General features: G+C 38.3%; 1 protein-coding gene and 1 non-coding gene across 3 annotated transcripts; one reads left to right on the top strand and one right to left on the bottom strand.

Moving 5' to 3' along the window:
* Positions 1 to 25295: 25295 nt before the first annotated feature.
* WAPL (WAPL cohesin release factor) lies at positions 25296 to 117845 on the bottom strand. 2 transcript variants are annotated; one of them, XM_045841981.1, is made up of 19 exons: positions 117342 to 117845; positions 114157 to 114677; positions 91017 to 92060; positions 87943 to 88043; positions 50848 to 50943; positions 49316 to 49468; positions 48928 to 49064; positions 48116 to 48227; positions 45858 to 46085; positions 43455 to 43566; positions 42992 to 43089; positions 41709 to 41785; positions 38609 to 38784; positions 38175 to 38290; positions 37639 to 37800; positions 35186 to 35393; positions 32809 to 32897; positions 27974 to 28069; positions 25296 to 27642 (listed from the first exon to the last, which is right to left on the bottom strand). In XM_045841981.1, the coding sequence occupies exons 2-19, from the start codon at positions 114653 to 114655 to the stop codon at positions 27577 to 27579; spliced, it is 3570 nt and encodes a 1189-aa protein (XP_045697937.1). In that variant the 5' UTR covers positions 114656 to 114677; positions 117342 to 117845; the 3' UTR covers positions 25296 to 27576. The 2 variants fall into 2 exon arrangements, with proteins under 2 accessions (XP_045697937.1, XP_045697936.1); XM_045841980.1 differs by having other exon boundaries at positions 87943 to 88061; positions 117342 to 117844.
* On the top strand, positions 29890 to 29992 carry LOC123821235. The gene has a single exon (XR_006786086.1). It is a non-coding gene; the product is annotated as a U6 spliceosomal RNA (small nuclear RNA).
* Positions 117846 to 143033: the final 25188 nt, after the last annotated feature.

Here is a 143033-nt window from a genome sequence, read left to right as displayed (position 1 = left end):
AGTATTCTTGGATGTAGGTCCTTGCCTTTCATGACTTCAAATATTTCTTTCTAGCCCCTTCTTACCTACAAAGTTTCTTTTGAGAAATCAGCTGATAGTCTTATGGGAACTCCTTTGTAGGTAACTGTCTCCTTTCCTCCTGCTGCTTTTAAGATTCTCTCCTTATCTTTAACCTTGGGTAATGTAATTATGATGTGCCTTGGTGTGTTCCTCCTGGGTCCAACCTGTTTGGGACTCTCTGAGCTTCCTGGACTTCCTGAAAGTCTATTTCCTTTGCCAGATTGGGGGAGTTCTCCTTCATTCAGTTTTCAAATAAGTTTTCAATTTCTTTCTCTTCTCCTTCTGGCACCCCTATGATTCAGATGTTGGGACATTTAAAGTTGTCCCAGAGTTTCCTAAGCCTCTCCTCACTTTTTTAAATTCTTGTTTCTTCATTCTGCTCTGGTTGAATGTCTATTTCTTCCTTATAATCTAAATGGCTGATTTCAGTCCCAGTTTCCTTCCCTTCACTGTTGGTTCCCTGTATATTTTCCTTTATTTCACTTTGTATAGCCTTCATTTCTTCCTTCATTTTGCAGCCATATTCAACCATTTCTGTGAACATTCTGATTACCAGTGAATTGAACTCTGCATCTGATAGGTTGGCTATCTCTTCATCACTTGGTTATTTTTCTGGAGCTTTGATTATAAAGTTCCAATCATGAAAGAAAAGATTAATAAATGTAACTATATTAAAACTAAGAATTTCTGTTTGTTAAAAGATGCTTTAAAGAATGTAAAAACTCAGGCTACAGTCTAGAAGAACATATCTACAATATATATAAGCAACAAAGGAAGAGTATTCAGAACAAATAAATAATAATCAGTAAGAAAAAGATAAACAGCCTAAGTGCCCATCAGTAGATGAGTGGATTAAAAAAAGCTGTGGTACATTTACACAATGGAATACTATGCAACAATAAACAAGAAGGAATTCATACCCTTAGGTGAAATAAGCCTGGCAATGAAAAACAAATACCATATGATTTCATTTATAACTAGAATCTAAGAAACAAAATAAATTGAAAAGTAAAATAGAATCAGAGGCACATAAATAAGGAACAAACTGACAGCTGTAAGAGGGGAGAAGGGAGTGTGGGACTGGTTGAAAGAAGGTGAAGGGATTAGACAAAGAACATACATGCAGCACCCATGGACATGGACAACAGTGTGGGGATTGACTGTGGAAAGGGAAGTCTCAGAGGAGGGAGCAAAGGGGGAAAATTGGGACAACTATAACAGTTTAAACAATAAAAAGAATTTAAAGAATAAATAATCAATAAGAAAAAGTTAAACAACCCAATAGAAAAATGAACACAAGATCAGTGCTCCATAAATATGCTCTATCTCATTGGTAATGCAGAAAATAGAAGTCAAGGTGACAATGAGGACTTCTGGCCAAGATGGAGGCATAGGTAAACACACTGTGCCTCCTCGCACAACCAAAATAAGGACAACAACAATTTAGAAACAAAACAACAATCAGAACTGACAGAAAATTGGACTGTATGGAAGTCCTACAACCAAGGAGTTAAAATAGACACATTCATCCAGATCAGTAGGAGGGGCAGAGTCAGGCAGCCAGGTGGAGAGGAGTCACAGCAAAAAAAAAAAGCAGTGGCACCGGGTTCACAAGGCAGCAGCTGACAAACCCTGGGTGCAGGGTGGCAATGGGCAGACCCAGTGAGGCAGTGATTGTGAAGTGAGGCACAGTGTGCAAGGTGGCTGACTGACCCAGCAGTCCCACATTTCAGTGCAGATAAACCAGGTGAAACTGGGGAGGGAGACAGACCACACAACCCAGAGTCCCAGGATGGGGAAATAAAGCCTCAAAACACTTATTAAAAACACCTCTGGGGGTTGAGGTGCTAGAAGAGGCTTCCAAGCTCACAGGAGAATTCATTGGAGAGACCCACAGGGTCCTAGAAAGTACACAAGCCCACCCACATGGGAATCAGCACCAGAAAGGCCCAGTTTGCTTGGGGGAAGCAGCAGAAGGAACTGAAATCTGACACAGAGCAGAGCAAGTGCCATTGTTCACTCTTGGACCCCACCCCCACATACAGCACCACAACCCAGCAACTGGGTTGCCTCACCCTGGTGAACACCTAAGGCTCCACCCCTCACTATGTATCAGGAGCTACAAGAAAAAAAAAAAAAAGGCCCAAATGGAAGAACAGATTAAAGCTCCACAGCAAATACAACTAAGTGACAAAGAGATAGCCAACCTATCAGATGCACAGTTCAAAGCACTGTTAATTCTGTGATCAGGATGTTCACAGAATTGGTTGTATTTGGTCGCAAATTAGATGAAAAAATGAAGGCTACACTAAGTGAAATGAAGGAAAATGCACAGGGAACCAGTAGTGAAGGGAAGAAAACTGGGGCTCAAATCAATGGAGTGGACCAGAAGGAAGAAAGAAAGAACCAAACAGAAAAGAATGAAGAAACAAGAATTCAAAAAAATGAGGAGAGGCTTAGGAACTTCCAGGACATCTTGAAACATTCCAACATCCGAATTATAGGGGTGCCAGAAGGGGAAGAGGAAGAGCAAGAAATTGAAAACTTATTTGAATGAGTCATGAGGAGAACTTCCCCAATCTGGCAAAGGAAATAGACTTCCAGGAAGTCCAGGAAGCTCAGAGTCTCCCAAGCAAGTTGGACCCAAGGAGGAAAACACCAAGGCACATCATAATTACATTAGCCAAAACTAAAATGAAGGAGAGAATCCTAGAAGCAGCAAGAGAGAAAGAGACAGTAACCTACAAAGGAGTTCCCATCAGACTGTCAGCCGATTTCTCAAAAGACACCTTGCAGGCAAGAAGGGGTTGGAAAGAAGTATGACAAGTCATGAAAGGCAAGGACCTACATCCCAGATTGCTCTATCCAGAAAAGCTTTCATTTAGAATGGAAGGGCAGATAAAGTGCTTCTCAGATAAGGTCAAGTTAAAGAAGTTCATCATCACCAAGCCCTTATTATATGAAATGTTGAAAGGACTTATCTAAGAAAAAGAAGATAAAAAACATGTACAGTAAAAGGACAGCAAACTCACAATTATTAACAACCACACCTAAAACAAAAGCAAACAAATAAATAGAACAGGAACAGAACCTCAGAAATGGAGATCATATGGAGGGTTACCAACAGGAGAGTAGGAGGAGGAGAGAAGGGGAAAAGGTACAGAGAATAAGTAGCATAGATGGCAGGTAGAAAATAGACAGGGGGAGGGTAAGAATAGTATGGGAAATGTAGAAGCTAAAGAACTTATAAGTATGACACATGGACATGAACTAAAGGGGGCTAATGTGGGTGGGAGAGGGTGTGCAGTGTGAAGGGGAATGAAGGGGGGAAATGGAACAACTGTAATAGCATAATCAATAAAATATATTAAAAATTAAAAATAAAAACGTTTTTTTAAAAGAAAGTTTTATTAGGAGTACAAAATGGCTCATAAGATATACACAGTTGAGAACAAAGTGCTTTGCTGATGGAATGGAGATAAGCAGAGTGGGAAGGCTGATTGCCTCAAGAATTTGTTTATTGAACAAATGCTTTTTTAAAAATTTTTATTTATTTATTTTTAGGGAGAAAGGAAGGAAGGGAGAAAGAGAGGAAGAGAAACATCAATGTGAGAGAGAAACCTCAATCCGTTGCCTCTTGTGCGCATCCTGACTGGGGACCAAACCCACAATCCAGGCATGTGCCCCAACTGGGAATCAAACGGGTAATCCTTCACTTTGCCAGAGGACACCCAACCAACTGAGCCAGAATGGTTGGGGCTTCAACAAACACTTTTGAATATCTGCCATGTGCAGACTTGTGCAAAGCTCTCCTTAAAGGATCAGGCCATCTTATTTACCCCTCTACAACAAAATTGGCTTGATCTTTCCCTAGAGATTCTGTTCCCCTCTGTACCTGCCTCACTCTTTCACCTTTTCACCCTTTTCTCTATGGACCTCTTGTGTCTCATGGGTTTAACTTGACTTGGATTCAACTTAGGCTCTTCCTAATAAGCATCTGTCTCAGTCAGCTCTAGCAATGTAACAAAGTATACCTAAAGTTAGTAGCTTAAAACCACAGTCATTTTGTCCTCATGGTTCTCTGGGTCAAGAATTTGAGTGGAGCTCTGTGAAGACATGGCATCATCTTGTAACAGGGTGCAGCCAAGAGGGGGGCCCCAAATAGGGATTTGGAATGGGGTCCAGAACTCAAGGTATCCAGGAAATATTAGAAAGATATATAGGATGTCCTCATCCCTCCACACCCCCCCACTGACAAGTGTGAGTTGGGGGAAGGGACACATGGACCAGGAACATGAAGAGCTGTTTTGTACAGCAACAGCTTTGCAACTAACCTCTGGCATGGTCATTTAACATATCTATAACCTTTAACTGGTTTCATAGATATGCTAAATAGCTGTGGTCATGCGGTGAGCCAGGGGGATGGAAGGGACTTCCACCCAAGATGTAACTGGGAGGCAGGTCCCCCTGGTTACAGCACCTGTGTGAGAGCTTGGAGATGACTGGCTCCACACCACAGGGCCATGCCTGCCCAGACTCACTATGGCAGCCCAGAAAAGTTGGAAAATATGGAAGTGCTGGCAAGTGTAACTTATTGTAGGAGGAGTCAGAAATGAGGGTGTAGAGGAAGATTGGCACGGGGACTTAAAACCCAGACACAGCAGCCATTGAGAGGAGAGCCACACAGTTCTCACCAGGGTGAAGACCACCCCCACCCCTGGCAGCTTTGGTAGGAGAGGACCATGAGGCTGTGGACAGAGTGGGGACTCCCGCAACCATGCAGCTTTGGCAGAGAACCACCACTTGGCTTTGCCGGGGGAGAACCATGCGGCTTTGCCAGAGTGGGGACCCCTGCAGCTTTGATGGGGGGACCCCTGTGGCTTTAGCGAGAGTGAGGACCCCATGTCTTTGGGGTGCTCCCTTCGGCCACGTGGCTTAAGAAATAAGAGAGACCTTGCCTGGAAGGAAAGGGGTGCAAGAACTTTTGTTGGTGGGCCATAAGAAGGTGCCACATGACTGGATTAATTGGAGATCCTGCCTGGATGGCAACACAGCTGATGGTGTCAAAAGCCTGAATCATGGACGTCTACTTCTTTTCCTGAGATACGGTACCCCAGATTAGGGCAGAGGGAGAAGGAAGGACTGTGTGCATCTGTGGGTATCCTAAAGGACTTTGATATTTTAATGAGGACATTAGGTCACTACTTTAAGTCTGTGTAGCTTTAAATAAACATTTCCTTTCCTCTTCACAAATCTCTGACATTGAGAGACATCTTTCCTCTGGCAGCAGACAATGCGAACCTAGTGGGGGTCCTTTTGGTAATAGTATATTGTACCCCACCTCTTGGCCCTGTTTCTGTAACAATCTGGGGTGGCAAAGCTAGGCCTTCCCTCTTCTTAAGATGCCAGTTCATTAGGAATTACTTTATTTCCCTTTGAGCTCTTGTAAAACTGTCAAATAGTGGCTGCCACAGTCCCTAAAACAAACATAAACAAATGCTAAACCAGGGCCTTGGGCTTTGTACCTACATCAGTTATCCTCTGTGTTTAGAAGAAACCATGCTTAAGGAAATGCAGAGATATTGTTCGGCCTATGATTAGGAAACTAAGGCTGTTTTAAAAATATTTTCTTTCTTTTAAGAAAGGAAAGAGCCCTGGCGGGTGTGGCTCAGTGGCTTGAGTGCCAGCCTGCAAACCAAAGGGTTGCTGGTTCAATTCCCAGTCAGGGCACATGCCTGGGTTGCAGGCCAGGTCTCTAGTAGGGGGCACTTGGGAGGCAACCACATATTGATGTTTCTGTCCCTCTCTTTCTTCCTCCTTCCCCCTCTCTCTAAAACAAAATAAATAAAATCCTTTTTTAAAAAACTTAAAAGTTATAAAAAAAAAAAGAAAGGAAAGAAAATTTTATCTTAGGTAAACCCCAGACTGGACAATTAAGTCAGTCCCTTCTCTTAACAGTGTTCCCCGCTACACCCAGCTACTTCCTTGATTTCCCATCCAGGATAGATGTTTGTAAAGCCAAAGCATCAGTACAAATAAATGTAGGTGGGACAAAACAGAAATCAGTATCAAAGACTTAACGGATCAAACACATCAATCAGCCTTCTGACCCAGCAGATTATTTCAGGAAGCACCATGGAGCTCAGTCAGGAAATTCCTGTGCCCTTCTGAGCTTACAGAGGCAGGGAGTGTCACTGTTACAGGACAGGCTTGAAGAACTGGAGTACAACTGAGTTCACCCTTATCTGTTCACCATAGCCGTGGCTTTCTCTAGGCTACAGTTCCCACATCTGTTGGTGTGACAATTAATGAGAGAGTGCACTTAAAGCCCCTACACCATGCATAGTATCTGACAGGTGTTCATTAGGTATTGGCTTCTACTGGGACAACTGAATCAGCCCAGCCCTGCAGACAGCTAGCCGTGTCTACCCACTTTATCAGCAGTCATGGAACCAGGCCCCAGGAGGCTATCACCATCCGGCACTGCCTCCTGCAAAGTGGTTCCCCATTTTCCTGCCACACAAGGCTGTGCATACTGTAGCTCACCCCTGGAGAGTGCATCACCGTCAAGTCATTTCACCAGGTGAAAGTTTTGACTGAAATGCCATCGTCTTAATTTGACGTGTAGAGGAGATCTACATGCTACATCATAGCATGTACAAGTTAACTTTGGGGCAGGGCTCAAGGGAAACTTCTGTTGTTCCTTTTTTACCTTTGCACTGTCTTGGAAATTAGTTAGGAGTTAGCTTGTTCGCAATTTACAAACTCTTCAAGCATGGACCTGGAACCCCAGAGTTGAAACATCAGCTCTTCTGGAAGTATCTAAAAATTGAAAGCCATGTCAGGCAAATCCTAGGGGCTCAGCAAATGTTAGTAATTTATACTAAACATCCCTCAAAATGTCATCTTAGGTTAGGGAGGCAAGATGAGGTAGCAGTTGGGAAAATAACAGGTGTCCAAGAAAGATAGTTTGCTTAACTCCATTCTGGTTTCTCTTGTATGTGATTTTGCCATGTCACTTGCTCCTAAAACCCTAAAAATAAATGTATTTAAAATTAGTCCACTTAAACTATTTCTGGCTGGACATGGTAGACTATACAGTCATTCAAGCTTACCATTTCAAACACTGTTCAGTGATCCATGGGTAAAGGTTTATTCAGGGTCTGGCATATGTATATAGTGAATGTTCAGTACCAATGAGCTACTTTTATGAAAACTGTGTTTAACCAATACATACTTAAGTAATATTTGGTTTGTATTGTTTAATTTTCTTTGGTATGTTATATAGCCAGAGTACTGATAGCTACAATACTGAAACCCTGAAAGTTTATTTTTTATTATTTTAGTTTAATCACCAAAAATTGTTTGATGGTTCACATGACCAATCATGCAAGAATTCAAGCTGAAGCACTTCGGAAACTGTTCATGGTCTAAATGTTCGACTCAGGATGTGGTTTCCACCCTAAAGCCAGTCCCAGCTGGCACTCAGTTTCCTTTTATAATTTAAGTTTTATCTGTTTCAGAGTAAAATGTGTGTGTACTTTAAATGTCCAAAGTTTTACAATAAAAAAAGCTTAAAGTGAAACATAATGGTTCCCTGGGCTTACATTGCTGCTTCTTGATTTTTCTGTTGACTGGCTCCGCTGGAAACCTGGGACTCCCCTTGCCCAGGTGCTGCCTGCATGTATGCTTGTCCTCCCAACATAGCTGTATCACAAGTTTTCGTGAGATCGGTGTTCAGTGTGAAGATCGAGTAGAGCGGCTACATAAATACTACTGTCTGTGAGCCACATATAACTATACCATGATTACATTTCTTGTGCAACTTTTTGTTACCTCTAAGTCAACAATTTGCTTTGTTTTCTAAGTACCTATCTCTAATTTTCCCAAATCGCTAACTGGCATGTAAATCACTTTCCAAAACATTCAAGCTGATGAGGTCCCCCTTAACTTAATTTTTTCCTTAACTTATGTCCTTCCTGGTATCCTCCCATTTCTAATTACTCTCTTCCTTAGAACTTTAAGCCTTTCTTCCTTGCTTTAAGAAATTGGAATTTATTTTAGAAATTGACCAAGATAAAAATAAAAAGTTATTTTAAGGTAGTTTCATCAGGATCTTGAGTATTCAAACATGAACAAGCGTAGCTTCCTGCCCTTAATCAACTCAGTCTGGGCCAGGAAACCCATAGAACAGAAATACTCGAGACCAAGTAAAGATGCGGGGGAGACAACAAGAGGCCACCCCAGAGAGGCAGTGTGGGTGCTGGGCCCCTGCCTGCCTTTGGAATAAGGCAGACCTGGGTTTGGCCTGATTCTGCCCCTTGTGGGACCTTAGGTAACCAACTTAACCTCCCGAAGCCTTGATTTATTTCTGTGTTGAAGACAGACATCACTGCCTTCCAGATGTTGCAGAGATCATATCAGAAAAGAGACATGGAAAGCACCTAGCATCACACTGGACCCTTCAAATAGCGCTGCCCTTCCAACCTCAGCAGTTGCAGTCACAAAAATGCTCCAAATAAAATCTAAGGTCCACATACCTTAGATTTATCCCAATAAGAATTTCACATCACAATCATCCTCCCAGAAATCATGATAAAATTTTTTGCAATGTTGCAGTTTTGTAACTAGGGGAGTAAAAAGCTCAACGGTACATAGTTTCTGGAAGGTAGTAACTTCATTTCAGTTCATGCACATTTCAGAGTATGAACTCTGAAGTTTTTTATGTGTCAGAAATTCCTTGCCATGGTTGTGAGAAAAATTCCCCCAGTAAAAATTCTCCTGTTTCCTACTCTCAGAGAAATATATGATTTCAATTAGTCATTAGTCATCATTAGTATTAATTAAAAGCTAAAGAACCATTTTTAAAGGGCCACAGTCCTGGGCGCCTCCCTCCACTGGATGCTCCCTCATAGTCAATCGGGCTCCTGCCTATTGGGATCCACCCTGCCTGGTTTCAGGAGCTGCAACCCCCCATAGCTAAGGCTGAGTGAGAGACACTAAGGAAACAAGCCTGTCTCCCTGGTATGAGCACTGCCTGCTCCATGTCTGGCCCCCATTGCTTGGTCTATTAGCCAATGACAGGTAACATTCCTCAGAGGCGGATGGATATAAGAAAGGCACAATCATGTGGGAAGGCCCTCAGGGAGAGACTCAGGGAGCTGTGGAAAAAAGGGGATGATCGACCCCCGCCCCCTCAGCTTTGACAAGCCTGAGTCCTTATTCTGTCTGTAAGAAATCCAAATCTCCTGGCTACTTTTGTCTCCTCTGCCCGCCTCAGGCCTGTGGCAATGACAAGGGGCAGTGCAGTCCAGACTAGAGACAGCAGACCTCCCGGGGTAATTAGACCTGAAGTAAAGAATATGCAAGATCCTGTGAAGCTTACTTTGCTGGAGGATGCTCTTAATTATAATATGAAGGTATGGGCAGGAAATGAAACTAGCCCTTTAGGTCCTGTGGCTTTTTAGGTGATAAGACCCCAACTCAGCATGAGCCCTTTTAGCTCTTTGAAAGTTATCTACTTATTTGGTCTTCCCTGCCAGACTATAATCAACAAACTGTATCTGTATTCCTACCCAAAGAACCTAAATAAAAGCCTGCTTGGGCAGGAAGGTGTGGCACTCCCCCCTTGAGAGAGTGGCCATTCTGTTCCTATTCCTCCACAGGAGTCGGTAGTCCGTGTGTATTTCTTTCATTTCCTCGATCATTTGCAGCGCTTGCGGTTACTGCTGACCGGTGACTGTGTCACCTGCTGCTCAAGCACCTCCTTTTCCTCCCACAGCCATGACTGTTTATTAGCAAATAGTCACATTCTCATCACAGCTTTGTTCAGAGCTTTTTGAATTACACCCTGTTCCGATGTTTTAAAGCACTTTAAATACCTTAAACTATGTGGAAACCGACTTTTTTCAATAGTATTCACTGTTTTCCAGGGTACTTTTAGAGGATTAAGACATTCAGTAAAAAGTTCTGAGAGCCATTTCCAGTTGTGCATTAGTCTATCATATGGAGTGTGGGGAAATGTACATTACCTGTTAACCCCTCAAGAACTCTTAGTTATAGGTAACATGTCATTTATATTCACTGCCTGCCACTGTCAATGATAATAATCTGTTACCACAAAGGTCAAGTTTACACTGTGCTATTAGGACTGTTGTAACTAAGTTAAGTGTGATTTGCTGGGACCTTGTTGAATACAACCAGATCATCATTTAGGAATAGTTCAATATTTTAGCAACCTCTGCAGGCAGCTACTGAGTAGAAATGCCAATTGAAAGGTTTTTTTAGGCTCCGCTGAGGAATAAATGCTAATCAGCCACAAAGTTAGGCAGTATAGAGCTTTATTGGGGTTTGCGCACCCAGGCAAAGTTATCCGGTCTGCACTGTGGGGCCAGAGAAGTCGCATCTGAGCAGGGAATATGGTGGGGTTTTATCTTGGTTGGCTCTCTTCGTGGGAGCTGGGGATTGGTCCCCTCTGAACAAAGCGGCAACATATTATTGGTGATTCTCCTTGTGCCCTGGTTTGATGTCAGCCAACTCTTCTGGGTTATAGTTCAGCTGCCATTTTGTGGTACAGCTGCCATTTTGTCCTACCCTGCCCATCCTGACACCAATAATACCAACTTTCCATCTGTTCATTTGATTTTCTGTCCTTTTTAATTTTTTAATATATTTTATTGATTATGCTATTATAGTTGTCCCATTTACCCCCTTCACTCCCCTCCACCCTGCACACCCTCTCCCACCCACATTCCCTCCCTTTAGTTCATGTCCATGTGTCATAAGTTCTTTAGCTTCTACATTTCCCATACTATTCTTGCCCTCCCACTGTCTATTTTCTACCTACCATCTATGCTACTTATTCTCTATACCTTTTCCCCCTCTTTCCTCCTCCCACTCCCTTGTTGCTAACCCTCCATGTGATCTCCATTTCTGTGGTTCTGTTCCTGTTCTAGTTGTTTGCTTAGTTTCTTTGGTTTTGCTTTAGATGTGGTTGTTAATAATTGTGAGTTTGCTGTCCTTTTACTGTACATGTTTTTTATCTTCTTTTTCTTAGATAAGTCCTTTCAACATTTCATATAATAAGGGCTTGGTGATGATGAACTTCTTTAACTTGACCTTATCTGAGAAGCACTTTATCTGCCCTTCCATTCTAAATGAAAGCTTTTCTGGATAGAGCAATCTGGGATGTAGGTCCTTGCCTTTCATGACTTGGAATATTTCTTTCCAGCCCCTTCTTGCCTGCAAGGTGTCTTTTGAGAAATCAGCTGACAGTCTGATGGGAACTCCTTTGTAGGTTAATGTCTCCTTTTCTCTTACTGCTTCTAGGGTTCTCTCCTTCATTTTTACCTTGGCTAATGTAATTATGATGTGTCTTGGTGTGTTCCTCCTTGGGTCCACCTTCTTTGGACTCTCTGAGCTTCCTAGACTTCCTGGAAGTCTATTTCCTTTGTCACTATGCTTAAGTTCTCTATTATTTGTTCAAATAACTTTTCCACTTGTTGCTCTTCTTGTTCTCCTTCTGGCACCCCTATAATTCAGATGTTGGAATGTTTCAAGATGTCCTGGAGGTCCCTAAGCCTCTCCTCATTTTTTTGAATTCTTATTTCTTCCTTCTTTTCTGATTGTATGGTTTTTTCTTCCTTCTGGTCCACTCCATTGATGTGAGGCCCAGCTTTCATTCCATCACTGTTGGTTCCCTGTGCATTTTTCTTCATTTCACTTATTGTAGCCTTCATTTTTTCATCTAATTTGCAACCAAAATCAACCAATTCTGTGAGCATCCTGATCACCAGTGTTTTGAACTGTGCATCTAATGAGTTGGCCATCTCTCAGTCACTTAAAAGGATCAGTTCTGGAGCTTTCATGTCTTTTCCTGTTTGAGCCATCTTTTTTTTTTTTTTTTGGTCTGGTCACACCTGCTACATATTAAGGGGCAAAGCCTTAGGTGTTCACCAGAGCGGGGCAACCCAGTCACTGTGTTGTGATGTGGGGGCAGAGTCCGAGAGGGAACAATGGCACTTGCTCCACTCTCCGTAGGACTTCAGTCCTTTCCACCACTTCCCCCAAGCAAACTGGACCTTTCTGGCACTGATTCTCGTGTGGGTGTGCTTGTGTACCCCATGGGACTTTGCAGCAACCTCTCCTGTGATGCTGGGAGTCTCTCCCTGTGTAGCAACCCCCCACAGGTGTTTTCAATCAGTGTCCCAAGGCTCTATTTCCCAGCGCTGGGGTCCTGGGTTGTGCACAGGGCCCTGCTTCATAATTGCCGCCTCACTGGGTCTGCCAGTTGCCACCCCTTGGCTGGGGTTTGCCAGCTGCCACTTGTGTGCCCAGGGTCCGCCTGCCCAGGGGTCTTACGCACCTGGTCCCAATGCTCTTTGTGCCGTGCTACCCCTGTCAACCCCTCCTCTGGCTGCCCAACTCCACCCCTCCTACTGGTCTGGATGAATGTGTCTGCTTTAACTCCTTGGTTGTAGGACTTCTGTACAGTTAAATTTTCTATCAGTTCTGGTTGTTATTCTGTTTCTAAATTATTGTTGTCCCTATCTTGGTTGTGCAAGCAGTCACAGTGTGTCTACCTATGCCTCCATCTTGGCCAGAAGTCCCTTTGAAATTTTTTAATACATGTGAAAGGAATAAATGTATTTAAAAAGAAATTCAAATCAATACAGATTAAACAAGGTCACCTTGAAATCTCCCTTTAGCTTTCCCCAAACTTATTCACTGTTATCAGCCTAATAGGTAGACTTCTAGAATATTTCTACCTATGTACTCAGAAGTACATGTATATGATGTAAATATAATTTGATTACAAGTTGTACACAACTTAAATTCTTCCCTGACAATATGACTTTGCACAATATTAGTACTCACTCTTTGTGTACAGTGTAAGCATTTTCTCCAAGTCAATTCCTAGAGACAAAATTTCTGGGTCAAAAGATATACATCTTTAAAATTTCAATAGATATCATTAAATTGATGTCTAACAAGGCTGTAACAAATTACAGTCACACCCCCAGTATACCTGTGGCCCTACATCCTCATAAAATTACTATCAACTTTTTAAGCTTTTGTGATATATGAAAAATTACTGTAGGTCATTCGTTATAAAAATATTGATTGAGTGTCTAGTACATATCAGATGCTGTTACCTACTGAAATTTAGTAGTAATGGAAGAGACGAGGACCTGCCTTCACAAAGGTTTCATGCTAGTGAGGGAGAGAGAGATGATAAATAATGAAAATATAATACCTGGCAATAGGTAGTGAGAAGTAATTGGATTCTGAGCATATTTGAAAATGGAAATGAGAGGGTGATGAATGAATTCAATGTAAAGAGAGTGAGGAAGGTCAAAATCTTTCCCAGTTGGGAGTCTAGAAGCTTAACGAAAGGAAATGAGATATGAATGCCTGATGGGTTAAGTACAGGTTGTGGGTGGAGAGGGACATGGAGTTCACTGTAGACATATTAGATAGGAGAGGCCTATTAGATAAACAAGGGGAAAGGGTGACTATTGTATCAATTCAGGAGTCATCAATATGTAGATGATATTCTAACCCATGAGTTTGGATAAGGCCACTGTGGAGTGAGGGAGGGTAGAGAAAAGGGCCATGGATTGAGACCAGGCCACTCAGCAAGCTCATGTACATATACCCAGATTGTCTTTTGTCCTAATTTAAGCTCAACTTGGTTTTGAGGTGTTAACATTTTTAAATATTGCTAAAGTCAACTCACTAATACTTTATTTACCATTCTACATTTAAATCATGAAAGATTGGATTATAATATTTCTTTCTTGTAATGTCCTTGTCAGGTTTTGATATGAAGGATAAACTGGTCCCATAAAATGGTTTAGTTGGAAAGTGTTTTCTTTTTTTTCTATTGCCTTAAAGAGTGTGTAAGACTGTCATTTTTCCCTTTAATATGTTGGAAAAGTCACCAGTAAAGGTGAATGGGCCTACTATTTTCTTTATAAGGAGGTTTATTATTTTTAACAAATTTATTGAAGTATAATTGACATCAAATAAACTACATATATTTAAAGTGTACAATTTTGTAAGTTTTGACATGGGTATAACCAATGAAACCATCACCAAAATCAAGATAATAAGTGTGTATTTCACTCCCAAAAGTTTTCTCATGACGCTTGCATCTCCTACAAACCCACATAACAATTATGTGTACTGTATTTATTTTAGTGAAGAGTCTGTTGAAATCTTTTGCCCATTTGTGATTGAGTTTTTAGAATTTTTATATAACTCCCAGTCTGTGATTTGTGTATTTGTTCTTTGAGCAGTGTCCTTCTAAGAACAGGTCTTAATTGTGATAAAGTCCGGATTATCAATTTATTTATCATTAGAATTCTGGAGATTATTGCTTTATGTATTTCAAGATCATATTAGGTGAAAACAATTTTTATACTTTTCTATCTTCCTGGTGAATTGACCATTTTATCATTAGAAAATGAAAGTGTAATGTTTATGACTCACAAAAGTTGTTGCATTTGAGTTTCACTGTTACTTTTTCTGGAGTAGCAGATCCCTCGGGGCAAAAGTGACTGTAGGTGGTAGGTTCTTCCTTCTCACTTTCTCTCAATTAGGCCAAGTAATGTGCCATTGTGTGAGTGCTGCAAAGCTTTAAGAAAAAAATTCCAGCATTTTAATTATTTTCTGCAGGAGAGTTGATCTGAACTCCTTTGCTGGCTGTTTTTTGAATTTATATCTGCTGTATTGTTAACCTGTCTTTTACTTCTAACAAATTCTCCAAGTTTTTATTTGGATTTTCATGGTGGACCATTATCATCCACACATGGTTTCAGGCTTATTCGTTTCCAATTTTTATGTCTGTAATTGTTTGTATTGTTTTATCACAATACTAGGACCTCTAATATAATGTTAAATAGAACTACCAACACTGGAAAATCTTGTTTTGTTCCTGATTTTAAAACAAATGCTTCTAGGGATCTTACTACTAAGAATAATTTCTGTAGGTTTTTACTAGATATCTTTAGTTGTTTAGAGGAAGTTCCCTTCCATTTCTACTTTGCTAAAAGATATTTTTCCTTAGTACCTTTGACTTTGTTTTGTTAATATCAAATATTCAAAGTAAAATATTTATTTTAGGTAATATTTTACTTTAAATATTTATCTTTCAATACTATCTGAATTTAATTAAATGCTTTTTGTGCATCCATAGAGAAGACCCCATGGTTTTCTTCCTTTACTCCACTAATGTGTGGTGAGCTAACAGTGGTTACTGATTTCTCTGTTAATTTATCACTGCATGCCTGTGATAAATCCATTTTGGACACGTTGTATTATCTTTTCATAAATTGCTAGACTCAACTTGCTAACAAACTTTAAGTAAGGAATTTAGTGTCAATGTTTATGAGTGGAATAACCCTGCAATTTTCCTTTTCTCTGTTGCCCTTGTCTTACTTTGTTATCCAAGTTATACAGACTTTATTGAGTATGTAGGGGAAGTTCCCACTTTTTCAATGCTGTAGAAGAATTCATATAAAATTGGAATTGTTTATTTCTTGAAAATTTAGTGGAAATAGCTTTCAAAATCATAAACTTTGTGTTATATGTGTTATGGAATTTTTTTCAATACTAATTCAGCTTTCCATTTCATTTTGTGTCAGTTTTTGTTCACTTTATTGTTCCAATACTTAACTTTGTTTATTAAATTCATCCACATATATTTATTCAGAGTATTCAGTTAATTACTTTTTATCTCTGTCTCTGTACTTATGTATTTTTACATTTAATTTTTAAATTTGCACTTTATTTCTTCCTTCTTGGTCAGTATTCCCAAAGTTAGATTACCCTTTCCAAAGAATCCGTTTTTGGCCAAATTATTTTAACATTCTATTAGCTTCTTTTTCCTTACTTTCTCTTTCCTTAGTCTATAACTATTGTTCTCTCTTTAAAATGGAGAGTGTATAATTTAGATTTCTTCAGCCATTTTGGTTTTCAAATATAAACATTTAAGGTTAAACATTTCTCCTTACATACAGTTTGCTACATCCCAGGATTTCTGATACATTTTAATCATTTTATTCTAATTCTTTTTTTTAATCCTTACCCAAAGACATTTTTTTCATTGCTTTTAGAAAGAGAGGAAGAGTGAGAAAGAGAAACATCGATGTCAGAGAGAAGCATCGATTTGTTGCCTCCATTCTGTCCCAGAACCACAACAGGTATGTGCCCAGATGGGGAACTGCACCTGCAACCCTTTGGTTATGGGATGACACTCCAACTAACTGAAGCCGCACAGGCCAAGGCTAATTCTAATTCTTGAAAAATTTCCATTATAATTTCTTTAACCCATGAGTTATCAAGATGTGTGTTTTAAAATTTCTAAACATATAGAATTTTTCATCTAATTTTTGTTCTTATCTTTTAAATGAATTGTTGTGACTGTTTTCACCTTTGACTAGTTTTGCCTGTTCTATAATTTTGTACCAGTTGATTCATGTTATATGTAGGCTTTTTATTTGACTTCTCCCACTCAGCATTATATAAGATTCATCCACATTTGTTAATTGAAAGAGTTCATTCCTATTTATTGCTAAGTAGAATTCTGTTATGTAAATATATCACAATTTGTTTACCCATTGCCTGTTGATGGACAGCTGGGTTGTTTCCAATGTTTGGCTATTTTTTAAAGATTTTATTTATTTTTTAAAAGATTTCATTTATTTATTTTTAGAGAGGGAAGGGAGGGAGAAAGAGAGAGAGAGAGAAACATCAATGTGCGGTTGCTGGGGGCCATGGCCTGTAACCTAGGCATGTGCTCTGACAGGGAATCGAAACTGCGATGCTTTGGTTCGCAGCCCACGCTCAATCCACTGAGCTACACCAGCCAGGGCAGGACAGATGTATCTTTAATTTTATGAAGAGTTACTCAAACTTTTCCAAAGTGGTGTTATGATTTTATATTCCCATGCACAGAGGGAATTGATCATTGTGCCAATATTTAGTATTATTCTCTTAATGAATTCTGGATACAAGTCTTTAGTCAAGCATATGAGTTCTGAATAATTTGTCCCAGTCTTGGCCTGCCTTTCCATTTTGGTGTTTTTTTTTAAGGATTGTACTTATTTTTTTATTTTTAGAGAGGGAGAAGAGAGGGAGAGAGAGAAACATTGATGTGCAAGAGAAATATTGATGTGCTAGAGAAACATTGATCTGTTGTCTGTAGCACGCCCCCAACTGGGGACCTGGCCCGCAACCCAGGCATGTGCACTGACCAGGAATCTAACCTTTCGCTTTGTGGGACAATGCCCATCCACTGAGCCACACCAGTCAGGGCCCTTTTCATTTTCTTAATGGTGTCTATTAAGGAAGAGAAGTTGTTGATTTTGATTGTCTAATTAATCAGTTTTTTTCCTTAGTGGTTATTGGTTTTATATTTTGTCTAAAAAACTGCCAGTCTCCAAATCATGAAGATGTTCTTTCATTCTTCTAAAAGCTTTATAGTTGTAGCTTTTTCATTTAGATCAATGATCCTTCTGGAACAAATTTTTGTGTTTGGCATGAGATAGGGGTTAAGTTTTGTTTTTGTTTGCAATGTATATCCAATTGTTTCAGAACCATTTGTTAAAAATATGTTCCTTTCTATATTAAATTGCTTAGGTGACTATGTAAAAAATCAGTTGACCATATATATGTAGGTGTATTTCTAGGCTCTTTTTGTTGTACTAATCTATGTTGTACTTGTGCTTATATTACATGGTTTTGACTACTGTAGCTTTATGATGAAACTTGAAGTTCAGTAGTGTACGTCTTTGTTATTCTTTAAGTTTATGTTGACTACTTTAGGTCCTTTGTGTTTCCATGTGAATTTAAGGTCAGCTCATCAATTCTACTTTAGAAAAGAGTACAAGTGTTGATAGCGGACATCTCTGCCTTGCTCTTGCTTAGGAATAAAATATTATACATTGCATTACTGCATTTCCCATAGATGTTCTTTATCTGATTAAGGTAGCTCCTATTTATTTCTAGTTTGCTGAGAGTTTGGGGTTTCCAAAATCATAAATGGGTGTTGCATTTGTCAAATACTTTCTATCTAAAGAGATGATCATGCAATATATTGTTAACAGTTTATTATCTTGACTTTTAAATGTTAAACCAACATTGTATTCCTTTGATAAACCCCACTTGGTTGTGATGTATTATCCTTTTTGTGTAGTAATGGATTTTATTGTCTAATATTTTGTTAGATTTTTTATCTATATGTGATAGCCAGAACCTGGCCAGTGCCCCAGGAGCCAAGGGGAGAGGTGCAGAGGAAGCACCAAGTTGCCTGGGTAACCAGGCTAGCTTGGCATGCAACATAGATACACTACCCACCTTCTCACCACCACCACCTCAGGAGGCCCTAAGAGGAAACCATTGAGCTGAGCTTATGGAAGGCTAGCAAGGGTGACTGGCTAAGGGAAAAACCGTCTTCCCTTAGAAGTCCAGTGGATACCTGTCAGTCCAGCCTGAGAGGAGACAACATTGGTTGGGTTGGGGGACAGACCCTCCCAAAGCATGCGGAAATTGGAGCACCTGGCCTGGCCTGGCCCACAGGGGTAGATTATATAAACTGAGGGAAGGGAGAGCCGCCACTCTCTCTAGAACCCACTGCTCATCCAGGTGTGCAGGCCACTGCTTTGCGGCTGGCAGAGGCTAAGCCAGAATGCAACCTGGAACAAGCCAAGCTCCCTGGGTAATCATGCAGCAGCCACCTGCATTTCCCAAAGGGCTGTATTTTTTCAGTGGAGGAAGGAACTCTGGGTACAGCCTCCAACTAGTCTGAGATAGAATCCCTGGGTTTTCCAGAGGGCATGGACTTTGAGGCAGAAGGCTGCCATCCCGCCAGATGCAGCTTTTGAGTAAAAGAACTCTTTCCCTTTCCCACCAAACCTCTGCCTCTGCGATTTGTGTATATGGGTGGCAGCGTGTAGCCGAATCCCACTTCTGTTTGGTAACATGTATGAAATGTTGGTCTATAGCTGTTTCCCACCCCCATTCTCTGCCTTGTATTAGGGATATGTGGGTAAATCACAGAGAATTATTCTCTGCTCTCAATAAATCTTGAAGATTGAATTAGGTATTAATTCTTTCTTAAATGGTTAATAATGCACCAATAATCTTCTGGCACAGGACTTTAGGAAGATTTAAAAATATAAATTGCTTTTTATAGAAATAGTGCAGATCAGGTTTTGTATTTCTTGAGTTAGTCTTGGTAAGTTCTGCTTTTCAAGGAATTTGTTCACCTAAATTGTAAAACTTACTGGCTTAAGTTGTTCATAATATTATTATTTATTCTATAAAGATCTATAGACTCTATAGTCCATCTTTCATGACATTGATAATTCATAATTTTTTTCTGGATTGTTCTTACTAATCATCTATCAATTTATTAACTTTTTGAAGAAACAAATTTTGGCTTTGTAAAATTTTTTATTTCTGCTTATTTTTCTAACTTTAAGTAGAAATTAAAAGATGGTTGATTTGAATGAAGCCTTCTTTCTAAACATGTCAAGCTTCTTTAAGCACTGCTTTAGCTGAATACCACATATTCTTGTATTTTGTCAGTTGGATTAAAATACTAATTTCTCGTTATTTTTTGACTGTTACTTTGTGTGTTTAATTTTCCAATATTATTTTCTACCTATTGTACTGTATTGACTCCCAATATACTTTCTGTGGTCAAGGATTCAGTCATCTGAAATTCATTAGACTTCTTGTATGACCCATCATGATCTTACAGAAACTTTCTTGTGCATTTGGCAAATTGCTTAGTGCACTGTACAGTAAGTATCAGTTAGGTCAAGGTAATTGATATTGTCATCAGATCATATTTTTAAAAATGTATCCTATCAATTCCTGAGGGTTGTTAAAATAACAAACTGTAATTGTGACTTTGAGTTTTTGTTGATTTTCACAGCCCTACTATCAAGATGCACACATAATTGTTTTTTACTGATTATCACTCCACGTTTATAATTAAGCTGGCATGGCACATCTTTTCCTATCCTTTCAAACTATTTGTATATTTGTATTTAGTATCTCTCTACCTTTTAATAATCTCTGCCTTTTAACTGAGAATGTTTCTTACATTTAATATATTAATTGGAATCATTAGGTTTAGTGGACATCCTTAGTTTGTTTCTGTTCTAGGAGAAAAGCACTTTTTGCTTTTCACTTACATGTGTTTGTTGTTATTTGTTTCTATTTTTATCATTTTTTCCCCCACCTTCACTTGGTCAATCATTTTTTTTTCATTTTGATTCTTGTAAGCAGCTCTAGCACTTTGCATTATTTTTTTACTGGATGCTGTAAGGATTTTAACATGTGCCTTCATTACAATCTACTGAGTATTATACTACTTTATATTAAGATTTATGAGACTTGTAACAGAAGTTCATTTACCCACATCCTCTGAAATATAATTCTGGATAGGAGAGAGGTCCTTTAAATAACTGAAAACTAGGTAGTATACAGATATGGTTTCTATTTTTGCTCCTTAACCTAGTACATGGTCTTTGAAGTTTTCAAACTGCAAATACAAAAAGCTAATAGGTTTTACCAAAACACTCAACAGTATTTTTCAAATTTTGTTTAAAGACTTTGTACATGAAGTTACTAATCTATGCATCCTGTATCAGAAGACTATTAACTGACAGAGAATAGTGCAAACCTCTTTCAGTTTTTCCTTCTAACGTTAAAAACCTGAAGGATGTGTTTAATATTTTACTCTAAAATTTGTTCCATCTTGCCTCTGTGTTATTAGTCATTACCAAGATATTAATACAAACTTGGGGACAATTTCAGAGACTCGCTGTTAAAAGTAAACCAAACCAAACTTGCCCTGGCTGGTGTGGCTGAGTGGACTGAGCTCCGGCCCATTAACTGAATGGTTTGATTCCCAGTCAAGGCACATACCTGGGTTGTGGGCCAGGTCCCTGGGGTTTGGGGCATGGAGGCAACCAATCTGTCACATGTTGATAGATCTCTCCCTCTTTCTCCCTCCCTTCCCATCTCTCTAAAAAATAAGTAAAATCTTCAAGAATAAAAAATAAAAAAAACTCCAAACTCAATCACCTCCGTAATATGAAAGCTATTACTCCAAGTGTCCAAAATGGTCAAGTATTCTACTGTTATTTAGAACATTTAAATTTCCCAACAGAATTAAAACAGAATTGTTTGGGAAAAGCTACTATTTACCAAGACCAAGGTTTGGAACACTATGCTAATGCTTCACATATACTGTCTTACTTAATATTCACAACTATTAGGAAACCCTTAGGTAACTACTTACTATCCCCATTTTCTAGTTGAGTAAACAGAACAAAAGTTAGTTCAGAAGTTTGCTCAATCAATAAAATATTACTGATATTCAAATTTTATATATGTGATTTAGGTCTTTCTATATCCATACCTTGCATTCTTAAACATGGTTCTACACTGTTTATGTAAGGGAGAATGTAGACTGGAACACCCACGAGAGGTCTTTCAATCCAGTTTTGTGGTTAAAAGTGAGGAGAGGTTGAGGAATCCACTTGTACTGGGTTGGCCAAAAAGTCCATTTAGTTTTTTTTCTGTAAGATGGTTCTAGTAGTCCTTAGTTGTCTTTAACTTCATTCAAAACAATTTCATTAGATTGTATCATGACAGCTGTCACATAATTTTTAAGAAAACATCAAAACTGAATTTTTGTGCAGCCATTTTAATACCGAAGACGGAAGAAAACATGCAACATTTTTAGATTATGATTTATTATTTCAAGAAAGGTAAAAATGCAACACAAAAAAGATTTGTGCAGTGTATGGAGAAGGTGCTGTAAATGATCAAACATGTCAAAAGTGGTTTGCGGACTTCTGGTCAAGATGGTGGTATAAACAGACACGGCTCACCTCTTCCCACATCAAAACTACAACTGAAATATAGAACCATCACTCAGAACTGTCAGAAACTCAGTTAAATGGAAGTCTGACAACTAAGAAATGAAACATTTCCACTGAGCCTAGTAGGAGGGGCTCAGACACAGAACAGGTTGCTCCTACACCCACATATGGTAGGCAAAAATTTGGGAGAGGTATCTTTAGGAGCAAGGAGTCCCAGCCCCACATCAGACCCCCAGCATAAGGTTCCAAGGCCAGAAGGTAAGTCCCCACAACTTCTGGCTGCAAAAACCGATGGGGATTTAGTCAGTGGAAGAAACTTCTAGAGCCCAAATCAGTTCCTCTTAAAGAACCCACACACGGTCTCACCTACTCAGACTCACTCCCTCTGAGCTCCAACACCAGGGTATAGCTGCTTGATAGGCACCACAGGCATACAGGGAGAAACTCAAGTATCTAACATCAAGGCAAACAAAGGCCATTGCCCCTTTTCTCAACCATCCCCCCACAAAGCCAGCAAGCTAGTGCCATATCTGAGACTCCATCAACCTGCCATACATTTGACCTACCTTGGAGATCCCTAGACTCTGCCCCACCCACCCAGGCTGGTTTGCCATATGAATGGCTGGTCTTGGCCCATGCTTCACAGCTTCCTAAATCTTATCAAACAAGCAAGAGCTGGCCTCAGTGAGCTATAGGCCTGGCACTAGCAGCAGCTAGCCTAAATTCACAACTTGGCTTTGCCTGGGACTCTCCGGTTCCAGCACAAATAGCAGCCATCTTATTGCTTGACAGCTCAGGAAGGGTGGCCCTGGGGCAAAACACAGGTGGGGACTGGCCTTGGCCTGCATGACCCAGGACACCCTAAGGCCAGTGCACCCAGTGGACAGCTACAGACCACACCAGAGCACTACCACACTACCCCTGCACAAGTGATCCTCCACAGAGCATGGAGGCTGGTGGTCAGTGGTCACAGCCAATGTTTGCAGCTGACTGACCTGAGTAAATCCCTCTCATTGATCTGCCAACAGCAATCAAGACTCAACCACAAGAGGATGTACTCAGACCACTTGAAGGGCACACCTCAAGTACGTAGCTTTGGGTGTTGGGAGGCTGGGCCACTGGACCCTACAAGACACCTACTACATTAGGCCATACTACCAAGACACAGAGTCAAAGCAACTCTACCTAATATATAGAAACAAACACAGAGAGGCTGCCAAAACAAGGAAACAAACATGGCCCAAATGAAAGAACAGATCAGAACTCCAGAAAAAGAGCTAAATGAAATGGAGATACGCAATCTATCAGATGCCGAGTTCAAAACACTAGTTTATAAGGATACTCAAGGAACTTAGTGAAGACCTCAGCACACCATCATAAAATAAGATCCAGTCAGAAATGAAGGATACACTAATTGAAATAAAGAACAATTTACAGGGAAACAACAGTAGAGTGGATGAAGTCAGAAATTAAATAAGATTTGGAATGTAAGGAAGCAAAAAACAAAACAGAACAAAACAAAACAAACACAACCAATCAGAAGAAAAAACATAAAAATGAGGATAGTTTAAGCAGCCTCTGGGACAACTTCAAGAGGTCCAATATTCACAGAATAGGGGTGCCAGAAGAGGTAAACAGCAAGAAATTGGAAATCTATTTGAAAAAATAATGAAAGAAAATTTCTCTAATTTGGTGAAGTTAATAGACATGCAAGTCCAAGAAGCACAGAGTCCCAAACAAGATGGCTGCAAAGAGGCCCACTCCAAGACACACAATTAAAATGCCAAAGGTTAAAGATAAAAGAGAATTTTAAAAGCTGCAAGACAGAAATTCATTACCTACAGGGGAGTTAGTTTCCAGAAGACTGTCAGCTGATTTCTCAGAAGAAATTTTGCAGGCTAGAAGGGATTAGCAAGAAATATTCAAAGCCATGAAAAGCAAGAACCTACAGCCAAGAGTGCACTACCCAGCAAAGCTATCATTTAGAATCTAAGGGCAGATAAAGAGCTTCCCAGACAAGAAACAACTAAAGGAGATTATCACCAAAGCAATATTATATGAAATGTTAAAGGGACTTATTTAAGAAAAAGATCATAACTATGAATAATAAAATGGCAAAAAATATAAACCTATCAACAACTGAATCTAAAAAAACTAAGCAAACAAGAACAGAGACAGTATCATAGATATACAGAGTGTTTTGATGGTTGTCAGATACGAGAGTTGTGTAGAGGAAAGAGTGAAGTGGTAAAGGAATTAAGTACAAATAAGTAGTTATAGAATAGCCATGGGGATATCCTAAGTACAGTATAGGAAACAGAGTAGCCAAAGAACTTAAACACATGACCCATGGACATGAACAATGGTGGGGGGAGGGGTGGATTGCCTGAAGCAGTGGCAGGTGCTGGGGAGGGGGGTGAAGGGGAAAAAATCAGGACAACTGTAATAGCATAACCAATAAAATAAAACTTTTAAAAAAGTGGTTTGTAGCCCTGGCTGGCATAGCTCAGTGGATTGAGCGCGGGTTGGGAACCAGAGTATCCCAGGTTCGATTCCCAGCCAGGGTACATGCCTGGGTTGCAGGCCATAACCCCCAGCAACCGCACATTGATGTCTCTGTCTCTCTGTCTCTCTCTCTCCCTCCCTCCCTTCCCTCTCTAAAAATAAATAAAAAAATTAAAAAAAAACCAAAAAAACAAAAAAACAAGCATCCTTAAAAAAAAAAAGTGGTTTGTGAAATTTCTCTGTACTATTGACACTTTGGCCAAATCTTTGCTGTGGGGCTGTCTTATGTCTTGAAAGATGTTTAGCAGCACCCCCTGGCCTCTACCCACTAGAAGCCAACGGTGGCTGATAGCTGACATAGTCAAAATATCCAAATCAAAGTTATTGGTGGAAATGAAAAATGTCTTTTATTTTACAGAAAAAACACATGGACTTTTTACCCAACCCAGTAACTTAAAGGCTGACAACTAAGAAGATACTGAAAAAACTAAAAACCAGTTGTAAAAACTCAGTCTTAGGTCATATTCAGAGGCACAAATGACTAAAGGAAGTTTGTAATAAACACACCAAGGACCTAACTACACAACCAAAAAACCACTGTACCTAATGAACCTGAGTTGTTGAGAGTTACCATTTTATTCACATGAGTATTATTAAAAACATGGAGAAGTACGTAATATCTAACAAAAATTGGTTAAATTTTTATGTGTAGATTTAAAGTGTGAAATTCACTTAAGTGACACATTATGTTTCCCATTAAGTCATCGATATCAAGTTTATGAGATTTCTTCTTCCAAAAGTTTAACAGATGTTAAAGACAACATGTGTATTGAAAGTAGCAATTTTATTTGAGTTAAAATTATTTACAAAAACCCAAAGACATACTTCATGAAACTGGTACAAACTATTTTTTCCTGCCGTTGGCTTTTGCTCCAAAGATCACAGCTGAGAAATACTGTATAAAATAAAAATAAGATTAAATTCAGAAAAGTACTCTACTGTTCTAATTTCCAACTGGTAGTATTTACAGAAATATTTACAATGGAAAAAACATTACTTTAAAACTTTAATTTGTTAAGTCAGCCTCAAGTACCCTAAAATGCAGAGTTCTCTGAGGGTTAAACACACAAATGCACTGCAGTTCGGTGAGGTGATTTCTCCCCCACCTTGCCCCACCAAAATCTACATCTCTATCAGTGCTTGACAATTAGTTATTATTTAAATAACAAAACAAAAAACTGTTAAACACTGAGGTAAATCAATTCTCAAATGATTACCAGTGTAACAGAAAAAAATGTAGTTCGCCCTGATTGTTCTCATCCAAATGTTTTATATTTCTTACCACCTGTCACAAGTCAGTTTTACCAACAATCTGTTCCTTTTCTTAAATCAATGATTAATAAATATCAATGTATTTTAAAATTAAACAAAACATATCTAATGCAATTTTAAGGATATAATTTACTGATAAGCTTTTAAAATACCTGGCTAGGCTAGCTTTTATACTCAGGGCAAATACAACCTCAGTCTTTCCCAAGTTACACTGGCATACTATGCTCTCAAAAGGTGATGGGTGGGGTCAGAGTAGGTAGGAGGAAGAAGAAAATAATTTGCCTGCAACCAGTTACTTCCTTATAGATTTCCCAACAATCTGCATTATCAAAAATAGGAAGACATTAGAAGGCAGCCACTGCATTAAAAAACATTACAGCTGGCACTGATACAAGAGCCCCGATTTGTCACTTTATACAAGGAAATAACAAAGTCTAAATAAGTAAAAATTAGACTTTTAGCTATTTTCCCCAGTACACACCAAACTAATATTTTTATGGCTTCAAGTTTTACAAATCCAATAAAGAAACATGACATAACTATCTGAAAGGTATTTAAAAATATTAAAGAAATACATATCTGGAACGCCTGTGTTCAGGCCCAATCAATTTTAAGATTAAATGTATAACCAGTGGTCTGAAAAATAATACAAGAAAAATTTGCAATGTTGTGAAATTAAATGTTTTGTGTTTCATGACTATTTTCCAAACAACACACTGCTCTGTGAACTAAGAATCTGAATGGAAAAAAAAAAAAAAAAAAAAAGGATCTTTTCTACACCAGCAATTTAAGGCTTTGCGTTTATGCATTTGATCCTGTCACTCTACAGAAGAATATACACATTGTCTGGAAACATGAATTCCACATTGGTGTTTTAGCTTTCTTATAATTTACTGTATTGAACATTAGAAAATATATCTAGAGAGTCCTCCAATAAAACTTAGTAATGTTTCAAGAGCCTCCCCTAACATTAAGTGTAAACTACCCTGGGTTTGTCTATTTTGCTTCATCCTTTAACAGGGCACATCTTCTTATATAATAGTCCCTTAAGCTGTTATTTGTTTTCTTGCATCTATAGTTATGACTTATTATGATAATATAATGAACATGGTCATGGTCTCTAAAAGTGAAAAAGTTTGACAACCCAAATCAAATCAAAAATAAAAAATATGCTATTCATCCCTTGTGTCTTTGGATTCCATCTAATTTTAAATATAGACAGTAGTTCAGGGAACAACAAGAAAAATAATTCACAAAATTATTAGAAGCTTTATTTACGATTGGAATCATTCAACAAAATAGCAAAAGCAAATGAGCCTGAAAAAAGGAACTAAGCTGTTGTCTAGAATGTCCACAGAACATTCGATACCTCAGTAGCTAAGCTGCCTTTGCACCTGGCTGGCATGACAACAGTGGCTCAACATACACAGCAGTTGCACTAACAGCAGCACAAATTTCCCCCTTAAAACTTGCCCAGACTAAAGCAAGAAAACAAGGGGATAGTATAAACTCTGCCAAAGTAAGTGTAATTAAATACTGCATGGAATTAACAGCCTGAACCTTTTCCCTCATTTTTGATAGCTGCAGATTGATGTAGTAACTGTCATTTAGCAAATGCAGAATGCATGACGAAGAAATCAGGAGGCCTTAAAAATCCAAATGTGAATGATACTGATGAATGTTCTTGGTATATCTTCAAGGACTTCTTTCATGACTTTTCTTTGTCTAAGAATAGCTCCAGCATTACCAAGCACCTGAAGCAAAGGTAAAGCAGCTAGCAATGTTCCAAGTATTCAATCACTCTAGAGATAGATTTCTGGCCTGTGGTTCCAACAGCACACTGAAAGGGGGAGGGTGGGGTGGACAGAGAGGAAGTAACAGTTAATATTTTACAAATTTTTTAAAAGTATTACATCAAAGCATAAATCCTTTAGTTTTACTAACTGAACACTATGAATCAAAACACACTGAGATTAAACTGTGGCTTGATAATATAGTTATCAATATATTTGGCCATAATACTTAACAATTATCTTAAAAAAAAATAGAGCATACTTATTAAAAGAAGATCCCCTTTGCCTTCCACTCAATGGCCATAGTATTTTTATTTCTGTCATTAATGTATCATACTTATATATAAAGCCATAGAAGTTGCAATAAAAGTTACTTACAGTAAGATTCATGAAGCTCAGGAATTTTTTGAGCATCTCTGTCATTATTGAAAAGTCCCCTTCAGGAAGATACTCCCTCACAGTGGTCACATTAATCTGCGGAAACATCAAAGAAATAGTGGCAGAAAACACGAGCTTGATCTTGCACTGTGTTGGTAGTTTTGGCACACATTCTGTTCCAAACTTCTGCAGGGTCCCTGAAACTCCTTGGTTAACATACAGTTTCCTTTTTCCATACTCCCTAACTGTGCCTGCATGTGTGCATGTGTGTCCTCATTACCTAGCCCATCCTATCTACAGAAGGGAAAAAGGTAAAGCTGTCAAGGCCATAAAAGAAAATTGTGTGTGCATTTTTACTTCTGTAAATACACAGGAAAGTGCCTAAAAGAAAATGTGCTGTTGAGTGTGTATATTTATGTGTATGTTACAGGGGAGTGGTGTTAGGAGAGGAGGAGGAAGGAATGCAGATTTAAAAAGTTACAATTCAGAATGTACTCAAGGGCTGCTTATGAAATAGAAAGAAAAAGATCAAAGAACATTTCTCACATTCCACAGGTGAAGCCAACTAATTACGTAGGTTAGGAATGAACTAGATCTTTCCAATAAATCTAGTGTAATCCAGGAGGAGAATGCCATCAAAAAAGGAGAGATTAAGGTATTTCCCTACATTGTTAGCCAGAGGCAGCCAAACTATATATAAACCAATCTGTTTTGAGAAAAATATACAACCTGCTTTAAAAACTGTTCTATTTTGCCTTTTGGCTCTCTGAGCAGCATCATAGCAGTTGGTAAAAACAAGCGCCTTACAAAAGGTAGCAAAAAGGGAGCCAAGAACAAAGTGGGTGATCCATTTTCTAAGAAAGACTGGTATGATGTAAAAACATGAGCTATGTTCAATGGAAAAAACAGTGGAAAAACCGACTCAAGGAACCAACATCGTATCTGATAGTCTCAAGGGTCGTGTTTTTGAAGGAAGCCTAACTGATTTACAGAATGAGGAAGTTGCATTTAAAAAATTCAAGCTAATTACTGAGGATGTTCTGGGCAAAAACTGTCTAATTTCTATGGATTTTACCGGAGACAAAATGTGCTCCACAGTCAAAAAACGACATAACATGATTGAAGCTTATGTTGATGTCAAGAATTACTGATGGTTATTTGCTTCATCTAATTCTGTAGGTTTTACTAAAAAAACAAAACAATCAGACTTGGAGGATCTCTTATTCTCAATTATAGACAGGTCTGCTAAATCTGGAGACAATGACAGAAATCATGACCGAGATTGCAAACAAATGACTTGGAAGAAGTGGTCAATAAATTGATCCCAGACAACATTGGAAAACATAAAGAAAAGGCTTGCCTCTATTTATCTGTTCCATGATGTCACTGTTAGAAAAGTCAAAATGCTGAAGAAACCCAAGCTTGAACTGGGAAAACTCAGGTTAGCAGTTCTGGAAAAGTTACTAGGGGACATAGATTTTGAAGTTGAATGAGCTGATGGATATAAACTCTCAGTCCAAGGATCTGTTTAACATTCAAACTTAATGGTGACAAACAAAAAATCTTATTTGTGGGGAAATAAACTATTTCAGTATATCTTTAAAATGCTTTAAAAGTTCATAAAGAATAAAAGGAAAGGCTCTTTTAAAAAGGTTCACCTGTAATAAAAAACACAAAAGAAACATGTTGTCCTGAGGTTGAGGGTGAGGGATGGGCAGGGGCAAGAGTTCTTCTGATTTGAGTTTTGTTGATGGGGGCATGGAAGGAGAAACTACAATTACTCTCTTTCAGGAAATCTGCCATGAGTCCCCTCTCCCGTTTTTTATTCTTGTCTGGGTACTTTTGAAATTATAAAGAGCAAAATATTGGTACAAATACAGTTTCGAAAAGATTTAATAAAAAATGTTGCTGAAACAGTGCTCACTTCGGCAGTACATACACTGAAATTGGAACAATACAGAGAACATTAGCATGGCCCCAGTGCAAGAATGACTAATTCATGAACCATTCCATATTTTTGAAAACAGGGGAAGGGTCGTCAAGGAACAAATATAAGGACCCACTGACAAAGCCAAAGGGGGTAGAATCAAGGGTGGGAGGCGAGGATGGGTGGAGCAAGGGGAGAGGTGGGGGGAAATGGAGATGACTGTACTTGAACAATTAAAAAATAAAGTTGCTAAAATCACCGTATGCTAAGATATGTGATATCAATCACCCATATTCTAGCCTCCCCACCAAAAGCCACCATAGGTCCCCCTAGCACAAACCTTGTAGCTAAAACACTTAAGAGATTTTACAAAATGTTTTAAAAATACACTGAAGTGGAGGATGTAAGAGTAATGGCCATGGTAAAGCTGGATTTAAGAATGTCTTTGACAGAGCCCTGGCTGGTTGTAGCTCAGTGGATTAAGCGCGGGCCTATGAGCAAAAGTGTCGCTGGTTCAATTCCCACCTGGGGCACACACCTGGGTTGTGGGCCAGGTTGTGCGAGAGGCAACCACACATTAATGTTTCTCTCCCTCTCTTCCCCTCTCTAAAAATAAATAAAATCTTAAAAAGAATGTCTTTAACCATTCTCTAGAGAAAAGGTGTAACACTACAGTGACAGGAAGAGTAGTGTGGGAGGTACAAAAAGAACAGGAGGAAACAGCATGGCCTATTTGGGAAATTCAGAAAAGTATCCAAGGGGTATGACAGACTGAGGAACTGGAGAAGCAGTTTTAAGTCTGGGGTCTTATAGAAGTAAACAAAGTCATCATTCCCTAAATGACGGTGAGCCAAGAAAAATTCCTAAGAGTTAGCTATGGTGGCAGTATACTAGATTTCAGGAATGGAGAAAGTCAAGACAGCAGACCATCAAGGGAACTGACCACTGCATGTACAGGGTGGTTGGTGGGCAATGGAAAATGACACCAAGTCTCCTAGGCTTCCTAAGCATGATGTCCTTCACCATAGCATTTACTGTACATAACCCACCTGCTTTCCTGTCTCTCTTCCACTTACACTGGGCAAACCAATTTCCTTCACATTTTGTGGTATCGGCTAGCTTTTTTGGGTTACTCATAATGATTCCCAAGGCAAGAAAGACATCTGGGTTCTATGAATTCACAACATTCCCCACAACAGAGAGACCTTAACATTTCTTTAGAGACGTAAAACACACTAAAATTTAAATACTTTGCCCCTGGTTCCCTTTTTGAGATCTGCCTCTTCCTTGTTCCCTTTGTTGGAGGGCTTAGTTGAAGAGATTCACAGAAAGAAAATGAAGATTTCACAGGGCTCTCCAGAGTCATGATGAGAAATTTGCTCTTGACCCTAAAAGCAGTGGTGCCAGCAAAGGCCATAACAAAGTGCGCTACTGTGCATTTAGATCAGAGCTTGACTACAATATGAACATGGAAAAGATAAGAAAAGATTCAGAAAAATATACAGGACTTAAGACACACAGATATGGGATGGGAGGGGAAGGGTTGTAGGACAGGGGAGGCAGGGAAAAGGCAATACAGAAAACTGGACAGGAAAAATGAGAAAGTGTGGGTGGTAGATAGGCCCACAGCATGAATGTCTCTCCTAAAAAAGCCATTCATATTATTACTGTGCTTTTTTCTTCCAATCTTCCAGTCTCAGAAAACAGAAGTTAACCTTTCTACTACACAATAGACACTTTCTTGCCTCCTGAATGCCTAAAAAAAACCTTGCTTTCATTTTAAAATTTTGCTATTCTACTGGTCCTTTCCTTCTAAAAAGAAAAAAAAAAGGCAAAACAACTGAACCCCCAACCCCATGAGTTCCCCATTTTAAAGCAGACTCTACCTAAGCCAGAACCATCCACTTCTGTGCTCTCTCAGCACTGTACTGACTAGACATTCACACTTCTTGTAGTTAAATCACAATGATCTAAATATCATATGGTAGCCCCATTTTCTTAGTCAGTGAGTACTTCAAACAAAAGCATGTGAGTCAATACTGGCCAAGATGAGGGGAAGTCTACTTGCTGTGGTGGGTGGGAATGGGTCCTATAGGGGAAAAAAGCATTATTCTGAAAAAGAAATATAAAGAGGCCACCATTTTCTGCTAGATATACCTAGAGCCAGCACAGAACCATGAGGGCAACTAGCAAAGGAAAAGTAGAGTTAAAAGTCAGAAATTATCTGAGTCCCTGGTATCACTGAGACTAGACTTTTCCATCTTAAACCAGCTGAGCATAGGTTTTACATTATGCTCTTCTTTTATTTCAACCTAAGGGATGTGAATCGATTCATCATCCATTAGTCAAGAATGTTCTCATTAAACACAATATACTCTTACTCTGGAATGTATCTTTAAAAGTTCACCCAAATTCAAAATAGTCACAAGAATTTAAGGTACAGCATAGGAAATACAGTCAATAATACTGTAATAACTATGGTAGCACCAAGTGGGTATTAGAAATATAGAACACATAAAGTACATATGACTATCTAAGTACTATTTTGTGTACCTGAAATTAGTACAAAATAATAATGAATGTAAACTGTAAATGAACAAAGTGTAAAAAAGTTCACGAAATATCTAAAAGTTATCTTTAAAATTTTTTATTTATTTTAGATAGAGGAAAGAGAGGGAGAGGAACATTCATCGGTTGCTTCTCACACACCCTCAACTAGAAACCTGGCCTGCAACACAAGCATGTGCCCTGACTGGGAATCAAACTGGCAACCTTGCAGTTTGCAAGACAATGCCCAATCAACTGAGACACACCAGTCAAAGTAATAAATAAGTTAATTAGATAATGGTATGAAGCTGTCACAACAGAACCTTTTTTAGGGCACATAAAACACTGAACTATTACTTACTGGACTCTCCTGGCAGAGACACCCAAGAAGCAGTGCTGTATATGAGGCCACAATGCAATCCTCCATGTGTTTGCCAGCATGCTGAAGGGCTAAGAAAAAACAAAAAAAATGTTAACAGTATATCAGAAAATAAAAACTCAAGAAACCAGCAAGTCTGTTCAACTGTTAGTTACCCTTTCTTCAAAAACGTTGAATACTGATAAATGATACTAAGATAATGGGATATCCACACAAATGAACAACAAAAAAAACTTCATATGGAAGATATGAGATAATGGAAGATAATATAAGAGCTAAAACCATAAAACTCTTAGAAAAAAACATAATGTTTGTGACATTGTTAGGAAATGGTTTCTTAGATACAACACTAAAACCACAAATGACAAAATTAAAAAAACAGGTAAATTGAACTTCATTAAATTTAAAACTTTTTATTTCAAAAGATATCATATACCATCAAGAAACAGAGAAGACAACCCTTAGAATATATCTGCATATCATGTACCTGTAATCAGGGCCAGGTATCCAAATATAATAAAGAATGTGTGCAGCAAAAAGACAAACTAATATAAAGTATGGGGATTTGAATAGATATTTCTGCAAAGATAAGTAAATGACCACTAAGCAAGTGAAAAGATGCTCAACACCATTTATTAACTAGGGAACTGCAAATCAAGTGACATATACCTTCATACCAACTAAGATGGCTAAAATGAAAGAAACAAATAACTGGAAGGATGCAGAGAAACTGGAACCCTTACGTGTTGCTGATAGGAAATTAAACTGGCACAGCCACTTTGGAAAACAGTTTGACAGTTGTACATGAAATGTTCATAGCAGCATTATTCCTAACAACCAAAGGTAGACACAAACCCAAATGTCTATCAGCTGATGACTAGATAAACAAAATGTGATATATACATACAATGGAATATCTGGCTACAAAAATGAAATTAAGTACTGAGACATGCTATAACATGGATGAACAATGAAAACATTAGGCTAAGTCAAAGAGGCCAGTCAAAAAGGGTCATATTGTATTATTCTATTTATATGAAATGTCCAGAATAGGCAAATCCAGAGACAGAAGTAGATCAGTAGTTTCTAGTGGCTAAGGAGGGAAGAACAAGAGATAACTGTTGTTCATGGGTACAGGGTTTCTTCTGGGAGTGATGAAAATGTTTTGAAATTAAACAGCGATGATGACTGCACAACTTTGTGACTATATTGATAACTACTCAATTGTTTACTTTAAAAGGATGGATTTATCTTATATGGGGCTGAACTGTATCCCCCACCCAATTTATGTGTTGATCTCAGGTTATGACTACACTAGGACATGGGGTGTTTCATTAAAAAGACAGCTAACTTCAATGAGGCTGTTAGGGCAGGCCCTAATCTAATATTAACTACTGTCCACATAAGAAATTAGGACACTCACAGAGGAAAGACCATGTGAAAACACAGGGGATTCTGATCATCTACTAACCAAAAAGAGAGGCTTTAGAAGATATCAACCGTGATGACACCTTGATGTTGGACTTAAAACCTCCAGAACTATGAGGAAATTAATTCTATTGTTTAAGCCACTCAGTCTAAGGTGTTTTGCTAAGGTAGCCCTCACAAACTAATACTTATCTCCCAAAAAAGCTATTGTTTAAAAAGGATGCTAAGCAACCAAAAATATTATGCCAAAAGAAATATCAAAACTTAGTAAATGAGAAAATAAAACAGATTTATTACAATACCAGAACTAATGACATTAGATTTGGAGAGCGGTGGGCATGAGAGAGAGACTGAGAAGCACTGTTGGTACTTGCTTCCTAACTGGATAAAAATGAACATATTATTTAAATTTTCTAACTTACATAACATGAGATTACAAGTGGCTATTTTGTAGAACTTGCATAAATCAAGTATCACAATTCCTGAAAACAGTAGGTAATGTTTGGTTAATGAAAGCATTACCTTCAGTATATCCCTTACTGTGTTTGCTACCAACTATGTATACACCATTTGAGAAGGATGATTTTTTGACAGATCTCAGTTTATAAAATGAGGCCAATAAAAGAATCTCAAAATTTCAAAACTGTAAAATCCTTTAGAGGGCAAACTGGCTGCTTCTCTTTACAGGTAAGTAGGTTGGTCCAGGAAGGAAAGAAGGACCTTTCTGGAACTGCACATATGCCTTCCTCACTGCTAGGAAGCCAGCAAAGAACTCCTATGACCACTGAAATATCAAAGCTTGTGTGCACTGAATTAAAGAGGCCATAAGACAGATTAAATAAAGGATTATAACATATGATTTAAAAGTATGTTCTGAAAAAAAATAGGCCCACTATTTTCCATTTGAATACACCACCCAAAATGAATATACCTTTATTGAGGTCAAGTTCTTCATCATCCTCTTCCTTCTTATGTTTCTCTTCTGTACCATCGGTCTTTTCAGTTGATACCCACTGTATTTCTCCACTTGTTTCTTGCCACTCTCCACTCTTATCATGCTGAGTGGTGGGAGCATCTTTGATCAACTCATCTGTTTTACTTTCTGCCAACTGGGCTGCTCGCTCTCGCTCCAGGAATAGCTGACAAAAATTATTTTTGAAGATCATTAAAAGGACATCACCAACCGACATATATGTACTCAAATATAAAGTTGTTTTTAAACAAACAACCCTAGGAAGCATGTTTTCTGATGAAAAGGTTAAGTATCAGATGAGATCGGGCATATTCAGGGTAGTACAGCAGTAGATCAAAAGGTTAAGTACCAATAAAAGCCTTTGCTCTGACCATCCTTGCTCTACATCCTATGAAGGCCAAAACAAAAGTATAAATGCTACTGGGATTCAACCAAGTAAATTAAGTGCATTTAACTAATGGTGAAGGCATTCTGTTTGTAAAAATGAAAACCTCATTATTTTCCTTTGATGGATAATACTGACAAAAAAATTTAAGCAAAACACCCCAAAACTTGATTTTTTAAAAAAAATTTAAAAACCCAAGCAGAATGGATGGATTAACTGAAAAGAAGAAAGCATACTGACTAAAACTACATAGTATTGGGTAAAAGCAACATGGCTTCTTTAAAAGAAAACTTAAGAGATAAACAAAAAACAATAAAAAATAAAAACAAAAGATTTCAGAGAACTGGACTGAACCCTGAACTGGAACTCAACTAATATTATTAAAAATGGAAGTGCAATTGTCAATGGAAGTACACAGTGAAACTCTTAAGTCAAAAAGGGAATACATCAAACTCCTTGTCTTCACTTACTTTATTTCCCCTGTGCTGGTACAGAGCTGATCATATAGAAAGCATTGAACATACTAGTATGATTTAGGCAAAACTGTAAGTTATTAAAGACAACTACCTGAAAATGAAATGCCAAGTAGATCTCCAAGATTTGCTTAGTATATAGAAGAGTGGTATATAAACCTTAATACCCTTAAAAAATAAAATTTACATTTTATATATAAAGTATAGTACTTCTTAAAATTGGCTCAAGAATCCCTACAGATCCTCAAGTTCCTTTCAGGGAGTCTGTGAGGTCAAAACTGCATTCATAACAATATCAAGAGGTCAAGGTGACTTCTTTCATTTTCTCATGAGTTTTCCAGAATGCATGTCATGTGATTGTATCACTGCTCTAATGGCTAAATGGAATGGGTGCCTATGTTTCACAATTTTCTCAGTTTTGATTTCTAATTCAGTAAATATGGAAAGACAGAGCACGCATAAATAAAAAGATCTTAGGAGTCCCCAATAATTTTTAAGAGTATAAAGAAGTCTTTTTTGTTTTTTTAAATCCTCACCCAAGGACCTTTTTTTCATTATTTTTAGAGAGAGAGGAAGGGAGAGAAGAAGAAAGAAACATGGATGCAAAAGAGAAGCACTGGTTGCCTTCCCACGTGTGCCCAGACTGAGGATCACATGCACCTGGACTGGGGTGCAAATCCACAGCCTAGGTATGTTCCCTGACCAGGAACTGAACCCACAACCCTTCAATTAACCACTGGGTCCCACTGGCCAGAGCAAAAGTATAAAGGCTTGAGATCAAAATAAGAGATCAAAATGGGTTCCCAATTATAATTAAGGAAAAGATCAAGTTGTTATAGATTACTTTTGGAAGACACAGTTCAAGCATTATTAGTTTCAAAGAGGCCAAAATGATTAACAGGTTAGCAAAGGCTTCAGAAACAATGAAAAGTAGGTTTCATTGTCACTTCTGAATATATGCAAACTGTTATCTAAGGGAATGACAAAGGCAGCTAGGAACTTATAAGACTGGCAAAAAGTAAAAATTATAATGCCTCCTGTTGTCAAGAAATAACAACTCATACAGTTTTTTGGAGGGAGGAAGTATGTGTTTGGTGACTGGGGTGGGGAGAACTGAGGACATCAATTTTAAATATATACCTTCTGACACAATTCCTAAGCCAGAAAATTACTCCACATATGTACTTTGAAAAGTATGGCCCTACATTTAGGTCAGACGAATAAATGATTGAGGACTTACACTGGGTAAGGTGAGGCTGATGCTGATTCATAATTTTTTATTAATAATCTACTTTTGACTCATACACAAATATGCGTTGTTTATGCTTTTCACTAACAAAGCCTAAGAAATGATTACAACAGTGGAATATAGTCAGGAGAGTAAGTGTAAGTAAGGGTATTGCTAAACTGGTAAGAGAAAAATGAGAGTGAGAGGTGGGAAAAAAGAGAGGGAAGAGGAGGTGAGGGTAAGGGGGAGAGAAGGTACAACCAATAAGGAAATTGGACAGATGCAACAAACTGAAGTTGTTAGTTTGTTTTAACTTGTTGCTTACCTGCACTAAAGCCTGAACAGCATGAACTTGTCCAGCTATCCTTAAACTATCATCTCCTTCACTACAGAATGACGAATCAAAAGAACACGCTGTTTCCATGTTGACAAGACAGTGCCGATTCCGAGCACTATATTCTACTAGGTTTATCAGTAGACCTAGGCCCTACAAAAATTAAAACATGTATTATTACCATAGTTGAGAATTAAAAGCAAATGAACACAATATACATAACTTTTATTGGCAACTACAAACCTAATTAGCATCCTGCCATCCACAAAATTAATTAAAAACTAGCATTTAAGGTCTTCCCAAAAAATGATTTCACCACTTTAAAAAAAATCACTTTTCGTTTTTATATTTATTATTTGTACATAGAATCCTTCACAGCTCTTTTGTGCCATGAGATTATGTTCATAAAGATCTATTGAAACCCACAATATAGCAAACAATTGGTTCTAACCCCAAAATTAAGATGAAGTTTTTATCATTAATCAAATACTTAAGTACTCATTTCTGAAACAGTCATTTCAACTCACCAGCACTCGAATATCAAATCTCTGCTCCTGAGGTAGGTACTTTGGAACCTGAAGCACACAGTTCATCGCTGTGCCAATCAAGCCATCTTGTTCTCCTGTTTTGGTGCTGCCCCACTCTAAAATACAAAATACAAGTGTGAAAATTGTTACCGACTCTTCTTTATGATACCAACAATCAATATTTATTAACAAGGGTATTAAAGTTAGAAATGAAATATTTCTTTTTTGAAATACGTTTTTGATTGTATATTTCCAAGCCAAGATACATGGCTAGTTCTAAAATATCAACTAAAAACAGTTAAATCTATATATAAATAAATTACATGATGGCAATTTAAAAAAAACTACAACATTAAGAAATACGGGGAATAACTTATTTTTGTATGTAAATATACAATCTTTCAATGAGAACATACATAAAAAATATTACTTACCATTATCATTAGTTAAATTGAGCAGCACGCCAATGATGGCCCTCATGCAGTCTTCCACTGCTTTGCCTACATGGTTAGTTACATTCTGCTGTGGCAGAGGTCTACTATCAGGAAAGCATACACTATTCTCAGCACGGTTATACTGCTGAATCAATTCTTCACAATGTTGTAATGCTCTTAAAAGGAAACCAAATGTAGATATTAGGCTAAACAAAAATAGGTATACTAAAAATTTCTATTCACTTAAAGACTTCAATATTTCAAATCTGTCATAAATGCTGCCAAATTAACTTATTTTTTTATTCCCAAAGTTATAATGTATCAACTATTCAATCAGGTACCAAGTATGTCTGCTACCACACTAGCTGCTATGTTTGATTTATTTTGGGAAAAATCGATAATTTTGATTTTTCCAGGCCAAGTTAAATTATAAACTCAATACAGAAGTTTTTATCTGTATTACCTATAGTTGCCTCCCATTTTACCAATCTCTCCAACACAAATAACTCACCACAACCCCTCCCAAAACAAGCTAAAAGTTTTTTTTAAAGATTTCACTTATTTGTTTGTTTGTTTATTTGAGAAAGGGGAAGGGAGGGAGAAAGAAAGGGTAAGAAACATCAATGTGTGGTTGTCTTTCATGTGTCCCCTACTGGGGACCTCGACCACAACCCAGGCATGTGCCCTGACTGGGAATTGAACTGGCAACCCTTTGCTTTTGCATTCAATCCACTGAACCACACCAGTAAGGGCGAAGCTAAAAGTTTTAAGAGCTAACACTAAATATTTTGAATTTCATTTAGAATGCATGCTCTTAGCAAGTAGAGAATACTGTTTATATTAGTGTTGCATAATAAGTAGCCTTGTATAGATGGGTATGAAATACTGCATAAGCATTATAGCAAATGACAAGAGGTCATTTAACTGATATATGTATTGTACGTGTTCTGGCAGACATCAAGGTATCAGCTGCACCCCAGGATTCTCAATATGCTACCTAAAATAATCATAAAAACAACAACAACAACAAAGGTGATGCTGAAGCAGGCCTAGTATTTCTGAAAATTCTCCTTAAATCACCATGTCCATTAAGAAGGACATGAAAGATGAAAGACGATGTAAGCTGACTCTATCGGTTGATTTTACTGTATTATACAAACACAAAAAGCCCTTCAAGAAAACTGTACTTTATCTATTCTCCCTCTAGCTACTCCTTAAATCATATTCTTTGGTTAGGAAGGTATTCCTCATTGTCTCATCTAAAATAATTTATTTATATGTTTAGGGACGTTAGCCAGAACTACCATGCCATTATTGTTAACTGCCTTAAGCAGTACTAAGCTGTATTGCAGTTTGGGTTGAGAGGTGAGTGGCAAAGGGCATTCAGTATGCTATTCTTGCATTTATCAGGGTTCTACAGAAAAGTTAAAAAAGCCAGATGAATGAACTTTCACAAATATCCAGCTCTAACCTCCACTGCTAAGACATTTGACATTTGAAGCAAAATTCCTAATTATGACAAAACAGCTAAAACCTGTCCTTGTAAGGAGTCAAAATACACAAAAGAAATTTTACAAAGAAGAAATATTTAACTTGCAACAACACTCTCTGGTAAAGGGAGGGTAAAACAGGGTAAAAAAAAAAAACAACTAGAACACATGCTCTTAAGGGTACACTAAGTGTGATACAAAATTTACAAAAATACAAGACATAAGAGATGGAGGGGAAATTTATAGATAAAGAAAATCTATCAGAAACTAGACACTACTAGACATTGAATATTGACTAAACATATGATAATATTAAGCAATTAATATACAGGGTATGAAAATAGTAAAGTGGTTATATTTATTTAAAGAGTCCTCTTTTATGTACCTAAGTATTTATGTATGAAATAAGAAATCTGTACTTTGCTTGAAGATAATATAAAAGGGAAATGGATAGGGTTACAGATGGAAACAAGACTGGACACGATCAATGATTATTCAAGCTCAATAATGTATACGTATTTCAAATCCTTTTGTCATGTATGAAATTCTCCAAAATAAGGGGTTAAAAACCAGAAACTTGAGTCAGGTAGTTAGTGGGCCTCTGACACTATACTAAGGATTTCGGACATACATGCAAAAAAAGTAACCACAGGGATTCGGAGTTTGGCATTATTTTATAAAGCAGAGATCTGAGAAAGGTTAACCCCTTGTGGTACTATACTGGACAGGTTAGAGGCCAGAGATATAAAGAATCAGGGCAGGGATATTAGGAAGAGGCTGCTGTACTGGGGTGATAGTATTTGCCTAATGTCATACAACTTGGGCTGAGAGAGTGTAGAATGGGGGAAGAAGCTACATATAGATCTGGAAAAACAGGTATAACAAAAGGGCAGAAGAGGAACAGTGAAGTTCACTTACAATAAAAATAAGGACTAATACTTAGTGTTTACTATAGATCAAGCATTGTTCCAGACTTCACATTGTATGAACTCTCTTAATATATATTGTTCATAATATATAAACATAAAAGAGAACTTAATTTTTTAAATTTTAGTATTTATTAATAGACACATTTTAAATATTATACATAACATATAAATGTATATTATATTTTTATTATAACAACCTTAAGTAGATACAATTATTAATAACCCTGAAGAATTTCCAGCAAGTACCGTATTTTTCAGACTATCTAGATGCACCTTTTTACCACATTTTTTGCTTCAAAAATTTTTTTTCCTATTTTCCTCCTCTAAAACCTAGATGCATCTTACGGTGCGGACTCCAGATGCACCTAGATTTTAGAGGAGGAAAACAGGAAAAAATTTTGAAGCAAAAAATGTGGTAAAAAAAAGTATGCCTTATAGTCTGAAAAATATGGTAACTGCCTTGTGCCTGAAGTTTCAGGGGCTGAAGTTATAAAGATGGGATTCACATTCAAGTCTTTTTGGCTCCAGAATCTGTACTCCTAACTTGCACTATACTATACTGCTTCTGGTTCACAGAATTCAACAGACAGAAGTATTTTAGGGAGAAAAGTGACACAATCATATTTCCTTTATGATCAATACAAATGCTTTAAATAAAAAGCATATTTCAGAAAAACTTACTTAGCTGATGAAACAATGAGTTGTGAATCTTTATATGCTATCAAGTAGCTTTGATTCTCTGGATTATGCACTGTTACCTAGAAGGAAAAATCTTGAAATGATTGTGGCAATACGTAACTTTTATTCATTCACATACAACACACTATGCCTGGTGCTCTAAAATACATAAAAATGAGAAAATTCAGTCCTTGTTATGTAAGGGAATTAACAACCCACATGTTCCAGATTTAAAATGAGCCATCACTTCATTAATAAAATTAAAAGGGCAGTCTCTAACTTATACAATAAAGTTCTTAAATGGATTCATTAGAATAAATATATAGGGGTGGGCAAAAGTAGGTTTACAGTTGTGAGTATATGAAAGAGTTTATTACGGTATTATTATTTATGGTATTATTTACACATGAACAACTATAAATATACTTCTGTCCACCTCTGCATATGTTTATGAAATGTACCTAATGCATTCCAGAAGAGGACAACTTTAATTTTAACAATGCCGTAACTTTTGTTTAATTTTGATTTATTGTTTTAAGACACAGAGAGAGAGAAAAAGAAAAAGACCTTAGGAGAGATATCTATTTGTTGTTACACTTATTTATATACTCATTGGTTGCTTCTTGTAAGTGCCCTAAACCGAGATCAAACCTGTAACCTTCACGTATCAGGATGATACTCTAACCAACTGAGCTACCTGGCCCAGGGCCAGAAACTTTCAACTTATACTAGATTATTTTCCCATAGATGTTTCAAAAAGCACCTAGCTACTCCAATCTGATCAACAATCAATCTATGCATCCTGAACTTCACAGGCAGCATAAATTCTAAACTACACTGAACTGGGTAGTTATTCATACAAGCAAAACAAATATACTTATGGCACATAGTTCAACAGTATCATTCAATACCAAATATTATTATAAACTGTGATTATAAACAATCTGACTCTAGTAATGGCTAAATCAAGAAAATCCTTATTAGTTTCTTTAAATAATCTGACTGCATTTAAGTATTATTTTCCTCAAGATATTTAAGCAGAACTCCACATTAAGGAAAGAACATATTAATAACACTTGGCAATATAAACAAATGTGACATGAAAGTATTCTTGAAGACTAAACTGCTCTTCATTGAACTTGTGATCATTAACATTGATTGCTCAAAGAATACAATTTCAATTTGGACTTTAAAATGTAAAACCCTAGAGCTATATAAGTGATTTAGCAGTCTCATGCAGTCACAATTAAGACTAAATAATTTTCCAAATAGTTATCCATACTTACACTTTCTAGAACTCGTAAACATCTCTCTGCTCCCCATAATGAGGCTACTAGTTTCTCTTCATCCTCATCTCTACCTAAATGATCCACGCATTCTTTCACTAGAAGAAAAGAAGGGGATATATGTTAGTATGTCTCATTATCTCAATACCTACCCCCTTAATTAACATTAAAAGCCATCTGTACACATGCTATGAATATGCCGGAACCTCCCTGAATATTATTTATTCTAAGTTTTACACTATGAGATGCTAAAATGTATGAGATTAATTTATTGTAATTATTTTATAACTTCCCAATTTCAAAGCTTTAATAGTATTTCCTTTAAAAGTTAAGAGATTTGCAAGATGCTACTAAAAGAACAAATCTTTTCAACCTGATGCCATTATTTTTAATTATGTAAATAAAATACTTTCTTTAGGATTTTAAGTAATATATAAAAACGTTATACATGCATTTATCTTACCTTTATCTACAATATGATCCAGACCACCCAAAAGCCGAAGCTCTTCTTTAAACCAGTCTCCAGCTCGTTTGGAAGTAAGGGACAATAACGTCTCCATAGCTAAATGCCCAGTCTAAAAATCCGAAGTACCATTAATGAATATTCACTCTTAGCAATGTTTCTGAGGCAACACTTCTACAGATTTTCTTTAGAAAAGTTCACTGCATACTACAAGCCCACAGTATTCTTTTGTTTTTGTTCCACAGTATTCTTTATAATGTAGTAAGTGCTTTTAGAAGTAAAACTGAAGTGATTTTAAGTTTTATCTGAATAGTATAAGCTGAAGAATTGTTTAACTATGGACTTGTTTTCATGGAGAAAACATTATTGAAAGTAGTCTATCATTTATCAGTTCAATGAAATATATACTGGTGTTATTTCTAAGGTATAGAGACTTAAGGATGGAACTGTTGAATTAAAGTGTACATGCATTTAAATGTACATCAATTTATTGGGTTAATTTACCACAAAGGCCAAAGCAAGGAACACTTCAAGAGCAAAGTGTGGATGTGTCAGTTGCCCTGAATCCTCAAAAGCTTATCACTTTAAATTTTTTCCTAAGGGTGAAAAAATGGTATCTTATTGCTTTGGTTTGTATTTTTCCAATTATAATAAGCGTCAGCATTTTTCACATATTAATTAACTGTGTTCCCCCGTCAGTTTTTCTTTCCCTATTCACCTGATTATCTTTTCTCTATTATATATATTTTTCTTATTATCTTTTCTTATTATTATATATATAATATCTTTTTCTTATTGTTACATATATTTTCTTATGTATTCCAAATAAAAATCCTTTGTTACTTTTAGTGTTTCAGATTTACCAGATTTAAATTTTATATTGCAGGGTTAGCAGCTTGGATACATATCATGTGGCCACCATGACAAAATTATACATAAATAATGATTCAGGACCACCACCAGAGGAAACACAGAACAGTAAGTTATATTTATAGCCAGGCTGAAGTTTTTCTTTCTCTTTATTTGCCTTTAATTATTATTTTAACTTCTACTGTATTTCTTTTAAAAAATATACAGCCAGCCCCCAACAGATTTAGAAGACATCTAGAACATTTTAGCCTACTCTTTAACAAGGCTGATGTCCAAAGTGACAAATACAGAAAATTCAATACCACAAAAACATTCCATTTTGCCCAATTCTCATTCTAATTCCCTGAAAGACTAATTTAATGAGACTGGCTCAGGGATATTAGGCTCATGAGTCACATAGTGAATCTGCAGCCTAATGAAGCATTCTTTATTTAGGAAGAAAGGTGACAGAAATTTGATGTCAATATGGCAAAGGATCCTAAGTTCTTATACTAAATGGGAACTTTATCATTTGTTTGTATTGGCATTAAAAGAACTGTTGACATTTTAGGCTATTTTCAGTGTATTATAAACTAGCATTTTAACACAACTTACAATTCAAACATTTTATTTGAAAACTGGAATAGTCCTCAAAAGGCAAAGCACAGCCAAATTGGCTCTGTTATCTGAGTTATATCTGAAAGTATTATAATAGCAGTATTTTAAATTATCCATGGCATATCAGGAGTGGCAATATACTTCAAGGAAAAAAATTAAATAACTAATAAAACAAACAAAACTTAAGCACAGAGGACAGTCACTGTATAAACAATGTCTACTTAAGATTTAAAGTAAACACAATATTAACTTAGGAGAGAAGAAAGACATTCTAAAATTAGCAACTCTGTTCTGGTTTTAATCATGTGAGTAAACTATTCAACACAATATAAGAAAATTACTGTGCTGGTATTTACCATCCTAATAAATTCAACAAACCGTGGAGGAAATTCAATAAACAAGGTTATAATGTTATTTAATACCAAATACTTGTAAAGAATCTAAATGTTGAACAATATGAGAGACCTTCCCCCTCACCCAAAAAAAAAAAAAAAAAAACCCTGATAAAGATACATTTATTATTCAGTTATGTAGCAAATAAAAATCATAGGCTCAAATTTACTTTTATATTAGTAGAAATGTGTATATGCTGTAAAAATATTAAAAGCAAGTAGAAATTACTAATATACTTATAAAGTAGTATAAAAACAGTTTGGTGAGGTAGAGGGACCATTTATCCACCATCTGAGCATTTGTCTAACTTTAATACATGAAAGTACTACTTAATAGTGCACATCAATTTTATATCTTGTCTTTTTAAGCTAACTTGCTTTCCCCTCTCAAACCCCACTTTACCCAAACTCTATTCTACCTTTGCCAAGCACAGCAATATCCCTAAGTCATATCTGGCTAGCATAACAAATCATTCTATAATTTTTGAGGCAATTACCACAGCCTTCAGTTTAGTGTGTAGTAGAAAAAAAGGAGGAAACCCACCGTTATATTTTCCAAATCAAGATGCTTGTTGTGTACAGTTTCACAGAGTCTTCGAATTTTTTCCTTGATTTTGTTCATGTCTTTTTCATTCAGTAGCTTAGCTGAAGAAGCATCTTGTTCCAGTTCTAGAAGTCGAATCATTAGATCTAGGCTAGCTCTATCAAGATCCATGTTCAAACGATCTCTACTCAATATGTACATGAGGGCAGCTGTACAAAGGGACAGATTCTTCAACAGATCCCAAAAAATATAATGTAATTAATTAGTGGCAATTTCAGGAAATAAGATCATTTTGACATTTATTCACATGGTGGAAACATTAAAAATGTTTTATTTATTGAAACTCCTACCTCTTAAAATATTCTATAGAAATGTGAATTAAACAAAGTACTGCTGCTTAAATTTTTGCTTTCTCTAGATCTCCCCTACATGAATGCTCCAAAGCTAGAATATAAGTAGAAGTACATATTTCTTTGGCCATTCCATGCTAAAGGAAGAGTTTACAGAACATGTTTTTTTCAGCTCTCTCTATATAATCTTATTTTACAATACATTTCACTCTTACTCTTTATGATTAAGCAAATAAAGCCCAATTTCAATTAACAAAATCAGTAATCTGTGTTTTAAAATCTGTATCAGAAACTTAGCTACTTCTTTCCTATAAATAAAACAAAACTGAGTCTGTGTCAATATATAAAAATAAGAAGCCCAAATAAACACATTTAGATCATTTCTTTAAAATAAACCAATCGGATTTGGTTGAACCAAGTAATTAAAAATAAAATTATGTGTTCTCAAAATCATTCAGATCAGCACACTTTGCTTCTAATAGGTTGTAAATTCTACAAGTATAGTTTAGGTAACATTATTCCAACATATAATAACATTGTACTTGTACTTATTTCAATACATAGAAACACAATAAACTACGTAAACATTTAAACTTTAAACCCCCCAAAGCAGAGAGATTTCAGACTAAGTGACTAATCAAATGCTTACACAGGAAATTACTTTTGGAAATTAGAATGATACAAGTAGAGGCCTTGGGAGATCCTCCCCCAAGAACACATCAATAACATCTTAGTCCTCTTATAACTGCGTAATAAAGGAAATTAATAGTTTTTTCTCTTCCCCCCTCTCATTGTTCTATATCTGTTACAACTCAGTGATGAAGTTATTCTCGCTCAAGGTTAAATACATTGCTTTCCATTTCAGAAGACTAAGTATTAGATTATGTATACTATTCTGCATTTAAAACATCATTTCCAGCCCTGGCTGGCGTAGCTCTGTGGATGGAGTGCGGGCTGCGAACCAAAGTGTCGCAGGTTCGATTCCCAGTCACACGGTACATACCTGGGTTGCAGGCCATGACCCCCAGCAACTGCACATTGTTGTTTCTCTATCTCCCTCCCTTCCCTCTCTAAAAATAAATAAGTAAAATAAAAAAAAAACATACAAACCATGATTTCCCTGAACAAAAATAAAGCCCTCTTAAATACCACTATTGATAATTAATGATGATTATATTTTAACTTAGAAACATTAAACATGACTTTTATTACATATTTCTTGAGAGAATGCATCAAAGTCAAAATGAAAATGAATTTCTTTTTCACAATGAGCCAAGCCAGATTCAATATTCAGACAAAATGCTTTTTAAAAATAAAAATTCAAAAACTTTTTTTGGTCATACTATTACTATCAAAGAGTAGTAAAAATTCTTTTCCAGTACCTTCTAATTAGAGAAAATCAGTGCCCATAGAATTAAATCCCCAGTACGATATGGTATGTTAGCTATGATACCTGAATAATTTTTTTTAAATTTTATTTTTAGATAGAGGAAGAAGGGAGTAAGAAAGACAGGGAGAGAAACACTGATGTGCAAGAGAAACATTCCATTGGTTGCCTATCGCATGCCTCAACTAGGGACCTGCCCTGCATCCCAGGCATTCCTGAACCAGGAATCAAACCAGCAACTTTCTGGTTCTCAGGCTGGCACTCAATCCACTGAGCCACACCTGCAAGGGCTGAATAATGTTTTAATAGTATAAAGCTACAAAAGGAAAAACTGTCACGAGAAAATAATCTTAAATGATTTATTAAGCAGTAACTTCTGGCATGAAGCTCTATATACTTAACTAAAGCGCAACCAATACTTAGCAAATATTTATATGTGAATATCAAATAAACATATTTGTCAATAACCAAGTAGACTAATTTAAAAACATTGCTTCTCAATTCCAGAAACTTAAAAATACCTGATGGTGCTGGCAATCATCCAAGGTTTTAAAGACCATTGCTACCATTCCATGTGCTCTCAGGTGCATTCGAAAACTGGGCATGGCACATTTAGTAGCCAAGCTAATAACACTGGAAGAAAACAGACTAGGTTAGGGAGACTAAAAATAGTTAGTATTTTGTTTGCACGATACCAAAACAAGCAAATGCGGGTGGGTATCAAAGCATTGCTTGTGTAGATCATAATATAAAGATGGCCAAACTAAAGCATTAAAAATTTACTCATGCATAATATATAATTAGGTATGTTATATTAAACTATATAAATAACAAACCATCATCTTCAGTGTATTTCTTATATTTTATTACCATTAAAAGCAGAAAGTCTAGGTGCTTTTCATAAAACCTTTGATACATGAAGATATAAATATTTCATTGGCTATATTCTGATTGGATAATTCAAAGATATTCAATCTACTATAGTATGCAAAAGACTGTCCAAATTAAAACATGCTTAAATGAATGTAATTATCACATGCATGTCTAAAATTTTGGCCTGAAAAAGAACTTAAAAGATTCTTTAACATAATGCTTCTTTCAAGAATCTGAAAACTGAAGCATATACTATGCTAAAAGGCTATGATCATCCAACTTTCCTTTGTCCATGTAAAATCAAGTCCCTTAAAGAAATCAATCATATTTTAACATGTTATTACTGGCTATAAACTACATCCACAATAACTAAATCACAAATGTTTAGCTCTATCCACTTGGAAAATTTTAATGAGCTATAGCATACATACAATTATTAAACATAAAAAGAAGAACTTACCTAAGGCAACGTGTGTTTAGAGGCTGAGTGCTCTTTAAGCCACTTAACAAGTACTCAATGTCATCAGTGAACTCTTGGTTTTCACCAAATTCTACCACATCATTGAAGTGCTTCACATGCTGAACAACAGTGTATAACTGCCAAGAAAAAAATGAGTCCACCTCCTTTTTAACTATGAACTAGCATATTTAGTTAAATCTATGGGTGTACTGCACTTTATTTAAGTGTATAAAATCATTACAGGGCAACTAAAAGATGTTTTCAAAACACTGGTAGTACTAATACAAGATTAAGCTCATGACTCAAAGCTGTGAATATCAGACATTAAAAAGCTAAATGTTACATACAGAAATCTATCCACGTGCAGTAAAACTATATGGCTGCTTACTTCTTTGTCTTCTTTTCTGCATTTTAGTGCAGTAACTATATCTTGGTAGGGCTGAGTAGGTATTGTCACAGTTTTTATCACTTTGGGTGGTGGTGCAGGAGCCTTAAAAACTCCATCATCTTTTTGATTTGGTTCCTTTGAAGACAGCCTCACCTATTGAAAAAGGTAGTTGGTTATTCTAAAATATATAAAAATAGTAACATCTTCTCTACCTAGCAAATTTAGCTTAAGAAAAAAGACGAAAGGACACCTCTGAAAGGTCATAAGGCATTTTTTAAAAGGTTTATTTAATTCTCATTTGAGAGAGGAGGAAAGGGGGGAAGGTATGGGGGGATAAGCAGACAGACATCAATGTGAGAGAAAAACATCTGTTGGTTGCCTCCTGCATGCACCCTGACTGAGAATTGAACCTGCCACCTAGGCATGTGCCCGGATCAGGAATCAAACTGGCAACCTTTTGGTAACAGGATGACTCTCCAACCAACTGAGCCATCCTGGTCACAGGGTAGTAATAAAAGATATTTTAAAATTTCATTCACTACTAGGTAAGATTAATATAGGTTTTACTTACAAAGAACCACTCAGGAATTCCTTCTGTTCTTTTTCAAACTTAACACTTCACACAATCTGTTATTTGTTATTTGTCTCCAGGACCATTAGAAGGGATAAAGAACCACTAATTACTAATTTGCACAATGTGTTTTACACTAATAAAAGGAATTTCATATACTCAACTTAAGAAGAAAGGGAACTAACTACACGTTGTATTTTAGAAAGATCTCTATTTCTGACTTTTGTTGTTATAAAGAACTCACTCTTTGATAGCTCCAGATGACTGAGGTGCTACCATTATCTAGAAGTATTAATGTATGGTCCTACCAATTATTTTGAAGAAAGTAATTTGATAAGAATCTTTTTCAAATGTGTTTTGAAGTGAAAGGTATTACAGGAATGCAAAAAAAAAGTCCTCCTCTAAAAAGCAAACTAACCACTCAAAGCCACTTTAAGATTGATTTAAGATGTAATTTATAATCCAGTTCTTAATAGTTAATGCAAATTTCAAATATGGACTAATTGCATTTTTAAAACTAAATTACTATAATTCCATACGATGTGGGTAAGAAGTAAAAAGTGGCCAAATATTTTTTAAGGCTTTTATTTATAACCTAATAAGAACAGAATTTTTGTAATCCTGCCCACAATCCTTATTTTTCCAAAGAATAAAACTGAAGCCTCAAATTTTTAGTTAGGAAGTCCAAAAGAAACTGTTAGCCCTGACTGGTGGGCTGGGCGTTGTCCACAAACCAAAAGGTTGTCGATTCCCAGTCAGGGCACATTAGGCTGTGGGCTAGGTCCCCAACTGGAGGCATGTGAGAGGCAACCAACTGATGTTTCACCCCCTTTCTCCTTTCTTTCCCCTCTCTAAAAATAATAATAAATAAACTGTTAAACAGGGAAGTCAGGGACTTTCCAATTATGTACAAAGATAGCAAATCAAACAAACACAAAATTAAAAAGTACAGTTCACTTACTGTGACACTCTGAGGTTTTACTACTGGTGGCCCAGGTAGTTCTTCTGAGTCGGGATGGTTCCAATGTCTGGCATTATATACAGCTTTTGTAGGAGACTACAGAAATGAGAGGGAAAAAAAAAAGTCAACTGTTTCCATATTTTGCATTCTTATAAAACTGTCTCATTTCATAAATAAGATCATAATGAATAATATAAATGAATATAAATGCATATACCCTATCCAGAGCAGATTACACAGTATCTGGCTTGTATTCCCACCATACTCCCATGACTATTCCTGATGGAGTCGCTGTGGTATTCTGCCACAAAACTGACAATCAGTACTCTGAACAACTATTACCATCCGAGAGAAGAAATTAAAACTCTTGCCAGGCTTATACTAACTTAATCAATATAGTTCATTCAACATGTCCATTATTCCTCATGCTGCTGATTCACACCCCATATTCTTCCAACCATGGAAATCAGGCAGCTTATGATAAGTGATAAAGGTCCATATTCATTCAAGTGGAACTGTTGTGACCAGATGAGTGCCATCATTCAAAAGTTTTCAAATTGTATAAAGGTAAATACGGTACATATGCCCCATGTTACAAAACATAGTAGATTCTAAAGTAGTACTATATAATAGCACCTATGATTTCTTCAGGAAAATGTACACATATTTACACTAAGTAGGATATTGCCTCACCTCAGTTTAGGGTAATTTGCTGGCAAATCAATTACTGTAACAATGAAAAAAACTTTCAGTTTAATAATCTGAATTTCAGAACTGAGAACTATGAGCCTGTATAACCAAATCTATAGTATTTAACCTGTATAAAAGGTACGAATTCTTACTTTCAAAGGAGACTGATTAAACAAAGAGCAAAACTATTTTGTCTATCCTTTACAAATGTTAAAATTTGTCCTTTAATCTTCAAATAAATGGTTTGAATCTCATTAGAGATTTTCTGTCTTTATTAAGAGTGCAATAATCAAATTTCCAGCACCACATACAAAAAAAAAGAATACAAGAGAAATATACTTTAAGATTGGGAAAAATCTATATTAACCAATTAACTACCTGCCCTGGCTAGTGTGGCTCAGTGTGCTGAGTGCCGACCTGTGAACTGAAAAGTCGCCCAGGTTCCCAGTTATGGGTAGGCAACAAACTGATGTTCCACACACCAATGTTTCTCCTTCTCCTTCCCTTACCCTCTCTCTAAAAAAGTAAAAAATAAATAAACTTAAAAAAATTCACCATCTTCCCTTACTAGCCAGCAACGAACTAATGTAACTATAAGTAAGATTCATACAAAGTTATCTTTTTTTGCAAATATATCTTCAAAATAACCATGTATGACATCAAGATAACAGTGTAAATTCCACAAGAACTAGTATTTAAAAGATCAAGTTAAAACGGATTCACATATTAAATGTGTTAGGAAATCTTTTTAATCCTCACCCAAAGATATGTTTATTGATTTTAGAGAGTGTAAGGGAGAGGGAGGAGGAGAGAAGTGGAAAGAGGGAGAGAAAAAGAGAAACATTAATGTGAGAAAAGAAATACTGATTAGTGCCTCCTGTACATGCCCCAACTGGGATTGAACCCACAACCTTTTGGTGTACTGGACAATGCTCCAACCAACTGACCCACCAGGGCTAAATGTGTTAGGAAATCATAATGTTAAAAAGAATCTTACTGTGAAACTTACATGAAATAGAAAGTCTCTCATTTGTATTCAGTATATAGATCCATTAGTCTTGTGTAAAATGTTTGCAAAAAGTGATGATGCATTAGTAATCTAAAGCAATTTATACACTCATGCAATAACTTAAGCCTCTTGAGGCACAACCACCTAGGCACTCAAGCATATGCTGTATAACCTATATGACTACTAGGTGAAAGATCCCTCATTTAAGCAGCCTAAAATATCTGAACCACAGTCATAACCAACTTTTGGAAAGAACAGGTGCCTCAAACCTCAAGCACTTTTTTTTAAAAGCACTGATTTCAGGCAATCTTTGGAATAAAAAGGTTATCTGGTTCCAGAGGTTAACAAAATACCAGAGCAGGTCAAGGTTATATACTAAATTAACACCCTTCTAGTTAATTGTAAGTGGCAAAACACCAAACAGTCAACAAAGCAGACTCAGAAACCAGATGGTCCAGATTAAAATACACCCCCCTGGCTGATGTGGCTCTGTGGATTGAGTGTCAGCCTGTGAACTGAAGGCTGCTGTTTTGATTCCCAGACAGGGCACATGCCCGGGTTGCTGCGGGCCAGGTCCCCAGTTGAGGGTATATGAGAGGCAACCTATCATGTTTCTCTCCTTCTCTTTCCCCTTCCCTTCCCATCTCTCTAAAAGTAAATAAAATCTTAAAAAAATAAAATAAAAACAAAATCCAAATAAATAGTAAGCTCTATTACTTGTCATTCAATGTTTTTCTCATATGTAAAATAGGGTTAATATCAGTACCTTTAACACATTATTGTTTTGAGGATTAAATAAATATATGTAAGACACTTAAGAGTGCCTAAAACAGTATGTGTTATATAAGAATTATTGTTGACAATACTAATAAGAAGTTACTATGTGATCATATACAATTCTGAGTACAGTAGCCTCGTAAGAAAATTAGAATATATGCTCTACCTAACTAACAGAGGGACTGCAATAAACAAATGGAGTAACTGAAATGAAAACACTTCGTTAACATCATTAAGAGTAGACTGTGAGCCCTGGCTGGCGTAGCTCAGTGGATTGAGCGCGAGCTGAGAACCAAAGCATCACAAGTTCGATTCCCAGTCAGGGCACATGCCTGGGTTGCAGGCCACGTTCCCAGTGGGGGCCACATGAGAGGCAACCACACATTGATGTCTCTCTCTTTCTCCCTCCCTTCCCCTCTCTAAAAATAATTAAATAAAATCTTAAAAAAAAAAAAAAAAAAGCAGACTGTGACACAGTGTTCTAACTCAGCTCAAAAGTGCTGGATAATATCCCTGATAAATACAGATGCAAAAATCCTCAACAAAATACTAGAACAAATTCAACTGCACGTTATAAAAAAATCAAACATGTACTCCGGCTATTGTGGCTCAGTGGATTGAGTGCTCGCCTGTGGACTGAAAGGTTGCCAGTACAATTCACAGACAGGGCACATGCCTGGATTGAGGGCCAGATCCCCAGTTACGGCCAAGTGAGAAGCTACCAATCAATGTTTCTCTCCCACATAGATGTTTCTCTCTTTCTTCCTCCTTTCCCCTCTCTGTAAAAACAGATAAATAAAATCCTACGCCATGACCAAGTGGGATTTATCTCTAGGATGCAGACAAGGATCAACATGAAAATCAACCAACCATAGTAACAGAAAAGGAGGACAAAAATCACACAACCATCTCAACCGGATACATAAAAAGCATCGTCCAACAAAATTCAACCACTTTTCATGATAAAAACACTCAATGAACTAGAAATAGAAGGAAATTACCTCAACGTAATAAAGGGCATCTATAAAAAATCCCACAACACAATTAACATCACTCTCAACAATGAGAACTGAAAGCATTTCCTCTAACATCAAGAACAAGAAAAAGACACCCTCTCACTGCTTTTTCCGAACACAGATCGTACTGGACATACTAACAAAAGCAATCAGGCAGGGGGAAAAAAAAAAAAAAAAAAAGACATCCAAAACAGAAAGTAGTAAAATTTCCTCTATTCACAAATAACAATCTCATGTTAAAAACCCTAAAGATTACACATGCCAAAAAAACTTTTAGAACTAGTAAATGTGTTCAGTAAAGTTGTACATCACAAAATCAACATATAAAAATCAGTTGCATTTCTATACAACAAAAAACAAAAGATGAAATTAATAAAGTCCCATTTACAACAGCATCAAAAAGAACAAAATGCAGCCCTGATTACTGTGCCTCAGTGGTTGGAGCATCGTCCCACAACTGAAGGTTTGTGGGTTTGATTCCCGCTAAGGGCACATGCCTACATTGTAGGTTCATTCCCAGTCCAAGTGGATACAATCCCCGGTAAGGGTGCATGAGGAGACAACCTATCAATGATTCTCTCACACCAATGTTTCTTCTCTACCTTCCTCTCTCACTATAAAAAAGCAAATGAAAATGTCCTCAGGTGAGGATAAAAAAAGAAAAAGGGAACTTCCGGCCAAGATAAAGGCATAGGTGGATGCACGTATCTCCACGCACAACCAAGATTGGAACAACAACAATTTAGAGGCAGAATAACACCGAGAACTGACAGAAAATTTATCTGAATGGAAGTCGGACAGCCAAGAAGTTGAAATAGACCCGTTCATCCGGACCGGTAAGAGGGGCGGAGATGAGCAGCTGGGCGCGGGTCACGGCACAGGTCGTGGCACAGAGAGCAGGGAGAGTTGGGTGCATAAGGCAACCAGGGGCGTGTAAGGCATCTGGGGCATGCACGATCTCAGTGGGTGGACCCTGTGTACGCAAGCAGCAGCTGGCAGACCCAGTGAGGCAGCAATTGTCGAGCAGGGCAGAGCGCGCAACCCAGGATCCTAGGGAAGGGACTGAGGTCCCACAGAGAACAGAGCTACCACCATTGTTCCCTCTCGGCCCTGCCCCCACATACAGCATCACAACCCAGTGACTGGGGTGCCCAGGCCTGGTGAACAACTAAGGCTCTGCCCCTTACCGTAACAGGAGCAACCAGACCAAAAAAAAAAAAGAGAGAGAGAGAGAGAGATGGCTCAAACAGAAGAACAAATCAGTGCCCCAGAACTCATCCTTTTGAGTGACTGAGAGATAGCTAACCTATCAGATGCACAGTTCAAAACACTGGTGATCAGAAAGCTCACAGAATTGATTGATTTTGGTCGCAAATTAGATGAACAAATGCAGGTTACCATAAAAGAAGTGAAGGAAAATGCACAGGGAACCAATAGTGATAGGAAGGAAACTGGGACTCAAAACAATAGAGTGGACCAGAAGGAAGAAAGAAACAACCTAACAGGAAAGAATGGAGGAACAAGAATTCAAACAAAAAAAGAAGAAAGGCTTAGGAACCTCCAGGACATCTTTAAACGTTCCAACATCCGAATTATAGGGGTACCAGAAGGGGAAGAGGTAGAGCAACAGATTGAACACGTATTTGAACAAATAATAAAGGAGAACTTCCCCATTCTGGCAAAGGAAATAGACTGCCAGGAAATCCAGGAAGCTCAGAGAGTCCCAAAGAAGTTGGACCCAAGAAGGAACACACCAAAGCACATCATAATGACATTAGCCAAGGTAAAAATGAAGGAGAGAATCCTAGAAGCAGCAAGAGATAAGGGGACAGTTACCTACAAAGGAGTTCCCATCAGACTGTCAGCTGATTTCTCAAAAGAGACCTTTCAGGCAAGAAGGGGCTGGAAAGAAGTATTCCAAGTCATGAAAGACAAGGACCTATATCCCAGATTACTCTATCCAGCAAAGCTTTCATTTAGAATGGAAGGGCAGATAAAGTGCTTCTCAGATAAGGTCAAGTTAAAGGAGTTCATCATCACCAAGCCCTTATTATATGAAATGTTAAAGGGACTTATCTAAGAAAAATAAGATAAAAAACACATATAGTAAAATGACAGCAAACTCACAATTATTAACAACCACACCTAAAACAAAAACAAAAACTAAGCAAACAACTAGAGCAGGAACAGAACCACAGAAATGGAGATCACATGGAGGGTTAGTAACAGGGAAGTGGGAGGAGGAGAGGGGGGGAAAAGGTACAGAGAATAAGTAGCATAGATTGTAGGTAGAAAATAGACAGGGGGAGGGTAAGAATAGTATGAGAAATGTAGAAGCTAAAGAACTTATAAGTATGACACATGGACATGAACTAAATGGGGGGATGTGGGTGGGAGAGGGTGTGCAGGGTAGAGGGGAATGAAGGGGGGAAATGGGACAACTGTAATAGCAGAATCAATAAAATATATTTTAAAAAAAGAAAGAAAAAGGAAAAAAAGAATAAAAATGCTTAGGAATAAACTTAACCAAGGAGGCCAAAGATATTTATACTGACACCTGCAAAGCGCTGTTCAAAAGAAATTAAAGACACAAAGAAATGGAAGGATATTCTGTCTTCATGGACTGCAAAAAAATATTGTTAAAATGTCCACACTATCTATAGTGACCTATAGATACAATGAATTACTATCAATGGGATTTTTTACACTAATAAGAAAAACAAAAGTAAAATTCATATGGAACCACAAACAACCTTAAGTAGCCAAAACAAACTTGAGAAATAACAACAACAACAACAACAACAACAAAAAAAACCCCTTGAAAACGTGGAGGGCTCACACTTCCTGACTACTTCAAAACATATTGCAAAGCTACAGTTATCAAAACAGTAAGGTACTGGCATAAAGGTATTGTAGATATATACAAACCAATGGAACAGGATGGAGAGCCCAGAATTAAATCCACATATATATGGTCAAATGATCATCTTTTAGGGTGCCAAGACCAATTACACAATGGGAATAGTCTCTTCAACAAATGGTGCTGGGGCCCTGGCTGGTGTGGCTCAGTGAATTGAGTCCTAGCCTGCAAACCAAAAGGTTGGTGATTTGATTCCTAGTCAGGGCACATGCCTGGGTTGCAGACCAGGTACCCAGTAGGGGGCGCGTGACAGCTAACTACACATAGAAGTTTCTCTCCCTCTATTAACAAAGAAAAAAAGGTGCAGGGAAACTGGATTACACAAAAATCAACTCAAAATGAATCAAAGACTTAAACATTAAACCTGAAATTGCAAAACTCCTGAAAAAAAAATGCAAGAAAAGATAGGTAACACTCGTCTTGGCAATGACACCAAAAGCATGAGCAACAGAAGAAACATAGACAAGTAGGGCTCCATCAAACTAATAGGTTTCTGCACAGGAAAGGAAAAGATTAAAAGAGTGAAGAGGCAACCTACAGAATGGGAGAAATTATTTCCAAACCATACATTTGGTAAGGGATTACTATCCAAAATATAGTTGACCTGTGAACTACAGGGGTGTAAACTGAACAGGTCTACTAATACACAATTTTTTTTCAGTAAATATAGTTGGCCCTTGTATCTGACAGTTTTGCATATGCAGATCAACCAACACCAGATTGAACCTATGGTGGATCAAAAACAGTATTTTCAAATTCCCACCTGTAAACTGAAATACTGTTTTCAATCCACAGTTGGCTGAATCAATGGATGCTAAGTACCAAGTATAGTTTTCTGGAGAGTAAAAAGTTATACATGGATTTCTAGACTGGTTGAGTAGTTCAAGTGATTGGAGCAACATCCAGGTGGGAACCAATAAATAAACAAATAAGTGAAACAACAAAATTTCTCTCCCCCAAGATTAAAAAAAAGAAAGGTTATATGTGGATTTCTGACTTGCAGAAGGGGTGAGCTGTCAGCACCCCTAAATTCCACATTGTTCAAGGATCAACTAAGAAAGAAATTCCTACAATTCAATGGCAAGAAAAGAATGAAAGAAAAAAAAATAAGAAATGAGCAAAGGACTACTTACATTTTTTCAAAGAAAACAAAGGGCCAACAAGGTACATGAAAAAAAGTTCAACATCAGTAATCATTAAGAAAAATGCATATCGAAGAACTTCAATGCCTGCCTAGAGCTTGATGAGTCCCTGGCTGCAGCAGCAGCACCATTCCTCTGAAGAGATCACAAAAAACTCCAGGAGGAAGGAGATGAAGAAGTGGGAGGCTAACTGGGAGTGGCTTAGCATGTTGCTGGAAGTGTACCAGTTCTCTCAGTACACCTCTGGATGAAGCTCTACCTAGCCAGCCAGGACTTTAGAAACACAGTGGACAATATAAAGACACTCATGAAGAAGCATGAGGCTATTGACAAATCCACAGCCAGCTGAGCAAAGAAAGCACTTTGCCTCCATGAAGGAGCCCACCATGCTAGAACAGATCCAAGAGAGACCCATGGAGGAAACAGGGCCTCAAGAGGAGGAAGGCGAGACAGCAGGGAAGGGTCCCCGAGATCCCCATCCAGTGGCCACTAAGAGAATGTACCCAATCAGTTTCCTGTCCTACTTGTCTAATTTCTTGGAGTCATTGCTACCAGAACCCACTCATCCCTACTAGGTTAGGCCAGGAGGCCAGGGACAAAGTTGAGGACAGGCACACGCCACCCAACCCCAGACACCTCCTTCAGATCAGTCTACATTTTTCACTTAGGTTTTCCCTTCAACCCAAAAGAAACTCACTTGCCAGCCCACTGGCATGACTCTATTAGTTTGGTTTTATCTAATCTAATAAATTTTCCTGTATAAATAAAGAAAAATGCAAATTAGATGATTTCTGCTCAAGATGGACATATAGGTAAATATGCCTCACACAACTACAGAAAAAATTACAACTAGACTACAAAACAAATTATCACCCAGAATCATAAATCAAGCTGTATGGAAGTGTGACAACCAAGGATGTAAAGAAGCCACATTTCTCCAGATGGGTAGAAGGCGCGGAGATGTGGAGAGGTGGAGAAGCACAGCTGAGTGGTGCCAAGTTGCACAGAGACACAGAATGGGCAATCCAACATCCACATGTGGTGGATAAAAATCGGGAGAGACATCTCAGGAGCAAGGACTCTCAGCCCCAGACCAGACCAGCCAGCCCAGGGTTCTAGCACCAGGAAGAGAAGTTCCCATAACTTCTGGTTGTAAAAACCAGTGGAGACTGGGACAGCAGAAGAAACTGCAGTATTCTTGGGAGACTCCTCTTAAAGGGCCCATAACTGACTTACACAGACTCACTCCCTCTGGAATTCAGCACCAGGACAACAGATAAAAGGGCACTAGTGGCATACGGGGAGAAATTAAAGTGACTATCATCTGGGCAAATGGGGGGAGACAGCTCCCTCCCAGGCAAAACTCCAGAGGCCAGGCAGTAGGTCCCCTCTCTGAGCCCTCCCCCACATACAGTCACAAAGCAGTAACACGGGTGCCTACTGCCTAAAGCTCCACCCCATACAACTTACAGGTGTGCTTTTCTACAACGGGCCACGTTACTAAGACAGGGACTCAAAGCAGTGTTACCTAATACACAGAAACAAACACAGGGAGGCTGCTAAACTGAAGAGACAAAGATATATGTCCCAAATGAAAAAACAGAACAAAACTCCAGAAAAAGAACTAAACAAAATGGAGATAAGCAATGTATCAGATGAGGAGTTCAAAACACTGGTATATCAGGATGCTCGAAGAACTCATTGGATACTTCAACAGCATTTCTGACCCAGGCAGAAATGAAGGTTACATTAACTGAAATAAAGAAAAATCTGCAGGGAACCAACAGTGAAGGTGATGAAGCCAAGAATCAAATCAATGACTTGGAACGTAAGTAAGAAAAAGACATTCAATCAAAACAACAAGAATAAAACAGAATTCAAAAAAACTACAATAGGCTAAGAAGCTCTCTGGGACATCTTCAAACATTCCAACATCCAAATCATAGGGGTGCCAGAAAGAGAAGAGAAGCAAGAAACTGAAAACTTAATTGAAAAAAAAAATGAAAAAATAAATAAAATTTCCCAAATTGGTGACGGAAATAGACATACAAGTCCAGGAAGGACAGAGTCCCAAACAAGTTGGACCCAAAAAGGCCCATAAGACAGATCATAATTAAAATGCCAAAGGTTAAAGAAGGAATCTTTAAAGTGCCCTGGCTGGCATAGCTCAGTGGATTGAGCACAGGCTGGGAACCAAAGTGTCCCAGGTTCGATTCCCAGCCAGGGCACATGCCTGGGTTGCAGGCCATAACCCCCAGCAACCGCACATTGGTGTTTCTCTCTCTCTCTCTTTCTCTCTCTCTCTCCCTCCCTCCCTGCCTCCCTAAAAATAAATAAATAAAATCTTAAAAAAAAACAAACAAACTTAAAAGCAGCAAGAGAAAAGTAGTTACCTACAGGGGAGTTCCCATAAGACTATCAGCTGATTTCTCAAAAGAAACTTTGAGGCTAGAAGAGACTGGCAAGAAGTATTCAAAGTGATAAAAAGCAAGGATCTATAGCCAAGATTACTCTACTCAGCAAAGGTATTCAGAATTGAAGGGCAGATAAAGTGCTTCCCAAACAAGGTAAAGCTAAACGAGTTCATCATCACTAAGCCATTATAACAAGAAAGGTTAAAGGAAATTGTATTAAGAAAAAGAGTATCAAAACTATAAACATTAAAATAGCAATAAAGTCACAACTGTCAACAATTGAATCTAAAAAACCAAACAAAGCAGAAAAGAAACAGAATCACAAATATGGAAAGCATCTGGAGGGTTATCAGTTGGGAAGCAGAAGGGAGAGAATCGGGTTAAAGTGCAGGGATTAAGTAATACCAATCCATAGGTACAAAATAGCAGAGGGATGTTAAGAACAGTATAGGAAATAGAGAGGCCAAAGAACTTATATGCATAACCCATGGACATCAGCTAAGGGGGTGGGGATCACTGGAAGGAATGGGGGTAGCAGGTGGAGGGTGGTAAAAGGGGGAAAACTGGGACAACTATAACAGCATAATCAACAAAATACATTTTAAAAGAAAAAAGATTTCAAGACTTCCAGCCAAGATGGAGGCATAGGTAGACACATGTGTCTCCTCACACTGTGCCTCCTTGCACAAACAAAAAAGGACAACAAATTTAAAAACAAAAAACAACCAGAACTGACAGAAAACCAAACTGTATGGAAGTCTGACAACTAAGGAAGTAAAGAAGAAACATTCATCCAGATCGGTAGGAGGGGGAGACAAGCAGTCCGGTGGTGGACAGGGCCTACGCCAAGGTGGCGACTGGAGGACCCGGTGGGGGACAGACTGGGCAGTCCCACATTCAAGTGTAAACTGGGAGGAACAACAGGGGAGCGAGACAGACCATGCCACCCAGGGTTCCAGTGAGGGGAAATAAAGCCTCAAACCTCTGACTGACAACACCTGTGGGGGTTGAGGCAGCAGCAGGAGAAACTCCTAGCCTCACAGGAGAATTCTCTGGAGAGACCCACAGGATCCCAGAACATACACAAACCCACGCACCCGGGAATCAGCACAAGAACAGCCCGATTTGATTGTAGGTAGTAAGGGAAGTGACTAAAAACTGGCAGAGAGCAGAGCAAGTGGCATTGTTCCCTCAGACTCCTCCCTTACAACGCAGCCACATGGGTTGTCCCATCTGGTGAGTACCTAAGGCTCTGCCCCTTACTACATAAAGGCACCCAGAGACATCCCCCCCACCCGACAAAAAAAAGGTCCAAATGAAAAAACAGATCAAAGCTCCAGAAAAAATACAACTAAGCAACGAAGAGATAGCCAACCTATCAGATGCACAGTTCAAAACACTGGTAATCAGGATGTTCAAAGAATTGGTTGAATTTGGTCACATTTAGATGAAAAAAGGAAGGCTACGCTAAGTGAACTAAAGAAAATGTACAGGGAACCAATAGTGACAGGAAGGAAAATGACTAAAATCAACAGTGTGGACCAGAAAGAAAAAACATTCAACCAGAACAGAATGAAAAACCAAGAATTCAAAAAAACGAGGAGAGGCTTAGGAACCTCCAAGACATCTTTAAACGTTCCAACATCCAAATCAAGAGGGGTACCAGAAGAAGAAGAGGAAGAGCAAGAAACTGAAAACTTAATTGAATGAATAATGACGGAGAACTTCCCCAATCTGGCAAAGGACATAGACTTCCAGGAAGTCCAGGAAGCTTCAGAGTCCCAAAGAAGTTGGACCCAAGAAGGAACACACCAATGCTCATCATAATTACATTACCCAAGATTAAAGATAAGGAGAGGATCTTAAAAGCAGCAAGAGGAAAGAAGACAGTTACCTACAAAGGAGTTCCCATCAGACTGTCAGCTGATTTCTCAAAACAAACCTTGCAGGCAAGAAGGGGCTAGAACCATGTATTTGAAGTCATGAAAGGCAAGAACCCATATCCAAGATTACTCTGTCCAGCAAAGCTATCATTTAGAATGGAAGGGCAGATGAAGTGCTTCTCAGGTAAGGTCAAGTTAAAGGAGTTCACCATCACCAAGTCTATATTATATGAAATGTTAAAGGGACTTATCTAAGAAAAAGAAGATGAAAAATATGAACAGTAAAATGACAAGAAACTCACAACTATCAACAATTGCACCTAAAAACCAAAAATAAAAACAAAAATAAACTAAGCAAACAACTAGAACAGGAACAGAGTCACAGAAATGGAGATCACACGGAGCGTTATCAGCGGCAGAGTGGGAAGGGGAGAGAGAGGGAAAAGATACAAAGAATAAGTAGCATAAATGGTAGGTAGAAAATAGGGGGAGGTTAAGAATAGTATAAGAAATGAAGAAGCCAAAGAACTTATATGTATGACCCATGGACATGAACTAAAGGGGGGGAATGTGGGTGGGAGGGGGTGTGCAGGGTAGAGGGGAATAAAGGGGGAAAATAGGACAACTGTAATAGCATAATCAATAAAATATATTAAAAATAAAAAATAAAACAAAACTGAACAGTCCTGCCTGGAGTGGCTCAGTGGGTTGGGTGTTGTCCCACAAACTTGTAGGGTGCCAGTTCAATTCCTGGTCAGGGCACATGCCTGGATTGTAGGCCAGGTTCTTGTTTAGGGCATGTGCGACGAGGCAACCAATTGATGTTTCTCTCCCTCTCTTTCTCTTCACTTCCCCTCTCTCTAAAAATAAATAAAACCTTTAAAAAAAATCACAATATCATATCACACTGTAAAAAACAAAAACAAAAACAAAACCCCACAGTAAAAAACAAGTGTTGGCAAGAATGCAGACAAATTAGAACTGGTTCCCTGAACACTGCTGGTGGGAATTTAAATGGCAAAGTCATTATGGAACACAGTAGAAAGGTCCCCCCAAAATTAAAAATAGAACCACCACATGTTGCATTTCTAGTTCAAGGTTATTTATCCAAAAGAACTGAAATCAGGATCTCAAAGATATATCTACATTCTCATGCTCAGTGCAGCATTTTATCACAATAGCCAAGGAGTGGAAACAACCTATCTGGTCAACAGATGAATGGATGAAGAAAACATGAGATACAGCCACACATCAGAGTATTATTTGACCATAAAATAGAAGGAAATCCTATTACATGCTAAAATATGGATGAACCCTGTAAATACTGAAGAGGAAAAACAGACACCTACTAAGAAGAGCTCCTGTGGCTAACTAGACTCAAAAAACGAGAAGCCTAGCAGCCGTTTTGGCACAGGGGCCTGTCACACACTTTCTTAAGAGGTTACCACATGAATTTCTTTCAAAAGCCCTTGAAAACTGTGGAGAGGATAACTGAGTAAGTTATATTAAAAGAACACATTCGATAAACTTTCTGTTTATTTAGTAATACTATTAAATTTTTTTTTTTTACTTAATGATTTTAGAGAGGGAGGGAGGAAAAGAAACATCAGTTTCTTGTTCCACTTACTTAAGCATTCATTGGTTGATTCTTGTATGTGTCCTGATCTGGGGTAAAACCTGCAACCTTGGTATATTAGAAAGATACTTTAACTGAGCCCAGCCAGGGCCTATTATTTTTAATGTTTTTGATGATGTTTTTACCATTTTAATGCTAATAAGTAATCTGAAAGAAAATAGATCCAATGATAACTTTTGACTATTAACTGAAAGTTGTACATGGTTAATATAAGGTTTATTATAGAAAGAGGGAGGGGTGAAGACACATCCTACTACCTAAAAAATTAGTGAGATAAAAAATATATGAATTGGCTAATACACATTGGAAGAGGGGGACCACAGGTAGGTGACAATGACAGACTGAGATCTTTCCATTATTCCAAAAATGATATGACAATTTACATGCACCTAAATGAATTGTATATGAAAATCACAACACTATGTCACATGCTAATGTCACTCAGTGAAAGTTACTGTGTACAGTATCTGCAAGACAAAAGCAGCCAACTTTTCATGAAAAATGAAAATCATCCTGACCATTCAGCAACCTAGCTAAGTTTTAATTGGGCCATTCTGATTGCCACAGTAGGCTTATCTTTAATCTTGTTAATTTTATTTTGGTTTAAAAAGCAGACACTTCATGTTAACCAAATTCTTTATATTTTCTGTATTAAAATATTTGTGATTTGTTTATTCTGAAATCTAATGAGAAAAATTATTTAGCATAAATTAAATACAAAGCTCTTTAGGAATACTCTATTAACATTTGGAATCATTATAACATATTTCAGTCCTAGGCATCTTAAACATACTATTCCTTACTATTTAATTATTCAGGCAATTATGACAAGAAAGAGAACCTTAACACTCTATTACAGCTAAGGAAAAAATATGTCAATGACAGGCTTATGAAGCATTTACCCATGAGAGACAATCTAGTTTCTATCAAAATAATGGATAAATACCAGTTTTTTACTATTATAATGCCAAGGCTGTGGTTAGCAAATTGGTGTGTCAAATCACAATTAAAAAGCAGAGGAAAGAAGAATTCCTTCATGAAAAGCTAAGAAAAAAATGGCAGTATTATGCTATCCGTTGTTAAACTGGTTCCCAAAAGGGTAAAAAATTAAAATAACTCCTTTAAGTCATGTGAAATTTTTAAACAATATTACCAAATTGATTTAAATTTCAAAGACTTATATTAAATGAGGACAAATACAGTGTGCTGATCAGGATTCATCCACTCAAGAATATCATAAAAACAGAGTCACTCTCACCAACATTCAATCAGCATGCTCTACAAGTAAGTGACTTCTGAAAAAAGCAAAGGGCTGCTATGTACAAGTATGCATGGTACTTTGATCGCAATCCAAAAGGGAAAATTAATCTGGGTTTGTCCTTTTAAAAAACTTAAGAATTTTTTTTTTAAAGATGGGTGTTAAATGCTGAGGAAGTTTGAGGCAAAAGCTTTACAAAGATTAAGGTAACTTTTAGCTCTTTAGAACTTTTGAGCATAATCATCTAATCTCAGAATGTTCTAAATTCTAAATTATGACAAAAATAAACTTAAAATTTCGTAATTTGTTAAATATTCAGAGGACTAGCCCTGGCTGGTGTGGCTCAGTGGGTTGAGTGTCAGCCTGTGAACCAAAGGGTCGCTGGTTCAATTCCCAGTCAGGGCACATGTCTGGGATGCAGGCCAGGTCCCCCCCAGTACAGGGAGTTCAAGGCAACCACACATTGATATTTCTCTCCCTGTCTTTCTCTTTCCCTCCCCCCCTCTCTAAAAACAAATAAAGTAAAATCTAAAAGAAAAAAATTTAAAAAATATTCAGAGAACTAAATTATTTGGAAGGAAAACTGCCAGTATCACTAAACTAAAACCAAGAATGTCAGTGCTGCTAAGAACTAGACATAATACAGAGCATTATGAAGAGAATGTATTCCACAGGTACAAGGAAGTAGTAGAGCTGAAAAATCTTTCTTTATTGCCTGATTCAATTAAATGCTACAGATAAACCTTTTAAAGATACAGCTGCTATTTTTATAAGAAAACTGTCAATCATTTTCTACCTGAAGAATAATGCACACTACAACTCCGCTGTTTGTGAGTGTAACTTCAAAAGTATAATTGGCAGTTGAGGTTTTATAAAAGAAAGCCATTGCTGTATCAGAATTATAACCCGGACTCTGAAAAATCCAGGTAACAAAGCACAAAATTCCGTATTTGGCACTTTGTGAAAATACAACTTAGTCTTTAATTCAACAATTATTAAAGATATTAGAATGAACCAAGATAAAAATATCAGCTGAAATAGGTGTCAGCTTTTTACAACTAAAAATACCATTAAGTATGTAATGGATAGGTTGTATGAGGGAAAGGATTATCATACTTTGAAATATAAAAAGAGAAACTGAGACACCTGTGCCTAGAGAATATTCATTATCCCCTTCATTTTCCTTTAAGAATATTAACTGACAGATACCTGACCAGATTATCCAACAAATCTGCTATTTGTGTAGGCAAATAGTAACCTTCTGGGTCCAGGTCTTCTAGGACTATTCACTGCCTACCCCTTTCTCATTCCTTCTACGCTCTTACAATAGTCTAGAAATGGTAAAACACCACCAGAGAGGAAGTTAGCAACAACAATACAAAATGAAAACAGTCCAGAGATAAACTGCTAAGAACTGGTAAGCCACAGAAAAATAAGCTACTTATTTAAAAACTAACTTGAAACTTCTCTTACAGCAACTGAACCAAACCTTAAGACAACAACCTCTGAACAATCTCCAACTCAAATTAGGACCAAATGTGCTGAATATAAGAAATTTGCCAACCCTGAATTGGTACACAGCAGGTCCTTTAATAACATCGTTTCATCATAATATTGATGATATACCATAGGAACTTAACTCCTATCTACGTCAATTAACCTATGGTAAAACTGGTTTTGTTATACGTTTTCACTTAAAGTTGCAGAACCTCTCAACAATATTAAGTGCAGACTTCCTGTACATATATAACCTATACACATATAGCCTTAAGAAGAAACAATTTACAATTTCAAAATATAGTCTAAAACCAACTTTTAAAAAACTGTAAATATATATATATACTCAAGATCTCTATAAATTCAAACAGAGTGGATTACAAGAGCTATTACTAGATTAAAAAAGCAAAGTGCAAAAGAGCACAAATAGATGTTATTATTTATATAAGAATGAGGGAAAGCAAGAAATTTTGCACTAATTTATATAAAAAGAAACAAAAAAGACAAAGCAGAAAACCCTACAAGGGGTGGATGATGGACTGGAATATATCTCGATAAAGTGACCCTTCACTGAACTTACCTTTTTGTAGTTTTGACTTCTGGAAGTATTTTAATGTTGTACATATTCAAAAGAATAAATCATTAAAAATGAAGAGGGGGAAAAAAACTAAAACTGAAAGCAAGCCAGAACAAATAAACCTACCTGTAATTCAAGCGAGAAATAGACACATTAAAGGGCAAACAGAAAGACAAACCAAAAGGCAGGCAGATAGAACTAATCTAAGTAATTTATGAACACTGTATTCAACTTTATACCTTCAGTAAGGCACTGGGTTAAAGTGGGGCATGTGCAGGATTGCAAAGAAATCCTGAACACATTAAATTAATTCATTGTAGCGGAATGGACAAAAATTCTGTAACTATTTCAATGTATTACAGGTTTGAGTAAATGTGTTGACATTGATGGGAGTCAGGGTTTAGACAGAAAGCAAGGAAAGAACCCTGTGGGGATTGATTAATATTGGGGATAGTGTGAACTCATGATTTCTGAAACAAATATGTACATATGCAAGAATCTATATGCATATATGAATGTATGTTAATGTATAAGCATACATATGCAGGTTTCCTATCTCCATCTGCTAAATGGGCCAAGGAGCAATAAGTACATCTAGAGCCCAGATCTTGGTCTCTAGTATCATATCCCTCTAAATGGAATGACAATTCCTCAGAGAATAGGCCTGATTTCAAGGCTGGAGTAAATAGGTACAAGATGAACCTGGAACATTATGTTATGCCAGAAAAAGGAAATGCTCATAAAATTATGGCATGTCACATGGACAAAAAATCCAGCCTGAAGAGGTTTCACTAGCCAAATAGAGACAAATTTAACCCCCAAAATAAGTAATGAATTATGAACTTTAAAAACAAAAATAGGGATTCATGAGTCCATACTAATAAAAGAAAAATAAATAAATAAATGGGTGAAGGGTGGGCTCACAATTATAGCAGTATTGAGAACCGACTAGTAAACACAGAGGGAGTGCGAGAAATGGAAAATAATTATTTTACAAGCAGCATAGTAAACACTAGATCAGGAAATGTAATCTAAATCAGAGAGTATCTAATAAGGAATAAGGTATATGAATAGTCTTACACCATCTTTTCAAAGACTGCTTTTTAGTTGCAAGGGGAAAAAATAATTATACAGTAGGAGAATAGACAACCTCTTGACTGGTTGATCATAATTAACATACTCCAAATGTGGTATACTGAAGGAAAACATCATCACTTACACAGAATCCAGACCTAGAATGAATAACCTGAACCCAATTATGAGAAAACCTCAGAATAAACAAAAATGACAAAATTTTTTTAAAGGGATCAGGGGAGGTCAATGTAGTAAAAGACAAAGAAAAGACTGTGGCAACATTCCAGGTTAAAGGAAAATAAAGAAATGTAACAGCTAAATGGAGTCCCTCACCCGAAACTGGACCCTAGATCAGAAGAGAAATGCTACAAAGGACATTATTGTGTCCAATGACAAAAGTGACACAATAGATCAGGTAACAATACCAGATGATGTTAAATTTACATAAGTTGGTTACTGTGATGGGGACATATAACTGGACTAGGAAATATACAGTGTATTTAGGGGTAAAGGGCTATGGTATTTATAACTTACCCAGGAAAAAAAACTAAGTGTTTATATGTTTGGGTGTATATAACACACACACAAACAGAGAGATAACAAATGAAAAAGCAAATGTTAAGATAATCAGGGTAAGAGACAACTGCTGGCAAAGATATGGGAAAAAGAGAACCCTATTACACTGTTAGTGGGATTATAACTAGGGGAGCCACTATGGAAAACGGTATGGAAATTCCTCAAAAAAAAAAAAAAAATTAAAAAGAGAACTACCAAACAACCCAAAAATTCCACTTCTAGGTATTTACTGGAAGAAAATGAACAGTAATTCAAAAAGATATATGCACCCCTATGTTCACTGTGGCATTATTTACAACAGCCAAGGTAAGGAAGCAACCTAGGTGTCCATTGCCACAAATAAAGATGTGGCATATATATTTACAATATTACTTACCAATAAAAAAATCAAATGGATACACCTAGAGAGTATTATGTTAAGTGAAGAAAGAGAAATACCGTATGACTTTACTTATATGTTAAATGTAAAATACAAAACAAATGAACAAACAAAATGAAACATTCATAGACATAGAAAACAAACTGATGGTTGGGGGAGGAGATGTGTAGGAAAGAGGATGAAGTACAAACTTGCAGCTATAAAATAAGTCACAGGGATGTAATGTACAGCATAAAGAATAGTCATTAATATTGAATAACTACGTACGTGGACAGGCTTACTATGGTGATCACTTCACAAGGTATGTAAATGTTGAATCACTATATAGTACACCTGAAACTAACATAATATTATATGTCAACTACAACTAAAAATAAATTTATAAGGTAATCAGACTAAGAAGGCCCTGGCTCGTATGGCTCAGTGGATTGAATACCAGCCTACAAACAGAAAGATCACCAGTTCGATTCCCAGTCAGGTTACATTGCCTGGGTTGCAGGCAAGGTCCCCAGTTGTGGATGTGCGAGAGGCAACCAATCGATACATATGTCTCTCTCACACACTGATATTTCTCTCCCTCTCTTTCTCCCTCCCTTCCCTTCTCTCTAAAAAATAAATAAAATCTTTTTTTAAAAAAGAAGTGTCCTTTGTACTATTTTATTTTTTGCAACTTTTCCACAATTTTGATATTATTTCCAAAACAACTGTTTAAAGAATTATTTCCAAATAAAAACATTTTTAAAATTTTAAGTTCTCTCAAAAAACTTATAAGGTAGAAAAAGTATGAATCATTTATTATTCTATCAGTTGATACAATTTTAATTTCCATGAAGTAACTACATGAAATGCAGATAAGAATAAAAGAAAGAAATCAAAGAGTAATAAAAGATGAATATAACCTTAATACAGGCAATTTTACAAAGTAGGAAGGGATAAAGATATCCTTCATTTACACTCTAAAATTAAATATTGTTAATAACCCATCAACAACAAATTAAGGTTTAATAGCAATACTACCTCAGTTGAGGCACAGGAAAAGATTAAAACATAACCCATACCTGACCCAAGGTTAGTAAGAGTTTTCTTTTTTAGTGGTCCTTCCTAAAAAGCAAAGGGATATAACTAACAATCTCTTCTCTGGCTTTTAAGAAGCTCAAAGTTATAGTTCTGGTAGGTCTCTAGGAAATCAATCAGACAAGAAGGCTTGAATTTAAACTTCGTCTATTCTATTCCCTACTTTTTAACACAATTTTCTCATTTTTTTAACCTGATTCTGCCAAACTCATACATGTATACTTTCTCAAACGTTTTTTATACAGGCAATATATAAATCATGACTAAACATAAGAGGATACAACTGTATTTCAACTTAATATGAAATTTCAGATCAAGTCAAAAGCAAGGTTAGAAGAGAAAAAAATGAGAAGGAAACAAGAATGGATCATTAATTTTAGAGTTAATCATTATATTCCTAAATTCTCATCAAAGAAAAAAAAACATTTTCTAGACTACAAAACATAGCAATTATCCTAACACATTATGAATCTAGGCTTTCCATTTCTAGACAAGATGGAGTAACAGGGACCAAATTTACCTCTCCACCCAAAACAAACTGAACAAACTCTATGAAATGTGTTTAGACACTGAACATCAGCACAGTGAACCCTGAGAAGGGGAAACACATGCCATAAGCCCTACAATTACCCCGGTGAGAATGCAGAGTCCAACCAGTAGCAGTCTCTCTGGAGTCCAGGGAGATGAAGGTGGCTAGAGCTCATGCAACACAGTTCTCTGAGAGCTGCACAAAGAACTCAGAGAGTTACAGAGGGTCCTCCTCAACTACTGATGGCTGAATAATGATGAACTAATGTGTGAAAAAAAAGTACTTGAGGCAAGAAAAAGGACTTCCCCCAAAGACCAAAGGAAGTAGTCCCTAAACTATTTTGTCCCAGGGACGAAAAAAGTTCATGTTCCTACTAGCCACAATAGAAAATCTTATAATTCAGGGCAGCCTTGTAATATGTTTTGGGGGGAGAGGACGTGAACCCTAAAGGCTGGTCTCCCATTTAAAATTTGCAAGCCTCATAAAGATCAAAAATAACAAAGGTACATCTCAGAATAAGCCAAAACTCGAAAGGGAAATACCCAGTACCAAACAAAGTAAAAGTTTAAATAACTAGCATCCAATCAAAAATTATCAGACAGCTTTGGCTGGTGTAGCGCAGTGGATTGAGCGCGGGCTGTGAACCACAGGGTCGCCAGTTCGAGTCCCAGTCAGAGCACATGCCTGGGCTGCAGGCCAGGTTCCCAATGAGGACCAGGGGAGAGGCAACCACACATTGATGTTTCTCTCCCTCTCCTTCTCCCTTCCTTCCCTCTCTCTAAAAAGAAATAAATAAAATCTTTTAAAAAATTATCAAACATATAAAAACAGCAGGAAGATATGACTCATAATGAGGAAAAAATCAACCATACAAACAGACCCAGAAATGATACAGATGATAGCATTAGCAGACAAGGCCATTAAAAATAACTAACTATATTCCACACAGTATTTAAAAAGGTATACACTATGTACACTGAATGTTAAGCAGACAAGAAAGCTACAAAATAGACCCAAACTAAACTTTCAGAGGTAAAAATTATAATGGTTGAGGTTAATAACAGATTAAACATTGCAGAACATCTGAAAATGCAGCAATAGAAACTAAACATCTAAACTTTAGATTCTAAAGTATACAACAAGGCAAAAATGAACTACAATTATAAAACTCTGCTGTCATTCATGAGGCTGGAATGACAGGAAAAAAAAAAGCTGTAAAGTCAATAGGAAACCATATTGTTCCAAAGGACACGCTACAGCTGTAGTATTATAAAAACACTGTCTTCGACTACTACAGCTGCTTGCTTACTTCAAGTGAAATTTAATTTACTGTAACCATAAGCTGTCAGAAACTTTGCTGTTTGAAATCTTAAGATTAAAATGTCCCATACTCTCTCGGACAATCTAAGTAACTTTGGAGAGGTACAGAGCTTCAAATAAGGAGTTTGAAGAGATAACATTCCACAATTACTTTAATATCATGGTTCCTAAGTAAAGAGAATCCCTGGGCCCACTCTGCAGGCCTGACTTGATGTTGAGCCCTTCAAAGATAGTACCACTTTGCTCCTCAAACAGTTTCATTTAAATTTCATCTAAAATCCCCAGTTTCCCCCACATCCTACAAAAACTTTTCTTTGGTAAGATGCCTCATGGTTTCACTGATACGCAATATCCTTTATTATAGTAAGTAGGCTGATTTTGTCAGACTACAGGTTTTACCTGATGATTTTAGGCTGACTTAACATAGGACAAGTGTGTAAACTAGAATTTCCAAAAGGAGACAAAGACAAAGACAAAAAGTATTTGAAGAATATTGACTGAAATCTTTTGAAATTTAATAGGCTTACTGATTTTCAAAGACATATAAAAATAGTATTTAGTACTAAATGTCAACTCTTTACTGAAAGGTGCTTCCAAAAATTCCAGAAATAAACCTTTATGAACTCCTTGTACATTTCAGACTCTGGAAATTTAAAGGTGAAAAAAATATGGTGACCACCCACAAAACACTCCCAGTATTCTACATCTTATGTTAACTTGTGGTTATCATTAGCTTGAAGTCGTCAGAGAATCAAGAAAAGTTGAGAAGAGAATTCTGAATGTCTGAATCCTGATGAACCACAGAGTATATGAAAAATTGGAAAAATAAAATTCCAAACTATAAACACCCTAACATACACATATATACACTCTCTGGCCAAGTGTCAAATGTATGTCAAAGTTCTCAGGCTCTTGATTAAGGTATGGCTGTATTTTCTTATTTCAAACTTTATTTTCTAGAAAATAAATTACAGTGGAATATTTTGAACTTTCAAACTTTAAAGACACTTGAACTAAAGGAAATGAAAATATTAATAGTACTTTTACTCCTCATTAAAATCCTTCCAGAATAAAATACTACAGGAAAAAATTCCCACAAGATTTAGACTACATAGAAAAAATTATATACATTTTCCTAAGTTTTCATGTAATACAGATCAATGGTCTAAGTACCTGGCTTAAAATTTAAGTTAAATACTATCTGTATGAAAGGAAGATAGACGCTTCTGCTTTGGAACGAACACACTGAGCAAATACTAAGACTACTGAAAAGTTTCCATACAGCAAAAACATTCTACCTCACCAGACAGCATTTTTAAGACAATCGTCTTACTCTTTTTGTATACCCAGCACCTAGAACAGTGAAATACACGTAGTATACAAGTATGTTGAATAAAAACAATGACAAAGAGCCCTGGCTTGGTAAGCACAGCTGATTAGAGCATCGCCCTGATTCACCAAGGTTGTGGGTTGGATCCTTCGTCAGGGGACATACAAGAATCAACCAATGAATTCATAAATGGGTCAAACAACAAATCAATGTTTCTCTTTTTCTCCCTCCATCCCTCTCTCTAAAATCAGTTGAAAAAGGTGACAAAGAAAAGCCAACTAAAACTGACCCACTTCTACATCCAGGCTCTGCCAGAATATGTTCAGCTTCAACGGCTCTTTGGATCACCAAATTCTGAGCTATAAATGGGGAGCCGTGGCCTTTTACTTTTTTTTTTTACATTTCAGCCAGTATCCCTCATCAGCAAACCAATAGCTACAGTCTGTTTTCTTCACACTTCACACCCATTGTATGTCTTGGGTTTCTATCTAGTCCATGAGAATACAGTGAATCTCACAGTTACATCTTAATGACTAGATCCCAGGATGGTCAATAAATTTCCAGACACAGAAAAAAGATAACCGTAAGTAAAACAATTTGAAGAGGGCAGATGGGCAGCAACTGAATGAAAAGCTAGAATTTAAACAAAAATCCAGGCAGGTAACAGAAATGATCTAAGTATACCAGCACACATATGACAACTGCAAATAACAGGATGCAGGGAAACAGTAGCCAGCCATCAGAAATATGATGGCACATTTTTTTAAAAAGCATTAAAATTGCCAAATTATGAATAAACCTGTATGTTGAAACATGTACTTATATCCAGGTATGTTCCAATCCAATCTCTTAAACCCTATCTTTACTTTTCTCCCCAGCAAGTGACAATTTTTTAAAAAGATTTTGTTTATTTTTAGAGAGAGGGAAAGGGTGGGAGAAAGAGAAGAAGAGAAACATCAATGTGTAATCAGTAGCCTCTTGCACGCCCCCAACCAGGGACCTGGTTTGCAACCCAGGCATGTGCCTTGACTGGGAACTGAACAGGCGACCTTAAGTTTGCTGAACGATGCATGACCCACTAAGCCAAAACAGTCAGGGCAACAAGTAACAACTTTTCTGAGTAATCATTTCAACTATGTTCTTATCAGAAGTTTTCTTCACTCTCCTCGTCTTCTTTCTGCCTCATGTGTTGCTCCAGCCAGCCCTCAATACTGTTATGAACAACCCACCCTGGTGAGGTGTTGAAGAAAATTCTCACAGCTAGCATGCTGAAAAAATGCTTTCTGACTTCCAGCCAAGATAGAGGCATAGGTAGATACACTTTGCCTCCTCAAACAACAAAAGAAGGAAAACAAAAACAACCAGAACTGCCAGAAAACCAAACTGTATGGAAGTCCAACAACCAAGGAGTTAAAGAAACAACATTCATCCAGACTGGTAGGAGGGGTGGAGACGGGCAGCCAGGAAGAGAGGACACACAGCAAGGTGGTAGATGCAGACTAGGTAGTCCCATATTTGCAAGCAGATAAACCAGAAGGAACTGGGGAGTGAAACAGACCACACAACCCAGGGTTCTACCACATAGAAATAAAGTCTCGAAACCTCTGGATGTAAAACCTGTGGGGGTTCCAGCGGCGGGAGAAACTCCCAGCCTCACAGGAGAGTTCGCTGGAGAGACCCACACTGTCCTAGAATGTACACAAGCCTACCCACCTGGAAATCAGCACCAGAAGGGCCCAATTTGCTTGTGGGTAGCAGGGAAGTAACTAAAAGCCAGGCAAGGGAAAGGCAAGCTACACTGTTCCCCCTCAGGCCCCTCCCCCACATACAGTGCCACAACACAGCACCATGGGTTGCCCTGCCCTGGCGATTACCTAAGGCTCTGCCCCTTACAATGTAACAGGTGCACCGAGACACAAAGTATGGCCCAAATGAAAGAACAGATGAAAGCCCCCAAAATAGAAGTAAAAGATGAAGAAACAGCCAACCTATCAGATGCAAAGTTCAAAATGCTGGGAATCAGGATGCTCACAGAAATGGTTGAGTATGGTCACAAACTAGAGGAAAAAGTGAAGGCTATGAAAAGTGAAATAAATAAAAATATAGAGGGAACCAACAGTGAAAGGAAGGAAACCAGTACTCAAATCAACCATCTGGAGCACAAGGAGGAAATAAACATTCAACCAGATCAGAATGAAGAAACAAGAATTCAAACAAATGAGGAGAGGCTTAGGAACAGAACTTTAACAGAACTTTGCATGTTCCAACATGCAAATCATAGGGGTGCCAGAAGGAGAAGAGGAAGAACAAGAAATTGAAAACATAATGAAGGAGAACATCCCCAATCTGGCAAAGGAAAAAGGCTTCCAGGAAGTCCATAAAGCTCAGTCTCCCAACTTTTTTGTTGGACCTAAGGAAGCACACACCAAGGCACATCATAATCACATTACCCAAGATTAAAGATAAGGAGAGAATCTTTAAAGCAGCAAGAGAAATGGAGAGTTACTTACAAAGGAGTTCCTATACAACTGTCAGCTGATTTCTCAAAAGAAACTTATAGGTAAGAAGGGGCTGGAAAAAAGTACTCCAAGTCATGAATGGCAAGGACCTACATCCAAGATTACTCTATCCAGCAAATCTATCAGTTAGAATGAAAGGGCAGATAAAGTGCTTTTCAGATAAGGTCAAGTTCAAGGAATTCACCATCACCAAGCCTTTATTTTATGAAATGTTAAAGGGACTTATCTAAGAAAAGGAAGATGAATAATACAAATTGTTAAAATGACAACAAACTCACAATTACCAACAACTGAATCTAAAAAAAAGAAGGAAAAAACCTAAGCCAACAACTAGAACAGGAACAGAATCACAGAAATGGAGATTACATGGTGGGTTATCAGCAGGGAGGGGAAGTAGGAGAATGGGGGAAAAGCTACTGGGAATAAGAAGCATAAATGGTAGGTACAAAATAAACAGGGGAAGGTTAAGAACAGTATAGGAATTGGAGAAGCCAAAGAACTTACATGTATGACCCATAGACAAGAACTAAGGGGGGGGGGAATGCAGGTAGGAAGGGGGGTGCAGGATGGAGGGGAATAAAGAGAAAAAATGGGACAACTGTAATAGCATAATCAATAAAATATATATTTTAAAAAATTAATGCTTTCTAACATGGGGAAATGAGGTGAGGGAAGATGGACCTCTTGGTCAGTGGCACTAAACCTGCGGAGATATATGTGGTCAGAAAACTGGTTATATACAGCCCTGGCTGCTGTGGCTCAGCGGGCTGAGTACTAACCTGCAAACCAAAAGGTCACCAATTTGGTTCCCAGTGAGGGAACATGCCTGGGTTGCAATCCAGTGCCCCAAGTGGGGGCATGTGAAAGGCAACTGATCATGTGTCCTCTATTGTACATTGATGTTTCTCTCCCTCTCTTTCTCCCTCCCTTTCCCTCTCTCTAGAAATAAAATCTTTGAAAAAAGAAAAAGAAAATTGGTTGTATATATGAGGATTGAGCAAATACATAAACATGTTGAACATAACAGAAACCTAATTTCATACTGTCAGCAAAGTGAAATAAAATGTGACAAGTACTAAGGTCAGAATAAGACATATGGTGTTGAACTAGAACTGAAGTTATCAGTTTGAACTCATGATTCTAAACATATATGAAAACAAAAAGGTATGTGTATGACAGAGAAGGGAATATGCATCTAATTTGCCTGCTCTGTCAACTCAAAAAAGGCCTAGAAGCAATGATACCCCATAAAAAATGACCATACCTAGTGACCAGGTCTTTATTTCTAAATACCATTCTCCACTAAAAGAAAACAGGGGTCTCTCTCCCTGACTGGTGTGGCTCAGTGGGTTGGGTATAATCCTATAAACCAAAAGGATGCTGGTTTGATCCAGGTCAGGGCACATGCCTGGACTGTGGGCCAGGTCCATGGTTGGGGGCTGTGTGAAAGGCAAACTGACTGATAGTTCTCTTGCACACAGATGTTTCTCTCCCTTTACTTCTCCTCCCTCCTTCCCCACCCTAAAAATAAACACATCTTAAAAAAAAAATGAAAACAGGAGTCCTTGGAGCAATGGCTGAACATAGGGCTTGGCATTTATATGATGGGCCTTGAACATAGTGTGTAAGAAAATGCCAAATGGTGGGACATGTTAAAAGTCACTGTGAAGAAACACTCACAGGCAAATCCTAAAAAAATAAAATCTTAGTATCAAAATGATAGAGTACTATCAGTTAAATAACAGTAATACATGATTTAATAAAACAAGAACTCATGTTCACATTGACATAAAGGAATGAATACATGAATATATTTATATATTATATAATGAATATATGAATACATGTGTTCTTATAGATATGGAAGGGAGAAAAAGATCTACCTTGTAGTAGAAAGTCAAATACCAATAACTGCAGAAGAAACAGTGTAATTAGGAAAAAATACAAAACTACCATCAAAGTAAAAACTGATCCAGACAAAAATCAATGCTGAAATTAGTGGATCCAAGTTTGATAAGGAAGTTGAGGAACCTGGCAGATACCACACCAAATGATTACATCATTAGTAATGGTACACACTGACACTGTGCCATCTGATATGATGCAGTGAGAACACACTGTGGTATCTTTTCTGTGGTATTTTTGCCAAATACACATAACCAAAATCTAATCATGAGGAAACATCAGACAAACACAAATTGAGGCACACTCCACACATAACTCATCTTAACTCTTCAAAGATGCCAAAGACGTGAAAAAACCTAGACACAGTTGTTCCAGAATGAAGGAGAGTAGAGATTTATAACAACTAAATACAGTACATATGGTTCTGGATTGGATCATGGGCAGTTTGGGAGATTGGGATGGGTGATTTGTTTTGCTATAAAGGCCAGTATTGACACAAATGGTGAAATTGGAACTAATGTGTGGATTAGACTATATTATTGCATTGGTTTTGATGGGTATATAAGCTCTGTGCAGAAAAATTCCAGCCATTGTTAATATAATGAGCACAGTTTGCATGGCATCAATGTAATCTGGCAGCCAAGGAGAGTAGACTGGAATGCACGTGTGTGAACAATGACGACTTCACTGTACTAGTCAGTGGGAGGCAGTAGATGCTGTTGAATGAGCATGTATTCTGTGGGTCATCACATTCAAAATGACTGAGCGAGTAAAACAATGAATCTGCATCAAATTTTGCGTTAAGCTTCCTCCACGGAAATTACTCAGATGATTCAGAAGGCTTTGGGGGGACAATGCAATGAGTGCAATGCAAATAAAAGTGTGGCACAAACACTTCAAAGATGGCCAAAAATCTGTTGAAAAGTGATCCGCTTTCTAAAAGGCCTGCAACAGGCAGAACACCTGAGATTGTTGAACGTGTACTGCATCAACAAAGATCGGCAACTGACAGTGCAAGAACTAGAAGCTGATCTGGAGATTCCAAAAACTACTGTGTCTGAAAACCACTGTGTCTGACACTGAAGGAGGATCTCAGCATGTATTATGTCATAACAAAATTCGTTCCATGACTTCTGTTACCAGAGGAGAAGGAACACTGTGCTAATGACTTGATTCAAACCACTACCAATGAACCATATTTCCTCAAGAAGGTCACAACCAGAGATGAATCATGGGTCTACAGCTATGATCCAGAAACCAAGGACCAGTTCTCCCAATAGAAGTTGCTTGGCTTCCATGACCGAAGAAGGTGCAGCAAAGTTGCAGCAAGATCAAGACCATGTTAACTGTGTTTTTTTATTGGGAAGATGTTATCCATCACAAGTATGCCCCTCCAGGCCAAATAATTAATAAGGAGTACTACACCTCAATGTTCTCCATCGACTGAAATGCAATACCACAAAAACGGCCGCAGCTATGGGCAACTGGTGATTGGCAGCTTCATCATGACAATGCGCCTGCTCATGCATCACATCTTGTGCTGAGATTCTGGTGAAACATCAAATCACCCAGGTGACTCAGCCCCGCTACGGCCCAGATCTGGCACCCTGGCTTTACCCAAAATTAAAATCACCTTTTGAAAGGGAAGAGATTTCAGACCATTGGTGAGATTCAGGAAAATACAACAGGGCAGCTGATGGCAATTCCAACAAAAGATTCTGCAGAATGTTTCTAACAGTAGAAAAGACACCAGAAGAACTGTGTGAGGTTCCCAAGGTACCTACTTTGAAGGGGACTGAGGTGTCATTGTCCTAAGTATGATATTTCTTGTATGTTATATCTTTTTCAATAAATATCTCTGTTGTTCTTATTATATTGCTGGATAATTTCTGGATAGACTTCATGCTATAGCTATACAAGAGAGTGCTCTTGTGTACAGAGACTACACGCTAAAGTATATAGGAGTAATGGGCATCAAGTCTGCACCATACTCTCAAACCATTCATAACCCCACATGGGAAGAGCTTCCATTTTGACCCCCCAAAAGACATTTAGCAATGTCTAAAGACATTTTTGGTTGAAACAAGGGGGTGGGGAAAAGCAGCACCGCAGGGGAGTGGTGTTGCATCTAGTGGGTAGAAGCCAGATGTGTTACCAATCCTCTAATATGCAGGGCCACCTTCCACAACAAAGACTTATTCAGTGCAAAACATCTCCAGTGGTGAGGCTAAGCCTGATAGGTAGGGAAGGAAACTCCTGCCACTATAAGCTATAGGCTGGCTACCTCTTCAGCATTCGAAAATGGAGTCATTAGTGTCTTGAAGACCCAGATACTCCCACTAACCTATCAGCTACAGGATGGTGTTTCTATTATAATAGAGAAGTAGAACAACTGCTGAGAATATTTCCTACACCCACTTACAAGCGCTCCCCATCTTTCTTCTTTCTCTGGAGATCTGAGAAATAACCTACATAAAAATTCCTTCAGGAATTGAGCTTATCTTAGTTTTGCACAGAAAACACGAATCCTAATTCGTTATATATAAAACAGTTCTATCACTTCCACTATATTAATTTATGTAACCTAACTTAATCCTTAAAAAACTTTGATTCCATTTATTTCCTCTATTTCCTTATACTCATCAAATCTTAATAGGTAAAAAAAATTCCTATTTCTGTTTCTCAATGGTTGTCTTGAACAACTTTTAAGTAGTCTTTTAATGTTAAAGGATGTCTTTAAGTAGTCTTTTAATGTTAAATGGATGACCTACTTCTTACAAACACTGGGGATTTTATGCTGCTAAATTTCTTGTTGCTCTCTTCCTGAAGTACACTTCTAAGTTCTTTTATAAGACTGTATTTATTTCACTTTTAGAGAGAAGGGAAACAGGGGAGAAAAGAGATGGAGAGAAGCATCAATGTGAAAGAGAAACATCAATCCCTTGCCTCTCATACATGACCCAATTGGGAACAGAACCTGCAACCCTGGCATGTGCTATAACCAACAATTGAACTGGAGACCTTTGACTTTGCGGAACAACGCTCAGCCAACTGGGCCACACTGGTCAAGGCTAAGTTCTTTTCCTAGATATTTCCATAATAACACATAACTTTCATAGGGTCTAAAACACTTTTTATTCCTTTTTAAAGAACTAAAGACTAAGGGTCAAAGTTTCATTTTTGAAGCTTACTGATCCATCTAAATAGTAGTAGTATCACATTTTAAAATTCTAACTTAATGCCACTTAAAATTAAAAGGGTCTTGAAAAATACTGCAATGGAAGGTTAAATAGGAATTAAACCCTGGCTGTTGTGGCTCAGTGGATTGAGTACTAGTCTGCAAGTGGAAAGGCTGCCGGTTCTATTTCCCATCAAGGAACATGCCAGTGTTGTGGGCCAGGTCCCCAGTTGGGGGTGTGTGAGAGGCAGCCAACTGATGTTTTTTTTAGCACATCAATGTTTCTCTCCCTTTCTTTCTCCCTCCCTTCCCTCTCTCTAAAAATAAAATCTTTTTTTCAAAAAAAAAGGAAATTAAAACATTTAGTGGAATAAGCCTCTTCAGGAAATAAAATGTTTAGGACTACAGTTTTAAGGCAGGGCTTTAACCATGTTACATCTTTCAAATGAGTTCAACCTCAAAGCTCTTGGTTTTATAAATAAGCAATGTTTCCTCTGACATTATCTATCAACAGTAAATAGGTCTTCTGCTTACTAGGTTGCATGACCTGATTTACTTTAACCCAGAGATACTCCTTCATAATCAGGTCAAGTACATGTATACTGCTGCCTTCTATGCCATTCATTAGCCAAAAAAAACCTGACTCCAATATTACTTTTAAAACAAAAGTTAAAAAGCTGAACACAAACCAGTACAAATGAACTCAAATGAATATATTGAGTTAACATAAACACATAAAATAAAACTTCCAAAAAATGTTTAATCCTCACCAGAGGACATACTTAATGATTTTAGAGGGAGAGGAAGGGAAGGAAAGAAAAAAATCCATGTGAGAGAGAAACATCAACTGGTTGCTTTGGGCACATGCCCCTACTGGGGACCAAACCCGCAACCCAAGCATTTTGCGGGAACCCATCACTATTACTTCATCCTTAGTGAAGTAATCTGAAGACAAAAAGAATTGGAAAGAAATTTTTATTTACTGTTCATAATACTGGTAATACTGGTAATTACAATTTTAAAAGTAATATGTGCTGTATATAGAATAGAGCAAGTAAGCTATGTACAAAATTCTACAATGTTGAACTTGAAATCAAACTATCAATATAATCTCAGAGTATATTTTTCAACATATTTCATAGCTGTGTCCAATGAAAGAGCCCAGAAGCAATGAATATACCCAGCACTCTAATCCAGTTTCTAAATACTAATCCACACACACAGAAAAACCAAGGATCCCTGGATCAGTGGAAGATTCCATGATTTAAACATGTGAAGTATAAGATGAGTCTGGGTAATCTTTTGTGCAGAAAGCTAGGGAAGTGTTCAAAGATGATGGGGTTATAGCAAAAGAACACAAGAGATAGCTTGAAAGGTCACAGTGGCCAAATCTAAGTATGTTTATTAGGTAAAAATTATTGGTCTATTGTGATAGAGTGGGGTGAGGTGGAACAGGAAATAAAGCCTTTCTACTACTCTGATTTACCATGAAATGGAATTAGAGTAAAATGTACTAACAAACTGATAAAAAGAACTCACATACTGACAATTTTTTTGTAAGCACAGTGCAAGTGCCAGCAGTTCCAGTTCCTGCTTGTACAAAAAACAGCCATGACCACAACTTTAGGTAACACAGATCACCCAACTGCAGGAATGTGGTTGGCACAAATGGGTTTCCAGAACGCTGACATTAAAGATCTATATCAGGACCAGAAAGGATACTGTCTGCACTTCCACAGCTTCTCCCCCGATCTTTTTTTGTTCTCCTTGTCCTCCCTTCTTTATAAAAACCCCTGCCTGCACTGAGATGTTAAGATGGGCTTTGAGACAAGCCCTCCATCTTACAGGTTGCTAGCACCCGAATAAAATCACTTTCCTTAACATCAACACCTGCCTCTCAAGTATGGGCTCTTGAAGCAGTAAGCAGGCGGACCTACCTTCAGTTACAGGAGGGGGAGAACTCCTCTTTACAGAATTCCCGTTATTAAATGTGGAAGAAATAGCAATTAGAAAACTCCCTTCTTCAACCGAGAGTGTAATAAATGATGCAGGCAAAGATCAACAATGGATGCTAAAATGCTGAAGTAAAACAATAATGGAGGCTGGATATTCACATGGTACCAGACCAGCACCCAGAAGCTTACTTACTAATTAAATAGTAAAAGAAAAAATGTACACTTATTTTGGAGAAAGCTGGTGATCACAACCTTCATTAGGTGGTCACGAATATTAAGAATAGTACCTCCTGATGTGAAACAACATACACAATGTCATTTTGAAGTATTCTTGCCAAAATATATTTAACCTGAACCCAATTAAGCTTATCAAACTTCACTTCCAGTGTTCTCAGACACTATTCTTACTTTAATAGTGGTATAAAAGCTTACATGATTGTCATCAGGAAACAATCACATAAATTTTTAATATGGTACTTCTATAGGAAATTTTTAGATGAGGAGAGTGCTCAAGAATAAAGATGTAAGTATTTTAATCACATCACCAAAGACAGCCATTAGACTGTTCTTTTTCTTAAGAAATGTATACTACCTATAACTCACTTCCAAACAGGAAAAAAACCACGTGTGTATATATACAGAGAGAGAGAGAGAGAGAGAGAGAGAGAGAGAGAGAGAGAGAGAGAGAGAGAGACAGAACACCATATGTGTGCAATTATGTAAAAATGTTACATGGAAATCAATCTAGGTAGAAGGATATGGGTAATTAATTCATGGGTACTGCTCTTTCATATATTTTGAAAATAAAAAAGTTCAGAGGGAGGAAAATAAAGTAGAATGCTGTAATTCAGAAGTTCTCAAAGTGCATCTCTTAGGGATCCACAAAACTTTCTGGTTGTCTACAAAGCCTAAATCATTTCCACAATAATAATAATGTTATTTGCCTTTTTCACAATGTTGACATTTGTACAGATAGCACAAAAGCAATTGTGGTAAAGTTGTTGGTGCCTTACCACCCTGGGTAGGGACTCTTAAGTGTACTAAGTAGTCAGATTCTTCACTGCCATCTACTTCAGTTAAAAATAAAATGCCAGTTTCACATTAGAAAAGGCCTGTGATGAAGGACTAAAAAGTATTAATTTTATCAAATCACAACCCTTGATACACTAATATTCTGTGTGACAAAATGAGTATGCATAAAACTCCTCTGCTGTGTACAAAGTATGGTGGTTCAGTTAAAGAAAAAAACATTACTGCTCAGGCTGCAAGCTAAACTAGCCACTTTCTTTCCTGGCACACCATTCCTTACTTGAAAGATTGACAAACTATGCCTACACAGACTTTATTAGGCAGACATTTTTCCAATTGAACAAAGTGGTCCTCTCACTGTCAGTCATTTTCCCTGAAGTAATTTCTACCAATAAAACATTTTCAACTTTCAAGCAAAAACTAAAATTTTGAAGAACTGTGAACCTGATAGCTTCCCAATACTTAAAAGGATTTTGTGATGGGTTAGAGTATTGCTCTTGTAAAAGGATTTTGTGGCGAGTTTGGCAGCAATATTAACAAAAATTTTTGATGCTGCATAACGAGATGTGAGCCCCTTTGAAAGATCTGCATGAATATAACCAGAATTTTACAAATGACCAATGTATAATGTTACAAGCAGGCATGTGTAAAACAATGCATTCAAAGTGCAAGACAGACTAATAGATTTTAATGTAACATCATAGAAAGTTCATTGGAATGGTTTTAGATAACAAGTTCTTTAAGAAACTAATCTTCAAGAAAATCCTACTTGTTGAGTTTAGTGTAGTATCACAGATTGTTGGCAGATATGTGAATAGGTTACTGAAAATATAACCACATATTTGTGTGAGGCTGGATTTCTTCATATATTTCAACCAAAATAATATAATGAAATATATGGAATGCAGGGGATATGAGAATCCAGCTGTCTTTTAAGCCAAACTTTTTTTTTAAAGTTGCAAAAAATGTAAAACAATGTTATTCTACTTTTTAAAGAAAATTTTTCATAAAAATATGTTAACATATAATAGGTTACTGTTATTTTAAAGTAAAACTGTTAAATATGTTTGAAATGTTTTCATTTCTCTAATTTGATATTGATATAACATATAATCAAAAGCTCTTTGTGATTCTCAATAGTTTTTTTACGACTGTAGAGTGGTCCTGAGACCAAAAAAACCCAGATTGATTTAAATTGCTGCTCTGGAAATCAATGCATGTCATACACAATTTTCAATAAACCAAAAATCTCACCTAAGCGTTAATGACTACAGTCTACACCACACCACTCTGGCTCCTAGCCCTTGAACAAGTTAGCTCTATTGAAATTAGCATTAAGCACTTTTTTTTTCTCCTGGGGCTGAGGCACCTGGGGGCACAGGAGTACAGCACAATTACTTTGACAAGATTCCCAATTTCCTCTTTACAAAGAGTAAAAAAATAAAAATTAAATGAAGCCATAAAAGACACATTCATTCTTCAGTTATTTAAAATCAATTCAATCTATAAAAGGTTCAGGCAACTTCTAACTATAATGTTCAATAACAAATAGATTTAACACTATAAAACAACCTAATTTAAGAAATTTTTAATAAAAAGGTAAAGTCAAGCAAATTATTCTCAATATTATGCTAGACCATATTAAAATGACTCACATAATGCATTAAAAATGAAGCTGGACCCTTAACTTACACCCAGGGGTCCCTGATCTCCGGGCCATGGATCAGTACTGGTCTGTGGCCTGTTAGGAACCAGGCCACACAGCAGCAGGTGAGCAGCAGGTGAGGGAAGCTTTCCCTCCATTACCACCTGAGCTCTGCCTCCTACCCCATATCCCTGCGGCCACTCCCCAACCCTGCTCCCCCAAAAATTGTCTTCCATGAAAATGGTCTACAGTGTCAAAAAGGTTGGGGGCCACTGCTTACACCATATATAAAAATTAACTCAAAATGAATCAAAGATTTAATTGTAAGTTTTAAAGTTCAAACTTTTACAAGAAAACATTGGAAGAGCTTACATGACATTTGATTTCACTATGATTTCTTGGATATGACACCAAAAACACAGGCAACAACAACAACAAAAAAATTGAAATTGGCTGAAGTTAAAACTTGGGTGCCCTGCCACTGTGGCTCAGTTAGCTGGGCATTGTCCAGTAAATCAAAAGGTCACCACAGTTTGATTCCCCACCAAGGCATATGCCTGAGTTGCAGGTTTGGTCCCCTGGGGCACACAGGAAGGCAACCAATCGATGTTTCTTGCCCTCTTTTCTCCCTCCCTTCCCTTCTCTCTAAAATTAAAAATAAAATAATCTTAAAATTAAAAGAATAAAAATTTTAAAAACTTTTGTGTATTAAAGCCCACTATCAAGTGAGTAAAGAGACAACTCACAGAATGGGGAAATCTATGTACAAATTATATATCTAATAAGGGATTAATATCTAGAATATAAAAAGAACTGTAACTCAACAATAAAAACAACTCAATTCAAAAATGAGCAAAGGGTCCTGAATTAGACATGTCTCCAAAACAGATACCCAACAAGGACATGAAAAGATGTTCAATATCACTGGTTAAGAAAATGCAAATCAAACCACAATGAGATACCATTTCACAGCCATTAGTATAGATATTATAAAAAAAAAGAACAAAAAAACGAAAACTAAAATATATGTACTGGTGAGGATATGGAGAAATTAGAATCCTCATGCATTGCTGGTAGGAGTATAAAATGGTACAGCCAAAGTAGAAAATATTTGGGCAGTTAAACAAAGACCTACCATATGTCCCCAAAATTCTACTCCTAGGTATACATCCAACAGAATTGAAAGCAGGGACTCAAATGGCCAAAAAGGTAAAAATAACCCAAATGTCCAACACCAGATAAATGGATAGACAATGGAAGGTTATTTAGCCCATAAAAGGAATGAAATTTTGATACAGGCTATAGCATTGATGGATCTTAACAAGATTATGCTTAGTGAAATAACCTGCTTACATGAGATACCTATGTACAACAGGCCAGTTCACAGAGACAGAAAAAACAGTGTTTACTGGGACTGGGAGGAAGAAGTAAAGGTATAGAGAGTCATAAGAGTTACTGTTTAATGGGTGCAGAATTTTTGTTAAAGATGATTAAAATGTTTTGGATATAAATAATGGTGATGGTTACACAACACTGTGAATGTATTTAATGTCACCAAGTTGTCTATTTGCATATAATAAATATATTTTACCACACTTTGAAAAAAATGGTGACAGTGTTTTAAAAAAAACGACTTACATTTATTCTTTGCAAAAAATTTAATTGCCATGTTTGTCAGTCATTTCCAAATTAAAAAAAAAAAAAAAAGAACTGAGCCCTCCAATAATAAACATAACACAAGTCATAGATAATGCTTTACTTACCCGTTTCGGGCCACTAAAAATCTTCCTGGTATTTTCCTTTGATTTATCTCCTTGTTTATTTGGGGGCTTCTTCACACTTTCAGGTATACCAGGCAAGTCCTCTGTAAAATCCAAGTTTTCTGAAATGGTAATCAAAAGTAGCTAGCTTTCTAATATTTGAAATTATCTACCAAACGACCTATAAACATTTGATGGGGAGAGAGGGAGCATATTGTAGAGGAAAAAGAACAAAGGAACAGAAGCACCACATAGTTGACAAAACACAAAATATTCCCAACAATATTCAGTCTCATTCTCCCACTCTCACCCTACTTGTCCCACCCCCACCACTCCCATCAAGAAAAAAATCAGAAACCTAGTTGTTCCAGTTTTATTTTGTATAAATGGTAAAATCAATTCTTTTACAAAATAATTCCTGGATATGGACACTGACATTGGCATACTCTAGTTTAAACACACACACACACACACACACACACACACACACAAATCAGGTGGTATCTATAACATTTTCCTAGAATTTAAGGACACAGTCATGTTGGCCTTCAAAGAATGCCCACTTACATCTACTTTAAAAGATTTTAAAGGATAGCTATCTTTGACAAAAGATACAAAATGACCTAATACAATGTAGTTCAATAATTTAAGGGTCTTCACACAAAAGATCAGGTTAATTCCCAAATAATTATAAATGTTTATTTTTTAAAGCTTTGAAAAGGAGAGATAACTTTTCTCAAGACCAAACATTAAAAATGTTTGTTATTTTATATATTCTATAAAGACTTAAACTGCAAATCAAATGGTCTCTAATTCTAAAATTTTATTTGGTATCAAGTTAAGTTTTTGAAAGAGCCTAATGATTTCACTTTTTTAAAAAAGATTGTATTTATTTATTTTTAGAGGGCAGGGGAAGGAGGGAGAAAGAGAAGGAAAGAAACATCAATGTAAGAGAGATACATCAATCAGTTGCCTCTCACATGCCCCAAACTGGGGACCTGGCCAGCAACTCAGGCATATGCCCTGACTGGGAATCTAAACCTTGAACCTTCAGTTCAAGGCCAGCACTCAATCCACTGAGCCACACCAGCCAGGGCTGATTTCACATTTTAAAGTCTAAAAAGTTACATTACCCCAAGATATAAATTTCAGCCACAGATATTCAACTGCAGGTAATTTGCTATCACAGTTAGCATAAGAGCTACATAAACTGCAGCAGGACAGGAGCTCAGTTTTCATACACTGCTACTTATCATCCCCCTGAGAGATCAACTTTAAATCTGATTTCCCAGTAGATCTCAAGTAACTATAGCAAGGTTCTTAAAATTTTAGTTCTCCAAAGACATTCAAGACAACATTGAAAATTCTGACAATACGCTTATTTATTTTTTTGTAGTAGGGGAGTTAGGGGTGAGCCCTTTAGAGGGCTATATAATTCCAGTTTTGAAATTAATAGTAACTCTAATCTCGCCCTGGCTGGTGTGGCTCAGTGGATTGAGCACCAGACTGGGAAGCAAAGAGTCGCTGTTTCAATTCCTAGTCAGGGCACATGCCTGGGTTGCAGGCCAGGTCCCCTGTAGGGGGCATACGAGGGACAACCACACATGGATATTTCTCTCATTCTCTCTCCCTTCTCTAGAAATAAAAAAAATAAAATCGTTTAAAAGAACAGTAATTCTAATCTAGCAAAACTATTTTTAGGCCAAATAAGGCAAAATAGTAGGTGGTTTCAAGTATGATTTATATTCTATGTGAAAACCTATGTAGAAGAGTACTATTAGAATTCTAATTCACCATGACACTTCCTCTATGACCCTAGCAGGACAAAAGCTTTATGTAACAAGTAAACCAATACAGAAAAACTGCATTTGGTCTAATACAAATAAATATAGCTCCTGTCCCAGAGGTTTTCCCATACTCTTCCTCACTCAACAGTCAATCCACTTCACAAAGCCTCTGTGAGCTAGTAACTATAGCAAAGCTAACCTATTCCTTTTGTCTCTCACAGTGAAGACTATCAACTCCTTGAGGACCTATAGTCATTAGTGATCCTACTATATTAAAAGATGAATTAAATTTTTACTATTAAGAATTAATACTTAACTACCACTTTTCGATTTTATTAAATAAGTTTGAGAATAATTTTTAAGATTTAATTTTTACTGTTAAAGATTTAATTTTAATTAAATTAAATTTAATTCGATTTAATCTTAATTTAATCTTTAAACTTAAGATTTCTTGAGAATGTTTTAAACATTTATTAGTTGATTACTTTTGAGCCAAATGCACAGCCGTTAATCAATTTTAATTTTCTAGTATTTCCCTCATTACAACCATCTACTATCAATGTAATTCTAAATGTCCAAAATCTATCCTTATGTCTCCAATGCATTCAAATTTTCAAAACTGAAACATCAAGATGTCTGCTAACCCTGAACATACACATACACACACTCTCTCTCTTTTAAAAATTCTCAAGTACTAAAGGTAGAATTCAAAAATATGGAAAGACTCCATGATCTACAAATTAGTTCCTTACAATATAGAACTTGATTATAACACCTAAAATGTTGTATCTTTGGATAAGGTACCAGGAGTATCCAAATTGCAGCCCAGGATGGCTATGAAACACAAAATCGTAAATTTACTTAAAACGTTACTTAGTATTATACTAAGTTTTACTGCTTAAATATGTACATTTTTTTATATTAGTGATCACAAATTTGGGACCTGCTTGATGATTTTAAAAGATTAGCGAAAGTGCTGCTGCATAATTAGGGTTATTATGCGAGGACTACTTTTGCTTATCTGTGGTGGCGAATATCATGAAAATTATGCAGGGACCTTTTTTTTGCTCGTCAATTTTCGTTAGTGTTTGTGTATTTATGTGTGGCCCAAGACAAACTCTTCTTCCAGTGTGGCGCAGAGATGCCAAAGGGTTGGGCACTCCTGTTCTAAACAGTACTTCTATTAAAATTAAACATAAGTTAAAGTTGAGTATCTAGGAGGAAACTATGTAGCTGCTGATTTAAGCTTGACAAGGATTTAGTACAATAATATTTTCTTAAAAGTCTTACCTGTATTATTAGTACTAGATTGACTGTCCTGGGAATTATCATTACTTTCTGGAGGAGGATGCAAGGAGGATGATGGAGCTGTTTTAGTTCTTTTTTTGCTTGTCTTTTTTTCCACTTGACAGTCATCATCATCATCTTCACTTTCACTGAGATCATCAAAGCCAAAATACTTAATTTTGTAATTAGAACTCCCAGAACCTCCTTCATCACCTCCTGTTTCATCATGATCTTCAAAACCAAAAAATTCAAGTTTAACATCCTTTTTAGATTTAGTATTACTAGGTCGAAATCTAGTAGTGGTCTTAGAAGTTGCAATATCTGCCTTTTTTCTTAGACGGCCAGCTTCTCCCAAATCAGCAGGAGTTGATGCAGTAAATTCATCCATGCTGCGTTCCATAGTATCCTGTATGGTAACATTACAAACTGACAAGCAAGATGGATGTAAAACAGTGTAATCTCTAGTCCGTCCAACTGTCCCTCTAAAACTGGTCCCACAACTTACACTGCCTTTCTTTACCTGATTCAGGCCATCTTTACTTGATTCACTGTTTGCTTTGGCTAAAGCCTGACTGGTGCCATCTAATAGCTTATCAAAATTTGATGTTCCTTGTGAGGATTTTGCTTTATTGACCCTACAGTACGTCCTACAGTTGCTTGGCCTAAGAACGCTTTGCATGATGTCTTCTTCCTCAATGGCTTCATTCAGATTTTCCAATCGATTTTTTAAATCCTCATCCTTCATCTCCAAAAGAGGATCACTATCCAAACTTAAGATACAATCTTCTGATCTGACATCTTCAAAATCATTATCCCATTCATACAAACCAGTTCTTACAGATCCCTTAATCAGAGATATTTCTGATGGAGAGTCTGACCTTTTTCCAAGTTGGGAGTTCCAAGTATCATTTGTTTCCTTGATTTCATCAGCTTTGTATCCAGAGGCCACTATAGTTTCTGCATTGTGTTTCTTAGTAATGTCTTCAGCATTTTTGTAAATATGGTGACTATTCTTTTCATATTCATCACTAAAATTCTCCACTTTATCTATAAAATAAAAATTAAGTCAAAGGATTAAAGACAAGAGACATCAAAGTAAGTTAACAAATAACAAGGATATTTGACTAATAGGACAGAATCAATTAATTTTGAAGTAATTGCAATAATTTTAAATTGTAAAATTAATGTTTACACATTTGACATTTCCCCTTCCACATTTTTTTGTATATATACACATATAGCTTTCATGCCTTCTAGTGACCTCTCCCTAGGAACCCGGGTCCCTTAAAATTACTGTCCTAATTCAAGAGATTTCAATAGTGCTAAGGAACTGGATCAATTCAAAATGACATATAAATGACTCAGCCAAACCTCAGAGGTACAATAGGTCTGTCAAATAAAAATGCTTAAATTAAAATGTATTTAGTAGAATAAAAATAGTATCAATACTATAAATAAAAACATCCTAATATATTTGTACTTCTCTGGGGTAAGAGTACACATCAGGCAAATCAGCTCTGTCTAAAGAGACCTTCACAAGATCAGGTCTCTTTAGCTATTTCTGCTTTCCATTCTTTCTTCATATTAATTAAAAGTCACATGACTTCAAATAATTTTTTAAAATATTTTCAAAGATGTTGGCTTTTTAAAAGATTTTGGCTTTTTCAAAGATTTTCTTTCTTTTCAGGGAGAGGAGGAGGGACAAAGAGAGAGAAACATTGATGTGAGAGAGAAACATTGATCAGTTGCCTCTCACACCAGGGATCAAGCCTGCAACCCAGGCATGTGCCCTGCCCAGGAACTGAACCAGTGAACTTATGCTTTGCAAGATGATGACCTACCCCACTGAGCCACACTGGTCAGGGCCAATAATTTTTTTTAAATAGTGGCTCTGATATGCCTAAGTTAAATGGCTACAGTGGTTATTTATGCATATCAGTCAGGAGTAAATTTTAAACTGCTTATTCATTTTGGACTTGAGGAATCATTTTTGTTGTCTGTACTTTTTATCAGAGACATTTTTGTTAACCTTTCTAAATGAGAGATGGAAACACAATTCAAACTGATGTTATGTTAATTTTCCCAGCACTCACTGGTAGAAAAACACTGGCAAATGTTTACACCAAAAAATAAGTGTACCTATACTTGTCAATGCTACCCAATGGGTTTAAGTATTATTTAACTTGTTACGATTTGTACTTACTCAATATTTATTTAGGAGACATCTAATTTATATTATAGGTATATATTTTATTCTTAGATATTTCCCAGCTCAAGGCTAGGTACTATAATATCATAACCTTAGAAGTTCCAATCACTAAGCATAAAATATTAAAACCAAAATTTAAAAGCTATGACATCTGATAACTATTTTTTTATCCTCACCTGAAGACATTTTCTTCATTGAAATTTTAGAGAGGGAGGGAGGAAGGGAAACATAGATGTGAGAAAAAAATATCAATTGACTGCCTTCTCCTATCTACTCCAACCAGGGACCAAATGAAGAACCTAGGCAGAGGCTCTGACCAGAGGTCGAACCCGTGACCACACACCCACCAGCTGAGCCACCCTGTCAGGGTGAGATCTGATACTCTAAAAGGAGGAACAGTAAGGCCAAGTCTAAATTCACATCTGAAGAAATAATAATACTGCTTTTATAACAAATGGAAAGAGCACTATTAGCTGAATCCAGAAACTATTATTTCCATGGTTAAACTAGTTCTTTAGAGCTCGGGTAAGACTCCTAACTTTGGGAGTTTTCCTGAACACTTTAATTTCCTCACCTGTTCAAAAAGGAAGCCACTAACCCAGACTACTTCATATTGTTACTGAAGGAACTATTTAGGAATAAATGTTTATGGGAATGATTAGTATTTAGCTACACAAAGGTTTGTAAGATATCAACTGAATGTCATACTACATATTTATAACTGTATAGCACATCCCATTGTCTTAATGTCACAAAATTTATTTAGGCTGTTTCTAATTATTTTATGTAATAAACACCTTCTGACTTAAAATTAAAAGTTTAAGTGAACAATAAACTTTATTATCCAAATTTTAAAAATTACTACTCCAAGCTTCACTTATTACATCCATTTACCCTAAAATCAGAAAGTCCATATTATGTCTTAATAGTAACTATTCTCATAAATAAGCTGTCTTTATATAAGAGTTGTGAGCCTATCTTATAAATTTGTTTTAAGTGCAAAGAGTAATAAAGAGCCTGATAGAAACAAGTTACATCTAAAAGATATACAATTAAGTTGTATTAGTAAGTATAATCTATTCATGTATTTAATTATATATGCAAACAATCCTACAGTTGAATTATTACAGTATATCACATTTTTAAACTTCTGAAATACATTACACAGATAAAATCCAATTTAATCAACAAAAAGTTCTGCCTAAGGAAAGCTGTCCAAGTTCTCCACAAGAGTATCCTAATATATAAAACAAATGCTTTTGTCTTGACTGTGTGGTTCAGAGGATTAAAGCACCATCCAGTAAAACAAAAGGTCACCAGTTCAATTTTCCATCAAGGCACATGGCTGGGTTGAAGGTTCAGTCTCCAGTCAAACTTGGGTACAAGAGGCAACCGACTGATGTTTCTCTCCCTCTCTTGCCGAAAAACTAAATCAGTAAGCATGTCCTCTGGTGAGTATTAAAAAAATAACCTAACTCCCTTATGTCCTGTGTCTATCAGTTTCATGCAAGGAATCCATAACCACATTATAAAGCCTACTGCTTTTCCTCAAGCTAGAGGGTAAACAATGGATGTGTAGAAAGTTTGGTACACGACTTAACTGAGCACCATCTGTAATTCAATTAGATACTTAATGCCTTTTGACTTCATTTCATTTTAGCATCACTAGATAGTTACTCAATCTTTAATGTATTGGGTAACACACAAGGGAGGGAATTTATCTTAATGAAGACTACACAGAATTTGGGAGTTTTAAACAGCATGGGGTTGAACCACACAGCTAAGCCAACAACTACATGTGTAAAAGTTTGCCAAGTCATATTACTTCTCTAATCCTCATTCTGATTATCTAAAAAAAAAAAAAAAAACAAAAGTGAGCAACCTCACATAAAAGACTAAATGCCCATTATTCTCTTAAGGATTTTTAGGTTTAAAGGGAAACAAATGACTCCCTTAATAATAAATATAAGCATATCAGTACTTTTCAATAATGAGTGTATATACACATTTTTTTAAAAGATTTTATTTATTTATTTTGAGAGGGAAGGGAGGGAGATAGAGAGAGAGAGAGAAACATCAATGTGCGGTTGCTGGGGGTTATGGCCTGCAACCCAGGAATGTACCCTGGCTGGGAATTGAACCTGGACACTTTGGTTCCCAGCCCATGCTCAATCCACTGAGCTACGCCAGCCAGGGCTTGTATATACACTTTTATATAGAAGAAATTAAACAGGTGGGATGATGTAAGGCAGGGAAGTCAAACTCATTTTCACTGGGGACCACATTAGCCTCACGGTTGCCTTCAAAGGGTCAAATGTAATTTCAACATCTTAACAGTTACATTCATACAGTCCTGAAATTATTTTAGCCCTTTGAAGGCAACTACGAGGCTGATGTGGCCCCTAGTGAAAATGAGTTTGGCACCCCTGATGCAAGGCTTCAGTGAGTGAAGTGAACTCGCTGAAGTATTTAAAAAGTAGGAAGGAGAGTTCGATCAAAGATCTATGAATGCCTTTTACAGGTTATGCAAATCTTATGAAACTGTATGAAAAAAAGTTTATGCACACATTTTTCAAGGAGAGCATCTACTGTTTTACCAAGTTTTCAAACACTCTATATTTTTTATTTGTTTAAAGGACAAGAGAAAGAGCAAACCAAACGCAGGAGATCAGTATATGCTGACTGTAATATCAATTCTCTACAAAGACAGATTATTCAATAAAGGTACTTAAATATGTGGGAAAAAAGAAAAGCTGAATTTTCCCTCAAACATGAAAATATATTTTAGATGAATCTAAGACTTAAACACAAAAAGTGAAACTAGATTTTATAAAATAATTTTTTAGAAGATTTTACTTATTTATTTTTAGAAAGATGGAAAGGGAGGGAGAAAGAGAGAGAGAAACATCTCATCAGTTACCTCTCACATGCCACCTACTGGGGACCTGGCCCACAACCCAGGTATGTGTCCTGACAAGGAATCCACTAGAAATCTAACCTTTCAGCAGTTCACAGGCCAGTGCTCAATACACTGAGCATACAAGCCAGGGCACAAAAGATAATTTTTAAAAATGCATTACCCTGGAATGACAAAGTTCTTTCTCTGATACAAAACTCACAATCTACTCATAATCCACATTAATTCACATAAAATCTAAAATTTCAGCCCTGCAAAAAAAAGTTGTCAAAAAAATGTAGAAAATTATAATTCATTTTATTTTTAGAAGGTCAATTTCCTTAATTTAAAGAGTTCTTCCTACAAATCCAGATGAATGAGAAACCTAAATATGAAGGAGAAAAGGTAAAAGTTTTAAAACACAGGAGTATATCTCTATGATGTCAGGCACAGAAAGATTTCTTAAAACAAGACACCAAAAGCATTAACCATAAAGGAAAAGATATTTCATCAAAACCAATTTGTACATTTAAAAAAAAACACACACACTGAAAAAAACAAACAAAAACCCACTTATGAAAAAAACCCCACTACTTATGAGAACTACCAGACAAACCATAGTGAAAATGGGAGGTATACAGACTACAAAAGGAATGCCAACAACTCAATAGTAAAAGATATGAAGGGACCTGACCAATCATTTGATAAGAAAGGATATCCAATAAACATATAAAATATATATATATTAAAAGGTACTTATATTCATTAGTTATTAGAAAGATGCAATTTAAAACTATGAGACATTACCACACACACAACCAGTGTTGTTTAACACATAAGACCCAGAAACTCCACTTAAAAAGTACTTACCTAAGAGAAACTCATGCATATGTGCACCAAAAGACCTATTAAACTGAACCATATAAAACTCTCATTTTTAAAATAATCAAATATTAGCAATTCCACATCATTCAATATAACAAGTATGTTCACAGCAACATCACTGCAAAACAATGAAACCTAAATATTCATTAACAGTATAACCTAGAGTAATCTTTTCATACAAAGAAATACTGCATAGCAATAAAAAATAGAACTACATTTCTGTAGGAGCATATGTTAGTACAACCACTACAAAGAGGAATTTGGTAATATTTTTTAAATTAAAAATGTACACGTCAAAGAAATAAACTTACCTTCAAGCAAGCAGTTTTATTTGTTAAGTATTTACAAAAACTATCCATGAGTATGAAATATAACAAGAAAACTCACAACATTGTTCTCTAGTTTTCGTTTTCATAAACATAAATACCTATCAATAAAAAACTAAATTATCACCCAGTACATATCTAAATACTATGTAACTATAAAAAGAATGAGGCAGATCTATATCATGTATAAAATATTATGTATAAATATAGCTGCCGTTAGGGATGGGGATGAATGAGGAGACATCTGTACCTCTTAAATAGTGTACTGTCCATATATAGCCTGTTCAAAAGCTTAAAACATAAAAAGTGACCAAGGTACATAGTAAGTACTTTACATTAGTACTATAGATATCTTTTTTGAAACCTTACCTGTAAAATAATTACATTTATGTATGTAATACAATGCCTAGGCTTAATTCAAAATAATCCATTTTTAAAAGAAAATAGCTGGGGATAAAAATATAACAAAAGCAAAAGTTTGCTGCTTCCATTCCCCATCAGGGCACATACCTAGGTTTGAGTTTGATCCCTGGTTTTGCATAGGACAGGCAACTGATCGACATCTCTTCCTCTTTCTCCCTCCCTTTCCCTCTCTAAAAATAGAAACAAATTTTCAAAAGAAAAAAAACCCCACTATCTATGTACATTTACTAGAGATGGATGCACATGCACACACACATTAACAACATATACAAGGTCTGTCCAGAAAAAGTCCAGCCATTGTTAATATAATAAGAACAGTTTGCGTTATATCAATGTAACCTAGCAGCCAAGGAGAGTGGACTGGAATGCGAATGTGTGAACAATGACGACTTCACCGTACTAGTCTTTCATGACTTGGAATACTTCTTTCCAGCCCCTTCTTGCCTGAAAGGTCTCTTTTGAGAAATCAGCTGACAGTCTGATGGGAACTCCTTTGTAGGTAACTGTCCCCTTATCTCTTGCTGCTTCTAGGATTCTCTCCTTCATTTTTTACCTTGGCTAATGTCATTATGATGTGCTTTGGTGTGTTCCTCCTTGGGTCCAACTTCTTTGGGACTCTCTGAGCTTCCTGGATTTCCTGGCAGTCTATTTCCTTTGCCAGAATGGGGGAAGTTCTCCTTTATTATTTGTTCAAATACGTGTTCAATCTGTTGCTCTACCTCTTCCCCTTCTGGTACCCCCTATAATTCGGATGTTGGAATGTTTAAAGATGTCCTGGAGGTTCCTAAGCCTTTCTTCTTTTTTTGTTTGAATTCTTGTTCCTCCATTCTTTCCTGTTAGGTTGTTTCTTTCTTCCTTCTGGTCCACTCTATTGTTTTGAGTCCCAGTTTCCTTCCTATCACTATTGGTTCCCTGTGCATTTTCCTTCACTTCTTTTATGGTAACCTGCATTTGTTCATCTAATTTGCGACCAAAATCAATCAATTCTGTGAGCTTTCTGATCACCAGTGTTTTGAACTGTGCATCTGATAGGTTAGCTATCTCTCAGTCACTCAAAAGGATGAGTTCTGGGGCACTGATTTGTTCTTCTGTTTGAGCCATCTCTCTCTCTTTTTTTTTTTTTGGTCTGGTTGCTCCTGTTACGGTAAGGGGCAGAGCCTTAGGTGTTCACCAGGCCTGGGCACCCCAGTCGCTGGGTTGTGATGCTGTATGTGGGGGCAGGGTCGAGAGGGAACAAAGGCAGTAGCTTCGTTCTCAGTGGGACCTCAGTCCCTTCCCTGGGATCCTGGGTTGCGTGCTCTGCCCTGCTCCACAATTGCTACCTCACTGGGTCTGCCAGCTGCTGCTTGCATACTTAGGGTGCACCCGCTGCGATCTTGCGTGCCCCAGATGCCTTACGCACTCCTGGTTGCCTTATGCACCCAACTCTCCCTGTTCTCTGCGCTGTGCCCTGCACCCCTGCTGCTTGTCTCCGCCCCTCCTACCAGTCCGGATGAACGGGTCTATTTCAACTTCTTGGCTGTCCGACTTCCATTCAGATAAATTTTCTGTCAGTTCTCGGTGTTATTCTGCCTCTAAATTGTTGTTGTTCCAGTCTTGGTTGTGTGTGGAGGTACGGTGCTTCCACCTATGCCTCCATTTTGGCCAGAAGTCCAAGCAAGAATATTTAAGATTAATTAGAACTGCCCAACAATGAAGGAGCTGCCTGGGAAAGAGAGTATATACCTCTTTCTCATAAAAGAAATGTTTAATGAAATGGAATTTGATTAGCCCTGGCTTGTAGCTCAGTGGACTGAGTGCCAGTCTGGGAACCAGTGGTTCGACTTCCAGCCAGGGTACATGCCTGGGTTGCAAGCCAGGTCCCCAGCTTGGGGCACGTGAGAGGTGATGGATTGACATATCTCTTGCACTTCCGTATTTTTCTCCTTCCCTTTCCTCTTCCCTTCCTCCTCTCTAAAAATAAATCTGTTTTTAAAAGGGGGACTTGATTAAAATTAGTAACATCTCTCTGCAAAAGATACTGTTAAGAGAAAGCCACAGACTCGGAAAAAATGTCTGCAATAAATATATCTGATAAAAAGTCCTGTATCCTGAATATGTAAAAGACTTTTAAAATTCAATAAGAAATTAACAATCCAATTAAAAATAAGCAAGCCCTGGCTGGTGTGGCTCAGTAGATTGAGCTCAGGCCTGTGAACCAAAGGGTCACTGGTTCAATTCCCAGTCAGGGCATATACCTGGGTTGTGAGCCAGGTTCCCCACCCAGTGCAGGGCACCAGGGCATACAAGAGGCAACCACATATTGATGTGTCTTTCCCTCGATTCTCCCTCCCTTGCCCTCTCTCTAAAAATAAGTAAATAAAATCTTTTTTAAAAAAGGAAAATAAAAATAAGAAGAAAACCTGAACAATCATCACCAAACAAACTGTACTGATATCAAATAGGCACTCATTAGTTACTAGGAAAATATAAAACTCTAATTTCCTTAAAATATATGAAGAATTTTTACACATCAATAAATCCAACATCCCAGTAGAAAAAAACTATAGAGATACAGAAGCAATAGAAAAAAAAATAGAAATGAATAACTTATGAAAAGATACTCTTTCATTTATAATTAAAAATCAAAGTGCACATTATATGTCAATTATACCTCAATAAAGCTAGGGAAAAAAATCAGGGTAAAACAAAGTTGAACTACATTTATATTCACAAAACCATCAGCATGTTCCTTGTACTGTTCTAAAAACTTTGTCAATTCATTTGATCTCATAGCAGCCATCAGAGGAAGGTACTATTATAAGTCCATATATTTTTATCCACAGTTCCAGTATCCAAAAAGTTCTGAAAACTAAATGTTTTCTCATGAATAATGAATTCTGAAGCAAAACTTGACCTTAACCTAAGTGAGTCTATTACTAGTATTTATCCTATTAGGATGGTATTTTTATGAGGAAACACTGTCTTTGATTGACACCTTAGACCCTGATGGATTAATGTAAAATGTATACATTTTCTATATTCCAAAATAATTCTAAATTCCAAGACAAATCTGGCTCCAGCGGTTTCAGATAAGAAAATATGAGCTTGTATCCCATTCTTGAGATGACAAACAGTACACTTAAGTTATTGGTTCATGGTCACACAGTTATTAAATGGTGTTTGTTTGAAAAATAAAGCAACTTAAAAATTTAGCTTTCACAGAAACAGTGAAAGCAACTCAAAAGTGTGACATCAACAAAGACTCAGTTAAGGAATTCCTAGCATGTATAGAAGCTGACACACCATGCAGCAGTATCTTAAGTAAAACATGAATTGAGTCCAGAAAAAAAATGTTTATATATTGATAGAGAATTATCCCCAAAATACAATAAGTGAAAGAGAAAGATGCCAAAGAGCATGTGGATTTAACTATACATAACACTCATAATTGCTTGGATGAGCACAGCATTATATCAGAAAGGCTGAAACAGTAATAAATGCCCTAGGGATGACTAGCGATGACTGGGAAGCTTCCAAATAAAAATTTTAAATTAAAAAAACAAGATGTACATATCCTAAAATTTAAAAATTAAGCTCCCAAAATAAACACTTTACTACTTTTCAAATGGCAAAGTCCAGTCTAATAGGAGGAGGAGGGGAAAAAAAAATGTATGCCCTTGCAATTCCACTTCTAGAAGCATCTCCTATACTGAAACATAATGCTTCAAAATGTAAACAGAAAGATGATCAATGTAGCATTTATTTGTAATAGGAAAGAACTTAAAATAGCCAAAATTCCTTAAGAGACTAGTTTAAACTAAGGTACAAGGTACACCCATACAACGGAAAACCATGAAGCTGCTAAAAAACAAGAACAAGGTAGATATAAAAATATAGTTAAGTTCACATCTTAAAAAATCTTTCCTTAAGTGTTTTTAAAGGCACTATATATATAAAAAACATATTACACACAGAATCATGCTGCCATTTGTGTGATTTAAGGATAAAAAGATTTGATGCTATGTACATTAAACACTGAAAAGTTATGTAAGAAAGTATTTGCGTCTATGGAAAGGAAATTTTTTTTTTCACTGTAAATAAGGATATGTGGCTGTTTATTAGAGACACCTAAAAAGCCACAGGAAAAATAGCCACATCTTCCACACTGGATCAATTTTACTCAAAGACTGGAAAGGTAAAAAGTACCTTTAAAAATGTTAAACATTTCAACTGGTATTTTAAAACATTTTTATATTTTATAAAGCATACCTATGAAACACAGCTTTTACATGTTAATTTTAAAAAGAAACATAAAACTTGGGAAGTGCTACTCAACTTGGTCTTCTACAGTCAACTCTGCCTCTCATCCCACATCCACACAGCCTGTTGAGAGCCAGCCATATTGCCAACTGCCATAGTCCACCCGTGCCTGTGGCCTCCTGCTCAAGCTACCCAACCTGCTCACCAATAAAACAGGAAGCACAACACATACCCCAGCAACTCCTCAACCAGTGGGCCTCCTTTGTAGGTGGTAATTAACTCTTTAATTAGATCCTCAGACCCCTCAAGTTACACTAACACCTTCCAAAAAGGTCTGTCCAGAAGGTATCCAGCCATGTAATATGAAAAAGAGACATTTATTGAAGATACAAAACACAAGAAACACTGTACATGGGACAATGACGCCTCAGTCCCTTTGAGAGTAGGCACCTTGAGACTTCACACAGTTTCCCCAATAGCTATTGGCTGCCCCTTCGTATTTTCCTGAATCTCATTGAAGGCCTGAAATCTCTTCCCTTTCAAGGCGATTTTAGTTTTGGGAAAAGCCAGAAGTCGCAGGGCACCAAATCTGGGCTGTAGGGGGCCTGAGTCACTCAGGTGATTTGATGTTGTGCCAAAAACTCTGCAGAAGATGTGATGCATGAGCAGGTGCATTGTTGTGATGAAGCTGCCAGTCACCAGTTGCCCATAGCTGCGTCCTTCTGAATCATCCCAACGGTTTCCACAGAGGAATGTTCAAGTTTAACGCAAAATTTGACACAGATTCGTTGCTCTACTCGCTCAGTCATTTTGAATGCAACGGCTCTCACTCAATGGTGTCTACCACCGCCACTGACTAGTACGGTGAAGTCGTCATTGTTCACACATTCGCATTCCAGTCCACTCTCCTTGGCTGCTAGGTTACATTGATATAACGCAAACTGTTCTTATTATATTAACAATGGCTGGACTTTTTCTGGACAGACCTCATATGCAAACAATTAAGTTTTAAGGAAATTCACTTCTAAATCCTCAACTTCACATGTACTCTGGTCCACAAACCACCCACTGGAAATTAATCATTCTCCCACATTATGAAAAATAGCCTATCACTCACCTATCTTTAATATTACTATGGTACATTGCTCTAACTACTGGCTCCTATTTTTAATAACTAAGTAACTTTAACATCTAGGTAACAAATCCTCTCCATGTCAGTTACTTCCCAATTATTGCTCTCCAAATAAAAACTGCTACTAACAAAACTCTGTCAGTTATTTTTACCAATATGGTCTCTCAATATTTACATAAAAAAAATGGATGCCCAAGCTTTTCTTATTCTAGAAATGATATTCATCATCTAAGATATACATGACCTACTGGAAAAAGCCCCACCATTTCATTAAGAGGTACATTTCCAATAGATTTCCCTTTAAAATGTGTAGCATTCATATTTGATCAATAATACACTAGTAATTGTGACCAAAAAATCAAGAATTTTTAATACCTAGAGCATTATAATCACAGAAATTCTTAGAAGTTTAAATATAAGTATACATAGTTTGTTCAAAGATTTATGAGGAAATGACCATTAAAAGACTAAACATATATTTGTTAGTATAAAATTCTGAAAAGGAAATAGGAACTACAATTTCAAAAAGGAAAAGGAGCAGTATAAATCTGGCTGTTGAAGAACTTTTTTTTAATGCATGAAAATGAACAGTAAATAGTTAAGGCATTTGCAATCAAAGAGATTATGATAGAAGACAGGACAGCAATTATTTGGTGGGTAAAGGAGTGGGTCACATGGAAGACCTTCTGGAGTGCTTGGCAAAATTCTGTTTCTTGACCTGGGTGGGGGATATAAGGTTATTGCTCTTATAAATAATTCATTAAGCTAAATATATATTTCTATCTATCATGCTGTGTATTTTTCTGCATCTATTTTGTAAAGGTTAAAAGAAATCACTGATACCTAAAGTACATGTTAGTTTTATTTTAAAATGTCAGTATTTACAGGAAATTATAACCTTTGCAAGCATTTAAGATCATGACCAGAAATCCCGTATCTTAGTTCTTCCCCAAGAGAAATGAGGACATGTCTACACAAAACCTCAATGTGAATGTTTTATAGCAGCTTCATTCATTAATTGCCAAAAACTGAAAACAATCCAAATGTCCTTCAACTACTTAATGGATCATGGGACAAATGCACATGCAATACTACCCAGTAATAAAAAGGAATGAACTAATGATTCGACGGCATGGAATACTCTTTAAAAGAATTATGCAAAGTGAGAAAAAGCCAGATTGTTGAAGCTACATGCTAAATGAGCCCATGTATATGACATTTTGGAACAGACAAAACTACAGGGACAAAAAACAGATCAGTGAACGCCAGGGGTTGGAGAGAGGAGAAGAGACTGACCACAGAGGAACTTCTGAGGTGATGGAAATAGTCTACTATTCTATCTCTTGACAGTGAATACATAATTGTATACATTTCCATAGAACTTTAGTTTGGTGTTTAGGTTCTTATTTTAGATAATACACCAGGTATCTTCCACTTGGCCTTCCAGGTTTACTCTCCACCATAATTTCAGCCCTAGGAGGTGACTTGTATCAAACAGTTTCTTTACCCTCAGGCTACCATGGTTCAACCCATGAGGAGTCCCAGCAGAACAAAGGAAGGAAAGAGTTTAGGTTCAGGTACTGTGTTTTTCAGACTACAAGACACACCACCCCATTTGAGCAGAATAATGGTTGTTAATGCTGCTGTTGAGTTCTGTTTACATTTTACACTGGTGAAATATTATGGTATTTATGTTATTAAATATTTTACCACATTTTTTGCTTCAAAATTTTTTCCTATTTTTCTCCTCTAAAACCTAGGTGTGTCTTACGATCTGAAAATATGGTATTTTACTCCTTCCTCCAGTGTTTTCCTTACAAGGCCCTTCTACAGAAGGTAGCTTCCTCTATATGGCTCAGATAATACTGTCCCTGTGAAAATAGGGGATACCAGCTTCACTGCAGCTAACCAAGGCCAGGATATCATCCCTTTTGCTTTCTGTAACATTCCTCCCACATCTCTATAAATAACCCCTTTATAAATTAACTTTTCTAATATGAGAGTAATTGGAGCATGACACGTTTCCAGTTGGAACCTTGAGTAATACATCAAAATGCAAAATTTAAAAATATTTTGGGAAAGGTGGTAAATGTATGAAGTGGGGACAGTTTTCAAAAAATTGTTCAGATGATTTATAAATAAAGGTTTGAAAACTGCTCTAGAAAAATCTGGTTCTAGAGCCATCATGCCTCTCATCCATTTCTCTGGGTCATGATCCAAAATGTAAACACATCTTGTCATCTACCTTCCTTCATACTCTAATACTCAAAATGCATCTGTATGTCTTTCCAATCTTGTAATCCAACAGCCCACCACCACCACCACCACCACCCACCCACTCCTTAAGTCCAGAGTATCTAGCCCTGAGTCATCACCATACTCACATGTACTTGGAGCTCATTCACTCTACTCCCACTTCCTTATCATAGCTGAAACCTAGCTAAAAATGTTTTGAGGTCAATGGTATGGTGGCTCCCCAGAGCTTCTTTTTTTTTTTTTCAATTTTCATTTTAATTGTTGTTGCAGCACAATTTTCTATCTTTTACTCCCATCCCAAACCACCAGAGCTTCTTTACTGAACTGTTACTCCGCCACCTTCTTATAAAAGCCTGTTCTTTTGAGGCTTGTGCCACCTAGCTAGTTACCCTCTAATCTTTCCCACACCTGTTATCTTAACCACCTCTTAGTTTTCATTTATTTAAAGGGTTTTACACAAGATTTATAATCTACCTCTCCATGCTAGTTTTGTTATCCTGAATTCCACCAAATCCCAACCTCCAACCTCCCAGTTCTTTAACTTCCTAGCAACAGTCTTCCACATTCCATCTCAGCCACCAGTTCTCACAATGCCATCAGGAACTTATGTCCTAAAAGATTTCACTTCTTAAGTATTAAAATTAAAGAACCATCTTTAAAATCACAACCTACCAACTACCCACTTTGTTTGTTCCAGTAATCCCATTCTTGACTTTTATTTAATAAGACTCTCAGTATATTCACCCTCTCTCTCCTTTCTCTTACCAACCAGGCCTGTGCAGTTACCAAACATTTTAAATCCCAAAAGTCTATCACTTCCATCACTCTCTGAGAAATTTTCTTTCTTCTATTGCTGTTCATTCCACATCTTGTCAGATAAAATGCCAATTCAGAATAATTCTAAATATCCTATCAATACTCTATATTTTGTGCAGGTTCTGGCTAATAGGTCCTACTGGGGGGAGGAGACACATTCACTCATACAATGAGCAGATTAGTGACGAGTTTTTAGTGACAAACTTCAACTTAGTCCCCAATAATGCCCAGAAATCCTCTCTTTAGACGGCTTCTTCTTCCACTTTCTGCAACATGGTTGAACCCTTTGCGTCTCCCTTTGAGCCCCCATACTATCCCTGCCCTACCTTCTCCTTTGCAGAGTTAACTTCTATCACTATATAAGAGAAAACAAAACAATGCTTCTATCCATAAACAATCTTATCTTCCATCCTTCCACTGAGCTCACATATACACTCTCATAGCATGCTACACTTTTCCATAATTTCCAGCACATTTCTCATTTTTTATTCAATCTCTGTATTGCACATTAGAATATGAATAAGCAGTATCTTCTCCAGAAGGGAAGCTTCACTTGCTCTCCTGCCACTCACCTCCTGCTGTGTGGCCAGGACTGGTACCAGTCTGAGGCCCAGGGGTTGGGGACTCCTGATATAAAGGACACCAAATAAGGATTAGATAGTTAGAAAGGACTCCACCAGACCTTCTGATGAACAAATTCATCTTCCTCTACCCTCAGGGCCCTGGAAAAGTTGAGAACTGCTTCCTGAAGAGTCAGTGGCTACATCAGAAAAATTAATGATGTAACTCCCACTCTAAATTCTAATATGGAATACATAAGGAAAATTTTTGAAAAGCATCAAGTGCTATAAAAAATGTGTTGTCACCTGCACTTTTATTGTTGCTTAAGCTGTAAGAATGATCTTTTTACTAAGAAAATCTTTCACAAAAAATTGAAGCTCTACTTAAAAAAAAAAAAAAAGAATTTAATTAAAATTATAGTGCTGTCCTGGCCAAGTGGCTCATTTAGTTGGAACATCATCCTGCACACTGAAAGGTTACAGATTCAAACCCTAGTCAGGGCACATTCCTAGGTTTTGGGTCCGATCCACAGTGCGGAGGCCTATATCTATCTACTGCACGTGCTCGCTCTCTCTCTCTCAAAATGAATAAACATATCCTTGGGCGAGAATTAAAGATAAATTATAGTGCCTCCTTCAGAATTTCCATATTGTTGAATTTTCATTTGCATACAGCACAAAAAAATTAAAAAGTAGGATATACTTATTACTTGTAAAAAGAAGGCCAGTTTTATTCACTAAGTATTGTAAGTAGTTTGGCCATCATTTCTATTATTTTTAAAAATTACTTAAATAGCCCTGGGCTGGTGTGGTTCAGTGGACTGAGTGCCAGCCTGCAACCGGAAGGTTGCCAGTTTGATTCCCAGTCAGGGCACCTGCCTGGGTTTTGGGCCAGGTCCCTAGTTGGGGCAACCAATTCTCTCCCTCCTCCCTCCCTTCCCCTCTCTCTAAAAAAATTAAATCTTTTTTAAAAAAATTGCTTAGAGAGAATCCATAATTTGCTCTTTATCAAAATAATTTCCAACATCAAGACAAAGCTGATCATTTAGTAAGTCTATTACTTTAAATGATAAAATTATATTTATTCACATCAAAATACAGCAGCACTATATAAAAAAATACTTTCGATGTTTCTCAGATCTTCCACCTAATAGTTCCAAGTTATTCAGCCTCTATGAACTGTGCCTTACCTGCCAAAAATGGGAGTAAAGCCTGCCTTACATAGTTGTGATTCAGAATCAATTGATATATAAAGGACTTGGCACAAGTAGGAACTTGATAAACAATAGGAATCTTCCCCACTTCTCTTTCCTTTTTATCTTTTTTATTACAGTTTACACTCAATATTATTTTGTATTAGCTTCAGGGGTAGAGTACAGTGGTCATACAATCATACCCTTCACAAAGTACTCCCCCAATATTTACAGTACCCACCTGGCACCATATAGTCAATATATTTCCTACTCTGTACATTACTTCCCCATATCTATTTTATAACTACCAATCTGTAACTTCTTAATCCCTTCACCTTTCACCCAAAACCCTCAACTCCCACCCCTGACAATCATTAGCCTGTTCTCTGTATCTAAAAATGTTTCAATTGTTTGCTCATTTACTTTGTTCTTTAGATTCCACAAACAAGTGAAATCATATAGTATTTGTCTTTCTCTGACTGATTTACTTCAATTTAGCATAATACCCTCTAAGTCCATCCATGCTGTAGCAAATGTAAGATTTCATTCTCTTTTATGGCGGAGTCCTACACACTTCTCTTAAAAGAAGCTGATTTTAGTTATGACTTAAGTGTATTTTATACAATAAATACATTCAATACATAAATTAAGGCAAGGAACTCTTGCTGATACACATTTTCAAAATTATTTAATAATCCTCATTAATCACCTAGACTTTATCCATCCAATGAGCAGATGACAATCTCATCTGAGGTCATAAGTCCCTGGCCTACTTTAAGCTTTCAGAAATAGAACAATCATTTCACTTTTAAAAAATCATTCTCAATTCTAAATCAAAGTTCTTAACTTCCTGACAGTAGCATCCCTCTTGCACACATTCAGTACAGCTTAAGCAAATGGAAAAAAATTTACTGGCTACAAAATGTCATGCTAATTAAAAGCCTATGCAGTAGTTATCTCAATATTTAGCAGGATGTGTAAACTGAATCCCAGCTGGCTGGCAAGTAAAGTGTTCCAAATAGACATAAATCTTTGCGCACTTTTCTAGACTCCAGATTAAAAATCTAGAGCCGAAAGCACAGATGGAAAGTGGAAGTAACCTTATACAAAATACAAGAGAAGCTCCCTTAATGCACACAGCTCTGGATTCTACACTAAAGAATATTCTAAGATCTCTTAAAAGGGCAAACATTTAGGTCCTGTTAACAGTTGTTTTTAAGTGGCACACCTGTTTGAGTACTCATGGCTTTAATAGCAACTGCAACTGAAGTATTTATAAATAGGAAACCCTAAATCTGCAGGAGGTAGAGGATGGGAGATAGAAATAGCATATACAATAGATGAAATAAAATATACCATATGCTGACAACCACTGAAGCTGGTTAAATTTTTAGCTTAGTTTTGTTTTAAATCAAAAGTTAGGACATTTTACTAACTCACTTATTCCTTGTGGTTCTCAGTTTGTAATCCTACTTCTTATTCCCTTACCCATCAAGCAAAAGCATCTATTTGGAAAATGGCAACCATTATGTTTTATCATGAGCTCATCATTCTGAGTTTCCTCTTCAAACAAATCATAGTTTTTGAAACTGTTATCCAGTATAAAATATTTAAAACAAACAATTTCAACAGTACCTAAAAATTAACCACAAACTTCCCTACAGAGGAGATCACTTTAAAACTTAATTCCAGGAGAAATGATATATAGTAAGTTTGAGCTTGGATAAGCCCTTCTCACTGATGTGATATACAATAGCACACCCCTCCACCCTTACATGCAATTTCATTTTCAATGTTTTCAATTGCTCACAGTCAACCAGGATCCAAAATTATTAAATAGAGCAAGACATAACTAAAGAAATCATAAGTTTTATACTGCCTTTCTGAGTAGCATGATAAAATCTCTCACCATCCCGCTCCAACTTGCTGGGCCGTGAATCATCCCTTTGTCCAGCATATCCACATATATATAGCTTTATATAGCTACCTATCCGTTACTTAGTAGCCTTTTCCACTGATCAGATGACTGTCATGGTATCGTAATGCTTTTGTTTCACGTAAACTTTACTTCATAATGACCTTGAAGCCATTCGTGTAACTTTTATTACAGAACATTATTACAATTGTTCTAGTTTATTATTGTTGATCTCTCACTATGCCTCATTTATATATTAAGCTTTATAAGAAGTAGGTATGTATAGGAAAATACATAGTATATGTAGGGTTTAATAGTATCTATGATTTCCAGAATCCACTGGAGGTATTGGAATGTATCCCCTGCAGATAAGGGGGGACTACTCTATACAGTGAAAAATGGTCTGAATGAGCAGGAACATTCAACTGGGAAGAAACTATGGAAAGTGTACACTCTGAATAAGATTGATCTTAAATTTCTCAAAGGTTCTTGAATAAAATGCCTGAACATGACCTGCTAAGGATTTCAGAGACTTCTATGACATAAGTAGGTATACGAGTACTTTTACCTTAAGCCCAAATTTTATCATTCTCAGAAGGATCTCCAATTCAAAAAAAGGTTAGGAGCCCTGAGTGGTGTGGCTGAGTTGGTTGGTTATCATCCTGCAAAGCGAAAGGTTGCCAGTTCGATTCCTGGCTAAGGGCACATGACTGGATTGCAGACTGGCCCTCAGATGGGGCACGTAAGAAAGGCAACCAATTGATGTTTCTCTCCCTCTCTTCCTCCTTTCTCTAAAAATAAATAAATATTTTTTAAAAAGGTTAAGAACCACTTTACATTTATAGATTCCTTTTATCAAAAACTTAGGTTTGGGTTTCTAAAACCCTATAAAATTAGAAGGCTTTCTGGATGAGAATAAAGGCAATGACAATCTGACAGACATAATTCAAGAGTTTAGATACAGGGAAGCCAAATTTTACAGGGCAGAGGCAAAGAAAAAAAAAAGGTCATAACATATCAAAGTATTCCCAGAACTGTAACCAACTTGTAAACCTATGAACTGAATTTTGTAAAAACAATTTAGAATGAGACTACTATAAGATTTAAAAGCACTCCCTCAAAGCTCCCTTCTTATCCTACAAGGGGCTGCCAGGGTGCTGCGGCTCTGAGTGGCCAAAGGAGAGGAGATAAAAATGAAATATTCCCAGAGCTACACCCTTCCAACTATAGGTGCCTTGAGAAGGAGGAAAGAGTAAGGACAAGATGTTCTTTAACATTTATTTATCTGTATTTTGGTATACATTTTCTACTCACAAGCCCATTATAATGGAGTTTGGATTCTCAGTCAAGCCACAGTATCAGCAACAAAACTAAGTATCATTTAGCTGCATCAGCCTAGGAAGCTAGTATCTCCTTTCCACACAAAACTGTTTCCAATTCCCACCAAACTTCAAATAGCAGTTTAGACATATACAATACATATACACGAAAAAACGTAATTTATTTGTAAAATATTGTCCCTGTCTGCTGTTGCTCAGCGGATTGAGCAATGGCCTGCAAACCAAAAGGTCACTGGTTCAATTCCCAGGCAGGACACATGCCTGGATTGCAGGCTGGGTTCCAGGTTGGGAGCATGCAGTAGGAAACTGGTGGATGTTTCTCTGGCTCATGGATGTATTCTCTCCCTCTTTCTACCTCCCCTCCCCTCTCCCTGAAAATAAATAAATAAGCAAATAAATAATTTTTTTAAAAAGTGTATTTAGCCCTGGCTGCTGTGTGGTTCAGTGAACTGACTGCCAGTCTGTGAATCAAAGGCTCGCTGATTCAATTCCCAGTCAGGGCACATGCCTGGATTGCTGACCAGGTCTCCAGTAAGGGGCACTCGAGAAGCAACCACACATAGATGTTTCTCTCCCTCTCTTCCTCCCTCCCTCTCACTCTTTAAAAAATATAATTAAAAATATTTAAAAAACCATATGTATTTATTGGTACATGCTTCAGTCACTCCCAAACTACTCTCCATCTGATGCAATACACCCATCAAGACATTTTTTCCACTGTTCAAAACAGCTTTTGAAGTTGTCAATTTTGATGCCTTTTAGTGCTTCTGCTGTTTTTTGTTCCACCTACTCCACATGGGCAAAATGTTTCCCTTTGAGGACTTTTTTCATCAGGGGAAACAAAAGTCAGTAGGGGCAAGATTGGGTGAATAGGGAGGGTGGGGCACAGTGCTCATGCCATTTTTGGTCAAAAACTGCTGAACACTCAGTGTGGTGTGGGCAGGTGCACTTGTAAATCACCCATCATGAAATGGACAAACTCACTGAAAGTCTTCAAAAAATTCACTGAAGCCCAACACAGCCTTTCATAACACCAGTTTGTACCAGCTAGGATGAGGACACTCACCTAGCAAGGGAAGCCCGTACAAGTGGCTCTCTCTCCAGAAGACAATTCTGCTTTTTGGGGGTCCCCCCCTCATACATAGATGTAACATCAGCAAAGCAATATATGCAGTTGCTGCCTTTGAATATTTAACTTTCCTGCTCTCCCTCTATATAAACATCCATCCTCTTGATACCCTTTGCCTGCCAATGATGCCAACCTATTGTCCTCCAAAAGATGGCCCTTAGGGAAGACTATGTCTGCCTTCCTTGACCAATTTTATCATTTCTCCAGCCTCATCTTCCTCTAGCCTATTTGCCCACACTGTGAGTCAACTGTCAGAGGACAACAAGATATGACAGCTAAGAATATAGCCTTTCAAGAGCCTTAGCACAGTGGAAGACACACAGTAGCTGCTCAACATGTTGAAAGATCAATAATTCACTCCCATCCCAACTCTCCTACTAGCTGACTTTGGATAGTCACTTTAGCTCTTTGAGCCTGATTATAAAATGAGAAGAGCTAACTTAAAAGTTCATTTTGGATCACCCTGACCAGTGTGGCTCAGTTGGTTGGGTATATGCAAGAGGCAATTGATCGATGTTCCTCTCCTTCTCTTTCTCCTTCCCTTGTCCTCTCTCTAAAAATACATACATACATACATACATACATAAATACCTTTATACAAGAAAGTTCATTTTTGCTCGATTATACTATATTTTTTAGGACCTGATTTTGGGAAACAGTTTTTCCACTCTGCTGTTTTATGTAACATTAACCTAGGTTATAAATAATGCTTCAGGAAAAACATGACCAATGCATAACGAGAGTCAAATCAGAATTAACCAGGAGGATGAAGGAAATGACGATAACAGCTGGCTCGTCCTCTCACTCAAGGGTGAGAAAAAGTGAAAAAAGGTCCAGCATTTTTACTAGAAACGGTGCAAGGCAGTCTTTTATCATACTGTTTGAAGCCCCCCAATATTAAAAGCCTCCAAAGAACAAATTCCTCTTAAGAACTGAGTACTAAAGTTTTGTCTATAACTTTTCAAAATATGAGATTTATATAACCAGAATATTACTAAACTTTGCCAAGAGGCTTGGCAAAGTTTAGTTAATATGGGTCAAAAACTAAGGTTTGTTTTCAACTGCAGTGGCATTGTTGTCCAATTGCTGATAAGGTGCATGTGTTTCTCCCCGCCACCTCCAATCTCAGAACTCCAATGTTTTTAATTCACTGAACTTTAATCACTTATTATAAGTCTCAAGTTCTTTACAAAAAGAGTAGGGGTACAACTGATAAAATATACTGTTTTAGGAATGAACACTAGCCGCCAGATTTATGAATTAATGTTTTAAAACTACATCTAATTTTGTGGATTAAAATCTATTAATACAAATTGCTATCTGTACAGAACAGACTACAAACTAATCTCAATTTGCAATGAAACTCAATTCTTCAGCGTTTGCACTCAACACCTCCTTAATCTTTCTAAACTAGTTTTGGAGGAAAGCCTAACACTCCTAAACCTAACCTTCATTGTAAATGCTCGTTTCATCTTCAATATCAGTAGCCATTCAAATCCTCCACAGTAATAAAAATGAGATATTGTGTAATCCTAACACAACAAAAAGATATTTCTTATTGCAACTGGAGTTAGGGATTTATAAAAGACTGTTCCCAAAATGAGTTATGGCCTAGAAATATTGTCCAGGTGTTTTGTAAAATTTCAACCCCTAATTGCTTTCTTTAAAGTTCTTAAATCTTCTACAAAATTATTTGTAGTCCCCATTAATCATAAATGCAGGAACAAAACCCAACAAGTATGGTATTTTAGAATGTAAATCCTTTAACTAAATAACTTACATAAAACTCTTTGGCTCACAATAAAGAAAATCAAAACTTACCTAAAGTCATTAATTTAGCACAACTACTTTTGCTTGCATAATCTTCTAAGATTCGGTTTGTGTTCTTTTCTTTCTCAAGCGAAGTATCCTCTAAATGTAAGCATTTATCTATTACAACATTGTCTTCATCCACTGCATGACTAGTTTTGCTATTAGCTTCAAGTACAGAAGTGACATCTTCCAGCTGAGCAGCTTCACTTGTTTCTAAATAAGAGGAACCCTTACCCTGGGCTAAATTCTTTGAAGAAACTGGTAGAGACTCATCGTCACTATCAAATCCAAAAGGATCGCCAGTATTTTCTTCTTCCACCTTAGGTTTCTTCGGAATTTCTTGGATATCTGGTTTGAAATTGGGCCTTTTCTGCCCTAATTTAGCCATAAATGTGGTCTCTCCCCATTTTGTACTAAGGGTGGTCCGTTTGTTGGAAAAGACTTCATCAAATTTTGAACTGCCATTTCCTCCTTTCCTACTGTATGTTTTCCCAAATCTAGATGTCATTTTGACACCTGTTTCATATTCTCTGCAGAAAAAAAAAAGAAAATATATAATCACCAAATACACAAGTTAACACTGAACACAAAAATAAGAACTAAGGAGTTCTCCTCGTGTGACTTCTCAATTTTCAAGATAAAAATCTTTTAAAATCATTAAATAAATATGGGGAGAGGCTGTAAAGAGGCTCATTTTTTACTCTATGTACTCCATGTCAATTCTTCTACAAGTATGTATTCATATGCTCCTTACAGAGTAAGACTAACCAACTTATAATACAACATATACAAAAACCAACTTATAGTGGAACATCAATTTTTTGGTTTCAAATGACTCCACTTACTATTATTAAGAACATCAGTTATACCTTAAAAAGGTAATCTTAATGGTAATTTTCCCTAATATAAAATCAAGCACAAAATATTCATATTTTCCAGGATCTCAGAAATATCAAATAATTTACTAAATTTAGTTCTTTGAAATTTCAGAACACTTATTAATATGGGGGGGGGGGATATTGGGGAAATTGTGAGCTCTTTTTACATATAACATGTAGCTTTTAACCCAACCTTAAATTCTAATTCTTGATCTAATGTAATCTGAAGTGTGACCTGAAAAATATTCTTTAGTTAGTCATCTTCCTAAGCACAAGAAACCATACTTATTTTGTCTTCTTGTCCCTACAGCATTGAACTCATTGCTGAAATTACATTTTCTGGAGCTGGTGAATTCCAACATTTTACAGTGGTCCATGGATTATTAAAGCAAGCAACAAAAACATAACTTTAATTTTTCTTCACTTTATAAAAGATACATTGATTTATCTGATTTGGCTACATTTTAATAACAATTTCTAGGACAAAACTTTTTAGGACATAAATCAAAATAATCAAAACCTTGAAAAGTTACAGTACTTCTTAAGCACTTCCAACTCTTACCCATTTCTTATTCTTTGACCTTAAGTTTAATTATCAATATTTAAATATAACTAGAAAAAAATGAACAATGGCCTAGGGGATTGAAAATATCTTCACCCTTAAAACAACTGAAATGATACTTGAGTAAGTGTTGATCTACCTTTAAATGTTATCTCTTCATTAACTTAATCACTATAAACTTAGTTTTATATATAGTAAATGGTTTCCTCCTCTCATATATGATAGGAAGCTAACTCTAATATGACAAAATAATAAGTTAGTCATCACACACGTCTACATTAAGACTCCATGAATAGTTTGTTCGAAAACCTTTTAACACATCACAAAACTTCTTGCTAAGGGAGATCTCTTCTCCTTTCTACTGTAGATTTACACTAAAAAAAATCTTATTGTCCTTCTTAAGTATATCCTAACCACAACTAAGTACATTTGGCAGCTACAAGAATTACAAAATAAAGTGGTTTTCATTTCTACAAGAATATAAAGCCCTGATCTACAGACCTACATTAACACACACCCCAACGAAGCTGGAATGTTTTGGATACACTTACACGGTAATGACCTAAAAATGTTGACTGAAATCCAAGCTAAAAATTTAAACTTGAGCTCCTTTAGAACCACACCAGAAAAATTCATTGCAAAAATGGTCCAAGAACCACAAAGCATTCAATAGTCTTACAATCTGCTGTAACTTGAAAGTCTGCAAGGGAATTATTTTAAAGAAAAATCATGCTTATATTTTTAAAAGGAATTTACATCTTTTACAAAGATATTCTGAAATATTGATGAAATAATGTTAACGATTCTCTCATGTTAATGGGTGCAGAATGTAAGGCGTGTAAACGAGAAAATTTTAGTGGAGTTACTGTTAAGTCTGAGAGATAAGTACATGGGAGTTCATTATATAATATCCCCTTTACAGTTTTTTGTCTTTTTTTATAAGTCACTAGTGTAAAATACGTATAAATTCAAAATAAGTGTGCAGATATACTTGACATTATATTTTAAGTTTTATTTCATATGTTTATTATTTTAAGTACCCAGGCTATCTTGCTCAGGCTTCAACTTCCAAAAGACTATCACCCTACCACGAAGGAAAGAACGATTCAAACTAGTCGTCTTCGGTCGCTGGGTATTTTCCTTCCTTAGCCCAAAGCCAGGTCGAATTTTCAGGGAAGTGCTCTGAGATAGAAAGTCCTTACACTTACCAAACCCCTTCCACATCTAGTGTCTTTCGGCTCCCCAAGGGTTTAGGGGATTCCCTTTAGGAATGGAAACCGGAAAAGGTAAAGCTAACCAAGAAAGCCTCACCTGCGGGCCGTCGGTACGCCAGAAGGTAGGCGCCCCCCCGCCTTCGGATGGAAGCTCACGCAACTTTTCTCCTCCCCGCCCCCACCGCCCAGGAAAGGGATGTCGCTTCCGTCGCCCCGGAAGCCTCCGCCACCGAATCCCCAGGGCAGTGTAAGGCCTCGGTAGCGGTCAGAGAAGAAGGAAAAGACAGCCAAGGATTCAAGGCTGAAACCAACACACTCGACAGCAGTTGGGGCGGGAAGTAAATGCAGCCGCAAGGAAAGAACTCAGAAAAGGGACAAATAATAGAGGAAAAGGAGAGTTCTTCAGGTTCCCCTACCCAACTTCCTCAGAAGCCGGGTGGGTGACATAGCGAGACTATCATCACCCTCAGCCAGAATCCTTCCTCCCTCGACCTCACAGGCTCGCTCCGGCCCTAGACAGCCGACCGAAACCTCACTTACCCTCGGCGCCAAGCGGGTGCTTTGGCCTCGGGCCGCCTCCGCCTCTCCCGCCCCCAACGGCCCACGGGCGGGCTCCGGAGTCCCGCACGGAAGAACAGGGCCCGCTGGTGCGCGAAGAGTGGCAAGGGGCTCCACCACCGTCAAAACCCGCGACTCCGCCCGCGGTAAATAGGAAACCCGATGGAGGGGTGGGGGGAGGAGCGGCGGCACCGCAACTTCCCTCCTAGCCTTGAGCGCCGCCAACCGAGTCTGGGCCTAGGCCTCCCTGGCCACCGGGTTCTGCTACGTGCTCCCGCTGGGCCGCCGCCGCCTCCTGCGCCGCCGCTTCCGCCGGTGAATGGTCAGCGCTGGAGTTTGAACAGGGCCCTGAACCATCTCAACGCCATTTGCGCTCCCGGCCCCCACCTCCTTCCTCCCAACAGCCGCTCGCTCCGTCACTCCGCTTCCCACAGGCTCCGCGCGGCCGCCTGACCCCGCAGCCAATCGCGCGGCCGCTTACTCAAACCGCCGCGCAGGCGCCGCGCCCCGCACGCTCCGGTGCCCGCCGTAGGCCCGGCCGCGGGGCCCGACGGGAATTGTAGTCCCTGTCCTCGAAGTCGCGGGTGTTGAGTTCCCCGCGCGGGAGCGGGTAACTGGCCGAACGCCTCTGGCGGCCTCGGCTTGACCGGGCTCGGTAGCCATCTCCAGATCCCGGCTCCGCCGGCAGATGCACGTGTCGCGGGGGAGGGTCGGGGGCACAGTGCAGGCAGCTGTATCAATCGTTTCCCCTCCAGGGACCCGCCGGTGTCTGGGGACGGTGGGTTGTGCAGCTGCGCCGGGCCTACTGGGGCCGCAGCTCGGGAGTGTGGGTGTCGGGAGCTCGGGTCTCAGAGCTGCCCTCGAGTGGGCTTGGTTGGTGTTGGCCCGGCGCAGGTAACGACAGCGGAAGCAGAGAGGCCCGGGGTGCCGGGCACCCGCCGGCCGCAGCGATTTAATGCGTCCGCTCCCACCCCTCGCCCCTTACCTTCGTAGTTCTCCGACTCGCGCACCCGTTAAAAGTGACCCCGAGAATATTGGATTGTGTTAAGGAATTAACATTACCTTCTGGGGTGTGTGATAACGGTAATATGGCTATGTTTTTTTTTTAAGACATACTAAAGTTTTGACAGATACAATGATCTGATGCTGGTACCTGGAATGTACCTCAACTCCCATAGAAACTGAGGGGGAGAAAGAATAAAACAAACAAACGGGATGTTATTTGTTGACGCTGCGTGATGTGTACACATGAGCTCATTATTTCAATCTCTCCATTTGTGTATAGTTTTTCATTAAAAAAAGTTAAACTGTCGGCGACGACAAAGAGGTGGGAGATACAGAAAAAGTCTTTTTCACTGTTCAATTTCATGTGCCACGTTAAGATTTTTCGCAGGTCAGTGTATCACGCATATTCATAAAAGTAGAAAGGTGTTTTTGTTTTATTTGTTTTGTTTTTTAAGGCTGTAACGGAAAACAGTTCTCGAGAGTAACGCAGTCGGTTTCTCCCGAGAGGGGCACGATATTTATGGGGCTCCGACGGCCCTTCGTTTGGTAGGCTGTTAATGGAGATCCACCTGGGAAATTAGAAAATTGCTCATTGCTTTCAATGAAAAACCCGCCTCTTCCACAAATGGATAATTTGCTTTGAAGGCACCCAGAAGATACCAAGTTCCTCCAATATATTCGAAAACTCCGAATAAAGAAAAAAGTAGTTCAGAATTCCTGCAGCCCTTCCCAATAGGAATTTGAGGTGGATCTTAGCATGGTTGAAATGTTTAACTTCCACATCACTGCTTGCAAAATTAATATTCTGACATTTACAATTTTCCAAATGCTGTATTGATACTTTCTTTGGTTCAAAATAATTCAGCTCTTAGGTAACCCATAAAAATGGAAGTTATAACACGTTTGTATATTTCACTGTGGTTGGTGTGCACATATATAGGTCAGTTTTGTCTTTTTAAAAAAAAAATCAGCATAGGATCTTGTTTTATCAGTTTGTTTGAAGATCGCCCCCTGAGGCACATACTGCCCTTACTACAATTATTTAAATAACACGGTGGTAGGTGGTAGTTAAGGGGTAATTATCAGAGGCAAAGGCAAAGATCAAAAAGCCAAAAGTGGTGGAGAGACAATTTCAAGATCTTCCTGTAGAAGGGTGTTGTGAACCCTCTGGGACCACAGGATAAATTCATTGTGCCCTGGCCTAGCTGGAGCTGGGAACTGACTGGGTCAGTGACAGCACTAAGCTGAAATGAAGAGTTCCTTTTTTCAAAAGAAATAGACAATCTGTGGAACCCTTTTGAGGGCTTTTTGTGTGGTAATAGTGTTAAGTAATAGAACTTAGTAGTATTAAAGTCTTGTTATTCAAAGAATGATTCCCTAGTGAGCAGCATAGGCTTGACCTGGGATCTTGTTGGGAACACAGCATTGCTGTTCACAACCAAACTGCACTGAATCAGAATCTCCACTTTAACAGGATTCCCTGAGGTGACTGGTCCACACGTTAAAGGTTTACAATCACTGATTTAAAGTGTACCCATAGCATTTGGCAACAGCCTGATATTTTTTTGTTTGTATGAAGGGGAAAAGGGGAACGTTAAGAACCTACTCTGCGTCAAGTGTGAGGCTGGGCTCTTCTGGAAAGCCTCATATGCATCCCTGCCTGTTATCACTATTTTACAGGCAAGGAAATGGAGAGGTTGGCGTTCACTCAAGGTGTTGCAACTAATGAGGGAGTTGAACTTTTTCTTAAATATTTGATTTCCATTGTAGACATTCTTAGATCTGGTAGAAAATGGTACATGATTTGAAAAGTAAAAAAAAAAAAGTGTTTAAATATATGGAAGCTTAGTATATGAATATGGAGCAGAGCTATGGTAGACCTCTCGACCCTTATATGACCCACACTTGAGACAAGTGGAGAGCCTGGCCACTGTAAGGCCTTTTTGGAGGAAGCCCAGACTCTAGGCCTGCAGGCTTTACTTCCTCTGTTCCGTTGTAGCAAGCAAATGCCCTGAAGGCCCCTCATCCCTTTACTTGGCCCTGAGTTCCACACCAGAGTGAGCAAACTGGATTCCAGTGTAGATAACACATAGGCAACCAGCTTTTTGTTTTATTTTTATTTTGCTTTTGTTTGCTAAATTCCCTCGGTTTATTGAAGTCCCATCATCTAGATTGATTCTCTTCATTCAGATCTGCCTCTTACACAGCAGGTAGCTAGGTGCTTTCTTTGCTAGCTTACCTCTGTGCAAGCTCTCAAACATCTGGCTTTTTTTCCCGTATTTTTTTAAAGATTTTATTTATTTATTTTAGAGAAAGGGGAAGGTAGGGAGAAAGAGGAAGAAATATCGAAGTGTAAGCAAAACAATCATTTGCCTCTCAGGCCTGTGACCCAGGCTTCTACCCTGACTGGAAATCGAACCAGCAACCTTTGACTTTGCCGGATGATGCTCAACCAACTGAGTCATGCTGGGCAGGGCTTTTTCTCCCTGTTGTCATACTTATTCCAGAAACTGAAATCCTGGATCTGCGCCAAGCTCATACCCTTTGACATAGCAGACAGCCCTCCTGTATGCTGTATGGAGGAGGGCAGAATCCCTGTGACCTTGGGTTCCACTTAGGTGAACTCAAACTTCACTTTAGCTGAATAAGGAAAATCCTGCAAAGAAAACAGAAGGATCTGTATGCCATTACTGTGCCTTTGTTCTACTACTGACATGGGAACTCTCAGAACTGGAGTCTCTAAATAGAGCTGTTCAGTCTTTTTCTGATAACGTTAATAAAATATATTACAACTTATAAAATTCAGTTCAGAGAACTGGAAGTCAGAAATTAACACATTTACAGAAAATTCTTGTCATCAAATACAAAATAAAAGTATAAATTGTACACTTTGACCTTGCAGTAGTTGTGTTACGAGGCCCTGCAAGAGGTAAGCCAGGCACTGCCCTTTCTCTGTGACACTCTCCAACTCTGCCCATGTGGGCAAATGTGACTTTTTAATTAATCTCACCCTGACCAACCTATTTTAAATTCTAACACCCACATTCCCAAATGCTCACTATTCCTACTTTATTTTTCTCCAGGGCATTTATATTCTCATATAATGTCACATTTTGTATGTTTCTCTTATATATTCATCATCCCTGTGAGGGCAGCGATCTCCGCCTGTCTAGTTTTCTGCTGTATCCCTAGCACCTAGAAGAGTGTGTGTGTGGCACATGGCAGGTGCCCAACAAATATTTGTTGGATAAATGGTTCCATTTATTTCCTTTTTTCATGTAAAATTATATTGTGAAAGGAAAGTGACTTGAAACTAAAAGTTCAATAACCTGTGACTCTATAATTGTTGACAGTTTTCCCAATGGAGAGAGGGGTGCTTTATGGAGTTAATGGAGTTTTGTTCTTGTTTTGGATAGGTTTTCATTCTGAGACTGGAGAAAATAAATACTACTATAATCCTAATTACCTTGTTTTCCAGGATAATTGGAATATGTTATCTGGAGATTGTGATATCCTTTGGGAAATAAACTACTCTCTAGGTAAATGAAAGACAAAACTATGGAAATTACCTGGGGACATGTTGCCTGACAAGGATTGGTACCCAGCAATCTCTAAATCCCGGCTACCTGACTCTTGTCTTGAAACAGCTGTCTTCTCCCCAGGGTGTTCACCCCTTCCCCCCAGAAAAAAAACCCTCCTGGGGTTTCCCATCACCACGAGGAAAATCCATAATCCTTAGCATGACTTACAAGGTCCTGCATGATCTGGCCCCTGACTACTTCCATCTCTTCCCACAGTGCCAAGCTTGCCTCTGTCAACTTCTAAAACCTGTCAAACCAGCTCCTGTCAGGGCCATTGTACTTGCTGTTCCCTCCACTAGTTCTGGAGATACACACATGACTCACTCCCTCATCTCTTTTAGGTCTTCACTCAAGTATCTGCTTAGTAGTGACTACTCCTTACCTTGCCATCCCAGCACTTCATACATCCTTTACCTGTCATTTTCCCCCAAAGTAATCATGTTTGTTATACATAATCGCATAATTAACTTGTTTATTTTTTGTTTTCTTCCACTAGAATATAAACTCTTTGAGGACAGGGATTGTTGGCTTTTGTTCATTGCTATCTGCCCAGAAGACCTAGAACAGTGCCTCACACACAGAGAGTGCGCTATAAGTATTTGTTGACCAAAAACTTCATAAATTGTGTTCCACTCTTCTATATCTTTACAAAGATATACTAATGTTTTTTGTGTGCTTGGTCTACCAATAATTGCAAAAGGTACATTAAAACCTCCCAATTTAAGAGTAATTTTGTCAAATTCTCCCTGTAACTTTTTTTCTCTAAGTTTTCTTATATTTTTCATTTATTAATTGGTTGATTCTTGCATGTACCCTGACCAGGGGATCGAACCCACAACCTTGGCATATTAGGACAATGCTCTAACCAACTGAGCTACCCAGCCAGGGCCAATTTCTCCCTGCAGTTCTACTTTTGTGTTTATATTTTGAGGATAAAATATTGGGCACACATAAGTAGTACAGAATTTTTATAACTTCCTGGTGAAATTGAAAGCTTTTTAAGTAATATGAGAGATTAATTGCAAAAATTACCTGTACTTTCCATTCCTCCCTATATGCACACCTCTTGCAATATGACTTTGCAGCTCCTTCATGGGTCTGGGCTGAACTTGTAATTTGTGTTGGCCAAAAGAACATGGCAGAAACTATATAGTTCTGAGCCTTAAGAATTCTTGAATGCTTCCACATTCTCTGTTGGATCCCTGCCTCTGCCATGAAAACAGGCCTGGGCTAGCCTGCTGAATAGTGAGAAGCCACATTGAAAAGGTCATCCAACACCAGTCAACAGCCAGCAGACCCCAAACATGCAAGCCTAGCCAAGATCAGCATAGCCACCTACCTGACCTGCAGCCACCCACAGAAGCACATGTGAGTTTACCTGGGACCAGAACTGCCCAGCTGACTTACAGACTCATGAGCAATAATAACTAGTTATTATTATGTTAGCCTCTGAATTTTGGAATGGTTTGTTCTGCAGCATTATTGTGGCAATAGATAATTGATGTTTAATGCCTCTTCATTTGGATTTCAGTTTTGGAAAGGCTTTCCCGACTAAATCAGCTTCTAGCAATCTAAATCAGCTTCCTAGTCTCTGTATAATTCAGGTGTATTGTTTTCTCAGTAACAACACTCTCTGAAATAATTTTACTTTTTTATTATCTGTCTCCCACCCTAGACTGTAAACTATGTGAGGGCAGGGACACAGTCTATTCTGATCCCTGCTTTCTCCCCACACAGTAATGCACTGCCTGGCCACATGTGTCCACTGAGCATGGGAAACATGGCTAGTCCAACTTAAGATGCACTAGATATATAAAATATAAACTGGATTTCAAAGGCTTAGTACAAATATATATATATATATATATAAAGTATCTCAATTTTTATACTGATTAAATATTGAAATATTTTTAATATATTGAGTGAATAGAATATTATTAAAATTAATTTAATCTTTTTACCTTTTTAATGCAGCCACTAGAAGTAAATTTGTTAGTTATGTCATATGTCTGTGTTAGAGGACTGATACAGAAGTTCAATAAATATTTGTTGAAAGAAAATATAAAATAGACTTACCAAAATAAGTGAGCTATCAAGCCAGGGGTTCATGGTGAGGGAGGAGGAGTAATGAATGGGCAAAGTGCCAAGAATTTTTAGAGTTGTGAATGATTCTGTGTGATACTGTAAAGGTGGGTCCACATTATGCATTTTTCAAAACCTAGAGAACTGTACAACACAAAAAGTGAATGCTCATGTAAACTATGGACTTTAGTTAATGTATCAGTATTGGTTCATTAATTGTAACAAATATGCCACACTAACACTAGACAATGATAAATGTGGGGGCTGGGAGGAAGGTATATAGGAGCTCTATATGCCGTATATACTCAATTGCTCTGTGAACTTTAAAGTGTATTTAAAAACATGAATCCACTCTTGCACCACCACCAGAATGGTATTTCTAAACATAAACTTAATAAGGCACTTTCCTCTTTAAAAACTTTGATGACTCCCCATTGTCTCCCAGAAATAAATGCATATCCATTGGTATTTGCATTGGCATTTACAGCTTTTTGCCATCCAAACACACTCCTGGTTCCCACCTCCTCTCCTCCCCTGCTATAACAACATGACTCAAGGGTCTCAAGCCTCCACTGCTGGACTCATGCACTCCCCTCTGCCTGGACCACCCTTCTCCCTCTCCATTGAGGGACCTCCTCATGTGTCATACACTCTCCCATATAAGTCAGTCATCCTCTCTTCCTTATTTCCATAAGTTCTAAATTAAAAGTAGGTACAGAAAACCAGGAATATGGTATTTTGTGCTACTAGACTAAGTTTCGAAAGTGGATAATATGAGTTTACATATTAATCTTGGAAATATTGTAAAAGAATTCTGATAACCATGGGCAGGCTAGGGATTAATATCCTTAAGATGGAAACAGTGGAAGCAGAACAAGGAAGGTATTGAATGTCAGTGAAGGTTTGCTTGGGCTCACCTCCTATGCAGAAGGCAGTGGGATATCCTGCTGGAAGCAAGATCCACCTTAGCAGTGAGGTGGTGTTAGCTGACTGCCTCCCTAGAATGATAGGAGAGAGGTCTCACCTGCTCTGAAAGCCAATCTGCCTCTGACTGCTACTCACCCAAACCAGGATGCCAGGGTGATTTGGTTTCAGGTATTTCACTTCCAGGACTGATGATAGTGTGGCAGTGACATTACTTTCTCTCTACCATCTTAACAGTGAGCTCCAGGAGAGATTGTAGTAGCAGGTGAACAGGCTTCCAGGTGCAGGGTTTACAGTGCAGGTGTCTTGACATCCCCTTTCAGGGATGTACCACCCCACCATTTCACTGATGGGAAACTTAATGAATACTGCACAATGATAAATGACTTGCCCAAGGTCACCCAGCAACTTAAGAGGTGTCAGTTTTTCCAAGGGTTATAGGCATGAAGCATGTACTATCCTTGGTCCTAAATATGCCAGGTAGAGAAACCCTATCCTTCTGCTTGTCCATTCAAGCAGGAGGTTCAGACCTGTCTGGGGAAGTGAGGCTCCAGTTGAGATCTCAGAGGTGTTTAGAGGAAAAAGGCCAGGTTAGTGGAGTCAGGTATGGTCTCTGTGAGCACCGAGGATAGAGAGGCAGATGGAAATGTACAAAGCTAGGCATCACAGATTCCAGGTCACAGTGTCTTCTCTTAATCAAGTGATGCAGTCTCTTCCCACCCTGCCTGTTGGGTCCTCTGACAGCACCCAGATGCTGTCACTGGAATACAGGGGGGCTCCTCTACTATATTTTTCTTCCCTTCTCTGTGTCCCTCAGCTGGTCCAGAGCATCCACAACTGCCCTTGGGAAAGAGAAAAAGGAGGAATTGGATTTCTAAGAAATGCTTACGAAAAATCCGGGCTGGGATTTCTTTTGGTGACCAATTCTAGACTTTTAGTGGGTATGACAGCTCCTCAGTGAGCCACCTTTCCTCTGTATATACTACAGCCTGACCCATAGTTTGGATAGGTTGGGCAGCTCTGAGATTGCCTGTGCTGAGGGGCTTCTCCCAGGAGAGTGGGAAAGAATTCTGTCCTTTGTGTGCCTTGCTTCATTATGTATGAGTGTTGTTGGCTCCCGTGGTTAAATCACTCCATTATTGGGCTTTCCCAGCTTGAGGCAAGTCTTTTGGGAGACCAGACAGCGCCTGCTTGGAGGATTTAGTGGATTAAAAGAACCTTGAAGTTGGGGATTGTGGAGGCCTGGCAGCGTTTCAGGACCACGAAGTGGTGCCCTGATGACGGCCGCAGCTCCTCCCCAGCACACACAAGTACCCGGCTGTGGGCAGCATACCTGCACAATTGGGACCCCATAGACTACAGGGGTGCGCCCCCAATCTGTTCTCACCTCATGCAGGTGGATGGAGAGCAGATAATGTACCCTTTCTAGAAAGAAGCGATTCGATGACTTAAGCCTTTTCACAGGTTAATCCACGTGAAGGGCTCCGAAAAAGTGCTTGGTGGAGTGTCAATGCTCCAAGGTACTATTATCTTTTGCGGATACTATGATCACCTAGCCTCCACTCCACAGTGGAACTGTGCTGGGCTCCAGCCAAGCAGAACCAGGGTGGGACCTGGGCTTGGCTCTGCCTACCAACGCCCTCTACTGTGACCCGGTTTCTTTTGCATGAGGCTGGGGCGGAAAGCCACGCAGCTGGGGTACAAGGCCGGCAACGGCAGCCCTGACACTGTGGGGTGCAAATAAGGCTCTGTCCTGGAATTTGTGCACAAAGTGGTCTTTTGAAAGAGTGGCCGGCACTGTGTAATAATTTGCCCGCGATTGTCTACGTACTGCCTTCCACCCTCTTTTAGACCAACAAATGTTTATCCGGTTCCCACCCAGCCAAAAGCGAGTTTGGTTTGTTTACTAATCCCAGAGGCTTCAGCCTGCTTTCAAAGAGTGAGACCCAGACTAAAGGGAAGCTTCAAAATATTTACATTCATTTCAAATGAATGTGCTCTGGAGTTGGGAGATGGGCCGAGTGAGCTAGGGTACCGTGGGGATCCACTTTCCCCTGGGGCCGGATTCTGCATTTACAAGACAGAGACACCATTTGGGCCCCCTTTTGGTGTGCTAATGACCTCCCGGCCACTTTCCAGGCAGGTCGATGGCCCCAAGGTTATGCGGCTGAAAGGTCGAAGCTCGGGAAGCAGATGCAGAGCTATGAGTGAAGGCAGGTCCTAGGGCTCCCTCGGGTCCGAGAGCGCGCGGCCTCTGCATTCGGTTGCTGGAGAGCTGTGGCGGACCGACAAGGGGCTGTGAGATTGGCTGTCCACCCCATCTGGGCTTTGACCTCCGTGTTTGAGGCTGTTAAATCCAAAAGTGCTTAGCAACGGGCACTTAACCAGCCCTGACTAGGTGAACACCCCGCACCTCCATGCCTCCCATGGCACCCACTGCTCCCACTGTGGCGCGGCCTTGCAGCCCGAGAAAGCGTGGGCACGAACTTGCCGTGGGGAGCGGGCTTTGGGCACCCGAGACCGCTTAATGGTGCATCACGGGCTGCATTGCCTACCCAGCCGCGGCGTGATGCTACCATTGCCTTAGCTCCCAGATTCACGGTTCCTTCGCGTCTTTGCAGCACTCTCCTTTCCCCGCAATCACATCTGCATCGCTCCCTTCGTCCTGCTTCAGCTCATCCAAACAGAATACCCAAACCCTCTGGCCCGTGGCCTCTTCTCTGCTCCCAAACCCCTCAGCGACCCCTGATAGCACTCTACGAAGCTTGTAGCCACCGTTATAATTAGCTGTGTGCGCCCTCGGCTTTCCCGGGCCTTGGCTTCCCTCCACACGGGCCTCCCTTGAAGAATAAATGTTTTCTTACAGGGTCTCCCGTATTCACCTCGGGCTGTGCACTAGTCTCTGGAATCACGGAGATACCTCCAAGAGTGCCCTTGAAATTGTGGAAAGGGAATTTGGTGTCAGTTTTTTAAAAAATGAGGACAATTATACAGTCCTCTTCCCTCCTCCCAAAAGGTTTTTAGGAGGCACCAGTGAGTTAAGGGCCATGCTGCTTCAGGACTGCTTGATAAACTATAAGGTCCATCCCAGGCAGCTTCAAGTTTTATCTTGCCCTGCCCAGGGCCAGTTGCCTGACAGTTACAGAGACTGCTTACTAGTCTCAACCACTGAGAAAGGATGCCTACCCTCTTTAACTTTGCCTTGAAAAATGCACGTTTTCTCCCAATGTTGCATCCAGTTTCAGGTACCAGGTCATGAAATTTGTTCAGGCCCAAATACAAGTATTCAATTCAAGGACCTTCCTAGACTCCACTTCTCTATTTATACCTCCTTTCTCCTGCCGAGTTGGTCTTTGTTATTCCGTAGTAGTTACCTGGGCTGTCCAGTTTTGGTGTTTTTGTTAGTAGTGAGTTGCCTAATGGAATGCTCCTCTTTGACATTCTTTTCCTCCACCCTCCACCACAGCCAATGGTCATCACCTCTCTGCTGCAGCTGAAATAAAATAGGGTACGTGGCCAAAGGGCTGTAAAGTGCTAGGAGATAGTAAAACCAATCCCCAACAGATTTATGGTTTAGATCCAGCAGAAGACAACCTAAATCCAACATGACAACTAATCTAACCTTGAGACAACCCTTACCCTCATTATAAACTCATTGTAATACAGTAGCATCCTAATAATGTACCCCTCCCCACCATGATCAGAAAAGGAAAGTCCATCTAAGGACACACAATGGCCAAGAGGGCTCTTTTGAGAAGTCTCCACCTTTCTCCCACTCTGGAAAAAATTCTGAACATTCCTCCCTCTTATTGAATGCCCTACCCTTTGATTAAATAAACCTCGATAAAAGAATTAAGGGAATGGCTGGGGTGGGGGGAGTGATGGGGGGAAATGGAGACAACTGTACTTGAATGACAATAAAAAAATAGAAAAGGTTAAACAAAAAGAATTAAAACCCACTACGGAGGGGCTGCTCTGTCTGTGGAATAGTCACTCTCTGTCTCATTACTTTACTAATAAACTCCCTTTCACTTTAAACCTTATGCTGGCCCATCTTTGAATTCTTTCCTGTGTGAAGCCAAGAACCCACAGTGAGTTGCAAACCTTTGGTCCCCAGACCTCTGGAACACCTGCATAACTACAGCTGCTGGTTGAACCTTTAGACATAGAGCCTGTTGCCTCCTAGACTTTTATTTCATTGAATTTTTTTCAGTCCCTGTTACTGACATGCTCCTAGGACAGCTTTTACTTTGCTCTTCTCTGTCCCCTCCCTTCCTGTTAGTCTAGCTCCCTCTCAGAATTTGTCAGGTTGCATCATTGGTTTGTGGACCCCTTTGATGATATCACTTCCAAGATAATCTCCCAAAAACTGCTTTGACTAGAGATGCCACCAAGAACGGTTCAGAAATCTCCAGGTGAACCCTTAGGTGTTAGAAACTTCACAGGATTCCTTAAACACACTTAAAGTCCAACTCCCCACAACAGTGTGTTTCTCTTGCATGGATGTCTTCTTCATTTTGCTGGGGCTCTAACATCAATGCTAGCTGTCCCCCTCCCCAGCCTCTATGTGTATACCCTTTTCACTCTGCTCAGGCTCTGAGCCCCCACACCAGACTACCCCTCCATGTCTTCTGTAATGGTTTGGAAATGTGTCTGCAAATTCTTTGATATTCCTTTCTTCAAAAAGTGGAACCCCTTTGCAGGCCAGTTCCCCAGTGGGGGCGCATGAGAGGCAACTACACATTGATATTTCTTTTTTTTTTTTAAATATTTTATTTATTTATTTATTTTTAGAGAGGGAAAGAGAGAGAAGGGAGAGAGAAAGAGAGACAGAGAGAGAGAGAGAGAGAGAGAGAGAGAGAGAGAGAGACATCAATGTGCGGTTGCTGGGGGCCATGGCCTGCAACCTAGGCATGTGCCCTGACTGGGAATCGAACCTGCGATGCCTGGTTCACAGCCCATGCTCAATCCACTGAGCTACGCCAGCCAGGGCACATTGATATTTCTTTCCCTCTCTTTCTCCCTTCCCCTCTCTCTAAAAATTAAGTAAATAAAATAAAAATATTTTTTTTATTTATTTTTTAAATTGTATTGATTGATTTTAGAGAGAGAAAGGGAAGGGGAGAGAAAGAGAGAGAGGTTTGTTGTTCCGCTTATTTATGCATTCATTGGTTGCTTCTTGTATGTGCCCTGACCAGGACTGAACCCACAATCTTGGTGTATTGGGATAGTGCTCTAGCCAACTAAGCTACCCAGCCAGGGCTAAATAAAATCTTTTTTAAAAAAGCGGAACCCCTCTCCTTGAATGGGACCTGAATTTAGTAACTCAATTCTAATGAACAAAATACAATGGAAATGACACCACAAGACTTTCTAGTCTAGGTAATAAAAAGCATGGTTTCTTCCTGGCTCATTCTCAGGGATCGATGAAAATCTCAGGGTTCTCAGGGAAGAAGTTGCCATGTTGTGAGTGTTGCAGATGGAGAAGGGGTCCAGACTCTTGGTGGTCATGAACAAAGAATTGGACTGACCACACAGATATTGTAAAGCAAAGCAAACAGGAAATTTATTCATGGAACTGGGCCATCTCTGACCAGGGAATGACTCCCTTCTATTGAACAGTTACAGGCTTTATGGGATTTTTATTTAAACTTCTACACATGTGATTTCCCACAATCCTCCTTGATTGCCCACTTAGGGAGGAAACCATAATGCTAACTGTTATCAGCTCTCAAAAGGTGATTTTTCAGAAATCAGGATGCTGACTGATGACAGCTGCAGTATCTCAGGGTTTCCTTTTCTATCTCCTATTTCAACTCTCCACTGAGAGACATGGTTCTCAAAAACTTTGTGGGGGGGGGGGTCAGTTTCTGAGAAAGGTGGCCAGTCTTCCATATTCAATTCCTGCTGGAATGGGACAATAGACCCTGCCTGCTGAGAACCATGAAACTCTCATCCTATCTTATCTAGTGGTTGGGGAAGAGCTCCTAAGACTGGCTGGACACCTGGTATTGTAAGGTGTTGGCATCAGATTCCTTATGGATTGGTTGAAGACCCTCGAGCATCATTTTGTTGATGTGGCACTGTTCAAGACTGGAAAGATACAAGGGCCAGAGGTTAGGACTATCTATTGGTAGTTTGTTTGGCCAAAGTACTATTAGGGATATTCCTCACCCACTGTAATTTGGTTGGTGATGGCAATCCATCAATTGTTATAAGTATTGCTCCAGAATAAATCCTGGGTAATTTGGAAGAAGGAGTTATTGACCTAAGAAGGAATAGCAAGAGTGCAGATTGTTAGTCAGAAGAGGTTTCATATTGATTCATCTTTATGGTTTCTTCTTTTTGAACAGGAATCTGAGGTCTTCTAAGGGTTCACAGGCATAAATGGAGTCCAGTTCTTCTGCTGATCTGGGGAAGGATCTGCTGGTTTTAGTCTAGGAATATGGATACAACTATCTACCCCTAGTAGCTTCACAGATATGGGGGTACTTAGGACAACCTGGTATAGTCCTTTCCATTTACGACTAAGTTTTTCTGTAGGGGATCCCTCTTTCCAAATTTTGAGAAGTACCCGATCCCCCAGAATTCTCCTTTGGGAGCAAGTGAAACCTTATTTTCATATTCCTGTAGTGCTTTTTATACCTGTCCTAAGTTTATTATATACTTAGCTATTTGATGGGTCTCTGTATCAAATATCAGATCTAGAGTTAAGAAAGTTCTACAATTTAGCATTTCAAGTGGACTGAGTCTAGCACTGACCTTAGGGGAGCCCCTGATTCTCATGTGTGCTATAGGTAGTAATTTAACCCAATTTTCCAAAGTTTTTGACAGAGCTTTGCCAATGCCCTTTTCAAAGTCTGATTTGCCTGTTCTACTTTCTCAGAGGACTGAGGCCTCCAAGCACAATGAAAGTAATATTTTATGCTAGAGGCTCAGAGGTTGATTGAATAATCTTTGATGCAAAGGATGGCCCATTACCTCTTTGTAGGAAGCATGGGAGACCAAATTGGGGTGTTATTTTCTTTTGGAGAGTTTTTGCTACTTCTGTGACCTTCTCTGCTCTTATTGAAAAAGCCTCAGTCAATCCAATAAAGGTATCTATCCTTTATTTATATCCTCTACAGGGAGGCATTTTGGCAAAGTCAATCTGTCAGTCTTCTCCTAGATAGGACCTTCTTCACTGAATTGGCTCTTAACAGCAGGGAAAGGGTTTCTTTGTTTTTTGTTTTTGTTTTCCCTCAGGGATGTTGTAGGCACAAAGGGTGCAAGCTTGACAAATACCCTTTACGGTAGTTGTAGTCCATTGCAAATGGACTACATGTAGTCCATTTGTAATGTAGTCCATTACAAATAATTTGTAAGCCATTTTTTGTTGTGACATCCCTTCCTATGTGGAAGGAGTCATGCAAAGCCTTTAAAAATTTCCACTGGGAGGCTTGGGGAAGGAAGAGTTTTTGGCCAACGTATATCCAAGGTCCTTCATGGATGCCCCCTTGCTCCAAAGCCCAAGATATCTCCCAGATGTATAGTTGGGCTTGATATCTGAGCCATACGCAGAGGGGAATAAGCTCAGCTGTTCAATAGTCCCTAGTGCTGCTTTCTTTGCCTCTTGGTCTGCCCTTCTATTTCCCTGAGAGATAGGAGACCTACCCTTCTGGTGACCTTTGCAATGCATGACTGCCACTTGCTCAGAGGGCTTAACTGCTTCTAATACATTTAGGATACTTGGTCCATGTTTAATGGTGGAATTCCTAACATTAAGGAGCCCCCTTTCTTTCCATATGACAGTATGAGCATGCAGAACAAAGAAGGCATATTTGGAATCTGTATAGATATTAACCCTTTTTTCTTTGTCCTAGAATAAGAGCTTGGGCAAGGGCCGTAATTTCAGCCTTTTGGGCCAAGGTCAAAGATAGAAGGGGTCATGCCTCAATGGTGTCACTTATACTAACTATTGCATATCCCACCTTTCTCTGCCCATTCGGTACAAGTTGCTTTCATCAGTGAACCACTCTTCATCAGGGTTTTCTAAGGATTGGTTGGTCTAGCAAGTCAGTTCTATGAGAATAGGTAAGATTAATAATCTCTGAGCAGGAATGCATCAAGTCTGGTGATGATTCTATAGGCATGAAGGAGGCTGGATTTAAGGTGTTACAGGTTTTTACAGTTACTTCAGGATTGTCCAGAAGAAGGGCCTGATATCCAGTAAATCCATTTCCTGTTAGCCAGAAATACTCTTTCATTTCTAATACGCTTTGTACCTGATATGGAGTTAAGACTTTTAACCTCTGCCTGAGAGTTCACTTAGCAGCTTCCTCTGTCAGCATAGCTGTGGCTGCAGCTGCTCTTAGAGGCCACCTGGTTGTTGCTACATTGCCTAGATTTTTAGAGAAATATGCAACCCATCCAGGTTCACAGGACTAAGGCCTCTAAGGCTATTGCCTGCTTCTCTGCTATATATAAACAGAAAGTCTTGTTTAAGGTACAGATGCCTAGGGCTGGGAGCCTCAACTAGGGACTACTCAATTTTATTAAAAGCTTGATCGTGTTCCTTTCCCCATATAATGGGTTTGGTGTATGGTCCCTTAGTAGCTTCCTGTAAAGGTTTTGCAATTAATCCAAAGCCTGGGATCTAAATTCTGCAATATCCAGCCATTCCTAAGAAAGAGCAGAGTTGTTGTTTGGTAGCAGATGGTATTATGTCAGTGATTGCTTTTATTCCTTCTTCTGACAGCTGTCTAGATCCCGGGGTTAAGATATATCCTAAATACTTTACTTTTCTGTCCTGGCTTGTGTGGCTCAGTGGATTGAGCGCTGGCCTGCAACTCAAAAGGTTACCAGTTTGATTCCCAGTCAGGGCACATGCCTGGGTCTCTGGTTGGGAGCATGCAAGAGGCTATGAACTGATGTTTCTTTCTCCCTCTCTTTCTCCTTTCCTTCTTCTCTTTCTAAACATAAATACATGTAATCTTGAAAAAAACAGTTTACTTTCTATCTGGTAATTTGAGCCTTTTTCTTTTTCTTTTTTTTTCCTGAAGATTTTATTTATTCATTTCTAGAGAGAGGAGAAGGGAAGGAGAAAGAGAGGAAGAGAAACAACAATGTATGGTTGCCTCTCGTGTGCCTCCCACTGGGGACCTGGCCTGCAACCCAGGCATATGCCCTAATTGGGAACTGAACCAGCAACTCCCTGGTTCACAGGCCTGTGCTCAATCCACTGAGCCATACCAGCCAGGGCTGGGCCTTTTTCTTAGACATTCAATATCCCCAATCCCCAAGAAAGTTCAGAGTTCAGATGGTACTATGATCTGAGGCTTACTTTGAGGGCTGCACTGTAAGGTGGCTCACTCTTGTAATTATAATTCCCATAGATCATTTTCTTTTTGTTTGTTTGTTTTAAGGTTTTATTTATTTATTTTTTAGAGAGGGAAGGGGAAGAGAGAGAGAGAGAGAGAGAGACATCAATGTGCAGTTGCTGGGGACCATGGCCTGCAACCCAGGCATGTGCCCTGACTGGGAATTGAACCTGTGATGCATGGTACGCAGCCCACACTCAATCCACTGAGCTATGCCAGCCAGGGCCCCATAGATCATTTTCTAATGCTTTTGCAAATAGATGAAGGCTATCTCTAAACACTTGTCATGGTACTATCCAAGTATATTGCTGATGGGTCACTGTTTTTGGGTCTATCCACTCAAATACAAACAGGTGTTAGGGATCTGGGTGAACAGGGATGCCAAATAAGGCATCTTTTAGTCTAAAACTGTATATCACTGAGTATAATCTGGTACTTGAGTGAGTATGGTGTAAGTGTTGGCTACAAGAGGATGGAAGGCAACTATAGCCTTGTTAACTAGTTTTAAATCTTGGACCAATCTGTACTTCTTTGTCTATTTAAGAAGAGAGGAGGATTGGAGAATGCAGGTGGGTTGGCAAGGCACTAGCAACACTGTGTAACAAATTCCTCTGTGATGGGCTGCAGACCCTCTAGGGCCTCCTGTTTGATAGGACACTGTTTCCTGTGGGGATAGGCCTTCCCAGGCTTTAAGTGAATTTGAACTGGTTGGGCTGTCTTAGCTTTTCTAGGAACTCCAGGGTCCCAAACTATGGGACCTACTTTTTGTAAAATTTGTTCTGGGATGCCATTTGCTAGTTTTCTTTCATCAGCTAACATAATTTTAGAGATCTTAACTGGGACCTCCTAAAACTTCAAAATGGCTCCTAATCTGGCCAAAGTTTTGTCCTAGTAATGGTATAGGACACTGTGGAATAATTAGGAAAGAATGTTTAAAAATTTGGCTTTCAAATAGACAGATGGCAGAGGGTATATAGAAAGAAGTTCAAGATTTTCTTTCAACCCCCATAAGATTAATTGACCTAGAGGAAAAAGGTCCAATGTAAGAATTGAGAACAGAGTAAGTAACCCCAGTATCAACAAGAAAGTTAATTTTCTTACCTGCCACATCCAGTTACCCAGGGTTCCTCATTAGCAATCAAAATGCAAGTGTAGGCTGGGACCAATCTGCTCCCTGGGCACCCTCAATCCTTGTGTTGCCATGGGCTTAAGTGATGACCCCTTTCCACTCTGGGATTGGGGGCACTCTACCTTCCAGTGCCAGGAGTCAGGGTTTGCACCTTTGCACATGGGATATGGTCCTGGGGGTTGCCTAGTGTAATCCCTTGCCCAATGTCCAGAACATTTGCACTTAAAGCATGTTCAATCTTTTTGCCCTTGCCATTTTTGTGGCTTTCCTGGGTTACCTTAATGTGCCTGGGTTACCTGGCATTGCCAGTGGCTCTGCTAACAGCTCACACCACTGGTTTGGCTTGTTTTCCTCCCTCTTTTTCCTATGTTGGCTCTGCTCTTTTTCCAAGTCACAATTATTAAAGACTGAGAAGGCAATATCTATCAGCTGGGCTATAGGAGTTTGTGGGACCATCTGTAACTTCTGAAGCTTTCTACAAATATCAGTGGTTGACTGTCTGATAAAGTGTTGTCCTATTAGTACTTGGCCCTCTGGAGAGGATGCATCTAAATTAGTATATTTCCAGAATGCTTCCACCAGTTGGTTACAGAGGAGAGCAGGGTTCTCCTCCTTTCCCTGAGTGACTTTCTTGATTTTATCATAATTCACTATTTTTAATACAATTTTTTATTCTGACCAATAAACACTATATTATAGTGTCTTTGTTTCTGTTCCCTCCCACTGTATTATAGTCCCATTCAGGACCCTGATCTGGGAATGCCTGAACTGTGGGTCCTACATCATTGGGGTTTGAGCATGTGATTGGCATGTATGTATACAGGCCTTTCCTAGATTTGTTGGTTTTCTTCTGGAGAGCAACAGGTGGCCAGGATTATATAAAGGTCTCTCCAGGACATGTCAAAGGCAAGGGTTAAGGTTTGGAAGTAAGTAGTGAAGCATAAGGGATAGACTAGGAAACCTCAGAGAAGTTTCCTAGTCTATCCCTGCACTGCTGCAGGTCAGTTATTGAAAAGGGTACATGTACCCAAATAGGGCCTTCTGTACTTGCTACTTACCTCAAGGCCGGATGGCAGGAGTGGTGGGAAGACATGAGGCTCTGCTATGAGTATTCCTTGCTGAACTGGTTTCTGGTAGTAGGATGGAGGAGAAGTTAATTCTGCTGAGGTTGGAGCAGAGGCTTCAGGACTCCAGGGGCTACTTGGTTCCTCCTATGAGACAGGTGGGGAACTTAGAAGGGAGCCACCTGGAATGTCATTACTGACCCCTAGAAGGCCTGCCTCCCTTAGCTCAGAGCAAAGGGCTGGGTTGTGATACAGTGTCATGAAGGCTTGAACATAGGGAACTTCTGGCTATTTGCCTAACTTTCTATAAAACAGGTCTAACTGAATATGGTGTTGTAATTTTTGCTACCATTTTCAGGCCAAAATTCCCCAACTCCTAGTTTTTACTGAGGCCAAGCCACACTGCAAAAGGAAATTAGCCTCTTTTTCTTGAGATTTTAGGATCAAAATTTCTCCCAATTTCTAAGAATGCATCCCAACAGGGATCCTGAGGGGATAAAGGGTGTATTACCCATCTTGTCTGTGGCATACATGGGGAAAAGAAAAAGAGAGTGGAATTCCCTTGCTCCCTAGAAACATCCCTTTTCATTTGCCTCAGGGGTTCTCTACTGGGTTAAAGGGCATCCCCCATTATCCCACCGCTCTAAGCTACCAGACATCTCTGTGAAATTAAGAGAGCTTGAGTGTGCTGATCAGCAGAAAACAAACTAGAGTTGCCATGGACTAATTGTACCCTCTTTCCTGGTATCTAATTCAGAGGCTTCAGTTAAATTGGGCATGGCCTGCCTCATGAAGAGACTGGCTAATTTGAACTCCTGCAAGGAGTTGTAGGGAGGGGACTGTACCAGTCATTTGAAACATTTCCTAAGACCAAAATAAAAACTGCTTTTAAAGTACTAGAGGAAATTGATGAACTCTTCTCTGTTTCTCATCCTTGATTAACTCAAACTAGTTTCTTCTGCTCCTAGTAATTGGTTATCTCAGACTAGTTTCCTTGAAATTGAATTAGTTTCCTCTGCTGCTACTTGAAATATTTTCATAATTGATTAACTCCTAGTTTCCTCTGTTCCTCTGCTTCTCATAATTGATTACTACCTCTGCTCTTCCTCATCTTTTTTACAAACTTAACCTGGGTTGGGAAGGCCTCCAAAAGGATTTTAAAGGGCTCACCAACCTTGGCCTCAGTTCAGCAAATGTAGGCACACAGGGAAAGAGGTACAAATAGAGGCCAAAATTTAGTGGGTGGAGCAAGTTTTGGAATGTGGTTGCCTTTTAAATGAGGCTGACGGTACAAGAGGACATAGCAAAGAAGGGAGGTGCACCCGGCAACCCTTTCCAAGAGTTACAATGGTCCTGAATGGAAATCTGCAGGGAAGGGGCAATGTTATGTTTTAGAGCACCTCCATGCGTGGATATTGTCTTGTGCTTGGTGGGAAGCTAGTCTCTAATTCTAATCCATGACCAGATAATTCTCACTTGGGAGTCTTTTTAGGTGGCAGGTTCCCTTTTGGCTCTTAACTGCCCAACCCATCACAAAAGTGACAAACTCTCTTCAAAGAGCCAGGGTGTCCCCAGGCATAAAGGAGACAGAGAGAATGAAAGTCTCCTTCAACTACTGGAGAGGGTGGAAGGGTCTTACCACTCTGGCATTTTCACAGAAGACCTCCTGGCTGGCTCACCAAATTGTTGCAGATGGAGATGGGGTCCTGGCTCTTGGTGGTTGTGAACAAAGAATTGGACTAATAACACATATATTGTAAAGCAAAGCAAGCTGGAAATTTATTAAGGAAAGTATATTTCCCAACACATGAGAGTAGGCCATCTCTGGCCAGGGAATGGCTCCCTTCTATTGAATGGTTACAGGCTTCATAGGATTTTTACTTAAATTTCTACACATGCAATTTCCCACAATCCTCCTTGATTGTCCATTCAGGAAGAAAATGACAATACTAATTATTATCAGCTGTCACAAGGTGATTCTCAGAAATCAGGATGCTGACTGATGACAGTTGCAGTGTCTCAGGATTTTCTCTTCTATCTCCTGCTTCATGAGGCCACTCAACAGTCCTGTGAAGATGGCCATGTGTGGATAGACCCACATGGAAAGAAGCCAATTTGTTATCACTGACTTTCCAGAAATGAACTAACCACCTGATAGAAGTGTCAGCCAATGCTTTAGGTAATTTCAGCCCTCCGTCAATCAGTCCACCAGCCAAGGCCCCAAGTGGCACAAAACAGAAACAGGCCATTCCTTCTGTGCCCTGTCTGTATTCTTGACCTGCAGAAACAATGAGGTAGTAAAAGATTTTTTTTAATAAATTTCTTTCTTTTTTTTTCTTAAGATTTATTTATTTATTTTTAGAGAGGGAAGGGAGGGAGAAAGAGAGAGAAACAGGAATGTGCAGTTGCTGGGGGCCATGGCCTGCAACCCTGGCATGTGCCCTGGCTGGGAATCGAACCTGCGACACTTTGGTTCACAGCCTGCGCTCAATCCACTGAGCTACGCCAGCCAGGGCAAAAGATTATTTTTTTAACCTACTAAATTTGGGGGTAATTTTTTATGCTGCGAGAGATAACTAACACACTTTCATTACCCTGCTCAGGCTGTGACACCTCACTGAGCTCCTCTTCTGCGTGTTGTCCTTCTCAATCTTCTTAGACTCTGACACCTATGTAAGACCACAAGCCTGTGTGAATGCCTTCCTCTGACAGCTCAGGTTCTGACTTTTCATGTTGGACAGCCCTCCTATGCAAATGCCCGGCTTACCCAATTCATTTGCAGTACTCCACCCTGTGCCTCCATAGTTCCTCCCTGTTTGGCCACAAATGCCTTCCCTCCTTTGTCCTACCTAATACTTTTAGGATTGAATTTTTCAGGAAGGTAAGGGAAAATAAGAGAAGGGAAGAATAAAAGTAAAAGGAAGTAGAAACAGAAAAATAATTTATGACATTGTTTTTATCAATCTCTTTCCTTAAATTGTCCAACAGAGTGTAAAGCAATGCCATTGCCCATAATTCTTGAATTCCTCATTTCCTATGTGATATTTTTTTGTGGCAGCCACTAGATACCCCAGAGCCTTGTCTCAATGGGCACTTCGTTATGGGAAACCATAAGCAACATGCCATGACTTGAAAGTTCCCATCCCGAAATAATTAATGTTAGTTATCTGTCGGTGCATAACAAATTACTCTGCAGTTTAGGAACTTACCACATACTTGTTATCTCACAATGTCTGTAAGGCAGGAATCTGGGCACAGTTTATTTGCACCCTCTATGTCAAGGCAGCAATCAAGGTATCAGTTAAGGCTGTGGTCTCCTCTGAAGACATGAGTGATGAAGGATCCATGTTGAAGCTCACTCATATGGTTGTTGACCAGATTCAGTTCCTTAAGAACTGTTGGTCAGAAGTCACCCTCGGTTCCTTGTCATTTGGACCTCTCCAGCATGTCAGCTTGCTTTATTAAAGTGTGCAAACATAGAAGGCAATAAAGCAAGGTGGAAGTCATAGTCTTTTGTAACCTAATCTTGGAAGTGATATCCCATCACTTTGATCAAATTCATTGTTAGAAGTAAGTCATAGGTCCATGTTATACAATTGCCTGAATAGCAGGAGCCATCTTAAAAGACTGCCTACCACAGATACCTTCTGCCCTATCTAGAGAAGATGACCAGCCTCAGGGAATAATAAAAGTAAAAGGAAGTAGAAACAGAAAAATAATTTATGACCTTGTTTTATCAATCTCTTTCCTTAAATTGTCCAACAGAATTTAAAGCAATGCCATCACCCATAATTCTTGAATTCCTCATTTCCTATGCAATACTTTTTTGTGGCAGCCACTAGGTACCCCAGAGCCTTGTCTCAAGTACCTTGTTGAAGTATCTATGGTACTTCGTTATGGGAAACCATAATCAGAATCCTTTTGGATCCTTTCCTTTTCCCTGAAAGTCTATCTGCTCACACTTCATGTGAACTGCTATTCTATTAAGGGTTCTTCATTGCAAAATTAAAAACCCACCTTGGTTAACTTAAGCAAAAATTGCCTCTATAAAATTAGAGTTCTAAAAAGTTCTTAATATTCTTAAAAACTACCACTACATATGTATGGAACACTTTATGATGTTTTGAACAAGAAAGTGAGAAAATTAATGTATAAATGAATAAATTAACAACTTCTCTAGTGGTAAGTACATGTTATCTGGTGACATATTCAGCTTGGAAAAACTCTTAAAAAAAATCTCTGTCCAGGATGAAGCTCGTGTCAAGGAGACTCCTGCTGGCTATACAGGCCTCTGCCAGGCACACTACAAAGAGTATCTTGTAAGCCTCATCAATGCCCACTCACTGGACACAGCCACTCTGTATGAGGTAGAGGAGCTGGAGATGGCTGCTGAGCGCTACCTGCACATGCACCTGCAGCCACTAGCTGGGGAGGATGCCCCTGCCTATCACTCCCGCCTATTACAGAAGCTGATGGAAGAGGTACCCTTGGGACAGAGTATCCCCTGCAGGAGGAAGTAGCTGAGGGTGAGGGTCCCATGACCCCACTCCCTCAGGAACAGCTCCAGCACCAATAAAGAGGCATCTCCTTGACCAGGAAAAAAAATCTCTGTTCTTATTTATTCATTACTCTTAGAAAAATTCATTTTTTATTAGATTCAGACTTAGAGGTAGAAGCTCTCATGATAGCCTACAACTCTTGGCACTCTGTTCCAGCATTTTTCTTGGCTTCTTCATTCTCTTAACCAAAAGTTTAGCATATTCTGTGGTCTCTTTCTTATTTTTCTTAATACAGTGTTTCTTCAGAACAATATGTGGTGTTTGTATTACAGGACTTGTGGAGTAACAAGACACTCAATCTTGGGTGCTTTGGACCTAGGTTTCTTACCTTATTTGTTTAGGGGTTTTCTTACAACATATTGGCATACATCATCTTCTTTAGAGAGATCAAAAAGTTTGTAGATTCTGCTAGGTCTTTTGGGCCCCAGGTGATGAGGCACAGTAGTATCAGTGAGACCAGGAATATCTCCACAGTTCCCCCCTCCCCTTTTTCTTTACAATGACCCAGTTGAGATCATTGAGATTGGCATCCACAGTGCAACTGGGAACAGATTTGCACTTTCTTTCTCCAGTCCACCTTGGTCTACAACAGGAATGTCCCTTACTCAGTACAGACGCCCTACTTCATGAGGAAACCTTGTTTTTCATTCCTCCACTGATTCAAATCCTTTCATTCTTCTCCCAGAGTATCAGCAGCAACTGCTATGGCTATATAATTCTCATAAAAGGCATGAAGTTTGCATTCATTGTCCACTTCAATGAGTTTCTGGCAGCCAGAAAGAAGTGTTCAGCTTCATCCTGAAGCAGCCGACTGCCTCTGAAAACAAAAAGAAGACAGCTTGGGAAAACTCTTAAAAACTGGAACTTAATATTATGAAGTTGTTTCTTTCTTTTTTAAACGCAGGATTCCTATCTTCACTCACTTGGAAAGTTGTCAACAATATATCACTCAGTGAAAAAAGCAAGTTCTAGGATATGACCTTATTCTGAACAAGAATTCAGGTACATTTAATTCTAAGAAGTTATCAACTTTTAAAGTGTCCAGGAGCAAAATTTAGGATAATATCATGGTGGAGCTAAAAATGGCAGATTTGGAAATTTTTTGAAAGAATTAGAGAAGAGTAGTCTCCTAGAACATATTGGACACTTCAGATAGAATCAATATTGGTGACTCCACTATTTCTTTGCAGGAGGGACTTCATCAATTTTCTATTGCTGTGTCACACATTATTCTAAAACTTTGTGACTTAAAACAATGGCAATCATTTATTATTATCTCTCCATTCCTGGAGTAAGCTGAGTTCAGCTAGGTAGCTCTCAGTGGGCTATCTCATGTAGTTGTAGTCAAACCATGGCTGGGGGTCAAAGGTTTTCTTAACAGCTAGATTACCCAGCCCATGTGTGGCTTTTCCAGGTGGCTCAGGTCTCCTTACAGCATGGCAGCTAGATTTCATGAATGAGTATCTTAAGAAGAGAGAGGCAGGCAGAAACTGATCAACTTTTATGACCTCACCTCAGAAGTGATGCCACATCACTTCTTCTGTATTCTAATTGTTGGAAGAAAATCACCAGGGGCAGCTCATATTCAGGGGAAGGAGGATAATTAGACTCCACTCCCAATTGAAAGAATCTCCAAGAATTTGTTAGCATGTTTTAAAAACCATTACAAGGGCCATTAAGGAGAATCTTCTGGGCTCTGCAAAAGCTTCCTGGACAAATACAGTGACAACTAATAATGAGGGGTACACATACGAACTTCAGGAAAGACAGAAGAGGGACTGGGCCCTGGCTGTGCAGTGGTCTAGGGCATGAAGCAGGCAAAGAGTACATCCCCTATGCCCAGCGCTGGACCTCACCTCAGGAGCCCAACTTGCTCTGTCCTCAAGCAATCTCCCTCCTGGGCAGTGCAGTATGACTTGGCAAAAGATGCAGACAGAATTCCATTGTGTAAATGTACCGGAGTTTTTTGAT

Source organism: Phyllostomus hastatus, unplaced genomic scaffold (genome assembly GCF_019186645.2).
Source record: "Phyllostomus hastatus isolate PE091 unplaced genomic scaffold, TTU_PhHast_1.1 phas_contig_38, whole genome shotgun sequence".
In the NCBI taxonomy this organism is placed as follows: domain Eukaryota; kingdom Metazoa; phylum Chordata; class Mammalia; order Chiroptera; family Phyllostomidae; genus Phyllostomus; species Phyllostomus hastatus.
The sequence above is the reverse complement of the archived record's forward strand: the minus strand, read 5'-3'. Positions and strand labels throughout refer to the sequence as shown.

Excerpts from the sequence above, each read along its gene's own strand:
- WAPL (XM_045841980.1), bottom strand. The coding sequence starts at position 114,655 with ATGACATCTAGATTTGGGAAAACATACAGTAGGAAAGGAGGAAATGGC. Across the intron at positions 88,062-91,016 it reads ATCTAGTACTAATAATACAG|AAAACTTGGATTTTACAGAG; the intron begins GTAAGACTTTTA and ends TTACCATTTCAG. Across the intron at positions 37,801-38,174 it reads GATTTGATATTCGAGTGCTG|GGCCTAGGTCTACTGATAAA; the intron begins GTGAGTTGAAAT and ends TAATTTTTGTAG.